General features: G+C 35.6%; 3 protein-coding genes and 1 long non-coding RNA gene across 4 annotated transcripts; 3 read left to right on the top strand and 1 right to left on the bottom strand.

Moving 5' to 3' along the window:
• Window positions 1–40,168: 40,168 nt before the first annotated feature.
• Window positions 40,169–42,401, top strand: LOC120625350. The gene is made up of 3 exons (XM_039892388.1): window positions 40,169–40,285; window positions 41,736–41,861; window positions 42,312–42,401. The coding sequence occupies exons 1-3, from the start codon at window positions 40,184–40,186 to the stop codon at window positions 42,399–42,401; spliced, it is 318 nt and encodes a 105-aa protein (XP_039748322.1). The 5' UTR covers window positions 40,169–40,183.
• Window positions 42,402–49,230: 6,829 nt separating this feature from the next.
• On the top strand, window positions 49,231–49,983 carry LOC120625171. Its single transcript, XM_039892148.1, has one exon. The coding sequence runs from the start codon at window positions 49,319–49,321 to the stop codon at window positions 49,964–49,966; it is 648 nt and encodes a 215-aa protein (XP_039748082.1). The 5' UTR covers window positions 49,231–49,318; the 3' UTR covers window positions 49,967–49,983.
• A 14,812-nt stretch (window positions 49,984–64,795) lies between these two features.
• On the bottom strand, window positions 64,796–119,345 carry LOC120625381 (leucine-rich repeat-containing protein 24-like). Its single transcript, XM_039892423.1, has 2 exons — window positions 119,225–119,345; window positions 64,796–67,131 (listed from the first exon to the last, which is right to left on the bottom strand). Exon 2 carries the CDS (start codon window positions 67,094–67,096, stop codon window positions 65,336–65,338), a length of 1,761 nt encoding a protein of 586 aa, XP_039748357.1. The 5' UTR covers window positions 67,097–67,131; window positions 119,225–119,345; the 3' UTR covers window positions 64,796–65,335.
• On the top strand, window positions 107,496–109,397 carry LOC120625382. Its single transcript, XR_005658798.1, has 3 exons — window positions 107,496–107,600; window positions 107,686–107,829; window positions 109,296–109,397. It is a non-coding gene; the product is annotated as an uncharacterized LOC120625382 (long non-coding RNA).
• Window positions 119,346–144,179: the final 24,834 nt, after the last annotated feature.

Below are 144,179 nucleotides of genomic sequence, written 5' to 3'. Positions count from 1 at the left end.
AGATCTCCAACGGATGAACCGATTTTGTTTAAAATTGGAGTAGTTCGGGAGAGTTCCTAGTTATGTTTAATAAAAATCAGACCACGACGTCCGCCATCACAAAATGGGAAGTAATTTTTTTTGTAACAACTCCAGATGTCGGTTTTAAAGTTCCAATTTTTGTTTTCATTTCGTTTTATTTCATAGATATATAACAAGGAAATGATCGACATAATTATCTCGTAATGAGTATCTTGACCCTAGAGCAGTTTACGGGACATTCTGCCAAAATTTAAATAAAATCAAAACTTTCAATAATCAAATAGGGGCGTAATAGAAGGCACTTTCGACGCGTACTTAAAACACCTATCTTTTATGTCAGGGGTTAAATATACAACCACGTGTATAACCCCGGTCAACGAATACTGAGGTTATTAATTTTTAACGGCCCCTGGTGACGATATTTCGGAAATTTCCACACACCACAATGGCAGAGTTGCTTCGTTATTATAATATTGCACAGGGTGTATAGCGGACCATTAATTTTTAGGGTTTCATAAATAAAACAAGAAAACCATTATAGTATGTAAGTAAGTAATCACATATCCAATAATAATCGATTTTCAATGCAAGAGCATTGAGAAGATTAAAAAAAAAAGTGTGCGTGTACTAGTGTACCTGTAAGAAGTGAAACTTCTTTATGACCTTACGTTTCGAAAAATATGCAACTTTACAGAAATTGGTATAAAGAAAAGTTAGATAAAGTTTAACGAAGGCTTCTGTTATCATATACATGAATACAAATACCATAATCATTACCATAAACCTTTTTTTTCAATATATCTACAAGTGGATGTCCACGTGTTGATATATTGCAAAAAATGGCGCGTAACGGAAAAATGTGGCACGTAACCGAAAAATGTGACGGTTATTTTTTTTTAACGCCGATTAATAAGTTTCACTTCAAATATTATGACAAAATACTGTCTTTGATGTACAATTATTTGTTGTACTTAAAGTAGGTTTTAATAAATATTTTTAAGTTCGTGCCAAGTAAAATGTAGAAAATTATTATAGTAGCAATTGATATTGATATGAGATTTGCAATTATTTAAGTTTAATTAACGAAATGTCAACTGCTCATAAAGTTGTACAAATTATTTTTTCCCCCAACCTGGGGCGTTAATAGTTGAGAAGTTCTCTCGGCACTTCACCATCAGCAGCTTTATTATGACAAGAATAAATAGCTGACTATAATCAAAACCATAAACCATAATAAAATCGTAACCCGTGCAAAATTATTGTGTACTTTCAGTGGCCATCCGTAATCATCAGTTTCACTTGACCAAATGGTGCTTATCAAAAAAATGCTCAAGTTACTTTAAAAAATACTTAAATCACTATCAGTGATTATGTTTATACGATTGAGAAATGTTTTCACGGTGCCCGTCACCAAAAATCAAGATAAAGCTCAATAAACATCATCGTAACGCGCAACCTTTTAACGTCCCACTGCAGGCACAGGCGATATATATATTTCTGATATGCGATACGGTTCCAGAGCAAAGACCCACAACGCTTCAATACGGGTCGGTGGGCTATAACTTCTATTATCACAAGTTAATGTAGGTATATTTTGATTTACGAAAGGACATTTCCTTATTTTCATGATTGCGGAACCCCACCTTTTGCGTATCGTAGCATGCACTTCGCCTGTGATTATTTAAAGATAGCTGAAATTAATCGATTGTTAATCTCCATATACAGTTAACAATGCTTGGTTAACGTAAATAAGTGACACGAATTTTAAGCTTTGGCAAAAACTATTAAAAAAAAATGTATTAAATTTTACTTATCATCCATTTGCTTGTCTCCAATTAACTTTTCTATACTTTTAACTGCTGGAAATTCCCAAATGATTACAATAGAACTCTTCGAGTATGTTGAGAGGAAGACTTTCTAAGGAGTATTTGTCTTTTTTTAGAGCAATGGAAGGTTGGCAACCGTTAAGAATAATATTTTGTCGCCGTATTATATCATATATCACAACCGCCTAATATAAAAAACCACCTTTAGAAAACCTTGTATTTAACCAATTTTAGCAAATAATAATCATTTCAATTTATAAGACAAAATACACCTTAATCAACCACCGTTTTAAAACGTATAAAAATAGGTACAACATCAGGTGAAGTTTTTAAAACCGGGAAATCCAGCATAACTCAGGCATTAGTTTCCCCTCTATCTTGCCAAACCTTCTATGGTTAAGGACTGGTCTTTCTCTTTCAGACGCTACTGAGTTTCTCCTACCTCGGTAAGTCCCCTTGCCATGTAGAGCACGTTAAGTTCTTTCGCATTTGATCACTTGTTTCACTTGGCAGTGAAAGTTAAACAAAGCGCTTTACTTTCGGAGCTGACTGACTCAGCTGAGACATATTTCAGCTCATAAACCCCTTATTAAAGTTCTACCTTCTTACACGGAAATCATACACAAAGAATGGAAGGAATGTTCCAGAATTATTTAAATTTATGAATATTTGCGGAATCTTCTCAGCAGAACTTCTTTGTTCGTAGGCATTGAATTTGTAGGTATGTCATCCGTCTGTTGACATACCTACTCACAAGCTATTGTAAACTTTAAATCGCTACTAATAAGAGTCTTTGTAACAGGATAACGTTACCTTCCAACATTTGGCCAGCGTTGAGGCACTGACCTGTACTCCTGTAGTAGGGCGATATGCGGTAATTATATGATATGATGATGATAATGGCGTTCCTTCTATCTTACTTAATACGCGTTTTTTTTTTACTTCCAGCTAAGCCTTCACTGCAATCTCAGCTGGTGTGTCGGTGAGTGATGATGCCGTCTAAGATGGTAATGGGCTAGCCTGTTAGGGGTATGGCAGTAATATTAAATCCATACCCCCAATCGGTTTATTTGCGACATCGTATGGGAATGCTAAGTCGCTTAGCGGCACGTCTTTAACTAGCCAAGGCCAAAGCCTCCCACCAAACCACACCAGAAAAAATGATAAATTCCCAAATTACCGCGACGAGGATTGAATCCGGGACCATCCACTTAATACCACAGCGCTCACTGCTGCGCCAGGAAGGTCGTCAAACAGGAAGGAAGAAGGTACCACCACAGGAATCTTCTAGCTACAGTTTTTAGTACAAGTGTAAAAAACCCTCTCAGAGGATTGTGCCAGGCTAATTTAAACCGCGGAAAAGGAAATTCTGCTCGGAAGAGCTCCTGGATACAAGTAGCAAAATAAGGTTGTTGTTCCTTCCCCGAATATATTTTTATTATTCCCGTACACTCGAATAGCCTGTTTGCGCCCATCCATCTGTTCATCTGTTCCGTCCGATCTACAAAAACAATGATCGGAACATTGCCTACGACCGGTAAACATATTTCCCTTCCGATCTCTGGAGTCCTGCCAGGATCTATTGATTTTACTATGAACGTCGGCCAAGTTGGAGAAATTACGAATGGTAGGTACTGAAGAGGTATTGAGAATATTTTCTTTGGATGGAATCAAATATTACGAAGGTACATAATGCTGTCAATTTTGTTGTATTTAAATCTCTTTTAACCGCTGGAAATTCCCAAATGATTACAATAGAACTCTTCGAGTATGTTGAGAGGAAGACTTTCTAAGGAGTATTTGTCTTCTTTTAGAGCAATGGAAGGTTACCAACCGCTAAGTATAATTAATAAATAATATTTGGTCGCCGGTTTGATATAATAATCAAATATCACAACCGACTAATACAAAAAACCACCTTTAGTAAACCAATGAATGATATTATTACACTAAAATATGGGCATGTCTAAAAATAGTGTTGGCTGTTCCTAACGAGGTGTGAAAAGGACCACCAATTTAAATTATTTAAAAAAAAGGTAATATTAAGTGTTATTTTATTCAACTTAAAAAAAAGGGCCGAGGTTATTTTAAGTCTGTAAACGAATTTCTTTTTCGCTTCTTGTTTATTTTGTTTCAATTTAATTTGATAGATAAGAAATGGTTTCGAAATTATTATTTACTCCGGTTAAGCAGTTTTTTTGATAACCTTCATCATTTTTAACTATTAATATGTCTCGTCTGTAATGCAGCCACGAATCTCAAGATTCTGTATCAGATACCCGGGTCGTGTAAGAATCAATAGCACAGAAAAGCAAACAAACGAAAGTGATGCTGTAGTTTTCCAATAACAACTTCAATAAGTTTTTTTTTTCATTTCAATATCGATTGCTTGACGTCGAAGGAAAACACTGTGAGGGAACCTGCATAATTGAGAGCTCTCTATAATAAACTCAAGGGCGTGTGAAGTCTACCAATCCGCATTTGGCCGGCGTGGTGGAGTACGGTTGAAACCCTTCTCAGATGAGACCCGTGTCCTGTAGTGAGCCGGTGATGGGTGGGTGATGATGTAAAATATGCAGTAATAAAACTCTCCGTAATAAAGAAGGGTGTGCTCATAAGTGGGACATAAATAAGGCATGAAGAAGAAGAAGAAGAAGAAAAAGACTTTATTGCACATACAATTAAAAAGCCAGGTTAACAAAAAAAAATAAACGACAATATACATATGCACAAAGGCGGCCTTATCGCTTGAAGCGATCTCCTCCAGACTACCTTTGGTTGAAGAACTATATTACAGAAAACGGGATGGTGCAATACCCAAATTGTGCTAATTATATACATTACATATACATCCTAATACTACATATATATAGTTAAAACATATATATTAATATATATATATATATAAATCCATATATATATATATCAATATATAAACTTAAATACTATTTAAACATACACATAAAATACATATATATTTTACAACATACTAGACAGGAAATAGGCTAGAATGATAATGAAGGCGACTAGTTTTGGAAAGCAAGTTAGTTAATACTAATATGAAAGTTGTAGTTAAGTCAGACAAAACATTTTATTGTATAAATGTAAATCAATTTCATTACACGCCCAACGGCGAATAGCTCATGAATATTCCGCGCTAGAGCCCGCCAGCCCGGACGCTACTAGCTGAGACTATTTGGTTAATTAAGTGAACTAGGTTCACTTTTGTTTTGTATTACGATTATATTTGAAATTAAAAATGTTATGACCTTCTTTAATCAGAAAAATGATTGTGTGTAGTTTCTTTCATTTCGTTCAACTGCCAGGAAACCCGTGCCTTGCAGTGATCTGTAATAAATAAATAAATAAATATACAGCGACAATACACACATCGCCATCTAGCCCCAAAGTAAGCTTAGCTTGTGTTATGGGTACTAAGATGTATATATCTAAGAATACTTAGAATATACATATAAACACTCAGACACTGAAAAACATTCATGCTCATCACACAAACATTTTCCAGTAGTGGGATTCGAACCTTGGGCTGAGAAAGCAGGGTCGCTGCAAACTGCGCCAATCGGCCGTCAATGGGTTAATGATGATGCTCGACTCGACTTCGCATTTTTAACCGAAATACAGAATTTTTCATATTCCGGTTTCTCACGTCCATTTCCAGGATGGCTAGGTATATACCAAAACATTGTTTATCCAGGACTTCAGAATTTTATGGATCTCTGCGAAATTTACATACCAAGAGGTTGTTTGCATCCTGAATACGGACTTTTTAAGGCAGAAAAATTAAGGGTTCAGAAATAAACACGTGGTCAAAAAAGTCACGCTAGTATGTAATAATAATAATAATAATAATGATAAGGTCTGAACATACTTCATTATTGTGTTACACGACGCAAGTAACATGTGCAGGCGGGGAAGCATTTCAACGCTACCCACTCAAAGTTACAAATACAAACCAACTGGAAACTTAACTGTGGAGATCTGGGATTGAGTTAAACTAGAGTTAGATTAGGGCGTCTGAGGACGGACACAAGCAACTACGAATAATCATACTAATATTTAAATTGTGTGAGTGTGTCTGTTTGCTTTATTATGTAGGGATGATATGATATTTGATAAATAATAACTTCTTTCTTACACTTTTGTTACCCTGACCTCCGGCCGGCTAGTCTCCGTTTCCCCCTGGGTACAATTCTCAACCCGGTACGTATATGTAATGTCTATTTTTATCCCTCTATATATTATCCTTCTTTCGCTAAAAGAAAAAAGTATACTTTATTGGACACCAAGAAACACATGCAATAACTACATAAAATTATACATTGATCTTAAGTTGAACTTATCGTTAAAAATCGATCTCTACTATGCAAACAAACTGCACAGCACTTAATGAGTGATACCTGGTTTATGGGTCTAACAATAATATCTTTAATATAATAAATAATTATACATATGCAAATATGTACAAAAGGCATACACACATAAATTCTTACATATATTTAAAGAAGAATACAAAAGGCATAATTTAAAGAAAAAGGACAGTTAGAAGTTAACTGACGAAAAGAAAGTTGATAAAAAAATGTTAAGAAGCGAAAAAGTAGAACTTACTCACTTTATATATATTTATCTTAAACGAGGGTGTAAGAGAATATTTAAATGAGAATATTAATAATAAAATATACTTTTTTCAGCTTTAACACATTATTTACGTACACTAAATCCAATCACTCTAAAACGAATTACGCACTACATTACAAATTTAATGCATTAGCTGAAAGGTGCTTCAGCTGAAAACGCTAGCTGAGCATGATGCTGCATACTGCAGTGATGATTTTCAGGTAAAGCTTTGATTGGCGTCACGGCCTGACTGTGAAACAGTTTAACAGGGAGAATACGCTATTACAATCTAAACTTGTCTATAATTGTCACAGATAGAGCTTAAATCCTAGAGATGGATAAATAATAATTTTTATCCCATAAAAGCATACTGAAAACATCTCCGCGGGATTTGCTCATCAAACTTTATAATATAGGCATGACTTAGCAGGTAAACTGATCTTGGTGAAATATTGCAGTCTGGAGATTCTTATTAACCTGCAAAAAGAAGCGCTTTTTGCAGGTTAATAAAAGATAGCAACTATTGACTTAACTTTACAATTTGTTGAGTTATATCTATAAGTCTGTTTACTTTAAGCTGAGCTTCAAGCTGATGGCATCACTACAAAATACCACCAAATAATAGCTCTATGTGACTTTTTTATCAGACGTATTATAGTAAGTGGCCATGTTACGGAGTCATCACTGGAAACGCGTTTTAGGTTTAATTTATTAAATTATTTTTTCAGGATCTCGTAATTTTTGAATCAAAATTATCATTACTTCATGATAATTTTGCATAAAAATTTAAGGGCCTATTGGATATAAGCTATTAAATAGCACCAAAAATATCTTTCTTCTTTATAATATTATAGTACATTAGTTAATCGTAAAGTAAATATTCCATAAAATTAACAAGAGCAATCTAACTCGAAATAAATTAAAATTAAAACTCTTTACTTTGAGAAAGAGTTAAGAGTTTGCAGTGCCTTTCCATTTTTTATAACCCAGATCACACTCACAATTACAGGCAGGCAAACGGCAGTAGATTGGCAAAATAAATTATCTCCTGCCAAACGCTTCCGTAACAGCATATTTGGCAACCAGGGGTTCATCAAGTGATTCATGCAAATGTAGTTAGAGGCCGTTGCTTCCATGAATTTCAATTAGCCGGGATTATTTGTATCTCCTGTGGTTTTAATTACGTCGTCTACGGGAGACGAAATCAAGCGAAAATTGAAACATTGGATACTAATTGGTGTCTCGAATTTGGCTGGAAATCGAAGCAAAAATGGAATCGAGATAAATGGGGACGATTTGTATTTAGGTCGGAATCGAATGTCTTGTTGACTTTGTATAATATCTTCATTCTCGGTTTATATTTCGTATCGGCGTTCCTCGTAATGAATGAAAGGTCTGACTTACCATGCTACTCTAGTGCGTGCTGATGGACTTTAGCGATTATTATTATTAAACTGTGTTTTTTTCATATTTTAACTGAGAGCACCTTTTAAATTACAGAGTGGGATAAAACACTGAGTAAACATTCCGACGTTATACCACGTTTATTTGTAAGTTTCTAGTTATTACTAGCTGTTGCTCACGAATTTGACCGAGTTTGATTCGGTTTTTTTAAGATAAAAGATGGATAAAAAAGTATCTATGTCGTAAGCTATCTCTGTAAGAAAAATACTAGGTTTGTTAGGAAGGTGGTAATTAATATACCCTCTTTGTAAGTAGCCTATATTATATTATATTGTATCTCACTTTGATATTTTTTGAGTACCTACGTCACATATCCCTACGTAATTAATTGTTTATTTAGAGCTTAAATGGAGAAAAAAAAGTCTTTTAGTCCAAATGTTTTGAAGTATTGCTGACTTGACAAGAACTAACGATCGCTCGACTTTACAAGAAAATGAATTTATTTGTTTTATTTGATACTTAATGAATTTTGTAGTCATGCTTTTTTATATTTTAAGATCTAAATTATGCCACAATTTGACGTAAGAATCACGCAAATTTGCTGTGTGAAAAAAAAGCGAGATCCTTTGTAGTTTTGTCGTCTTAAAATGTCTTAGACCTTTGCTTAAAAATAGTTTTTTTCTAATTCATTTTACCGTGTGCAGAGAATCCTTACAACTTCAAAGCTATTACAAAGTTCGCATACATAGCGGGGCGGCGTTAAGTAAACAAGGAATGATAACGAAAGGTCTTAATACAAGGGTTCCATGTCCTTCTACAAGTTAAATTTTGATATTATTAGTATTATAATTGGATCTTTTCAATGTTTTAGAAGATGAATTCCTTTAAACCCTAGACTATATATATATTTATATTTTTACCTGTTTTCCCATATTTTTTTATACTTGTACTTTTCATGCAATTTTAGGTATAATAAAACAACCTAATGCATTGACGAGTGACACTGACTACATTTTATTATTAAAACAAAAAAAACATGTCATTCACTAGTAACATATTGTGTAGATATAAGACCTTTAACACCCCTACTATATCTAACAATATGGAGGTATAAAGAAAATATAATCTTTGAATACCTAATACATCCAAAAACTTATAATGTTTCACAGTACATAAAGCCTTCGTGAATACATCAGCTGGCATATCAGCTGTAGGCAAATACTTCACATTTACAATTTTATTTACTATACATTCTCTACAAAAGTGAAACTTAATGTCTATGTGTTTTGTACGCTTGTGAAACATTGGATTCATAGTTAGCTTATGAGCACTCTGATTATCGTTAAACAAATCTATGGTATAACAATTTTGTGTAATTTCATATAGTAAGTTTCTCAAATAAACAGCTTCGTTACATGCTTCTGTAATAGCCATATATTCGGCCTCACTACTAGACAAGGCTACAGTGGTTTCTTTTTTTAGTTTCCCAAGAAATTACACAACCAGATAAAGTGAAACAATAACCTGTATATGACTTCCTATCTATAACATTTGCACCCCAATCTGCATCTACATATCCTTCTAATATTGAATTTCCATCAGAAGTGTACTTCAAACCGTAATTTTTTGTATCTCAATAGACGCTTTACATATGCACAATGTTCAGTAGAATAGCAATTGTTAAATTGACTCAAAAATCCAACTGCATAAGTAATATCAGGCCTGGTTAGAACTGCTAAGTACATTAGACAACCAATAACTTGCTGATATGGTAGTATGCCTCACAACAGGAGAAAATGCTTCTGTATAGTCGTGCTACGTTACGCGCTAACTAAACGTGCACGAAACCGAACATTATTGTCACAATCATATTTTTTACGAAGCACCCACTTACACTGTACAACCCTACCCTCTTGCGGACTATAACATAATTCCCACGCATCATTTTCTTTGAAACACTGTAGTTCTTCTTGCATGGCCAACATCCACTGATTCTTTTCTGGTCCTTTTAAAGCTTCCTTCAGTGTCAAACCTGCCCCATCATCATAGTTTTCAGCGCTTGCACAAAGATTTGACATACCATATCTCTCTGTTGGTTTCCGTGTTCGTCTGGGTCTGTCCATGAAATCTTCATTTTTACACTGAAGTATACTCTCTGAGTCTTCATAATCACTTGGAACATATGTTTTATCATTGACATCATCATAGGAATAATAATTTTCGCTGTTAGAGCTATCTTCAAGACTAGATGTTGATTCAAAACTTGTTACCTTCTGGCCTTGTTGTTCTGGTTTAACCTTATCCCCCACTGAAGCAACATTCTGGTTTTGAACTTGAATCATACATTCAGAATTGACTTCTGGCTCAATAATGACCACATCTCTACTTGTAAACACAGTTCTTGTTTCTGGATTGTATACTCTGTATCCCTTTATGTTATCTGGGTATCCTGTAAGAATACATTTCACTGATTTCTTATCCCATTTCTTACGCTTTTGTTTAGCAACATGTACCATGACACAGTGCTACCAAATATCCTAATGTGACTGATATCTGGTTTTGTGCCAGTCCATAGTTCATATGGCGTTCTATTATCCAACGCAGCAGCCACAGTTCGATTCTGCAGGTACACTGCCGTATTGGTGGCCTCACCCCAAAACTCTTTTTCCATGTTCGCATCAAACAGTAGACATCTCGCTGTTTCTACAATTGTGCGACTGAATCTTTCACATAAACCATTTTGTTCTGGGATATACGGGTTGCTTTTAGGTGTACGCTTGCCCCAGAATCGATATACCAATCATTTTTGTTTATTTTATTTTCTTAATTATTTTCTTTATTCATGCACTGATTTTTGTAATGGCCGACTTGTTTACACCGGTAGCATTTCACCGCCTTGGTATTTGACTTTGATGGAATACTTCCAACGTCATAATTGTTCTTGGCCGTTAACAAATTATTCTTATTTTGCTTTGCATGATTTGAATGACTGGCGAAAGCACCGTTCATTTCACTCTCGTTGTAATCTACCGACTCCATGTCTAATAATTTTGTCTTGATATTATCTGCTGTAATGGAAATTCCCGAATGTTCGATTGCCATGATCATTGGAGCAAAACGATCAGGCAATCCAGCCAACAACAATGACCCTGTCCATTGATCATTTATTTCAAATCCTGTTCCACTTAATTTCTGCGCTGTATCGATAATCTGCGTCACATATGACGTCATCGAACTGCAATTTTCTCGCCGGATTGAAATCAAATTTCTCAAAAGACTTATTCTCCGTGAAAAGCCACTATCATCAAATAATTGCTGTAGTTTATTCCACAAATCTTTCGACGATTTCACGGTTTTGACGTGGACATACAACGACGGGTCGATGGTCATAATCAATTTGGCTTTAGTTTTTTCGTCATCCGCTCTTGCTATTTCTTTTCCCGGTTCTGGCTTGATACAATGCTTCATGCCTTCGAGAACTAAGAAATTTTCTGCAGCGAAACCCCACTCCGAATAATTATCGCGCCCCTTTAGTTTCGGTACATTAATAAGATAATTGGTAGCCATTTTGATGAACAGTTTCTACACTGCGATAATTAATACGATAAGTTATATCACAGCTAAATCGCACTGAATATAATGTTTTAACACTTGCTTTACTGCAAAATCCTTGTTAAAACTACTCAATACCGCGATTTTTATGAGCGTACGGCCCATAACCTATAATAAAACAACCTAATGCATTGACGAGTGACACTGACTACATTTTATTTTTAAAACAAAAAAAACATGTCATTCACTAGTAACATATTGTGTAGATATAAGACCTTTAACATTAGGTATCTGGAAAGATCGCTAGATAGCGAAAAGGCCACCAAATTGTACAAACTGTGTTTAGTTCAGTGTGCAATAAAAGTCTATTAATTTTTTCATTTATTCATTTAAATACGGTGTTTCTTATTTAACCGCACATGTAACCGTACCGTTTTCTTTGGTATGTTTATTTAAGAATATGGCCATACTACGAAAGCTATTAGCTGTTATCCAACGTTCAACGCTCGTGGCAACTAAGCCCTTATTTCGCAAAATAACGTATTTAAATAACTTAACGTAACTGATATAGGTCAGCGAGTGGCAAGTGGCAAAGTGGAGCATATAGCTCGAAGACAGATGGGCATTGGGGTGCTAAGGCGCTGGAATGGAGACCATGCTCTGGAAAGCGAAGTATTGGTAAACCCACACATGGAAAACATAAAACGAGTCAACAAAAGCGCAGCTTGTGGAATCTTCTACAATATACCTAGATCCAGAACTGCACTACTTGTGGTTCAGTTATAAAAAAACTGAAAACAGATGCCCACCAATTTAAATGAGGGGATTTGACCATCTTTGACCAATGGGGGTTCTTATTTGACCCACCTGACGTGACGTTACGTAATGAAGCAGTCTTTAAGTGGCAGCTAGCAACATAAATACTCTGGAACTCTGGATTATACAATTAGGCCTACTACAGGTGGGAGTTACTAAACTTTCATGTTATCTATTAAACCCCTTGAAGATATGTTAAGTTGTGAATTTTACTTAAGGCTTACAAACGCACTCTGATCTAATAGAAACCCACAATACATATAGCCTAGTATGATTATTATGATTTTTTCTTTAAATTCCCGTACAACTTAGCTCTTCACTGCCATTTTACCTGGTAGTAAGTAATGATGTAGTCTAAAATGGTAGATGGTAGCGGGAGTATGACAGTTATATTAAACCCATATCCCTAATCGGTATCTACGCGAAATCGTACCGGAACGCTAAATTGCTTAGCGGTCTTCGTCGGTAGCCACGGCCGAAGCCTCCATACCGGACTGGAGAAAATACCAGAATTTCTATTCTTGAAACTAGAACCTCCAACTTAAAACCATAGTCCTCACCGCGGCGCCAGGGAGGTCGTCACTGTTATTACAATATTTAGATCTCACAGAGTAAATTGATAATTCAAAAAATTCTAAATTCTAAATTCATTTATGTTTATTATTCTATGAAGTTAAAGAAATTTATGCTTAACCACTTTTATCGTTTATTAAATGCAGGTTAGTTTATTTTGCTGTATAAAGCGTTCCTACGGCTTAGCCATCAGATGACGAGAAAAGCCAACGTGGAGTTCAATCTATTAGAGATATTCATGAAAATCTCCCTACAGTAAAAAGAGGCTCCGGAATAATGCACTGTGGTTCACTTTGTATGGAAAAATGCGCAATCAACTTTACTGATGTACATGTAGATATTATAAGCACGGAGAGAACTATTTACTTGTGGCATTGATAATGCATTTTAATAATAATAAAAATCTATCTTTTATTTGGGAACAAAACAACACGTAAAAAACAATATATAATGTAGTACACGCAACACAAAAATATATCAAGGAATACAAAGCAAAAGATCTTAAAATTAGGTAACTAATTTAAATTAAATAAACTTAAAAGAAAACACAGGTAACCTAAAATAAAGAAAAAATATTAAAATGCTATTATGTTGGCATCGACATAATACTATGACATATCTGTGGTGTTGTTTATCCCATACAGAGTATCGCCCCAGCGTTATACTGTAGCAATAGTTTAGTGATCACTGCTACAGCGCTGATTTTCTGGCAATCTTTCTCGATATCCCGGACCGGCTACTACTGCTTTAGTTACACCCAAGGGTACGCAATTTGTGTCTTATATACTCGTATGTCAATAATATAGTTTATCTCCTTCCTGTCACAATGTAAAGCGTTACTAAGGCCTGCTCCAAGATTTTGTGACGCAATTTTGACAGTTTTCCATAAGATCTGATTCGCGATTAGGCAAAATTTACTAAAACGCAGAAGTAGTACAACGTCACACAACGTTAGTGGTTACGACGGAAACGTAATAGGCCTTAAACGTAATTCCCTCAACCTATGGTTATTAAACAATAATACCACGTGTAAATAAAAACCTTCACAGGCTTTAGATGGACATTATGTACTACTTTTATCTAGTTGTATTAAAAGCTTCAATCAAACTCTTAGAGTGGATATTTGTAGCTATTTAGGGTAAGGGGGGATACAAGGACGGGGCGAGCACAAAAGATCCTGGAGGGTCGAAGTGCATCCGCTGAAGCGGGCCTCATTACAAGATAGATAGATAGATAGTTGTGTTTAAAATTTGGGAACGTTTGATTTAACTAATGATTGGGCATAGTTTTTAAATAAATTAAAAGAAATAAGTTTAACATTTATTATACTAGTAGGTATATTTATTATGCATAAAGAGCTCTAATGAGCTAACTTGCTAAATTACGATTATATTAAACGAATTATATGATACTGGAACGCTAAATCACTAAGTGGCACAAGATGCGGCTACCAGACAAGGTCACAGAAAATCATAAATTCTCTAATTTTCTAAACTGATCGAACCCGTTTACCACTTCGTCGACAGGAAGTCATATAGGAAAAAACCTTGAAAATTTGTGCAAATACTCATTGCTTAGCTTTTTGCGTCTACAGGCTGAAATTACAGGTGTCCATCGCGAAATTGCCCGATTTGTCGTGAGGGGTTGTGTAGTTGTGCCTGGGTGTAATCTTTGGGTAAACAAATACAGAAGGTAAATGGTCCATAGATGTTTTCGACCGCGGTAATGTCGTCATCACGGCACGCCAGTAATAGAGGGTGTGGACATTTCGTCGGCCCGTAAGCTGGCTACATATTACACCGTTTACTTATACTGTTCTTTTTATATCTAATTTTAGGTTTTTTATTCATAGTAACAGCGGCGAAATGAGTTCAGCGGGTGACGTGATGTTAATTACTCGTAGTGATTATCGGCTCCCATATACACCTGAGGCCACCAACGCGTTGCTGGCTTTAAAATAATTTGTTCACCTTTACTTTATTTATTTATATAGGCCCTTTAATAACACTACAGATTTGTTTTTAAATTTCATCGTTTTATGGTTAATTAATATTACTAATAAATGTATATATTTTTTCATAACTTTAATTTAAAGCTTCGAGAGCTAAGGGTTTAATAGTGGATTGATCAAGTAAAAACCTCAATGAATATTTTCATGCCTGTTTTAGAAAAGGAAAAAATCCCTTCGGTGTAACACACGGTGCAAGTAAATGTTACGAGTAAAAAAAACAGGAGCGGGAAGATGTCAGTAAAGCAAAAGTGATTAGATTATAGAAAAGTATATTTTTAAGATAAAGTTGACATCACATTAGCGAGTGTAACTAAAAAACTCAAACTCTTTTTTTATACAAATGTCGCCTAGGTTATGATATCACGCAACTCAAAATAACTAACATAATTTATAGGAGGTATAAAATGTGAACACTTATTTGTCGAGTAGTAGTTGAGCTTTTTGCGACAGAGCTCGTTCTCGGAAATACTACTGCCTTTTCTGTCACCATGCAGCTTGCTGTATCCGATTTGGAGACCTTGGATGGGTGTGTAATTAGGTACATGAAACTTAACACCTACATCTTAGGTTAATAGAAACAGGGTGGCACTCTGTAGGACGTGTTTCTTGCATGCCCTGCAAAGCATAGCTCTGTTTAAATTACTATAAAAACCGCCTTATAAATCGTGTGATCAATATGTTGAAAATAATGGTTTTATTAGCAATTTTGTTGGATTCATTATCTATTAGTTTTATGCATAATTTGGTAAGGGAGTGATTTTTGTGGGAAATATTTGGTAATTTCACTTGCAAGTTATTGTTAAGCGACGATATGGAGAAGTTGCAGTATTAAAATATTTTTTTTTCATTTATATGAAGTAAGGTATGAATTTTTCTGCGGACTTATTTTTTCATCCCTTTTTTAATATTACCTAGTATAGGAAGGATAGGAGAAACCCCTTCGGTGTGACAAACAGTTCAAATAAATGTTACGAGTACACAAAACACTGGACGTGGTCCGAACCTTTTGTAATGGATCTTATCTAAATTTTGCGGTGTTACCGTTACGGCCTGCTGTAACAGGTAAGCGTAGGCCGTGATTTGTGATTTCATTTAATTCACCGTTTTGTTGTGTACAATTAATTTGCCTCAGCATTTTATGGTCAATAAAGTTTGGAAGATTTAAAGGGTTTTTATGACAATGTTAAACTTAAAATTTGGTTGTGAATTTAAACTGTACTTAGTATAGTTGATATTACTAAGATAATTTCCGAGAAGTGTTAGGTCAAGTTATACTACATGTAGTTTAATTCTTTTTTAGCATCAATCGGTCTGTTATATCCAATGTTACGAATTGTGGACATCGCTATGTTATTTATGTAACTACGTAAACTCCCATCAACTGAGATCAAAGGGAAATTTTAAAAAAATACTGCTTCTTAACTTGTGGAGAGTCTTTGTAAAAACCATTTTGGTTTTAGAAAGAAAATTGGAAGGTTTTGGAAAGCTTGAGACATTTTCTCAAGATTACTTATAAATAAATATAATAGGTAATTAATATAAAATATAATAGGTAATTATTTTTCAAAACATAGGTACGTTATTTAAAACATGTTAGAAATTAGTGCAGAAAGCTAAACATTTAAATATCTATCTTCAATAATAATACAGCTGAAGAGTAGTAGAGTTTTTGTTTATTTTTTCGGTTTAGTTGTTTAAACAAGCTAATTTCTAAAACTTTTTGTTGCATTTTTAAATATCTTGTTTGCATTTAATTCCCCATGGACGATTACATCTTGATTATCGCATGTTATACACAGACAAAATATAAGGCAACCGTTAGTACCTGTATTCTTTCTTATTTCTTCATCGAACTACCTATCAAGTTTGGCTTCAGATGAGCAAAATCTTTCAATCTTCTAGTAATTTGACGTCATTCCTACTGACCGTGCTATCCACTATACAGAGTATATCCGACCGAATAAATATTATTTATCCAAGAATCCCGATATCACGTAGCGGATAGAATCTAAATCAAATTGACTTATATTACCATATTACCTGCGCTACGTGGGCCGCGCTTGTTAGCTCAATTTATTGCATTCTCGACTTTCCTACAAAGAAAGTAAACGTTTATTTTATGCCCGAGGGAAATTTTATCTTACCTACCCTTGGATATTTTTATAAGTGTAAATGCCACGTCGGTCTAGTGATTTGCTTGTTCGACTAAACGTCGCGAAGTCCTGTATGGAGGGACACCTCTGTAGAATTTACTGGAGTGCAGCGTCTGGTATTACCAGTGAAGTATTGCAGGCTGCGCTCTTCTCAGTGTAACCTCTGTCATCTAAACGCGAACACTTTTTTTAGGGATGACGATTAAATAGATTTAAGAGCGTTTACGTAGGACATAGATATAACATGAGTTCTTTTGTAAATTTATAGGTAGGTACTTGCGTGGAAGCACGTAAAGATAATTAATTCAAATTGGGTAATAATTACCGTAATAATTTCCTAAGAAGCTAAGCACTTTTAACAAGTATACACTTTAGCTCGGGCTTGCTTGCCAAATAAATGGTTGTTTGCTTAATAAGGTTAAGGGTTTGACACATCTCTTTCGTATTCTGTCTCTTATATACAATATCATACACAAATACAGCGGTGTCTAAAGGGTTGAAGAAATCTTGAGTCGTTGTGCTATCGGTAAGTAATTTTACTTGTAACAGGTGTACTGCTTTAGTTGGCATACTCATGTGAGAGTTTAAAAAATATGAATCGCTGATCCGGGAATCAAATAAAAATGAACCATTCATATGCAATGCGAGGTCCCTGACAAATTGGACATGTTATAGTATGTATAATAGCTGCATCTGTCAAAGTCTAGCCTCAATATTACAAAACGGTTACTGTTACTGTAAAAAACCACGACATTAACAAATTAAATCAAAACCTAGAATTTGTACCATACCTAGAATTTGTACATGTACATTTGAAACCATAGTTCGGAAAACCGATTGAGGAAGAGATCTGAAGGTACTAGAATATCAACCCTGCACCAGTTACTAACATCATACGAGTCACTGGACGCAAGCGGTGCAAGACGGCGTATAGTGGAATTCGAAACTGATGAAATGATGATGATGAATGACAATCATTACTTAAAGTTTCTGTGCCTACGCCCCATATGCTATTTGGATGTACGATGGTTTGTGTGCTGCATTCCCTACCAATGTTATCGATGCCACTATTAGTGCGTTAAGGAAGAAAAAGTATTCTATTTTATTCGAGTACAAGTTAGACCTTGACTGCAATATCACCTAGGCTAATCTGCTAGGGGTATGGCAGTTATATCAAACCCCTTATCGGTTTCTGCGCGACATAGTTCTGGAACGCTAAATCGATTTGCGGCACGTCCTTAAAAAGACAAAACAATGGGAAACGATTAATTAATTCTGGATAAAAAGCATCAAATTATTATATATTAAACCATTCGTTGATTCGAAGCCACTTTCGATCGGCAAATATTTTCCGCTCCATTGGCACCTTCTACCACTGCTCTATCAATAAAGGCAAAATAAATAATCCGCGTCGAAATAAGTTTGCCAATAAAGCACCTTTGTATTTATTGTCCCTAAATGATATATCGGTATTTAAAGAAAACAATGCCGGGGCGTTCTTAATATAATATTTTCCCACCACGCCTTGTGCTAAATCATTATTTACTGCAGAAAATATAAAATAATGAATGAAAGCTGTGCGAAAGCTATCTGCGGCGGATAGCTTATGCATGTCTGAGGCAATATGCGTAGGTACATGATAACAGTTGCATTGTCTTACCATGTGAAATATTGGTCATTAATATTCAAAATAATTACTATTAATGTGCTAAGTAACACATACAAGTTTTGCTCTTCTCAAGATGATATAATGTTAATAAGAACTTCATGGTGATGGAGGAAGTTCCGCACATTATCTACATATGAATTATTACAATGGTCTTATCCGAAAACATGGATTAAACTGTGTATTGGATAGAAGCAGGTGATACTTTGCGGAATTCCATGACACCGGAGCACTTTACAAAGGATTAATGGACTTTACAATGAATAATTGTTAAACAATTATTCATCGTAAAGTTAATGTCTCCTGAGAATGCTCCGGTTTTGGAGCAAAACGTGCGTAGAGGGTACATTGTCGAAGATCTGTTTGGTGTGGAGTATAAGGATTAAAGAAATTATACATTAAACCCTGCAGATTCTCCTGCTTTTCGCGGAGTATAGCAAATTACTCTTATTTTTCATAGTAGATGAAACTGAGGTCCACTTGATTGTCCACAAATTTGATTTGATTTGTTTTAATTCGTTTAAAATAAATTTTATACAATTTTACATTAAACTACTAAATAAAACACATGACATTCGACGCTCTAAATCCCTTGCGATTTTTATAAGTTGTGTAAGGAGGCACTATTTGTCACTATAAACATGTTAATATTATAAGTATATGTATGTGTATTTATGCATATTTATTAATATATATTATATTTATATAAATTTTTATATATATTATATTATTATTTTATTAAATTTTTTATAAATATATATAATTCCCGTCTCTCATTGCCTTATTCCAATAGTTAAGGTAGCCTGGAAGAGATCACTGTTAGTGATATAATTTATGTTAATGTAAGTTTTCCTGTGTATGTTTCCATTATTATGCAATAAAGTTGTTTTAATAAATAAATAAAATCTAGGAGAAGTCAAGCGTAAACTAAAGTAAATATATTAGTACCAATACAATCGTCGTTGGGTACCAATTGTTTCTGTAATAAGTTTGCTCTTTGTACAGTTTCAAATGACATGTGAGATGATGATAGCAAAAAGAACAGTCGGCATACTTTGTTATGGACCTTTTCGTCGACCAGAACGCGTTTGGAATCCTCGTAGCTTTAGTTTTTAGTTTACGTCACGATATAAACGGTTCTTAGTAATAGGGGTTTTTTTAAATATTTAAAGCGATTTTCGAAACATTAATAAGATTATTTGCAAGATAGTGAACTCTTTGTTTCAAAATAAGATTCGCACTTGGCTGTTTTTTTATTTTATTTGCATAATACTGACGAATCTGTTCTCGATATCAAAGAGAAAATATGTTTTCATTGTCGCATAAATAATATCTGCTGATTTTTCCAAACATTGAATATCTTTATTGGTATTTTCATTTATCTCAATTTTTCACTGCGCATTGATAAATCAAACAATTGTTTTATTCTTGCTTCCATGATTAAGTTTCTTGCTCAATTTATACGACAAGAATTATTCATGTTGAAAGAAATTTATTGAAATTTTATTTTTCATACTTTGTCATTGCTTGAATATGATTTATGTTTATTATAAAATAGATTGTTTCTTTGTGTAACAAAAAAATTCAAATATTTTTTTTTAATTTTCGTTTTTTGGTGCCACCCATAGCGTTGTAAAAATGCTATAAAAATATATATTATCACACTTATAACTAACAGAACCTTCCAAATGTGAAATAGCACTGCATAACTATTCCAACGTTATGACATATTTATTAATAAGGCACTTTAGGGTATTTTAGCGGCCATAGCCTAGTAGGGCTTCAGCTTCCCTTAAGGGTTAATATTAGTAAGTTACAAGTTCGACCCTCAGACGAACGTGTAACTGAGCTATGTGCGTTTTTAATTGATACAATTAAATATAACTTGCTTTTACGGTGTAAGAAAACATCGTCAGAAACTTGCACGCCTTAGAGTTCTCCATAATGTTCTCAAAGTATGAGAAGAGTTTGTGGGCACAAAAAACTTAGCCGGTAGTTTTTTTTTTCTCACATTGTCATTTAAAACCATTAAAGAAGCACCCTGGTTAGAGTTATAATGTACACCCAAGCATCTTTATTGTTTACGTAGTCCTTAATACTATAATATGACTTTTCTATTATATAAAAGATAGAGATATAAAGTGGTAGTTAATTGTAAAATTATATTTAATTTCCTTTAATTGCATAATTTATTCGATGTAGTCTAGTATATTGCACTGCAAGTTTGTTTTGGCTTCTAATTTTCAAATTATTGCAGTCACATTTTAATATATTTTTGTGAACATACATAAAATTTTCAAATATGTATTGGCTGAGAACTGTCATTAAGGAAATATTAACGTGTGGCTATAAAACAATTGTGAAATAATATACCAGCTTTCACATCCCTACTAATATTACATATTGTTTTTGTTACCTAAAAAAAAACACTTCGCTAGTCCATTGCTGAAGTGGCTTTTTTCTACCAGATAGTTTTTAGGCCAGACAGTGACAATGACATGAAATTGCTGTTGCACTAAAGGCCTGCAAACGGGAGGGTGTGCCATTCACACAAACATCACACTCGCTGGGCGGACACGTTGGTTTTCGCAGTGGATTATAATAGTAGCACTGAGGCCCTACTGCTGCCCGTTCTCCGTTATTTTCCCTTGGTCGCAAAGTAGTGCGAGAAGTGGCGGGGTACAACTGTATTCCGATCTTCTGGGTCCAGACGGCCATGATTTTTAATATTAAGGTATTTTAGATCTTGGTGTGATACCATATTATGTACATTCAGTAATTATTATCAGTCAAATCAGCCTTGCGGACGAATGGGAGTGTGGGCTCTCGCTTTTTCCAGGTAAGTAGGTCCAGCTGGCTCGGCTCTGCTTGTGCGGCGTTACTCTCTATTGGTATACAAAGAAGTTGTCTTCTTCTATCTACTTTTTATCCGATTTTTTTTATTTGAGTTGATAGATTTTGAACGAAAATTTCACTTATCTTATCGCAAATATCCCACCTGACATGCAAAATATTTAGATTCAATAAGCCCAGAATTGCATTTTAATTAAATAAATTAATTTTACCTTCCGTAGATTAAAATTTGTTTCTGTTACGTAAGCTTTAAAGTTTTTATTAATATCAACATATACCTAATAATGACGTGTGATTAACTGTGAAGAGCCTAATTAATTAAATCAATGTTATATTTAAAAGTTAAAACTCGGGGCTTATTAAAACCAATATAATAAAGTTAACCCGATATCCACGTTTGACCACGTCAATTTCGCTTATTGAGTTAAACTGATTTTATCATATTATTTACTAGCTACCTCGTCGTTCGCATAACATTCTTTTATCGCATAGCGTTTTTTCTCGCACTAAATATCCTATATGAATCGTCAGCGTGCCTGAGTCTCAGTCCTAGTCTTTCTATCTAACTGGAAAAATTAGATTGAATTTTTCCGGTTAGTTCATTCAATTTTTCGGACTTTGTAACTAACTGCTTATGGTATTGCGTACCAAATTAAGTGGCGAGCGTTAGAAGTCCTCGGAGGCTATGAGACCTAGGGCTCTTGAGGAAACAATCATCAGCCTTAGGGCACCTCTAGTGAAGCCCCGGCTTAGTGGACGGTGATTAATCCGTATGCCTCGGAGGCCGTGAAGTTAGCCCAAGTGCGGAAGACGTAAGAAAATGCCAGACGTTAGACTGAAATTCAAAAGTTTCGGATAAGCAACTATTATGATATAGCTATTCATTGATGATCAAATTTCGATGTTCACATTATAACCATGTCGGGTTAAACCGAGAACATTTATATTGTAACCAATACAAACTTTGAATTTAACAAATCGCTTTAGTAACTGGACGCTACACCCAAAATCAATTTAATGGTTGGTTTTGCATGTTAATTTATTTGTTGGTATAATTAATTGTCATTTTATATCTCTTTGAAATTTTATCAGGGTAATATTTAAAGGTAATTTTGCAGCCATCATTTCATAATGTACTAGTACCTATATACCGACATAGAGATAAGCTTCACTATACATGCCTCAGTGTTTGTAATCACAGTTTGGTATATAAGTATTAACAAAACCTAGGGCACACGGTTCAGTAAAGAGGTAAAGTATCAAATTTAACTCAGCAGATCTGAGCAGCGTTTGGGAAGCTTTGCAACATCTTGTTTGGTGGTTTGGTTTGTGTGTTTTGTGTGATTGGAGGCTTGTGCCGTGGTAAGCTACCACCATACTGATAAAGACGTACCGCTAAGCGAATTAGCGGTCCGGTACGATAACGCGTAGAAACTAGGATTTAATATAACGGCCATACTCCTAATAGGTTAGCCCGTTACCATCTTATACTGCATCATCACGTACCAGCAGGTGAGGTTGCAGGAAAGTGTTAACTTGTCGTCTGAAATTTCTTCTAAAGTACTTCGAACAGTCAAGTTGCCAACTATAGCATAAGAACCAAAAACATGTTTGCTGACAGCTATGAATCTGATTAAAAGGATCAGGGATAACAAAGCCGGCTATGGAAAGAGTATGGACGGGATATATGTACGTGATCAAATTAGGAACAAGAAGTACAAGGTTACCGACATAGCTAAGCTAGTTGCGAATCTAGAATGAGGTGACCGGGCTACATAGCTGGGCGGACCGATGGATATTGGGATGCGAATGAATTGTAGTGGCTAACGCACACAAGATTACATTTGGGATACGGCAAAATAATTACAAAATATATCACGACAATACATACATCGCCATGTGGCCCCAAAGTAAACGTAAGTTTACAGAGTACTAAGATAACTGATGAATATTTAGGACTAATATACATACATATGTATAATATAAAGATAAACATCCAGGCACTGAAAATATTCATGTTAACCAAACAAACATTACCAAAGACTGAGAAAGTAGCGTCACTGTCTACTGCGCCAATCGGACTTCAATTATTTTGATTATGAAAAAATATGCCAGCTATGACATGGGCATCAGTTAGTAGATTATAATAAAATGACGTTGTTCGATCAATTCGCTGCTAAGCTTAATAATTTATGACTCTATAAACAAAATTACGCTGTTATGACTTAAATATGTATGAAGCAAAATTAGTAATTTATTTTACCTGTTGAAACTCCGGGTATTACATCATTTATTATTCATCAACAGCCTGTAGGTATGCGACCAACGCTGAATACATGGCTTTCCGTGAGCCTCCAGATATATTGGCGCACTCTGTGTTTAAACTACCTAAAACTCTGTGTTTTGTGCTGCCACTACACCACCTGTCCATCCAACCAAATCGCATTCCAACATCCATCTGTCCTCCCAGCTATGTGGATACATTAGCTATGCGTAGCTATGCGGTCACTCCAACTCTAGATTCGCAATTACCTTAGCTATGTCGGTAATCTTGTTCTACTCATTCCTGATTTGATCACGTATTTTCCGACCATACTCTTTCCATTGCTAGATTTGCGACCCCTTATCTTTTTAATCAGGTTCATAGCTTTCAGCGAATTGTTTTGGTTCCTTATGTAATAACTGGCAATTCTAAGTGTTGGCCTAAATGAAATAAATGAAATAAAATATTTATTTTGCTAAATATGGGTTAGTTATTGGTGTTCAGGATATAAAGTTCCAACATATTCTGTTAATAAAAACATGCAAAATTTAAACATTAAATTATATTAATAACAATATTATTAGTTATCAATTTTATAAAATAATGTTCTGAGATTTATAGAGTCATATTAAATCGCTGTATTAGTTATTTAATCACAATTTATATTTGGAGGGATCGGGTGCAATTCCCGGTCCGCATCTCTTTACTTTTCGGAGTAATGTGCGTTTTACATAATTAAAAATACTACTCGCTTCAACGGTACGAAAAAAAATCCGGATCAGAGATTGAATTCGGAACCTCATTGAGGCAGTTCGGAACCACATGTTAAACATTGAGGCAGTTATTAAACCTATTATAAGAAGTTTAATCAAAGAATACAGCGACGAACATAGTACCTTCTCGTATGGAACCCTCATGATGAAACTTTTTACGGCCCCAACTTTAGCCATTGTATCCAAAATGGTCTTCCCTAAGTGCATAGCGCAATGAATTTTGCCCGTTATACGTCAAATGTGAAACGTTTATGCCATTTCACACTAAATCAAATTCATTGTGCTATTTAAATGCAATATTTCAACCATTTAAATTCAATCATTTATTTTCAATTTAATATGGAAGTTACTAGTCATTCTACGAGACTTCGTCCGCGTACAATTTATAATACCTAACTACTTAAAATTTTCTTACGCAAACTTTTATCCCCAATTATTACTATTGACGGGTGTTTTCAAAACAAAGCTTTTGGGTTTTATTAAAAACTATGCATAGTATCCAAAAAATTAGAATTTGACGAAATCTTCAAACCCTAATTTGAAATTATAACTCGTTTAAGGCCCATAGGTGGCACTTTTTATGCGTACATAAGAATTACACGGTAGTGAGATGATGGCGATAACCACATTCGTAAACTTAAAACTAAAACTACGCGGGTCCCAAACGCGTCCTGCTGTAAGAAGAAGCCCACAAAAAACTTGACCGCGTCTTTTTTTTTTGTTATGACCATCTCACAATGTCATTTAAAATTATTAGAAGAGCAACCTGGTTAGCGTTTGTATACTACTATTACGTAGTCCTTTATACTATAATAGGACTTTTCTATAAGCTTACGTTTAATACAAACTTTGAACTTTTAAAGAGTCATCTCCAAGATGTCAATGGGTAGTTTATTGTAGAATTGTATGCAATTTCCATCTTTATATAATTGATTGTAGCAGAAGCTGAATGCTTCTGTAAATTACACTTTCATAAAGATAACTTACTTTAAAGCCATTACTGTTTACACAACCATAATGGGTGGTCTGGATATTGTTTTATCAGTATTTCCCTGAAAAGTGACGTAAATATAAAAAAAAAAACATAAATTATTGTTAAAGTATTGTTTTATCGTCGTTATTAGGTCAGAAAATTAAATCAAAATTCATTTATTTCTTAACTTCAACTTAACTTTATGAAGGGTATGTGGGACTCGCTGTCACGGGGCCCGAATACCCACTAAAACCCAGCGGAACCGTCTACGCCATACCAGGACACCACAGAATCGCTTTCGCATGGTACTTTTCGTATATTAATTGTGAAAAATAATTTATTGCAAGGTTAACTGTAAAAGCGCCTCTGGAACGACATTTCCACTTATTTTCCCGTCACACTCCATCAACGAGAGTTGCACATCTCCATCCACATACAAAGCGTTTCAGTGACTGATAAACTTGTCATTTGCAGTCCAGTGAACCACTAAGCGTAGCGCAACAATTTGCTTTGTTACGTCATTTCTAGTAAATAGTTCATTATTAGCTGCGTAATTTACCTCCAAAATTAAATTTAATCTACGTTTATCAAAATTGTTCAATAAACTACTTTATAACTGATATTGTAACGAACGGTGATGGTGGATTTTATCTGTGTTTTTGATGTTATTAGACCGAAATTTATTCGATAGCAAAATGTACCTTGTTCCTAGGTGATACAGAAGCAAATGGCATGCGACCGTACTGTAAACTATGGTAAATACTGCGTATTTTATATAACAATAGCAATAAGTATTAGTGTGATCAAACCGCGAAATATATCGTGCCGAGGCAAAGTGGATCGAATGAGTTAATTTAAAATTGCCTATGATCGTTATAAGAAATTGAAATTAAAAATAAACACAAGAGATTGTATTGGAAACAATACTTAACGTTCCGGTATGATCCTACATAGTACCAGATAAGGGATATCGGGGTAATATATAACTTTTGTAGCCCTAACTGGTTAGCCCGCTACCGTCTTAGACTGCATCATCTCATACTCAGTCAGTGGCGAGCACAGATGAAGCAGGGTAAGCAAAAATAAGTACAATAGCATAAAATGGCGAAATCCTCCTCCGTTGCCAGTTATAGGAAAATGTTAGGGAAGGCAGTGCTTTTGCGCATGTATGAAGTGCACGCCACTGCTTACAGTAGATACAAAAACGGTAGTTATAGAATTATCCCCGAATTCTCAGCGCTTTATTCGCCTATCCGTAGTCCACAAAATCAACGAGTAACGAAAAACTTAGAAAGGTAACAAACTTGTAAATTCGAATTAATTGAAACTTATTTGATATTATGCATATACATATACTAGTATATGTATATGCATAATATCCTATCATATGTTGTCCGCGACTTCGATCGCGTTTGGTTTCGTTTTTAAAGCATATTATTGCAACTTAACTATGATAGTTAGATATCGCGGCCTTTGCTGTAGGTAACAATGAATACTTTACAATGATCAACAATTTTCTCAGCAAACGCAAAATAATAATAATAAATAATTACAAAATAACAATTTTATAAAATAATTATAGGATCAACTTTAATAAGGATCAATGTCTTTGAATAGCCTATGTTACTCCGTAATGCGAGGTTTTGACGACCTTCGTGGTGCAACGGTGAGCGGTGTGAATTTAAGTAGGAGGTACCGGGTTTGATTCTGGCAGGGGAAATTTGGGAATTTATAATTTCTGAATTTACTCTGGTCTGGTGTGAGGCTTTGGCCGTGGTTAGGTACCACCCTACCGACAAAGACGTGCCGGTAAGCGATTCAGTGTTGTGGTGTTATTTCGCGTAGAAACCGACTAGGGGTATGACTATGATAATCACTAACAGGTGAGCCCGCTACAATCTCAGACTGCATCATCACTTACCACGTGAAATTGCCGTCAAGGGCTAACTTGTATTTGAATTTAATAAAAAAATAACAATAGGTTTCTTTTGGCGAAGCAATATATTAAATCCAGTATTGGGTACAAACAAACAAAAAATGTTTCCCCTTTATAACATTAAGTAAGATTACAAGCGCACTTTCAATTTAAACTGTAAGCGTAAGATTTGTTTGACATTACTACTTCACTTTGTCATTCGCCTGTGCTCAACATAGCCTCGGCGTGATACTAGTATAAATTCCAAATCAAAGTTTATGCCAAGCAATAGCTTAGTCAAGTTTTGCGTGAGCAAAGTCTGAACAAAGTATAAGTTCGCTTTGTAGATCTCAACCTCAGGTACTTTGGTTAGAGCAAGCTTTCTTGTCTTTTACGTAATTTTCTCAGTCTTTGAACTAGCTAAGCGAAATCTCCAGGGAGTCTGTTTTTTTTTATAATGTATTTTCGATAGTTTAGCTAATTGTTTAATAAGTTTATGGTTGCGGCTTATATAAACATTATAGCAGTTGTGGTTATTGGCTATAATCTGTTTTTAAGAATATTTTTTACAAAATACAGTATTTATCTTCGAGAAATTGCATACTCTGGGCAAACATTTTTAATGATGTTTAAAACACTATTAAGTTTAGGCTAATACACATTAAATTATTATCATAAATTTTGTTTGTAATTATTCAGCATAAAATTAAAAACAATAAATCTTCATAAAATTGTTTAATTGTTTAAAATTAGAAACTCAAACGCACCGAGCGGGCGATTTGCCAACTGAAAATAATACATTTTCCGCAACAATTTCAACATTTTAGCTTTGAGATTTATATGGCAATATAGCTTGTTGTACACAATTTGAAATGAAAGAAAAAATACTCTTTCTACTTTCAAACTATAAAGTTTTATATATAAAGTAGCTTTTATCCTCCCTTTCAAAACCTTAGCAGGCATAAAAGTTTTAATTTTTTTTTAAAATAAAAATATATAATATAATGTATATTATCATGAAATCTGAACTAACAACTTTTATTCTAAAACTTATATTAAGCAAATACGTGATGACAACCATAACATCAGCTGTGTTTACATTAAAAGCAAAATGTATTTAATTAAGAACATACGGAATCCTCATTCAGTCATTATTGTATGCAGTGCATTGTGACCAAAAACAGTAAAAACGCGCCTCTCACGTCTCACTTTTCACCCGCGGAATGTTGCTAGGTGATAATTTTTTCGCTTAGAACATTAGAGGTAAAATAATTATTGTCAACAGCTCAATGGTATGAAGCGAGTAACCATTTGTTCCAGAAACGAATCTAAAGTGCGTTTGATGCTTCAAAAACAACTCACTTTAGATTCTTGTCTCAATTAAGATCTTCGTCTTGTCGATTACAAGTTTCTGATTAATCTTAATTCTGTGGCAAAATCTCACGCACAGGGATTGCTATGATTTCTAAATGAAAGTTACGGTCCTTGATAATATAAAAACAAAATTTATACACACGTTCATAAATACACTCGTACTACTCATGTAAATATTGTGATACAATTTATTACATTTAGTTAGGGTTGTCAATTTAAATTTTTAGGTTTCTTTTTTTGAAAACTGATGTTGCTTGAAAATGTAACCATTTTTCGACATCGATTATTAGCCGTGCTTTTTATGGAGCCTCGTATATGTAAGATTTGAATCCATTGAATTTTATTTTAAAAGTCCTTTAGCATCAGTTGTAGGCAATGGCCAAAGGACCAAACATGGGTCCGAGGACATAGGAACCCTCAACCTCAACTCAAATTAAAATATTGTTGTGCAGTATGTGTTTTATTTGAATATTGTTCGTCATATTTACCATATCAAGTTTTTCGTACAGGCTTGAAGCTAGATTTCACCTCAAAATTAAGTTTTTCACAAATCACGTATGAAGCATGTGTTCTTTCAGTCAAATTATCATTAATAATGTCCATCTGACCGTTACGAACAACGTCAAGTCATCTCTAAACTAGTGCCCAACTCTCGCTAGGAAATAATATCGAAGAAGTTCGACAATGTGGTAATAGATGAGCTGTACAGCTGAGTTAATATCGAAATGGCAAATATATTTGATGGCAGTGTCCTAAAAACATACACACACATGTTATTGTGTGTTACATACAAATCTTTGCAAGTAAAACTGTACCATATTTTCCTAGTGGTTCTCACAAGACGTCCCAAATGTGTCCGGGAGTGCAGTATTTAAGATTAAAATACGCCATTTTTCATAGCGGACGACACAGACCAAGGAAAAAAGACAGATTTGAAAATCCGATGGCACTTCTTCGAACTTAAGTTAACAACTTAAACCTGCATTGTATCATTAGTTTCTTTAACCTTAATATTCGTAGATAGGAAGATTTAACTCATCTACGTACGTATTAATTTTCCGAATTCCATGGTACTCGTAAATTCAAAATTCAAAATTAATTTATTTCAAGTAGGCCTAATATAAGCACTTTTGATTCAAGGCAGATCGAGATGAAGCCGGCTAGAAACTCAGCAGTTGCTCTTTTCTAACATCAACAACTATTTACATTTAACAGTTCAACATTTATTTTTCTATCTTGTGAGAGATGAATGTGGAGCCGGATGCCTCAAGCAACCTTGTAATTAAGAAATTCATCAATTGTATAGTAACCTCGCTGTAATATATGTGTTTTAACATATTCTTTAAAATTATGCATTGGTAGCAAAATGAATCATATTATAAAAGCGTATACTCAATCTCACAAATGTCCTTTCGCAGACGATATGCAGATGACACTAATTGTAAGTCGACTGTTTATATCCACTTTTTGTTTAATAGTATATTGTTTTACAAATACTATATTATTATAATTATATTGTGAAGCTACAGTAAGTATACCTATTTCTTTAAATTCGCGTGATTTAAGTTTATATATTGATCGTACGGCTCTTTTCTGCAATTTAAATATAGCTTCGATATCAGCAGCTCTGCCCCATAACAAGATCCCGTAGGACATCACACTATACATACAATAATCATTATACACAAAACAACTTTGATGGCCGATTGGCGCAGTGGGCAGCGACCCTGCTTACCGAAGTCCAAGGCCGTGGGTTCGATTCTCACAACTGTAAAATGTTTCTGTGATGAACATGAATGTTTTTCAGTGTCTGGGTGTTTATATGTATATTATAAGTATTTATTTATATTATTCATAAAAAAATATATTCATCAGTTATCTTAGTACCCATAACACAAGCTACGCTTACTTTGGGACTAGATGGCGGTGTGTGTATTGTCGTAGTACATTTATTTATTTATTTTATACTAGCTGTTGCCCGCGACTTCGCCTGCGTTTGATTTTGTTTCTTGATGTGGCATTAAATTTAGTGTGTAAGTATTCAGTATCGCTAAGCCTTAAATTATGGGTTTTCTGCTGTCTACTGAGGAGTTCTGTCCTCTATCTCCAACCACAGTTTTGGCAAAATTAAACCCGTAATGTAACCTCTATAGTACAAAAATAATTATGAAATCGGTTATAATTTGTACGAGTTATGTTGTAAAATCGTCGAACACTCATCCCCTCTCCCAAAGGACGGCTTAATGTCGGGATAAAAAGTATCCTTTATTACTTCTAATACTTCCAAGAAAATGTGTACAAAGTTTCATGAGGATCGGTTTAGTGGTTTTTTGCGTGAAAGCGTAACAAACAAACTTACATTGACATTTATAATATTAGTAGGGATAGGGATTAAACTTGACAATACACATATATATACATAAAACACGAAAACTCGCAAATTTGCACGGCGAAATTTATAATTTTGTCAATCGTTGTACACCACACAGAATATAAGTAAGAGATGTTGACTCTATAATACATAATGTTAAGTTTAGTGTTAAAAATCAATGAACTTTAATTTATAACGTTAAGGCATGGGTCTCCTCTTAGAATGAAAATATTTGAGGTCGTGGTCAACAACACTGGCTAAGTGCGAATAAGTAGACTCCACACGGCTTTGAGAACATTATTGATGACCATCAAGCATGCAGGTTTCCTCACCGTTAAAGCAAGTTATAGTTCAATTACCAAATTAAAACTCCGAAAAGTTAGAGGACCGTCTCAAGGATCGATCTCGGTCCCTAAGAACAGGAAGGCTAAAGCTCTTACCAAAAAATAATATGATTACACTGAATCGAAAATCTGTATTTAATTTCAACTATAAAACAACTAGTTTTACTTGATAAACCCTGTTGTAAGGAGTCCGTCTATTTTTATTCTTCTGTCTGTGCAGGGAACATTTTAAGATTTTCAAAATGATATTGCGCATTTTCATGCCAAGAAGTGCAGTGAACGAAAGATTTGCTTATCCTAGAGCCTTGCTATCACAGTGAAAAGGAATGCTTTGAAGGTATTTTATGTGATGTGTAGTATGAAATAAGATGGAAAAGTTTACGATCGCGGTAAATCTAATTTTCTGCTTTCTCAGCGTTACACTGTTGGGGTATGAGAGAAGTGGCATAATTACCTCAAGGAACGCAAGCATGTCAACTTTACAGATGGCGTTTGGAACCCTGATAACTTTTGTTTTAAGTTTACTCATATAGTTATGTCATCTCATCTTCTTCTTCTTGTGTCTCTCTCACTACCGGAGGTTGGCCGTCAGCTCAGCGAACTTCTTGCGGTCTTGCGCCAAGAAAAATATTTGTTCCACTCTAGAGATGTTGGTTCATTCACCATGTTGCGCAACCTGGATTTATTATCATTAGGGTTTATGTTCTTTCTTAAACAACCTCAGTGTTTCCTTTGATTAAGGAGGTACTAAAATTATAGAGGTATTAAACAGTGGTAACTCTACCACTACAAACAGACAGACTTAAAGTTTCAAAAGTGCTTATAGAGTAAGCCTTTTTGAAATAAATGAATTATAAATTTTGAATTTTCTGAACTTTGATATGCAGCAATCGTTAAGATCTCGAATGAAGGTGCAGCTGTACTAGGGTCATTAATATAATAAATACAGCTCTTATATTATAGCTTGTTGTACATATTAAAGCACTAATAGAGTAACTTTTACCGTTAACTCTTCTAGCAACTAGGATCAGAGGTGCACCAAATGCATCTTAGAGAGGAGTTCTGTAAATTAATATAAAGCATTTTACACACAACAGCAGTTTCAAATTATGCACTTTACTGCCAAGAAAACATGTTCTGAGAAACTTTGAGTACCTTAAGTAGGTACTTTATATTAGGTTATTCTTAAAGACTTTTAATATAAGTACCTCCTAAGAAGAAGTTTTAAAATATATTAACGTAGGTAAGTTAAAAGTAGGTACACAAGAATGTTTTGAATAGATTTTCTTATTATTAAACCTTTCTTAGTGACTTTTGTTATTCTAACTTACTGTAAACTTACTTTGTTACTGTGTTTTTCGAGCTATTTATTTTCTTTTTTCTATTTACTAACTGTATATATTATTTTGATAATTATTGTTAAAGACTGCCACGCACATCAATCGTCGTGGGCTCGAATTTTCTTTCTTAATGAGAGATAGTGGAACATTTTCTTTTTATGAGAGATAGTGATGAGAATAGTGATGTTGATGAAGCGCTTTCGATTTGGGTATACTTAGTCGTACGTGTTTTTTCCATTGATTGATAATAAGCTTTAATAATTACTATTAGAGCAAATAGGAATAAGCTAACGTAAGTAATACCTACACCGCAAAGAGATGTCGCGCCAATGTTTCCAAACTTACTCTGGTCTTGGTATGTTATGTTATTACAATAAGTTTGCCCTCTTGTCCCAAATATGTCATGTGGTATGTAGTTCAGTGCTCGAAATTATAATAAAGCATGCTCTGCAGAGGAGAATATGTTAAGATTCTCAGATATTGTGCAGCGTCGTGCCAAGAAATGCAGTGAATAGAGGCTCAACCTAACTTTGTGCTTTTCCCTATCGACTTGTTGTAAAATAAGTATGCAATTTCGACGGCGTATCGGAATATCTTCAGGAAACAAGAGTGGCTGCTCCGCGTCTTACGTTATATATTTTATAGATAGTCGATACTTGAAGCTGTTGGAATTCTGATCATAAGGAAACTGTGAAGTTCGTGGTATTTGGTAAACAGTTCTTAATTGCTTTTACCGTTTATTTGTTTACCCGAGCTAGAAATTATTCGTTGCCCTTCTAGAGGATGTAAGTAAGCGATCTCTATGCCGAATTTTGCCAAGACGAGTTTAGCTGTGCATCCGTGCAAAGGTAGCAAAGGTGTTCCCTTGGAATAAACTTTTCTGGTGTTTCTGGTTTCAATACTCATATTGCACGGTAGTTACAAAATTTTCTTGTGCGATTACAACTCGCATCAACAGATAATGAATTTATTACAGGCCGAGTACATGGCACGGGCTTGCTTTTAGAATGAGACCGAAGACCTCCCTAGCTCAGCGGTGAGCGCTGCGGTTTTAAATTGGAGGTGTCGGGTATGATTTCTGGCAGGGGCAATTACGGTATTTATTATTCCTGAATTCTGTGCTCTGGTCTGGTCTGGTGGGAGGTCTTAGCCGTGGCTAGTTATCACCGACAAAGAGTTACTGCTAAGCGATTTTGCGTTCCACAACGATTTCACGCAGACACTGATTAGGGGTATGGATTTAATATAACTACCATACTGCCTTACAAGTAAGACTGCTGCCATCTTCGATTGCATCATCATTTACCACCAGGTGAGATTGTAGTCAAGGGTCAATTTGAAGTTGAATAAAAAAAAATATAAAATGAGAAGGGCTTTTTCTTTCTGCGATGGGGAATGTATTCATGCGTATCTTCCGACGAAGGGTAAGTAGGACCGAATGACGAGCCGCAATACCCACTTATACCCAGAGAGTGTAATGTGGTTTTAAATATACACGTCGTTTCTACTGAAGTACTACGAAACGTAGTTCACCACGCTGGCCACTTGCTGATTGGAAGACTTCACCAGGTTTTAGGTAAGTTATAGAGAACACATAGGTAAGTTTTCTTTATATGTTCTACTTCACCGTTAAAGCAAGTCATATTAAATCGAAATTTGTGTAGTTGCTTATAATTAAGAAGTAAAAGTAGTAGTAGTAAAAGTTAGTCCACGGTAACGTTTTCAGGTTTTATTCCGGTAGAAGACGTCAATATCTATCTCCAGAGTGCAATCCATAGTATTCTTAAAATTCAAAGTAGTGTTTTAAACGAGTAAACAGTCAGAGTCCAGGACCGATGGCTAAGAATAATAAAGTTATTGCCAAATCCTGACGTCCAAGATCCAAGGTTCTAGTTACTTTGGTCGATCTAGTAACCATTTGCGTTGCTTAAACAGTGCATTTATTATGTTACAGTTAAGCCGGACAATACTTAGAAGCTCGTTCAAAGGCCAAATTAAGCCACGGTCTAATATTATCGTCATTTTCTTCAGCTGAATAATATACACAAAACTAGTCGAGAATAGGGTCTAGTTACCGCCCAAATTGGGCATATTTGGGTCATGGCCATAACGACGCAAAAACGTGCAGTCAAGTGATTAAGCGTAAAGGTACAATGTAGCGTAGAAACCGTGGGGGTATTAGTTGATTTTAACTGCGAATCACCCAAACCATGTTAGAGTTATAGCGGATAACAAAAAAATCAATCGTAAAAATTTAATACTTTTAATGAAATAGATGTGCGTTTGAAAAAAGGTTACGCGGTGCCAACCATAATGTTACAGGCATTCTCTCTGAAATGCTATTAAGGACTTTACTCTGCACGCTGTTCCAATGCAAGTAACAATATTGCTTTCGGTAAAATTTGTCTAAAGGTATATATTAAAACAAAAGAAAGTCTAACAAAGATTTACTTTGTTTATACACAAGAAGATCTTCAAGAGACTCTTTAAGTAAAAAGTAGATTTTTTCTTATCTGGGAAATAAATGGGGCAATCTGTGAAAAAGAAAAAATTTTTTCAATATTCAATTAAATTGACGACAACGCCTTGATATTTGAATATAATCCCCTCTAGGCGCATTAATTGTCTTGATTAAAATCCTCTTTTCATTCAGCATTTAATTAACACCATTTTTTTATCAAGTTCTATCTTGAAATTTTCTTTTTTGTTGTAGTTGACATTTTTTTTATATTGTAGACTTTAATTCGCTGCACAGTGTATTATGGAGACCATTTTTCGGAAATCATCGTTTTATTACATCATCATCATCATCATCACATCAACCGACAGACGTCCACTGCTGGACATAGGTCTTTTGTAGGGAGTTCCAAGTTCCACGATTCTGAGCCGCTTGGATCCAACGGCTACCTGCGACGCGCTTAATGTCGTCTGTCCACCTCGTTGGGGGTCGACCAACGCTGCGCTTACCAGTACGGGGCTGCCATTCCAGCACCTTGGGACCCCAACGTCCATCCTTTCTCCGAACTATGTGCCCGGCCCATTGCCACTTAAGCTTCGCGACTCGTTGAGCTATGTCGGTAACTTTGGTTCTTCTACGAATCTCCACATTTCTGATTCGATCGCGTAGAGATACTCCGAGCATAGCTCTCTCCATCGCCCGCTGAGTGACTCTAAGCCTTCTTATGAGGCCCATAGGTAACGACCATGTTTCAGAGCCATAGATCATCAGGTTTTATTACATATACAGATAGAATTAGTAATTTTTTTATATCTCATGAATTTATCATGATAAAGTTCAAAAAAATTTCATGAACACAATAGTTTTAATATTTTACACCTAGGTATTCATCTCAACGGATCCTTAATGATCAAATGACCCACATTTTCAAAATCTATTACAAAAAATTATTCAAAGAATTAAAAAAAAAAAACACTTTGCTACATACACACTTTAAAGTCGGATGAAAATATTATTGTAATACTCAATCATACTTCAAATATATTTTGGTAACATTTATTTAACTCGTCCACTCGTGAAATTATGCAAAACAATATTATCTCTATCAAAAATGATTTTTGATTTCCATACACTGATTTTTATCTATGCTTATTGCTATGCCTCAAAACAGTTCTGCTATTATTTGAACAAATAATATAATAAAGAGCACGTTCAAAATGTACTGGCCAGTTGAATTTATTCTTTATTTGTTTTGCATTATTCAACCGATTGCGTCTGAACTGGATAACGGTGAGTACAAGAAAGTGTTTATAAAATTTTGCATTTTGAATTACTACTGTCGAACTTTTCGTCCTTACAGTTTTATCCGCTCATGCCAGATATCGGTATATTAATACGTGAAGTAAAAACTATGTATGAGGAATATGAAATTTTCCACACTTATAGTTAAATAGAGACGGAGTACATAATGCTCATTTTTATTAATTATACATAAAACCTTCCATGATTTTGACTCATTATAATCTTTTTTTTTTTTTAAAACAGGCAAATTAACAGTGTTGGCTTGGCAAAATATGTGATTAAAGCAGTGTATATAGTCTTTGAACATAGAACCTTAATAATTTTTAACTTAAACTTAAAAGTAGTTGCCATTAGCTTTATATTAAATTAGCAATCCCTCGCGATTTCGTCCACGTATGCTGTCACGGACTTTTTTTTTTAAGAATTTTAAAGGTGAACGACTTCGTCATAATTTCATCGAAACTAACCGTTTACGAAGCGCATGCAGCGGAAGCTGTCAAAAGGGATAAAAACGCCGATGTTGAAACCATTCTTCATTGGTGCTATGCTACTATTGGTTTTAGCGTGATGAGATAGAGACGTGTAACCGAATTACGAAATGTAAGTAATACGAAAATAAGGAATCATCCGGTATAAATATTAAATCAAAAGAAGCATATATATTTGTCCATACAGACGAATTCAAAATATTCTGAGTGTGACAACCTTATTAAAGATAAAAGACCGACACGCGCATAGTACCTACGCTACGCGACGCGTACCTAATAAAGTGACAGGAGTCACATGATTTTAAGTTTGCGTGTGATATTTTTTAGGTACAGCCCTAAGACTGTATCTGATTTCTTTCAGTAAAAACTAAAGCAATGGTTTACTTAAAACTATTAGGTTTTCGGTTTCACAGGTAAGTCTCGGAGATAGTACATAATGTATCTCTGAAGCCTGTGAATTATTATTTTGATTTTCATTTACACATTGTATAGCCTGTAAATGGGCTATCTAACACTGAACGAATTTTTCAGTAGTTCCGGAGATTATTGCGTTCAAGTAAACAAACAAACATACTCTTCAGCTTTATGCATTATTATTCTTATACGGTTCTTAGGTGAAGGCAGTAGTAAGGACCATGGTTTTATTTTGATTAGGACAAAGATTGATCCTCGGTGCGAACCTCTAACTTTACGAAGTTATTTTACTTTTAAGTAATAACATATAATTAATTTTAACGGTGAAGGCAAACATCGTGAGGAAACCTGCACCTCGTATGAAGTCCACCAATCGGCACTAGGTCAGCGTGGTGGATTATGTTCTAAATCCTTCTTATTTTGATAGAAGACCCGTGCCTGTGGAGTGAACCGTAATGGGTTGGTAATGATGATGACTGTGAGAGGATGGTGATTACAACATGGTAATGACTACACTGTTTATTACCATGAGTATTTGATCGTTAATAACATACGAAATACCTACTTTTTCAAGGACGTAGTGTCCTGTTTACTATCAGGTCAGATCGTACTCAATCACAAACTCACCATTTCCTCACCACTGCTTAACATAAATACATAAATCACAAGCTCATAACATAATTCAAACGAGGAAAATAGAGAAAAGAATATTACATCGGAACTATAGTGTTATTCTCTAAAGAGTTTTATTCGCTTTTGAGCTCGCTGGTAAAACATAAAACATTTTGACATAGTATCAGCGTAGTGTATTTAATTGCAAAGAAGCCAATTATCTATACTAATCCTTCTTGGATGTGCAATAAAGAATAATAAAGGCGACAGTGATTAACTCTTACTCATATTTAAGTATATTTATTATTATTAGTATTTTATGCGTGTAATCTTGATAAGTATTAGTGTGTAATTGTTCGTAAGTATGTACCTATATAATAATAATACACTCCACCAATCGGTTTCCCTTGATTTTCCTAATCTTAAGGTTGCCTGGAAGAGATCGCTACTAAGCTATAAGGCCGCCTTTTGTATCCCACTTTTTAAGTTTATATTTGTTGTGTCCATTGTTTTTTTTCCTGTTTGTGGTGTACAAATAAAGTGTGTACATAAATAAATAAATAAAATAAAGTTTTCTAAATTAAAAAATATATATCAAGTTAAACCACTGTACCAATTTTAATGACACTTGAACTTGACCCTAGAAAGGGTGAAGAGTGAAACAAATAAAACATTTTTTATTTCAGAAAAGTAATAATAACTTAATACATTAATTACTTATGCACGTCTTTACAGAGACATTTTGCATTTTAGAGGCGGACATAGAATAATTTCTATACCGGAGAAATTAACGTTTCCCGGGGATTAAACAAAATATATAAATACAAATCATTTACGGTATTAATTAACATTCGCGGTACTAATGCCAATAACCTAGTCTGCTGTCGCTGATGATATTTGCAGATTTAAAAGTAGGCAACTCATTTACAATTTGTCTTAAATTGTGTCTAGTGATATATAGCAATAACTACCCGAAAGTAACTATTTGCATAATGTTTACGTTCATCGATGCAGCAGCGTTCGAAACGATGTTGTATTTTTACAAAATAGCTCCGCAGGCTCTCAAAACACGATCCGAATTCAGACGTCCGAAATATACCGTCGATTTAAATTTATTCTTTACTTGTCTGAATTATTCAGCCGATTGCATCGCAACAAGCGAGCGGTGTTCTAACACAGACAAGTTTAAACAAGTTAGCATTTTCGAATTTCGTAGATGTTTTGTTTCGTCCATATTTCAGTCGGATAACATTCACATTTATTATAATACTGAAAAGTGAGAATTTCAGTTTGAATATGCTGAAATTTGAAATCGTAGTTTCATTGGAAGGACAATGGTATTATATGTTCATTAATTAAAAATAGTTTATTTACTAATTTAAAACCTTTCTGGAATCCCATGTTAATTACTGATATAAAAAAAATACACCTTCCGTATCTTAGAAACAAACAATCAGATATTAAGCCTGAATAAAATTTGGTACTTTTAAATTTTTTTTTTTTTGTATAAAAATACATGCTAAGCTACAATTATTTTTGTTTTCAATTTCTATATTATTTTCTATCACTTGTGACTTTTACACCTTTGGCTGTTTTGGAACAGATGCAACATTTAATTTCGTAGGGCTTCGTTGATGTTCTTATCGTTATACATAGTGAATATCATCTTTACTAGTTGTGGCCCGCGTCTGCGTTTATTACAGTTTTTTTTTTCATTTTTTAGAAACTTGTTGTTTTCCTGGGATAAAAATTAGCGTAATACGTTGCTGTCCTTTTAACGATCTCTATGCCAAAAATCTAATTGATTGGTTGCTCTAATTAAGGCGTGAAGGAAGAATATAAGGAGGAATATACAAACACGCTTCTACATTTATAATATTAGTAAGAATTCTGTCCACATAGTGACAAGACTGTCATTTTTGCGCTGTGCATTTTTTTGCGTTGCATTTACAATAATTTTCAGGTTTCATTATTATCTTTTCTTCCTCAGATAATCCAATCGTAGCTGTTGTGCATAAGACCCTCAAGGCCACTGCCCGCTCATGCATGACCCAGGTCAACGCAACGGAGGCCGATCTGGAGTTTCTTCGCAAAGAACCGCCTTTTCCTGAGAAATCTGCCTGCATTGTCACCTGTCTATTAGAAAAAGTACTATACCATATTTATTTACCTACCTTTTTATAAGTTTAGTAAGAAAAATAACGGGTAATGATTTTGTCAAAGTTGCCTATTTTGAATAAACCGTCATAACAAAAATGTAGGCAATATGTTAAACTTCAACCTACCCCTTAAAGAAGCCGATCCGCAAGGCGGCCCGAAGACGGCCTTTTTTCGGAACACTTTGTTGAATCCCCAAGGCAAATCAACGATAATCAGTGCGCTACTAGGCAGCTGTCATTAAATAATTGAATTATATTTTTAATACGATCGAACTTTCGGGCGAAATGATAAAAGCGCGCGGACGGCAGGTTTTTTAAAACGAATGCCCACAAAATTGACATGAAACCTACCCAGTTTGCATACACTTTGTAAATAATGCAAGGTCTTATCAGCTATTAAAATATGGCCCAAGCAGATGGCTCACCTTATGGTAAGAAGATTACCGTATGGTGGACCGACGCAGCAACCCAAATCAACACTTCCTAGAACTGGTCGCCCAGTGCTCATCCACCCGAGGCCTCATGAGACTGTAATTACACCGGCAACTACGCCCTTCAGACCGGAAAACAGCATTGCTACTTGAACTTCTTTTAATAACCATGGAGGTAGTATTTCCTCTGACGAGATCTGTCACAAAAAGCTCTTCTACAACAATCGAACTAAAAAAGAATAGTGACTGGAAATTAAGATAAGGAATGTTTTATAAATAGAATCTGTAACGTAGCGCAACCCATTTTTTTCACAGCTATGTTACCTCTTATTTTCGTCAATTTTCGAAGCGGTGATAGCCCAGTAGGTAGGACTTTGACTTCACTTTCAGGGGTCCGAGTTTTTTTATACCACAATTTTTTCTATGTTACGTGCATTTTAATAAATTTAAATATCAATCGCTTTAACTGTGAAGCAAAACATCGTGAAGAAAATGCATGCCCGAGTGTGCTCCATAAATTCGTCAAAGGTGTGTGGAGTCTACCGTTCAGCATTAGACCAGCGTGGTGGACTACGGCCTTAACCTCTTCTTATTGTGGAAAGAGAGATTGTGATATGATGATTACAGTGGCGTGCACAGGGTTTCTTACCAGGGTAATGCATATGCAGGGCATGGCATAAAATGGAAAAATTTCCCCCCAATACGGGTTATATAAAATAATTTGGGTATGCATTGCTTTTGTGCATGTATGTAGTGCACGCCACTGGATGATTATGATGATGATTTTCAACAAAAATACTATATATATATTTATATATATATATTAGTACTTCGTATTAAAATGAATTCCATAGTGTGGTTTGGATCATATGTTAGATTTTAATAATGTGATGACGGTGTAGGAATAATGAGACTTTTCAACTATCAACATCAAATACTTACCTACAATCAGTGCAAAGCTTAAATAAATAGTAATTTTATATTCTGAGCCTTATATATATTCCATAGATTGGCATCGTGGACCACAACAACTACTCCAAGGTAGGCTTCATGACGGTAGTCAGCCCACTCGTGTTCCGCAACAGGAAGCGACTCGACCACATGAAAACGGTTTCCGAAAGTTGCGATAAGGAGGTGATTATTTTTTCATTTACTATAATTTTGGTTCTGACTTCGATCGCATCTTGTATCAAGTGATAATACAGTTTACTATGTTATGGCACACAAACTCACCATGCGACAAGAACGTACCAGAACGATTAATCGCGTTGCAGCACGATCTTGTCAATAGGGTAAGCAACTAGCCGCGGCCGAAACCTCCCACCAGAATATTCAAATTTAAATTTATAAATTATGAAAATGCCCCTGCCGAAGGACTTGAGATCGCCATAGAAATTATTAAAATCCTAACATAAACGCGGAAGAAGTCAAGTTTACCGTAAATCTTGAAACACGAATAAACTGATTAATAGTAAGTATTAAAATAAAATGCAGCAAAAAAAATATACAAGTGTTCCGGTACTTTTCAATTTGCTTGCAAATATTTCACATTTTTTTTTATTTTCAATTTAAATATCTTTTCAGATAAACCGAGGAGGGTCCCTATGTCAACTCGGGAATGAAATAACGATTTGCATCTTTAAATACGCCCCCGAACTGCATTTCAAGAGTTGAAATATAAAGCGGCAATAAAAATTTTCCCTCTCAAATATTTGGTTTTATTTCAGTGAGATATTTTCAAACATAAACTCCATTTAAGGTCCACCTGGGGATCTTAGAGAGTCTAGATAAAGTCAAATATTATTCCGAGCTTGGTATGAAATGAATAATTTTTCATTTTAATGTACCCAGTAAGTTTTTTATTTGTCACGGTACGCCCATCTTTCAGAACCGCTCTAGTAGGTAGGAAGAAATGTATGAACATCTGAAGAAATTCATTTGTATAAGAGAATTAATAACTTTTTTTTTAAATTAAATATTAATAACGTGTAATTTTTTTAATATAACTTCTTCTTAACATCAACAATTTATTATTGCAATTTAAAATGCAAATATATATTTTGGGGTTGGTTTAAATCCTATTATAGTTATGACTAGCTGTTCCTTGCAATTTCGTCTGTTGTCACGTTACTATACGTAAAGGATAACGTAAATAAATTGTTTCTCTGTAGCTAGGGAGATATTGAAACCAAAAATAATAATCGGCTAAGTTTGTCACACTCAGTTTACTTTTCACAAAATAATGAATTAAAATACAATAATGTTGTACGAATCAAAAGTGCCTGTTACTAATCTCTCTCTCTCTCTCTCTCTCTCTCTCTCTCTCTCTCTCTCTCTCTCTCTTATTCAGTTCTGTATTTAAATGAAGAATATTTAGAACTATGCGGTAGTACGAGCTCGACTTCATTTTCGGGGAGCCCAGTTCGAATCACAGCACGCACATCTAACTTTACAAAGTTACGTGCGTTTTTGTATTTATAATATCACTTGCTGAAACGCGGAAAACTGAAGGCGAAGGAAAATATCGTGAGGATACCTGCATGCCTGAAAGTTCTCCATAATGCTCTCAAAGGTGTGTGGAGTCAACCAATCCGCACCGGGCCAGCGTGGTGGACTACGGCGTTAACCCCCTCTCATTGTGGGAGACCTGTAGTCCTGTAGTGGGCCGGTAATGGGTTGATATGATGATGATGATGATGAGTAGGTATAATCTAAGGATAAGCCGGAAGTATTTTGTAAAATTACATAGCCGCCACTCAAATTAAGACCGGGAAATATTGGCACCAATTCAGTTTGATATATGACTTGATTGATGACGTCTCATCCAAAACTTTGGACCATTAATAAAAAACTCGATGAGAATTTTTTATAACGGCGAGCAACGAAATAAACTTTTTCATTCAAAGTTGTTATGAAAACGCGCGAAAAGTATTTATTTCCCGTTGCTGTAAGTGGGTGGAAAGAAATAATTTGAATAATCATCATCATCATCATTATCCACCCACTATTGGCCCACTTGCGGTCACACGTGCCAGCAAGTTCATTACCTGAAAGAAAGGTTTAGGCCGTGGTTCATCACGCTGGCCTAGTGCCGATCGTAAGACCTCGCACGCCTCCGAGAACATTAACGAGAACTCTCAGGCATGCAGGTTGCCTCACGATGTTTTCCTTCCCTGTAAAGAAAGTCATCACCATCATGATATCAGTCCATTACCGCCTCACTACAGGGCACGGGTCTACTCCCACAATGAGAAGGGGTCATATCTGTAGTCCACCACACTGGCCCAGTGATGATTGGTGGACTGCACACACCTTTGAGTACATAATGGAGAACTCTCTGGCATGCAGTTTACCTTACGTTGTTTTCTTTCGACGTTGAAGCAAGTGATATTTTAATTGCTTTAAACGCAGATAACTATGAAAGTTCGAATCGAACTATGGGATGGGATTCGAACCCGACCTTCCGAAAGTAAAGTCGAAGTCCTACCCGCTGCGCTATCACCTCTCAGTGAATAGTAATTATAGATCAAAATAAATGTTACGTAAAGAATTTCGCATACCATATCGACTCGAAGCCGACTCAATAACACCTCCAGTCAAATGAAACCTCCAGTCAGTGAGGATGCTCCGGTGTGGGTTCGAAACGTGTGGAGAGAGTACATTGCCGAAAATCTGATTGGTGTGGTATATGAAGATTGAAGAAATTATAAATAACAACTTACAGATTCCCCTGATTTCGCGAAAAATATCATATTTAGCTTAATTTTTATAGTATATAATGGAATTCCACAAAGTAACGCATGCTTCTATCCAATGGTTGTTAAAATCGATGGAAATAGTCGATAACGAGTGTAGCACGAGTTGCTTACGAAACCTCCTACAGCCCGCTTACCACTAGTCGATGACGCGTTGCTAACTTGCGCAAGATGCGTTGCCGACTCGTGGGCACCTTGTTGACGTCAGGTCTAGTGGACGACTCGTTGACGGTAAATAGGCATGATTACAGTAACGCTGAAATGTTATATTTATCTAATAATACATGATTCATGTATTATGAAAAACATATTTCTGTGTTAATATTCGAAGTGAGATTGGTATTTATTTCCCTAAATAAAACTGCATTTCGCCATGTCAGGTGAATCAGGACAGCGTATATGAAGTATTTTGTGTTTTCTAACTATAAGATGCTAAGTGTTTTGTTATTTACTTTATTATGGTAAATATTTTTTCAAATATAATTAGCAATTTATAAACAAACTTTTTAATTTTCGGACAGAGAGTTTCGAAGGAGAGTTTTTCAAAATTAGTCAACATGAAATTTATGACGTCTTTACAAATCAAACATGGCAGATATTCCAAAATTTTAAAGGATACCTTTATCTGATCAAGAAACTAAATAGAGTTTAAACTATAGCACAGCAAATACTTACAGCTTTAAAGTCTGGATTTTGTCGGCTTATATTCAATATGGTTTATTATTGAGGAAAAAAAAATACAAAAATATGACATTTCACATTTGTTTTATTGTTACTCGTATTATTTATATCGAATTAACAACTACCGCTTTTTGAAAAAAGTTCATCGGGTATAAATACGATACCTTTGCGCTACTAAAGTGAAACTAACTTTACTTTTAGAACCCCTGTCGTAGCTCAAAAATTGTCGCTGCCTTACAAGATTACATGCAAATTTTATTCACAAAGAATGTTATATTAATGCAAATTGGACACGTGACAGTTATAAGTCAGGTGTGACAGGGGTCACGGCTTGTTTCCATTGCTATATGAAAGAAGGTACGTTAATCTTTTTTGGTAACTTGAATGTAACTGATTTTTAATATTTTTCGCGCGCTTGTATTCGAATTATAATCCATAATTTAGGGACATCATGCGAATAGGCTAATAAAAATGCATTTGTAACATAATACTGCTTTAAGAAATGGTAGTGTTTTTCTGATTTTCTAACTTTGAATCCTATTGAACTTACTACTGCATTTTTTGTCGTGAAACTTTAACGTGTAATTTTATCAAGAGCTGTCAAATTTGACGCCACTTAATAACGACAGTTCATACATTCCTGGGTACTATTACCATAGAGTAATAATAATGGTCCCCTTATCGAAGCAGCGTTCTTTACATTAATTGGCTGAGGATGGTGATGATGACGTCATCTGGTACAGTAAGTTTACGAGTGCAAACAATAACGTTAATCTAGCACCGAAAAATATAACGGACTATCACAATGGGAACGTGCTCTAAGACTGGAGGTTTATTAAGGTATCACACGTGTTTTAATATACTAAAAACAAAGAGTAGCCTCAAAGCTTGTATAGTAATGTATCATGTATACACGATATGACGTAAATTATTAATCCAGATAATGTAAAGAGCTTTGTTTACATCCTTAGGCTTATTTATTTTCATCATATTTAGCGCGATAAAAAAGTTATTACAATATATAAATTGTGTAATGACGTTAAAAGTTCATAGTAAGAGTTTAGTTTATTCTTATTAGCGTATTTTACTAAAACCTTTTAGTTTTTTACTCTTCATTTATTTTTAAAAGTACACCCTGGGAGCTTACATTAGCAAAGGGAGGGAGACATTTTTTATGGAACTGATATTTGCGAAAACATTGCGTACACAGATGATAGATACTTTTTTCAAGGTTTATAAAATATCCACCCCCAAAAGAGGGTACAGTATAAAATGAAAGTATATACGTGGGAACATTCTAATTTCTGGAAGAACATCTCATCAGATAAATCTTTAAGCATTCATAGCTCTGTCTTTAAGGGAAGTTGTACGCTTATTATAAGGTATTTTATGTCACGCCCAGACTCTTACAAGCCGAGTAATACTAGTAGCGTGAGCGGGAGACTATACTTATTTTGTGGGTCGGATAATGTTGTGTAAACTCCTCGGGGTAGCCTTACTCCCTAGAGGACGCGTCCCCAGGTGGCGGATAGGGGGGTGCTCGATGGAGAGTCAAACCTCCATAGGGTAGGAGGAAAATTAAATACCTCCCGCGGACCACAAGGCCAGAGAAGGTCACTCTGTAAAAAACCCCTACCCCCGGGCTTCTCCGACGTATTCGGAGGCGAGGCCGTGGGCAGTGCTGCGGGTCTAGACTGGGGCACGCAGAAGAGATGGCGGCGGATGAGCCCCACGTGGGTCAACGGCGGCGCTCACACCTCGAGGATGGTGACAGTCTTGGCGTCAGGTGGCAACCGGCCGTAAAATGCATAGCCAAATTCATCTCCTGATACTAAAATGAAAGCACAACAAAAGAGAAATGAGACCAATACTAGGGCGTCCCCCGGAAGCGACGGTCAGAACTCACCGGCGAACCATGCGATATATATTAGGGCGTTCCCCACAAGCGACGACTGTAGACGCAACGCTACTAACATGCGTTTAGCGACATGGAACATTGGTTCACTGACCGGACGTAGCCAAGAACTGGCAGAGACCTTACACAGACGCAATATAAATATTTGCTGTATTCAAGAACTGAAATGGAAAGGTTCGAAGTCCAGGAATATCGGTTATAATTACCAACTGTACTACCACGGCTCGTCAACCAAAAACGGTGTTGGCATCGTACTCGACGGAAATCTGAAGCAGAGAGTTATTAAAGTTGACCGAATAAATGACCGAATCATGTGCGTTAAAATGGCTCTAGAAAACCAGCCCTGCTTTAATATTATTTCTGCATATGCGCCGCAGACAGGCTGCAGAAAAGAAGACAAACAAACGTTTTGGGAAGAGCTGCAAGACGTTCTTCAAAGTATACCGAAAACAGAAAGAAAAGTCATTGCAGGCGATCTAAATGGGCATGTGGGTCAGAAAGCCCCAAAAGATTGCAATGTCCATGGAAATTTCGGGTACGGCATTCTAAACGAACAGGGGAGGGACGTCTTGGAACTTGCATCAACGTTTGACATGCCTATAGTCAATACCTTTTTCCAGAAAACCCCTGAACACCTTATCACCTACAAAAGTGGGAGAGATTCCACACAGATTGACTTCTTCCTGTGTGATGCTGTTATGCGTAAACATTTCAGAGATTGCAAGGTTATCCCCGGGGAACCTTTGACCACTCAACACCGAATTCTCGTAGCCTGTCTCAATCTACCTAATTGGAATAAGAATCCCAAAATTAAATCTCTCCCTAGAATCAAATGGTACAACTTAAATAAAACAGAAGGTTTAGCAGCTATTAAACAAGTAAAAGAATATCTCGCAGACCCTATAGACAATTTTGAAACAATTGACGCCAACACATTATGGAACGACTTCCACACACACGCTATAGCGATAGGCAAAAAAGTCCTTGGCGTAACTAAAGGCAGCAAACTGAATACCGGCAAAGATGCAAGTTGGTGGTCTAGGGATGTTAAAGAAAAGCTCATCCAAAAGAAAACCAGTTTTAAGAAATGGCAAAATACAAATTCAGAACTCGATAAAACCGAGTACATGTTTGCAAAACGATTAGCGAAACAAACGGTTGCCATTGCTAAGGCGACAGCAGATGAGGAGCTGATATCTAGACTGCAGAGTGCTGAAACTGAAAAGGAAATTTTTAAAATAGCGAAACACCGTAATAAGCAAACTCAAGATTTTAAGCACAATAAATACATTAATGATATTTCAGGAAAATTATTAACTGCAGACAAAGAAATCATTAATAGATGGCAGGAATACTTTCAGAAACTTTTGAATGAAGAGTTTCCACATCAACAAACGATACCCCTCTCACCTGTATCTGGCCCTTTAGAGGTCATTTCACCTTCTGAAGTCAAATCCGCTATTAAGGCGATGAAAAATGGCAAAGCTACGGGCCCTGACGAGATACCGGCAGAGCTTTGGAAAAAAACAGGAGAGAGCGGTGTGAAATGGCTAACAGACTTGTTTAACCTTATCATAGCTAAAGGAAATATGCCAGATATGTGGAGACTGAGCAACATGATACCATTCTATAAGAATAAAGGAAGTATAGCTGAGTGTGGAAACTATAGAGCTATCAAATTAACGTCACATACCCTTAAAATCTGGGAAAAAGTCATTATCAATAGACTTATTTTGCTCACGAAAATCTCACCTAACCAGTGTGGCTTTTCTGCAGGGGTTGGTACTACGGATGCAATACACTCTGTGGACAAGTATAAAACCCTTAAAAAGGATTTACATATGGTCTTTATTGATCTCGAAAAGGCCTTCGACCGAATACCGCGTCAACTCATATGGCAAGGTCTCAGGGGCCAGCTAGTAACGGAACAGTACATCAGTATCGTACAGGATATGTACAGCAATGTTACCACCCGGGTTGTCTCACCAGCCGGAATAAGTAATAGCTTCGAAGTCAAAGTCGGCGTTCATCAGGGATCTACTCTGAGCCCCTTGTTGTTTAACATCGTCATGGATTACATCACCAAAGATCTTCAAAAACCGGTACCATGGACAATTTTATATGCAGATGATGTAGTTTTGGTGGAAGAATCATTGCCAGAACTTCAAAAAAACCTAGAAGCATGGCGAGAGGGATTGGAAAGCAGAGGTCTAAGAGTAAGCCGACAAAAAACCGAATACATGCTTTGCAATTTCTCTAATATCAATGCAAATATCCAGTCACCACCTACAATAGACGGCAGACCTTTGAACCAAGTTGACAGTTTCAAATATCTAGGCTCCGTTATTAACACGAAAGCAAATACCGAAGATGAAATTCATAGCAGAATCAACACAGGATGGCTCAAATGGAGGTCCCTTACTGGTGTTCTTTGTGATGCGAAACTGCCAATTAAAGTGAAAGGCACCGTGTACAAAAGAGCTGTACGATCAGCACTGCTATATGGGTCTGAATGCTGGGGAATGAGGAAGAGTGACGAACAGAAAATACATGTTACTGAAATGAAGATGTTGCGCTGGGCTGGGGGCATTACAAGATTGGACAAAATTCGGAATGAGTTCATCCGAGGCTCTTTTAAAGTTGCGGAAGTACAGCATAAGATGCAGGAGAGCCGATTACGCTGGTACGGGCATGTAATGCGTAGAGACAAAAGCCACATGACACAGCGAGTAATGGCTATAGATGAAGGCAAAAGAGGTAGAGGTCGCCCACTTACCACCTGGACTAGAACCGTTTTCAATGACATGAAAACTCTGGGCCTAACACCAGAAATGACACAAGACCGTATTAAATGGCGGACAAGTATCAGGAGGGCCGACCCCAAATAGGGAATGCGCCAGGAGAATGATGATGATGGATAATGTTGTGTAAAGTAACGGATGATTTGAATAGAAAAAAATTCATTAGTTGTAATGGATGAAGTCGCATGGAACGGTTTGTACTAAATATAAACGCTATACTACCGTTGCAAAAAGCATAACCAGAATAGGCTTATTATCAGACATTATTCGTAGCATATCAACGCATTTAATCGAACTAATCGAATACGTGTTAATGGCTGTTACGATTATAGTTACATGTAAGTGAAAATAGCCGGGATCTTGACGTGCCCTCCGAGGCAGGGGCAGAAAATACCTAGAGAATATTGTCGGTGTCTGGAGGATGTCTGAAGGATATCCTCTAGGCTGATATTTTCTTACGAAGTCGCAAAGAGCCTCTAGAACAAGTGGCACAAGAACGTGGAGTTGGAAATTCCCCAAAAAAGAACTACTTCCAGCAGCGGATGTCCATTGGTTGATATGATGATGTTGTTGACATACTAATTTTACCCTGATCCGGGGATGGAACCCAACATAGTTTATTATTATTAAATTTATGAATAATATGTATTATAAATAATATGTGTAGTATTAAAATTTATAACATGTAGTTTAGTTTGCAATATTTTTATGTAGGTATACATTTTTATTGCCGCACCAAGGAAGGGTCCTTGTAAGAAATAATTTTGCCAAAAGTCGTGTGGAAGAGATAGCTTTAGCGATAAGACCACCTTTGCGCACCTAAACTAGTTTTTTTATAATTTTTTAATGTGTTTCTCTTTTTATTTTGTTTTTGTGTGTGCAGTAGATAATTTAATAATAATAATATAATAATAATAATAAGATGATCTTGAGCTCAAGATAACTAACTAGCTAACCTAACCTAATCACTAGAATATCAAAGCAGCTGATATGCAGTTGTGTGCTGCGTGCTAAATTGCTTGATTGTCAACTATGTTTTAAACTAAAAGTCCTGAAAAACAGGGTCATCCTTGTTTCAGAACATTTTATAAAAAAAATACTTTTTCAATATCGAAAATGTTCGACAATTCCCTCCTTATCATTCTCAATCGATGCTAATTAAAATGGAACAATAATTAATAATTAACAATTTCAATTGATTTATAAAACAATGGATAAACCACTTCATACACTAATTAATTCGATTCGGTCGAATAATAAAATTGTATAACTTTCATTATCATTATTTCCTGTATGAATGAATACTTAACACAGAATTTCAGTTACGAATGATGACTTCTGAAAATCGCTGTGGTGACATTTCAAGCCACTGATATCACTATGTAGGTCGAAAGGATTCAAAGTACTATCCTTATTTATAATGTGATGTATTACTATTTTGCATATTTTTAATATATTTTTGCCCGTAAGAATTTTTCATCGCAATATCATTGCATTTTATTTATTGTAAGTGTAGCTGAGTTTCTTGCCGGTTTCTTGTCTTTAGAATCTACCTTCCGGACCGGTGGTAGTTAATGCAAACAGGCAGACTTGACGTTTCAATAATGCTTGATATTACGAGAAGGTCTACTTGCAAACATACAACTAGGGTAAATCGCTTACGTAACGCGTTAAGGCGTACGTCTCTCACGCATACGATTGTTAAATAATGTTACTAATAATATGGTACATGAACAAAGTTCTAATGTACATATTCAAGAATTTGTAACTAGGAATAAAATATATTTTTCAATAAAAGACTTTCATATAATGAAGTCCGTTTCAATAAAATGAAGTAATAACCTTCAAAAATTTCAATATTAAATAGTTCAACTTGGATTACTCTATGTTACCACATGGTCAGGAGTCCCGAGATGCACGCGTTTCATTTTTTAGACGTAATTTGTGTTTTTTAGTTATTTAGGTTCTCTTTTGCCTATTATTTTTTATTGTTTAGGTACACAATTTTCACACAAGAAAGTTCATTAATTATTTCTTTTGTTTCTGTTACCTATACAACGTGTAACAAAATTACGAAATTATATTGATGGATGCACAAGTATATTTTATAAGGAATCAATTTTTTTTTTAATTGATAAAAGACCAACACGCGCATAGTACCTACGCTACGCGACGCGTACCTAATAAAGTGACAGGAGTCACATGATTTAAATTTTTGCATGCGATGATTCATGCTAGGGTTTTATCTGATTTCTTTCAGTAAAAACTATGGCAGTTATTTACTCAAAAACTACGGTATACTATACTACTAAAGCCAGTGAAGTATAATTTTGGTTTTATTAACACGTTGTATAATCATACCTAATTTTTATTCAGTTACGTGTAATCTCACTTTTAAATTTATTTTTAATCAATGATTAATTTATGGTGTCCAGTATTGCTGAAAAATAATTTTAATCACACAAAAACCACAACAGTAAAATGAATGAATGAATAAATGAATATACTTTTATTGCACGCCACAAAAAGAACATAGAACAAATAGATCTATATAATAACGTGACATCGCTATAAAATGCAACTTTTAATTCATTTCAATATAACTTAACTTTGTAAGACATCACTTTGTTTCAATAAGCTCACAATAAATGTTTAAACGGTTTTTATAATCAAAGAATAAATAAAAAAGATGCCCATTTTTTGTTGTACAAAAAGAATTTTTATTTACACAAAAACCGCAGCAGCAATAAAGGAGTGCTTTATAATGCTATTTTTCATTTATTATTACTCGTGAACACGCAATGCAGGATTTCGCGGCCGACACAGCCACCACGCTCACAGAATCAAATTGATATACGTCTTTAGGTTTTTTGTATATTAGGGCACGATACGAGGACTTTTAGTGGTATACATAGAACAAGTTAATATTAAACGTTCATCAGTGCCGACAGAGGGTGTGTGACCATAATTATCATGAAGCCAGGATTAGTAGACTTTACTCGCCTTCAAAAACATTATGGAGAACTCTGAGTTATGCAGGTTTCCTCAGAATGTTTTCTGTTACCGTTAAAGCAAGTGATATTTCGCCTAAAATTCTTATATCTGATTAAAATCAGTGTGCTGATTGAACTCGAAATTAAAAGTTTATTACCACTACTTATCGCTGCCTGAACAGGTACGTCATTTTATCTGACAGTCCTCTGAGTATCTTGCATCGAGACAACAGAAACACCGATACACGGTTAAAAATACCAGGGAAGCAGAAAAAATAACAGAAAACCTTCTGGCGACCTGGGTAGCCTTCTTACTCCTAAAGGGACCTCGGGTGGCTGGAGTGATAATACTACGGATGGTTCAGGTAAACTAAGTACTGAGGCAGGCCTAGGTACAGAAACGGAAGAAGATGGCAGTAGGTGACACAATGAAAGATTCATCTTTTGTATTGACGAGTAAAAAAAAGTTTAAAGGTGTTTTAAGCGAGTACACGCCGCTAGTGTTTATAATGGGCCAGCGGTAACTTGCGACTTAGTTATAAGTTTCTCAAAGTAACTTTCATCAGTCACTTCACCCGCCCGCGCTTTTACTTCATTCGTTCAGTTCCTGAGTGTTGTAGCGTGATATTAAACCCTTCTCGAGCATTATGCTATCAAATACTAAAAAGATTTATTAAGTCCGACTGGTAGTTTCGAAAAGCGTTTTCCATCAGACAGAAAACACAATAAAAAAAACAAACTGTTTGACTGACTGGCCCGTTGGTCTAGACTCCGAGATTAGGGTACAAAATTGTAGGTAATTATAATTGTGTCCAGCCAGTTATAAAATTGACCAACTACTTTAGAAATTGACCAACGTGTTTTTTTTTGGGTCTGGCCCTGGTCAGAGTGGGACTGTGTCCAGCAGTGGGACGTAAATTGCTGAGGTCCTGTAGTGTCATACCACGAACGTCTTCGTCTTCTATTATGGAAAATTCCTTTTCAATAAAAATAACGAAACAGCTTGTTAAGGTGCTTTCATGCATTTTTGAAGTGAACGCTATTCTTTTTATATTTATTTCGATTTTCTTTAACGTCCCATGAGAAGCGATGATGAATAAATAAACTATAACGCTGCTCCAATGTAGATTAGTGGGCGTTAAAGACTTTTATCATAGGTTGGTGACAATTTACGTTTACAGAACTATGGATAATTCTGTGGTTTAAATGTTTTTTATTGGCGTTTCCTTGAAAATAAATCAATAAATATACTACGCTAATACAGACATCGCTCTCTAGCCCCAAAGTAAGTGAAGCTTGTGTTATGCGTACTAAGATGAATGATTAATACTTTTATGAATAATGTACATAAGTACTTATAATGTACATATAAACACCCAGACACTCAAAAACATTCATGTTCATCACACAAACCCCCAGTTGTGGGAATCGAACCTACGGCCTTGGACTCAGAAAGCAGGGTCGCTCCCCACTGCGCCAATCGGCCGTCAAATACTGGGAAAGACAGCTTAACGTGCTCACAGAGGCGTTTTCAAATCTACTGTCAACGAGTGTATGCAAATCTTTTCTGATTCTAAGGAAAACGATTCAAACTCATTCTAAAAAATAAAAAAAAAACTAATTAAAAAAAAAACTCATATTTTAGATCAAATTTTCATTTATTCCTTATTATATAAAGTAGCGTTGACACCGCTAATTTCCTAACGCCAAACTGGTACTGAGAATTCATTAACAGAAAACCCTAATTCGTTATAAGTTTGTAACAGTGATTAATTATATCTATACTTAAATTATAAAGAAGTAAAATTTGTGACTTTCGATGTTAGGGGTACTAAAACTTTTTCACTGTTAGAAATGTCATCATCATCATCATCATCTCAACCAATTGACGTCCATTGCTGGACATAGGTCTTTTGTAGGGAGTTCCACAATGCACGGTCCTGGGCCGCTTGCCTCCAACGGCTCCCAGCTACTCGCCTGATGTCATCTGTCCACCTCGTTTGGGGCCGACCTACGCTGCGTTTACTGGTGCGGGGTCGCCATTCCAGCACCTTAGAAATGTATATTATTGTATATATATTAATCCTTAGTGTGCTATACTCTTCTGGTTAATATATATATTTGAATAATTATAAGATTAAATGTAGTTGAAGTTAGCAAAGATTCTTTCATATGGCGTGGGCTGTAAAAAGTAAAAAAAAAATCACAAGATTATGTTATTTTCGAGAAACTAAACAAATTTCTATGCTGGCCATGCGAGAGTAGGCGGGGCGTGAAGGTGAAATCCAGTGTTTTTGAAATTTTTCGCGTTTGGAACTAAAATTGAAAGTGAAAGCCCATCTGGCGCAGACAAAGTTGCGCGGGTCAGCTAGTAAGGTATATTTTGCGGACGAGAGCAGTTTCGCCTGGGCTAGCGATTCGACGCCGATCTGTTGTATCGTGTGATGTAAATTTCCCTCGCCACCAATTACTAGTTTGGCGAAATTCTTTTGTGATTCACGTTTTGTGTTTCATTTAATTTAAAATGATTGAAACGAATTATATGCATGCGGGCAATTTATTTCATTTAATTCTTTATTACACAAACGCTTTAATTTGTATATTTTATATCTCTTGTATGCTTAATGCAGTGGATTTTTTGCAGTTTTCAGACTTTTATTGTACTTATTAAAAGAAGTTTCACAACCTTAACAAAGCGATATTCCTTAGAAATATCAACTTCCTATTAACTCTATTATTTTACTTCACGAGTTTTAAAGTATATTTTGACTTAGGAATTGATGAGTTTTCTGTTAACAAGGACCGAGTGACTTAACATCGTGCTTGATATCAATATTGTAGTTTCTCCAAGGTAAGAAATCTGTTATCACCATTATCAACCAAAGTACAGGTCTCCTTTCACCCATAAGTGGGTTTTAGGTCTCAGTGGACTGGTAGAAATCACAAGCCTTAGAAAATATTATGGAGCACTCTCAGGCAAAAATTCACTATGAAGGAAACCACGCGACGATGTTTTCTTTACTGTGAGTTTCCATTAACTGTTCAAGCAAGTAACTGAGAGAAGCTAGATCGAACTCGGTCACTCCAGAACAGAGACCGAAGTCCTTAACTAGGCTAGGCCTAGGCTTTCACTGCTGCTTAGCAGGTTTATATATGTTAAGCCGTCCAAACGGATTGCGGTAAAATCCTAGTATGGATGCAGCTCTATATCCTCTGTTTATTAGTAATCCCATATTCTTACAATGAAAAAAACCTACATTGTGTTTTGTTTTTATAATTCTTCCATACGTAGAGACCTTCCTTGACGCAACGGTCTAGATATTAGACCTACATATTATTACTAAAAAATCTTATTGCATGGCTATAACTTTATATAATAAGGAATAAATGAAAATATGATCTAAAATTTGACTTTTTTTTTTAAATTCGTTGTCTTTTTTTTTCTTTTTTAGAATGAGTTTGAATCGTATTCCTCTGTACAAAATATTGTCAAGATCGATTTAGCTGCATTGGTCACAAAATTTTTCAACCCTGCAGAAACTGTTCTAGGGATTTTTCAGATTAAAAATATTCTATGTCGATCTACAAACTTTTCACGTCTTAAACTTTATTACGATGCAATACATATCACAAACGCAGAATCAGTATTAAAAAAAAAAAAAAAATAAGTATACGGACACACTTTCGTATGTGTTATATACGATGTATTATACACCTACTCTCGTTCGTTATTCGGTATTGAAATAATCAGCAGATGGAGAGAGTAGTGTAAAAGGTATCATTTGGTGTTTTCCCGACAGTAATATAACCATTTCATACATTCAGTTTCAACCATTGTTTTCCAAACTTGCAAGTGTTGACAGAGTTCTGGTTAAATTAAAACTTAACTCAACGCTGTAAATATTGTAGTAACTGTTTGTTTTCGGTACCTCACCGATCGCCAGTGGTCCAGAGTTAGCATAATATTTCTAAACGAAATTTTTCGCACAAAATAAGCGTAGCTTGTGTTATGGGTACTAAGATGACTGATAAATATTTTTATAAACAATATACATAAATACATATGAACACTCAGACACTGGAAAACATTTAGGTTCATCACAAAACATTTTCCAGTAGTGGGAATCGAACCCACAGCCTTGGACTGAGAAAGCAGGTTCGCTGCCCACTACGCCAGTCGGCCGTCGAAAGAAACTAAACAAAACACACTTGCAAATTATTACAAGGTTTCAAGCTTCTTATTAAATGATTAATTGAAAAATGGCTGCAAGCGCTGGCTGCAACATTGTTTTAACCCCCGATGCAAATCTGTGCATTAATAAGGTAAATTTCAATTTATGAAGTAAGACGGCCGAAGATTTCCATCAGACTACTTAGAAACTGATGAGCTTATTGCAGGCTTCCTTTTTTCTGGCTTCTATTTTGACGGCCAACTGGCGCAGTGGGCAGTGATCTGGCTTTCTGAGTTCAAGGCCGTGGGTTTCATTCCCGTTTTATGAATGATTTTCATTGTCTGGGTATATATCTGGATTTATGTATATTATTCATAAAGATATTCATCAGTTGTTCATCAGTTTTCAGCAGTTCGCTTACTTTGGGGAGATGGCGATGTGTGTATTGTCGTAGTATATTTATTTATTTATTGTTATTTATTTAACTGTCAATGTGATAACTCCGAGCTAATTGTAATAATACAAAGTTGACTAATTATCAATATTTTTTTCATCTATGGTCACTCTTGTTCGTTATAATGTATTCAGTATTTTATTATTTCATATAAAAAAAATATTTTGTTATATCTAAAATATGTATTACTAACTTATTCATACGCAATCCATAACAACAGTGGCATTATACGCTATCTAAATTCGGTTATGCTTTCGCGAGAAGCGGAAATAAATCTTACCCTGGAAGTTATAAAGTTGAAAATACTTTGGTATATCTAGGTCCGAGAAAAATTATGTTACGGTTCTACCCTTGCGAGATGTACAGTCAGCTTCAGAAATAAGTTATTACTTAATACGTAACTATTATAATTGGGATAGTGTGTAAATTAGATTTTTGAAAGAAAAGGGGGAACATTTTTTTTGTAGAAAATACTGATACCCCGATAAACTCAATATCCTTAAGCGTATACAGGTGTGATTGCTTAAACAAAGCATATTTATGTGATTGCAAATCGCGGATGTTTTTCTGTAATTTTTTGAAGAGTTCCGTGTCGGCCTCCTACTCTCATCAACAGATAGATATTTTCAAATAAACCCATTTTGATCGAAAATTGAATTTTGCAAGTCCGTTTATATCCTCCTCCTTTTTGAAATCGTCTTATTTAAAACACGTCATCTTTCTCACCCTGACTGTACCTTCCTAAAGTGGGCGAAGTGATGTTGCCAGAACGAAACTTGTCAGTAGCTACACTAAGTACTTTAGATAATGAGGCACCTTTGCAACTAACTCGTTATAGTTTCCTAACTATTATTAAATTTTTTGAAGTGGTAATAGCCCATTGGTTAGTACTTCAGCTTCACTTTCTGGGAGCCGATTTCAAATCCCAGCACGCACTTTTAACTAACTGTCTATGTTTTAAGTAATTAAAATATCACTTCCTTCAACGATGAAGGAAAATATCGTGAGCAATGCCTGCATGTCTGAGAGTTGTCCATAATGTTCTCAAAGGCGTGTGAAGTCCACCAATCCGCCGGGGGTTCCGCGTGGTAGATTACACGGCCTAAAACCCTTCTGATTGTGGTATGAGACCCGTGTCCTGTAGTGAGCTGGTTATGACCCTGGAGTGTTTAAGTCTACTGGTCTTAAAAGTGGAAGGTCCCGAGTTCGATTACCCGCTAGTGCAATTTGAGGAATTTCCCCATCTCTGGTCAGGTGAAACGCCTGGTCTGGTCAACCTACTTACCTTACCATAATTGAAACTTACCATCCGGATTAATTGCAGTCAAGTGCTTACTTATATTACTACCTTACTAATGTGTGAAAGTTGTGTGAAAGTGTATTCTTCTTTGTATGTGTTGTGAAAGTTATCTGGCTATTTTTACGCCTTAACTTAACAAACAAATAACAATCCATTGATTTTTGACATAAGGTTAGTTGAAAAGACGAAGAGTAACGTACGCCTCTTTTTGACTAATGAAAACAAACGGTTCTCACAAGATTTATAAACAACCGTAATAAAAGCGGAAACCGATAGAAAAATTAAACTAAAATTAAGATAAAACGTTTCCTGGCACACTGCCCTGCACCTTGGTCATAGAAAACGTAATTACATAGTAAGTACATTTCAATAATGAACGACCGTATTGATCATTCTCGATTAAATAAATAAACGGCACCGAATGCTCTTTTAAAACAAATATGGCATACTGCAAATATCATATTTTCACATCACAAATTGTTTAATCAGTATTAGCTGGTGCCCGCGTTCTTATTCCGCGTAATTACGTTTTACAAAAATTCCTTGGGAACCATTTGTTTTTCTGGGGTAAAAAAGCCTATTTTACTCCCCGTCCTTTCAACTAACTCAATGTCAAAAATCAAGTTGTTTGGGTGTTTAGTTAGTGCGTTAAGGTAAAAATAACATATGCTTCTTCTAGGCAGTAAGCCTTTCTAACATATATATATATCGCGGGGATTTACTAATTCAGCTGATATATATATATATATATATATAAACTTGATTTTTGGCATTGAGTTAGTTGAAAGGACGGGGAGTGACAGCTGTGCTATATGTTATATATGAAATTCTCTAATATATATATATTTATACCTACTGCTGGATCAACTAAGTGGTATTTATATATATATATATCACAGCTGTATAAGCGAATCTTCGCTTTCAGACATACTCGTATTCTACGACTCATAATGTCAAATCAACCGTTCATTGCTTGACTCCTAAAGGCCTAGAGCTCTGTCATAAAAAACTCTACTACTACTAAAAAGCTCTTTAACATAACATAGGAAAAAGGTCGTCGAATTGGTAACTTCGTAACTAAAAAATCCGTTAAGTAGGATATTACAATACTGGTAGGCACTCGGCTCGGTTGTCAAAGTAGTAGAGAATTATTTCATAAATTATCATCTGAAAACGACAAAAGAAAATGAAATATTGCCGAAAGAGGTTCCGATGTTCAACCATTGGATTTCGGCTAAACCTAGGGTTGTCACCAGTGCAAAATAAAGTAGGTATAGTTTATAATTAATTAGTGTAAACTATTTATGCCTGTGGCATGGCCCGTAAGCCGTAGAAGAGCCGTAGTAGAGACTGTATTTCTATATCATAGGATTCCTTTATCCCCATGCTTTGTCTGTGTTTAGTACACAAGCTATATCTGTGCCAAATTTCGTCAAAAATGTTTAAGCGGTTTAGACAAGCTGTAGTTTAAATAAACATACACTTTTTTTATAATAATAAGTAAAAATATAGATATGAATATCTATCTACCACACTTCAAACATACAATTTTAACATTGCTTGAATTATTTTGAAATGAGTTTACTTGGCACAACTTAAAATTCCCAAAATATGGATTATATTTCTGAAACAATATTAATGGATTATCAAGCGGGAGGCTTTGGTCGTGTTTAGCTATCCCCCTACCGACAAAGACGCACTGCCAAGCTATTTAGCCTCCCGAAACTATATATCCCACGTATAATATTTTAGAAGAACATATTTAAAAAAATGTGCCTACTTGAAATAAATTAATTTTGATTTGGGATGGTATTGAATATGAATGTGGCAGCCCTTATTTAGCCATAATTAATAGAGGAAATTCGTAAATCGCGTTGAATCGGACCAAGAGATAAAGTTAAAGAGTAGATAGGCTATTGAAAACATTTTCAGAACTTGGCTCATAGAATCTCGTATAAAAGAGTTATTTATTTCATATAGTTTGCTATTTTATGTAGGTTCATGAGACCTTGTCAGGGCGTTGCATTTACTTTTCTTTATTCATTGTTACACTAAATGACTGCAATATCATAATATTAAATTATTACATGTAATACAAAATATAATTATTAAATTAAATTAAAATTAAAATGTCAGTCAGCTAATAAATGAAAATGGAGAAATTCTATCGGTTGATTTCAGACATATTGTTACGCCCCTTCTAATATATCATCTACAGAACACTGTAAGTTATTAGTTACAAAGAGCTCATTGGCATGTTTTTCCTCAAGTGACCATACGTAGTGGGGAAATTGTTAGTGATACCAAGTAAAAAAATGCTTAAACATCATCAATGGAAGGATATTATTTATTTAGTTACAAACACAAATACGTAATAAAAGATATAATCTATTAATAAACTTTATTTCACAAAACAAACATATATACACGTACGTTATATATATATACATAAACTTTCTAATTTATAACATTTATTAATAAGTACTGCCTCGTCGTTATATAGCTGTCTCGCTGCTACGGAGCAGCCTCGTTGGTCTAGTATCTGCTTTGGTATATTGGTTAAAAAAATGGCTCAGAGAGCGCGTTGCTCCCGTTTATTGTCAAATATTTAGGGGCAGAGTCGTAGTTCTATTCTCTGGAACACATGATAAAATGTCTCAAAATGTTTACTTTATTTTATTAATTAATTAATTGCTCTGTTATTAATGAACAGTTTAAATATCTTTGAAATTGGGTCAAAGATTATGTAAAACGCTCAAACGAATTGTTTTGGCAGCTGCATCCTCGCAACAAATGCACTTACATTAATGTGAAATAGTGCCGCGCTTTTGCGTGGTGGAGTGGTCGTTAACCGTTAATTTGGTTACATAACATTACTTTTACCACAACATTTGCAGACCCACCTTTACCCAACAGATTTGACATTCTTAATAATAGAAAAATATGAGAGTATTGATTGGCCTATCCGAGATCGCTTTTTAGCGATAGGGTCTAGCTATGTATATTATTTTTATAATTATTCCGGTGAACAAAGAACGATAGCCTAAACAACGCCATCTATTTAAAAGTAATAAAGCTTTAGTTCCTATTCAGTTTGGGTTCTTTTAAGGTACAAGTAAAGTCTAACCATTCTTTTTCTCAATTAAAATGAAAATGACTTTTTTTCTTTTGGTTCATGCCTGATATACAAAAATATTAGTAAAAGAAATTGTTATGACTTAGGTCAATAGTCAGTGGGTATGCGAACAAGTTATTCAATTTAATGTTTATTATATAATATGCAGTGGGCACCGCTTGTTTTTTGAAAGAAGAGAAATCAAATATTTTACTAATAAATTTTATTTTCTTTTTATTTCATTTCAATGAGGAAAACGTTAATTTCATGTGGAGTCGGAATTGAAAAATAATATGGCAATATCTTCAATAGCATGCAGGTACACTCAATAATATTATATATTAATAGGTGGAGCGGATAATTAGTCGAGTCAGTCAACAGTTAGTAAAACTCAATATTTATCGCATTTTTATTGAAATTACATGTAAATTCTTTAAATCTTTTTCTGATTCTATTGCATAGTCACTTTTTTAAACTCCATCGTTATATGAAGTATTCCTGGCTCTTTGGTTTAGTCGTTACGGATAATGAGGTACTGAGTTCGATTCGACGTCCCAAAAATTTTCGGTCAAGAATTAATTACCAGCTTGGAGTACAGATTATTTTTTTCTGCGCTATTATATTTATAATTAAAAAAATATATATGTTCAAATGTTCACTTACGGGCGTGATACGATCCCAAGTACCAACTTGGGATCGTACCTACGTGCGTACCTACGCACTTCTAATATTTCAGAGTTATGTGCTTTTCAAGAAATTAAATATTACTTGCTTTAACGGCGAAGCGAAACATAATAAGGAAACCTGTATGCTTGAGAATGCTCTATACTAATTCTCTCAAAGTCGTTTGAAGTCTATACACCCTTCTTATTCTGAGAGTTTTCCCTGTAGTGGACTACCAATACATGACCCATTAGGGTTCGTATTTTCATAATTATTATTATAGTGTTTTTACTTTAAATTTCGAAACCGAAGGAATTTGAACCTGCGACTATCTGGCAATCGAGGCCTGAGTGGTTTAAGACTATGCTACGGTTCTCATTCCATCAATGCCGAGATTAATATATGCCCACTTTATCAGTCTTATTGCGACTGTAGCGCCATCTAGTAAGAAACTTTGTAGTTTCGGTCTGCTTTCGAAGTCTATATTACAAAATTGACTATAGTTAAATTTACAAAAATGTATAAATGGTTTGATAGTGAAGATGATGATTGTTGCTGAGATGAATAATGTTGATCACGGACTACGCAGCTAAAGTAGCAATGGGCGAGCACATAACTCGAAGAACTGATGAAAGTTGGGGTCCTGGAATGGCGACCCCACACCGGTAAACGCAGCGTAGGTCAGCTTCCGACGAGGTTGACAGACAACATCAAGCGAGTTGCTGATCGCTGGAGGCAGCCTGCTGGAACTCCCTAAAAAAGCCCTATGGCCAATAGTGGGCGTCAATTAATTAAATTTATGATGATCATGAGGAGCTCCTTCTAAGGCTGCATCATACTTACAATTCAGGAGTGATTGCAGTCAAGCGCTAGTCTAGGGAAAAAATTAAGTACGTCTGCTTATGCTATTTTAAACGGATTCGGAGAGTGATAAGTCAAACGCCGCTAACGTAACGATTGGGATTCAAATGCGAGTTTCCGGGTTAAATCCCTGGCAGGGGTAGGGAAATTTTTGATTTATGAATTCTCTCTAGTCTGGTCCGTTAGGAGGCTTTGGCAGTGGCTAATTACCACCTTACCGACAAAAAAATGTCGCTTAGCGAGTTACCGTTCCGGTACGGTGAGGTTGTAGTCAAGGGCCAACTTGTAGTGGAATAAAATCAAAAAACGCATGTTGCATCTCACACCTGCACGGCGCGCATGGGCAGTACAATTATATCCCCGGAGAAACTTTAAAAAATTATCTTCTCCCACAGCTTTATCAACTCTCAGAGCACTGAGCAACAAGTGGGAATAATATCCAAATAATTTATGTGTAATAATAATTAAAGGGGGAAAACTTCTCCGTTACATGTTCCCGTGCTTTAGCAGGTTGACACGTTTATTACATTCCTTGTCAGGGGATATAATCGGGGAATGTAATTTTGGTCTCTAGCCTGTGCTAGCCCTGTAGGGCACGACCCCTGTAGACCATCGTCTGCTGTACTAATAACATACCACCCACTCTCTTGCCGTCATTTTTAAAAAGGGAAAATCATTCCTATTTTTGTATTTTATAAAATTCAACGTACTATTGACGTTTATCAATTAACATATTATATGTGTACAAAAACTTGTGTATATCTATGCATACAAAATTTTAACACCATACTTAATTAACAGGCGTCCAAATCTAATTTGTAGACGGAGTTAAACTGTTTTTTCTAGGGAGCAACAAATATATGCTTTTATTTAATATATTGAAGCATTATAAATGCGAAACAAAATTTTAATTTTCATATTTTACGATAGCTAATTGACATGATTTGCACAGTTATTTTCGAATAAAATGAGTATAATTTCCTCCTATCTTTCATTAATGTTTTTAAGAAATACTAAAATAAATGTACGACGATTTTTAATGATATGACTTCACGAATATAATATCATAGATTTCACAAAGAACTGTTTGAATTGGTGTTTGAAACCGTCATCCATTCATATACTATTGTATTTTTTTTGATTTTTATCATTTCAGTCATATCTCTTCCATCATATACTGCAATTCTACCGTAAAACAGAGACATAGAGTTTAGGAGAACTCAGACTCGGGGTAGATAGCGATTATTATCAGGTTTTTCAGGTTCAGTGCCGGCTTAATATCATTCCATATGACGTTAACACATCATATCACTGTGTATTAAAGGTTTTAATAAAACAACAGACATCTTGATAATGTGATCGGTTTATTTTTACATTATTCTGCTTTCAAATGAAACTTTTAGAAGCCATAGTTTTGCCTATGTGAAGTAGTTAGGTATATAGCTTTATACATTCGTACTCACGAGTCGTAAAGAGGGGCGAAAATAAGACAAAGAGGTCAGTCTTATATTTGGGAAGTTTGTAAACACGACTAAACAATATTTACAAAAGTTGGGAAGACACAAACGCGAAGTCATAAAAGGAACGTCTAGTAAACAAATAGGTAGACACTAGATGCTTTCACAAGTATTAAACATTCCATACGAATAAACAATGCACATAAAATGTTTTTATCATACAATTATTCTTCAATATTGATAACAATCTTACGTATTTAAATCTCACAGGATGTCTCACACCATTCGCACACACTATTTACAAAATTCTCAATTAAATCAATCACTTTAAAATTATCGTATTATAAATACAATAAAAATTGGGAAATAGTCTAATTGACTTTAAAAGTTTTGGGTACCAGGTCACCTTAAATTAGAGGCATCTAGTACCAAGGGCCTCGGCTAAAGTGATACGAATTCTGGTGGAGGCGGTGGTAACGATAAAACTGGAGTCTCTGAAGCTTCTACGTTTTCCGTACTCGCTCCTGGCAATGACCACGTGGAGCTTCCTGTTGCTGTAACTCTAGGACCCATATTGTCATATGCAGGAGCATTACAGCAGGTTCTGCTCCGGCGAGGCAAAGTTGCACCTCCGCTTAGCAGATCAGGGTACTTCCCAGGTTCAACTCTCCCAGCTACTTGTACAGATATAAAAATATTACCATAAGGAACTGGTACAGCGAATTCTGCCGGTGGCGGTGGAAACGCTCCAGGAGTGCCTTCTATCGTTATGTGAACAGGTTCAAAACCGCATCCTCTTGGCTGATCATCTACTGATATAGATCGTTCGGTCAACTCAAAGTTACATGGCGATGCCATGTCCGCTATGGAACGATCGCAACTTACAACTACAGAAGCATCTATCAAACGTTTTTCTTGGTCAGTAAAACTTCTACTGGGAGGTACGGTTCGTCTTCTTAAATTCCAACAAGCTACGGCAGCTAAAAAGCCAAGAGTTGCTAATGCTCCTAAAGCTCCAAACACAACTCCTAACAACTGTGGTATTCCTGGGGCGGTACGTGCAGTAGCTGTCTGAGATCTTGGTAAAACCAGACTGATGACAGCTCTCGCTTCCCCTGCCAGACTTCTAGCTACACAAGTCCATTCACCAGCAGCACTTGAAGTTACATTTAATAGGGTAATATTCACCCATCTAACACTGCCAGGTACTCTGTCATCTGAATTATCTTCTTCGACGGTAGTATCCGTTTCTTCCATATCACAATCGATAGTACTGTTTCGCATTTCAACTCCATCTAGTAACCATTTTACAGTAGGTTTTGGTACTCCATGAACCCAGCAACCAAACGAGGCAGCCAAACCAACTTCTGCTCTTACCACCAATGTACTTGATTTTACTTCAGGTGGGCATGCCATAGTCTCACTGGGTACACTACGCCATATGTTTCCTGATAGAGAAGAAGGTTCTGCACAGTTTAATTCTTCAGTTCCCAATTTACTTTCTAAAAACCAATCTTTAAACTCACGCAAACGACAATCGCATCTCCATGGATTACCAGACAACGATAACGTTTTCAAAGCAGGCAAAGAAAATGTAACCAACCGTAGGAATGTAAGTTGATTTCTTCGTAAGTCTATAGTCTCTAGAGATTTTAAATTTCGCAGGGCGTTCGTATGTATTGTCCTTAACCTGCAGCCGTCTAGTAGTAGTATCCTTAGATGAGGAAGCGTTGGAAATTGGTCTGCTATCAACGTCGTCAAGGGGTTGTTACTTAACATAACGAGTCTTAACCTCTCGTTGCCCCGGAATATGTCCCTCGGAAGTAGAGCCAGATCGTTATCAGCTAAATCAACTTCAATTAAAATTCTTAATTCTAGAAAAGCGTCTGCGTGAATTGATCTAAGTTTGGTGGCACGTAAATTGAGCCGTTGTAAATTTAGTAGGCCGATGTTCGAGAAGACTTCTTGCGGGAGGTTTCTTAAGGGATTATCGTGGAGGTCTAGGACTTGTATGTCTGGTGAGAGAGCTGGTGGGCGGCGAAGGTCACTGGAGGCGCACGTGGCGGTCTTCTTTCCGGAGGACCACTTGCAGCGACAGGTCGAGATGTGGGCGCAGTCGAGCCAATCGCTGGCCGTCCTCGCAGTGCACGTCGTGAAGATAACTATCCAATACCACCTGGCCCACGACACGCGCATACTCATCTCATTTCGGCTTTGTGTTTACATCGGCGGTATGCCTGTAACAACAGAAATAAAATATTAATATTATGCGACCTAATTACACTATCCTCATCATTAGCCTATTAATATCCCTGCTTTCCCATTGGAGAATGGGATATGGGAATTCCAATTCAGCTTTATGGAGGGTCGGAGGGCTTTACTATCACAATGTTAGTGTAATAACCAGGCTTAATGTGCATTCAATTCACGTGGATGTAAAAACGCCAAATTTTGTACTCCGGGTTAATATTTAGAAAAACACAAAACTTGCGAGACAGATCATTTATTCCTTAATAATCTATTGTTTAAATTAAAAGTTAAGCTATTTTTGTCTGATATATAATATAACAAACATGACATACAAACTGCGAGAGAATTGTATTTAGTAATCCGTAGATCAAATCCGATTCCCTATTTTGATAAACGCACTCTCTCGACCCCTATGGCCGGAGGTTTTCTGTCAAGATTAGAAGGATTAATGGTCCAGAGAAGGTATTTGTCTTGTCCAGTTGTTCCGGGCTGGGATCGGGTAAGTATTGGTAAATTCGTGAGATATTACCACATTTCAACAGATGGTGTTTTATTAGTTCAAGTTATACCTACATCAAATGTTTTACATTCGTTTTAGTTTAAGGTATACATTATTGCTTCTATTAACCGACCCTCAAAAGGGTCAGTTTTGGACTTGGCCTAATTTATTTTTAAGATGTTACTTTGTAACTAACGTTCTGAAAAAATCGTAGAAACAACCAAACACCACAGTAAAATGAAGCGATGGAGTAGTTTGAAGCCTATGATAAATGCTGGCAGCGTCTGGACAGTGTCGGGTCAGTATATATTATATAGCCTATACAGATCCCTTACTACTGAGCGCAGTAAGAGTCCCTCCTCATCCCGCATTTATCGCATTATTGCTCTGTCTAGACGCATCGTTAGACCTCTGTATTCAGACTATCTTTATTTTGTGGTAGCAGGTCGGGTAAACATTTACTATTAATAAACGTTGTGTAGCGTTGGATTTTGACCTTAAGACATTATTTTTATAGTTAATCGTCTGTAACGAAACGTGTACCATTAGTATGAAGTTAGTACGCTTGCACGTGTCGTCGTTTTCGAGAATCGAAACGTTGGAACGTCAAATTTTTCAGCTAGTGTTTTTGTTAGCAAATCATCATCATAGCCTTTAACAATGGCCTCTCGCAACGAAAAGGCTTGCCCAAAATAATTTTGCTAGCATGTGTGCAAAACAAACACTGTAGTACAGAATTTTAAACTCTAAGGGCCTGTTTAACCAACTTTTATTCACATATTTAATCTTTTTCACTTGACATAAAAAAGAAAATAACATAACTTACATTTAGGCCAAGCGATACTTTTCAGAAGGTTGTGATACAGGCAATAAGTAACAATAGCTTTGACGTTACAGAGTTTCTATACTCGAAAAGAACTCCACGAGACAAACGATTGCGAGAATGCTAATCTTATATTCATCGACTGAACTTAGCCTAAATGTGACGTAATGACGCGTGAAATTTGACGTGACGGTAAAAGTCGCGAACAACAGCCATAGAATAAAACAAAACGGTTGTCCACACTTTAAAAATGTATTACGTAGGAATTCTCGAAAGCTTTTCCACTATTTCACGCTCGGTTCGACTGTAAAGTAGGATTTTCGCTTAAGTGTTAATACAATTTCCTGAAAAACTTTCCTATCAACGGGATAAAGGAAATATATGAGCATTTTAAAATACTTTCTTAACTAAAGGAAGTTCCACACTGGCAGCAAAAGTATACGCGATTTGAAAGATAATAAGTTTTGTAATACCTTATACAAATACTTTGATTAAGGTATATTTAACCATAGGCGTAATTTTTTTCCAATATTTATCTTCGGAAAGCCCTTTACTTACCTTGAGTTATGTGTAATTTTTTCATTTATGCATTACATGGCCCAGATATTATCTTAGCTTGAATACTTTTAAGTATTTCTGCCGGCTTTGCTATTATCCGAAGAAAACTATCGGTAAACATATTATCCCAAAAATATATATTTGTTAAACTTTTCATCCATGTCTAGAACGCTTTCAGCATAAATTTCTATGCTTTGACTGTGGCAGAAAACATCCCACTGGCGTACCACCAACTTAAGCGCGCCCTTAGTCTTCTTTATGCAGTGACGTAAAGTTAGAGCAGTTCTCACCGGCAGCGCAACACAGTGAACTTTGCTGCCAGCCTCCTGACTCAGTCAAGTGCTGACTCGGATGTTGACTTTAGTTTTCCATTTGTTTGAGTTGTTTGTTTCTGTTCGGATTGTGTTATACACGAATTGGGTTTAACTTAAAATCAATTTAGATTTCGAAATTCTATGCAGACAATTTTTGCGCGCGAGGCTTTAGGTAACATCTTATTTTTTTAATATTGCCATCATAACCAAGATTTAAATCACTTCTTACTTCATTTAACTCACGTATACGTTTGGTTGTATTTGTTTTGAGAACGTTGTCATTTATTTTAAGTAACGTATAGTTTTCTATTTTTAACAGTACTCCCAAAGCAATATGTCCTATAAGCCTTTATATCTTCATATTTTTCATTCGAGACGAATTTTTTTAATCCTTTGGGAAGTAACCTTATTACGAAATATAGCGTAGCTTTCAATTACTTATATTATCATTGAAAATAAGAAATATTTATCTGAGTAATTTATGATTGATAATGTTTCATGAAAAAAAGATTTAGTTCAGCTTCTAGGTAAAATATCGTTTTTAACCTCATAATAAGAAACCAATCAAATAAGGAATAAAAGCGGTAATTTTTTTTCAGGGCAATCGAGTTGGATCCCTGGTTGGACCTTTAACTTTACCAGCGGAGCTATGTTAGTTTTAAGCATATAAATATAACTGAACCCATCGTGTTCTACACGGCATCGTATCAGAACGGCTTAAATGCTTGGCAGCAAGTCTTTGTCAATGGGGTCAAAGCCTGTAACGAGACTTGAAGAAGAGAAAATTAAGAAATTATCTAAAAAATACGAACCTCCTAATCATTATATTATAAAATACATAATACTTACAGATTTTGCTTAAGACACGCTGAGCATCGTACCGTTAATCTTAGCTCATATTTTGTGTAATATATTTAAGCTGGCGCTTCACCGGTGCATTATACCGCAACTTTAATATCTCTCGAGTAGAAAATTCGCTTCAATAAATCTCCTTGAGGTTTTTTTTAGTGCCCACTGGATAAACTTGCTTACCTACGAGAACTACGATATTTTCCTTTTAAAGACTTTCTCAAACTATATCGACTCCACGCTGACTACACAACAACTTCCGGGAAAGAAGACAATTTTGACGATTTCCCTGGCAAAGCGGTGAGCGCTGTGGTTTTAAGTTCGAGGTCCCGGGTTTGATTCCTGGCATGGGGGTTTGGGAATTTATAATTTTCTCTGGTCCAGTCTAGTGGGAGGCTTCAACCGTGGGTAGTCACTATCCTACTAACAAACAATTGCCGTTAAGCGATTTAGCTTTCCGGTACGATGTTGTGTAGAAACAGATTAAGAGTATGGGTTAAATATTACTGTCACATATTTCCTAACAGATTAGACCGCTACCATCTTAGACTGCATCATCACTTACGGCCAGCTGAGATTGTAGTCTAGGACTAACTTGTACCATTATGTCGGACTTCTACCGGTTTGTTTTATTTCTTCGTAAAACACTATAGAATAAGGTACAAAGGCGCATTTAATGCCATGAAGCATATTGTTGTGTGGGCGTATGGTGGATGTATGTTCTGAAACGAGAGAAGATGTCTGTTGAGAGTAATGAGAGAAGATATCGTTTTCCAGCAGCTTTACTATAATAGGATGAGGATGGTGATAATAATGAAAGTCTCATATGGACACCTAGTGGGAGGTCTACTAACGCTGTTTTAGTGTTCGGATTGGCCATTAAGTATGCGAAAAGAAAAAATCAACACTTTAAATCTTTTTAAGTCTAAAAAGAGTCTATCAAAGTGCAATTTAAAGCTATAAAAAGTTAAGAAGCTTAAAGCTAACGCTCTTTAGAAATTTAACGCTTCAGTCTGCCACTTTGGTTTTTCTTTGAAAAAAAAATCTTGAGAAGTGTTAATAGCACTTTTTGTTTTATTTTGTTTGAGTGTTTAAGCTGTTTTTTTTTCTTTACTAGTTTTTATAATCACCTTTTTTTCTGCATCAACCTAAATATTTATTTTATAAGAATCTAACTGTTGTTATTGTTATGTTTTTTTAGGATAAAAGAATCCAATGTCCGGCTCCAGAATGCAAGTTTTTTCTACAGAAAATTTCGTCAATATCACTTTAGCTGTGAAGCCGTGCACAGGTCACCAGTAGGAATATTTTACAATGAGATGAGAGTCGGCAAATCGCTTTATAAAACAATTTGTTATAGGTATAAATTAACATATATCTATAGTACATACTATTAACAGTTAATTAAGGTAATAAATGTTTAAAAAAAACACATATAAACATAAAGTATTATCATATTCAAAGTGATAAATGGAGATTCATGACACGGGTTTTAAAAATCACCAGTGAGTATGAGCGACGAATATCATCAGGAAGTGCATTTTAAAGCATTGCATCATTTTTAGTAAAGGACTCCAACTAACTTTGAGAGTCATATTTTGCCATTTTAAGTCTATACTCCCTAGTGGATCGCTAAGAACCTTGGAATGTACACAGGCCAAGGAATGTGAAGCGTTCTTTATAGTAGGGTGGTGTCCAACATTAAAAAGGAGTGTGCAGTACAGAAACTACGTGCCGATTACGCCGATGCCTTAAAGGAAACCTCTTGAATTATTTTTTACACGAAATTTGGTTAACCATGAGAATTCCAAGCTTTTTCAGAGTTTTGATGCAGTATAGACCCATTGAAAGTAATTGACGGAATATCAGCAAAATTAATCATCGGAATTGGCCTGGAATTACCCAAAATAATATCCTGATATTTTAAGCCTGCGTTTTAAGCAATTCAAATATATCTTAATTCAGCGGTGAAGGAAAACATCGCGAGGAAACCTGAATACCTGAAAGTTCTCCATAATGGTCCAAAGGAGGGTGGAGTCCACCAAACCGCACTGGGCCAGCGTGGTGGACTACGGCCTTAACCCTTTCTAAATGTGGTAAGAGATCCGTTCCCCATAGTGGGCCAGTAATGGTTTGATATAATGATGATTTCCAATAGCTATTGGTTTTTAATTGACTTCTCAAAAAAAAACGTAATGAACCCAAAATAATTATAGGTAGTAGGAAGCAATATACGCAGTTAAAGTGCTGAAAATTAAATTACTCGTATTTAAATCACTATAAGCTAAGTCAAACCTCTATAATCTGGATTTTACTTTAATATTGTCTGAAACCACCTAAATTGAGCATTACAATATTTGCATTTATAAGAAGATCATATCGGGAGTGAACTTTGTATAAGTTTGTAAGTAGGTTATTTATAAATTCATTCTACCTCGCCTCGGTATCCATACCTTGAAATTTAAATACTTTCACTTAAATTTTTTTTACAATTTACTTAACTCTTAAAAGATATTTAACATTTTTGTTAGTAAAACGAAGGTGATAAATAGGTATTAAAATACTCTTTCGAACTCGGCTTTTCTGTTTTGCGTTGAAAGCAAATAAGCGGCCTTAAGACCAGGGCTCATAAAAACCCCCGTAGGTTATTTCAGTTTTAAGTTAGATAATGTAGTGTGCCAAAAATAACATGCGTATGAAAAGTTTATTATGCAGACTCATATAAATATAAATAAATAAATATACTACGACAATACACACATCGCCATCTAGCCTCAAAGTAAGCGTAGCTTGTGTTATGGGTACTAAGATAGCTGATGAATATTTTTATGAATATGATACACATGCATACTTATAATATACAGATATACACCCAGACACTGAAAAACAATCATGTTCATCACACAAACATTTTCCAGTTGCAGTGCTTATATTAGGCCTATTTGAAATAAATAAATTTTGAATTTAAAATTTGGTTTCGGACTTTCAGGGAAAGTATTGATGATGCTTCAGTAAACAGAGCTCAGTCCAAATTGCGGCAATCACCACCTAACCTAGATAAAATCAAATCAGCTGAGCCAATGTGTGAAACAAAGCAATCCAATCTTTAAAGTAGAAAAGAGAAAATCTTAAGGTTCTTCTTCGAACTATTTTCTCAAGCTCTAAACTCTAAAACTTACAAGTTACTGCATATTTGCACCGTTTTCACCTCACTGCAGTGTTCGTTTGGAATTTATTTGTCGTTTCAGCAAAATTTAAAAAAAAAATGCTATGTTTAAAATAGTTGCAAGTTTTTAGAAGGAGCTGTTCCATTTGTCTTTACCAAGACATCCCCATGGTGGGGTAGAGGAGAATGAAGAGTGGAAAATTAAGACCTTAAAGTGTCTCGCACATTATATGTTTTTCACTTCTCAGCCCAAAGCACTGGTCTTCTCCCACAATGAGAAGAGTTTAAGCCGTAGTCCGCCACGCTGGCCCAGTGCGGATTGGTGTACTGCACACTGCTTTGATAATATTATTGAGAACTCTCAGGCAAGCTAATTTCCTCACGATATTTTCCTTCACCGTCCAAGCAAGTGATATTTTGATTGCTTAAAACGCACATTACTTAGTAAAGTTAGGGGTGCGTGCTGGGGCTCGAACCTACTGGGCTATCACCGCTTAAATCTTTACCTAACCTATTTTACTAAATTTTGGCCATGTCTGAAAATAGTGCTATCTGTTCCAACCGAAGTGTGAAAAGAACCACCAATTTAAATTATTTAAAAACAAAGGTAATATTAAGTGTTTTTTTAATCAACTTTAAAAAGAGGCTGAGTTTTTTTAACTTTATTGACGAATTTTTTTATCGCTCCACGATGAACTCGGTCGCCGGAAGTGAAACTGAAGCCCTTATCACCAGGCGATTACCGCTTCTACTATAATTGTTAACCCCTATGACCCTATAACGACATCTCCCAGATCTCTAATTCGATTAAAACAGTACATCGACTACCAGTTTGGATAACAATAGTCTCAAGGTTGTAATTTAATTGATTGAAACTAATTTCGAGTACAGTAGCCCTGGATAAAAGTTCCTTGGAGTAATATAAAGCTTAAAAGGGAGAGCTAGTTCATTAGCATGTTAACGTCCCACAGTTGGGCATAAGCCTCGGGAAAAGGGTTTATTTTTTATTTTTATTTTATTTATTAAGGCCCAAACAGTATACTTAATACTTAAAATTAGTACAAAGAAAATAACACATACACCAATTAAGTAGCCGCTAATAAATCTAACGAAATACATTAAAATTGACAGCAAACTTATAACATAATTATGAAACTTTAGAATATGTATAAAACACATATTATTGACAGATAATGTATATAAGGGAATACCCTTATTAACAATATCCATCCAATCCAAGTGGATATGTGAAGACATAAGTAGAACTTTTACGTAGAACAATTAGAAGTTAGAATTTAGAATAAAGATGTTTTTTTTAACTGAGCAAGAGTAAGATTAAATAAATCTAAATCCGAGAAATTATTATTATAGCTTTGAGTAGCTCTATAAATATAACTATTAAGAGCATATTTTGATCTGACTAAGGGCAAATAAAATGGAGGGGATTTTCGCCTAGATATAATATTCTTTGGACAAACAAAACCAATTCTACTAAGTTTCAGAACATACAGCGACCACGCTGTTACTAAGCGAGTTGACACATGATTATGTTAGAGAAAATAACCGAGACCGATGACTTCTTTACGTTATTTCTGAAAAAAATAGCATGACTGCAGCGCCCATGTTTAGCCATCAAACGTAACCATGAAATATGAAAAATGCATGAAATGCAAAATCAAAGCAGTCTATCCGCTTGAGTGGTATAATTTCACAGACAGACAGACTTATGATCTTTCTGATGCAAGGGTGAGTGCTGTTAGTTAATAAGTGGGAGGTCCTAGGTTCGAGTCCTTATGATTTTCCGACGAAGCTATTTAGGTATTACCACCTTACCGACGTTGACGTGCTGCCGAGCGTTTTGATGTGGTACGATGCCGCTTGAAACTAATTAGGGGTAAAGTATAACACTACTGCCATATCCCTAACAGATTAGTACGCTACCATTTGAGACTGCATCATCACTTACGATGAGGGTACGGGTTTCCAACCTAGAATCTAAGGAACGCCCTCTAGTTACAAGACTTGGGAACAATTTTGTCACCAGATGGCGCTTTTTCGATTTCATATATATCGTAGTTAACTTTCACGCGATTGAATAAGTAAATGTAGGTAGAAAACCTCATACTAGGCACGCTAGGCTTACTTGGTACCGGAAACCGTGGTAAACCTCGCAATAATCGTATTTATATAACTAATAAGGAAAAAGACGCCTAGCAACACAGCATCTTTATCAGATCGATAAATATTGAATCTACTTTCAATTTCCCATAATCAAACGATAATATTTACTCGGATTCGAATTTATTTATCGCCATTTTGTTGCTCTGGCGTCGAATTCAAATATTATGGATATTTTAGTTTTGTCAATGGATTCGTATTTTCATTACGTTTTTGGGTCTGTTTACATTCATTCGCATTTAGCATCTTAGTCTACCTATTCTTGCAGTTTTCTTGTGATATTTTCCCACTTGCCCTCAAAGTTACTGACCCTTTGTACTTTTACTCCTGTTCCCAATACTATATATTACTCGAAATTTTTGTTACGTTACTAAATCTTATGTGGTTTATTGTTGTATTTTATCTCTCAGGTACATAATGTGTTTTACGTGGGTACGTATTTATGTCTCATACTATTTGATCAGCGAGATCTAATAGTTCATAGAAATAAACATCATCTTACCCACCATTTTTTTTTACTCTACAAAGGCTACATAAGTTATAAATTATAAAGTTTAAAGATTTCTCAAATTTATTTATGTTAAGTAACTTTTTTGTCCTATCAAGTGACATAAGCATACATTTCTAAACAGGTTCAATAACCCAACCACATTAAATTAAAATAATAGAATTTATTGTTGTTATTTAATATATTGGTTATTTTTAATACTGACAACAATATTTATAATACTGCTTTAAGCGACGATAATACCACTCGTGATTTTCAGCGGTCCAATCAACAAAGATCGCACTTTACTCCGTGCGTATAGGTCTAATCGCATTTGTCGTTTATGTAGCAGATAAATAGCGTAGCGAAATGTAACAGATAAATGTGATAAGACCCTATCCAAACTTGAATTTGTTTGCTCAATATCTCTTTCTCGAAGCATTTTCTTTGGGGTACACATCAAAATAATATAATAAAAATATTCCTATTTTATTACAGAAACCCTTTCTAGCTAATACACTTGCAGATCAATGTATAATTTATTGTACGAATAGGTATTTTTATTTATATCCCTAAGTGAAGAGGCTGATTCGTTCGACTCAAGCATGTTATTAAAACTAGGTTTCGATCTCGGCTTCTCGCGTGAAATTCTCTTTGAAACTGTTTACTTTAGATCTGCGATCAAATACAGCCCGTAATTGATCGCAATTTAAACGATTATCTTTTGACCAGTTAAGTTCAATTTGCTATATTACGAGACAACCAGATAATTGTTTTGTTTATATGTAACCCATATCCTCATACCTCCGAATTTTGGTTTATTTGTTACGGTTTCAAAACGGTTGAGTATTAACTACTCAATCGTTTTGAAACCGATCCTCATGTAATCATCCAGAAAAAACGAACAGTTCTCGAGGGATTTCGCAGACCTCCCTGGTTTAGTTAAATCCCAATAAAGGCTCAGCTTAGGTTACCTTGCTTCTATATTAGACAGCATCATCATGAACTACCAGGTTAGATTGCAATTAATGGATAACTTGTTATGGAATAATAAAACACCGACTTCGATAATAAAACTAAAAGTCAAGAAATAAGAAAATATTTTCTACAACATTTTTAAGTCGGTGCACCGTAAAATCTAAAAAGACAAGTTACACATACACATATAGGTTCATATAAGTAGAAGTAAAGCTATAGTAATTTTTATTTTTACTTAAAGAAAAGTAGGTTATATTTTTATATTGTAAGAAAGGCTACACTTTGTCCAGTGGCCCATAGCATATCTTTATATTTTTATTCGATGACAATTAGTGAGTATACTGCTATCTTAATAATTAGGCGGTTTACAATGTGAGGTAAGTCGAATAATCTTATGTAAAACTGACTAATGTTTATAATTATTGCACAGGCTATGTACTTACGTGTTGTGTGCTACGTAGCATTCGACTCATTAAACAAAAGAAGAAAAGACAAATAAATCTTTAAAAAAAAACAATGCGTGCACAATCGCAACAATTAAAAAAAATGAAGTGTCAAATTATACTCGAGGCAAAATTTCGCGCGTTATACGCATTGTTCCCAAGGAAGATGCAGAAAGGGGTCAACGACCGGAATAGCGATGGCGCAATGCCAACAGAACTGAAAATAAATATACTAATTCTATGCTCGTCAGTTATGCTATGCTAGTAGGCAGCGGTATGCGGAAATCATTGTATTGATGCATGCAGATGGTATAAAATGTCATGTCAATAGTCAGACGGAATACGGTGTGAAATAGGCATGATGGCAGTAACAAAGAATCGCTATAATATTGTATTTATCTGTAATTGATTCATGAATTTAGAAATACGTATTTTTACTGAGATTCTAATCAAATTGAGTTTTTTTTCAAAATTGCTATATGACGTCCCTTATATAAACATAATTTTGTATTGCTTGAACTTCTAATCTCAGCTCTACTTAATTGCGTATATGAACTATTTTGTAATTTAGAAGTATCAGTTCTCAGGTTTATATTTTCAATACCAAAATAAATAATCTTTAGCTAGGGAAAAAGGAGTTTTAAGGCAGATTGCTCTTATTTGCCTATTACGTCACGAGTGCTGCCATGTAACCCGGCAAGCGTTTTCGCTTCAAACAAATGATTTTAAATATAATTTGCATTAAAACAATAAAGTCTTTAATTTTGGCCAAAATAAGATATTTTTCGGATATAATTGAGACTTCCGAACATCCTAGGCCAGTTTTTCAAAATTGGGCCGTGATTTCACATGGCGTCGGAATACTTTTTTCACCAGGCTTAAAATTATTATACAAATTCTATCTCCAGGTTGCAAGTTACTGCTATGTAATTTTTCACGATCAATTTATTGTTGAGTACAAATTTTTTTTTAACTATGCGGAAACTATGTCCATGTGCTTTGCTGATATAAAAAGTATCCTACCTCCGTGCCAGCAAGAAATATTAAATTGCTCCTATTTCTCCAATGTTAGAGGTGCTTGTTGGGGTTCGAACCTTTTCCCCCTTTAAGGGAAGTCAAATCTCCAATCTCTATATATACTATTTATAGGCAGTATATATAGGCACTATAAATAGGCTTTCATCACCCTTGGGTAACAAAATCGTAAATATAATATTATAAAAGAAGAATTTTACGTCGCCCGTCTCTCTAATACCAACCGGGTCTATATAATGTTTTTGTTTGTTTCAGCGTATGTTTTGTAACAAACAAGATGCCCTGTCAGCACTAACTCATACCCCTCCAGAGGACGGTTGTATTTATCGCAATTTTATACGCTGTTATAACTAGAATACACTTGTCTGAAGGAGTCTCCACAGAATACCGTGTTAAGTGCTTTTGTAATTTATTGTACTAAGAAATAAATTCCACTTCTGTATTCGTATTTCTTTTTTTTATACATTTAAATTCCTTGAAGTATCATCATCGTGTCTCACGTGTCGAGCAAAGAGCATGTAAGATATAATTTTTAATCTTAATTTTGCTACGACCCTTGACTGCAATCTCACCTTTTTTTTTTTTGTTGACTGGGGGAAAATCTTCTAAAAAGATACCCAATTCTCTGTGGGAGAATTTGGGTTATGTGGGATTTCTACCCACTAAAACCCCCTCGGTTGCCAGCCTCAGTACATAATGGGAGGCTCCGGGATCTCCTAGGAACGCACCGATGCCTCCCTTGCACAACGCTTATAGCTCGTCCCGGGAAGATTTATGATTCCCGATTTCCTGTAGGTTCGTCACTTTGAGGTAAGGCAACACCTTGTCTCTTAAGTGTCGTAAGTAGAGTTGATGACGTGACTACTAGTCCCCGTCAGACCGTTCTCGACCCTGATGTCCTCCCGTCTGGGGGGTGAGTATTGAGCAGGTGAACGAGCGTGGTTAGCACCAGCTCTCGGGCGCTGTCTCCTCCGAGCAGGATTGGCTCGCTCTCGATCTCGCTCAGTAGCCTCCTTCTTGACTAGTACAGTTAAATAATAATAATAATAATTTATTTATTTCATATATAAAAGTGTATACAGCAGAAATCTCCTAATGGACACAGTGATACTCTATTTTATTTATTTGTGCACAAAGGAGTGCTTAAACACTCGCACTAAGGTAACTTGTGTTACGAGTGTCGCCACCTTCCTTCGGACCCATTACAACAACGTGAAATTAGGCAGATGCAAACATCGCAATACATAATAAGTTAATTACAATGATGTGATTGTTTTTTTTTTGTGGAATTGTGGTGTGTGTGTGTGTGTGTGTGTGTGTGTGTGTGTATGTGAGTGTGTGTGTGTGTGCATGTGTGCGTTTAAAAAGTGCGTAAAATACGAATCATTCTATGATTTTAAGTAGCTCCTCTGTTTCCTTGTATGTCAAAGTTTTTAACCACGACGTAAGTATTTGCTTGCATTGATTCCGTGGCTTGGAACTAATATTATTATGTATTTTGTTAATTTTATTATATATTCGAGCACCAAGAACACAACTGTGCCGACAGGCAAAAGCAGTTCGATATTGTTTAACGGCACAAGTGTTCCGTATACTGCGTTTTCTTGGTTTTAAGTGAGATTCTGGTGGAATTTCGGCATGCTTCCTTAATGCTATATTAAGGATATATAGCTGCCTGACAGTGAGCAACGCACCTTCTTTATATAGAAGATGCGTTGGATGTCGCACTGGTTTCTTATAAATGACTTTTATTATTGCTCTTTGTGCTCTTTCAAGACGGAGTATAGTCGTTGCATAGGAACCCCCCCCAAACCGTTAATCCATATGCAATCTGAGACTGAACCAGAGCAAAATAAGCGGCTTTTAAAACGTCTTCGTCTGCTGTTTTTGTAATTTTTCTGAATATATACATAAGCTTCCTAATTCTTCGAGTGACGAGGTCAACATGCCTGTTCCAACGTAAAAGGTTGTCTACAATGATACCTAAATATTTTATTTCAGGAACTCGTGCTATATTAGAACATTTACAATCATTGCTTTCTTGTGTACAGTCGTGTATCTTTAATTGAAATGGTTCTGCAGGTTGTGATATTTCCCTAGCCGAAAAGGTTATAAGTTTGGTCTTTTCTGGGTTTAATGTGAGTAAATGATTTGTTAGCCACCTTTTCACTACACTTATAGACTTTTCAGCGTACAAGCGAACCTGGTCCCAATTTTTTCCATGCACAAGCAGAACTGTGTCATCTGCATAAGATAGAACCTGTGTGTTAGGAATGGTCAATTTACATAAATTGTTTATATAAACTAAGAACAAGGTTGGGCCCAGTACGCTTCCCTGCGGAACTCCGTAATTGATAGTCTCCTCCCGGCTAATAAGGGAACCAATCTTAACAACTTGTGTCCGGTGTGTAAGATAACTTCTGAAGATTTCTAATGTATTACCCCTTATACCAATTTTTTCCAGCATGTCTACAAGAATAGAGACAGAGACCGTATCAAAAGCCTTGGTGAGATCAATAAACAATCCTATAACTTTATTTTTACCATCTATGTTGTGGACGATTTTGTCAACTAGTACATTAATAGCATCTTCCGTAGATTTGCCCTTTCTAAATCCAAATTGGTTATCAGCCAGAATATTTTGACTATTTAAAAAGCTAGTTAAACGATTGTTTAAGATTTTCTCCAAGACCTTGGAAAGTGTTGTGAGCACTGATATTGGCCTATAGTTAGTCACCTTGTCTCTATCGCCACTCTTGTATACAGGATGTACGACAGCTTTTTTGAATACTGTTGGAAATATTCCTTGGGAAAAGCAGAGATTTATCACGTGTTTAAGAGCAGGGATAACTGTCTGACGCGCAAGCTTTAGTACATTGACTGGTATGGCATCCCAACCAGCTGCACAATCACTTCTGAGACCCATAATTACAGAATTTATTTCAAGTTCATCTGTATCGAGAAGCCCCATTGAGTTACCTTGAATATTGTCGTCAGTCTTGGGGTGAAAGCAAGAGTCAATTTGTTTGTATTGGCGCAAGAGGAGTTTCACAGAAGGAGACTACCGCCTTCCACACTCTATCCTCCGCGAGCATTGCTGCTATCACTGCTGCAGGAGAAAGATCTCTTCCAACGTGGCTGATCAGTAGATGGCGCTCCTGGTCTCAGGCAGGGCACTCTTCGAGTGTATGCTGCGCAGTGTTCCGGTCTCCTCCGCAATGGTGACATTTTGGTGTCGCCTCACGACCAATCCGACACAGGTACTCCCCGAAACAACCATGCCCGGTGAGCACCTAAGTCAGTCTAAAGGTTACATTTCCACTTTTCCTTGAAAACTAGGCCTCGAAGTTTGGTAGTATGGCACCAACAGTGCGTTGGCGTGCGTTTTTCTCCTCTTCAAGACGCATACGCCAAAGAATAAGGGCATGTTGGTGCGCTAGTTGCCTCAGCGCTTCGGGTTCAAAGTCCATTTCTCTTCTTCTTTCATATATTTTGGCGTCTACCTCCGCCAATATGTCGAAAGGCAGACGGCGGGCCAAAATAGTAGCCGCCTCAAAGGATATTGTGCGATATCCTCTCGCAACCCTAATGGCGATCTTGCGTTGCATGCTATTGAGCTTCGCTCTGAGTCGCTTTACAGCTGATAGCCTTTGCGACCAAACAGGTGCCCCATAAAGGGCTATAGATCGCACAACACCTGCGTAAAGGCGGCGGACTTCTTCCTGAGGTCCCCCGAGATTGGGCAGCAAACCGTGCATTGCACCTGCTACTTTTTGAATTCGGGGGACCATGCACTCAAAGCACTCAAGCTGACTGCAATCTCACCTGGTGTTAAGTCTTGTTGCAGTCTCAGATCCTAGCGGGATAACCTATTAAAAGTATGGCTGTTATATTAAACCATATAACATTGTTATGTTATGTTATATTATATGTTATTAAGCGGAATCGTATCGAAACTTTTACTCGCTTGGTGGCCCATATTTATCGAAAGGGTGATAACTATGCACCTACGAAGCCTCCCACTATACGAGACCAGATTATATAATTTTCTAACTGCCCCGTCCGAGACTTTCCTCTTCACTGCACATTGGAGGTCGTCACAAAACATATTGGATTATATTTGCTAAAAAATCTCAGTGCCAATTAAGTAAATTTTCGTGCGCTGCCACCCAGTGACTGGGAGAGCACGCGTACCATCTTCAATATCTAGTTATATAAATTACGATACGGCTTACATACTTAATGTTTAACTATATACAGATACCGCCTCAAGCCTAAAGCGTTGCAGAAAGCGCTTTGTGCTTTATGGAACACTATGAGCTTATGACTACTTAATGCTAAAACTTTTGTATAGTCATGGTAGAGACGCTTTTGTTTGTGCGGACACCGAACTGTTCTGAAATTAATTTCTCAAGCGACCTATTTAGCAAACCTTTGGTGCAAAAGAGAGGTGTTTTAAGTTCGACTTGACAATACCTTATAAGACATGATATCTAAAGGACATCATTATAGTCATTAATTTAAACAGGGTGATAATTTTGCATTGAAATGATAATAGATCTTAGTACATGACGTATAGACCTATAAAGCAGCTATAGAGCTAATTACTCTATGTGATTAGAATTAAGAAAGTACCCGCAGCTGAAGCACATTGCGTTTATATTATTATTGCTATCTCGTTTCGACGGATGATGGTGCCTCGCTTCAATCAATGCAACTGTTTCTATCGCCAGTAAAGTGTGAACAAGCCAATATTATTGAAAATTCCCTCAAATGCTTATCTGTGAAACGTTATATTGTGGTGTTATTGTAATTAATCGCGAGGTCTGAAAAACACAGTAGGTACTCAAGGTAGGGGTAATGTCTTAATCTAGGGCGCCCCCAAACCTAGGTGCACTCAGAATTCTAGATGCCACATCCTAGCTGAACTCGAGTCACTTCATAATCCTTTGCTACGCTTGCATTTATCGCGGCACCAGTAACGTAAGTCATTGATTTACCTTACCTGTTGAAAGATCTATGACTGCTTTGTGTATACCTGTCTGCCTGTAATACATATCTGCCTGTGGATGTTTCTGTGTCGTCAATATATTAGTACCTACAGCTGCTGTAAACTATGAAATTCATAAGAGCTACGGCCATTGAGGTATTGTGTAACATAATATTGTAGTCATACATGGGTGAGCCTAACAAAATAATGAAGACGCTATAGAAACAAGGAGAGAGAGGTGACCAGAGATAAGCGTAGTCTCGATTGAGAGACCAAGAAGTGAGTTATTTAATAACACATTATAAGGACACACAAAATTATAAAAAGCATATTAACAATCTTAATATTCAGATATCTTCTCTCTCTGGCTTTAATCAAAAATACTAGATACACAGTCCCAGTCAGTGCAAACGAACGGAAAGATGGACAGAGCATACTTTCATTCCAGAAAAGCAAATTAATAAAGAGAGTGAAGTCGCGCGGATCGGTTATAACATTCTGAAGAGGTTAAAACATATTTAATACTTAGTACAATTATTATCTCAATTTTCCAACTAAAAGTACTTTCTAATTTAAAAAAGGGTATGAATAGAGTTACGTAAATGACTAAATGGTTACTCAAGCAATTCTCTTGAACGTTAATTTAATTGTGTATCTGGGAAGTTGTGATGTTTATAATAATACTAGCTGTTGCCCGCATTCTATGTCCGCGTTTATTACGATTTTTTTTATCTAGCGGGAACCGTTTTTTTTTCTAGGATAAAAAGTAGCATATATTTCTCTCCGTCCTTTGAAGTGACTCAAAAACAAAATCTAGTTTTTGTTGCTTAGTTAGAATGTAAAGTAAGAACAAGCAAGGAATTACACTTTGGCATTTATATATCTTTGAAAAACCAAACATTAGTCTTCATAAAAGAAAAATGAATTTAAACAATCGACTCATTAGTCATAAATTGGTGAACTGCTTATCGTCAGAAGAACAGTATACCTTCGTGGGGCTGAGTTTATACTATTAAAGCTTGAAACCGATGGATATCAGATTTAACTTGGCAAGTGTTGAAACAATGAATCAAAACATATTTAATACATTGAGGAACATATTTAATACGTTGTATACAATTGAGGAACCTCTAATGACAAAGACTGCTCCACTCATCTCGCACTACAACTGCTGAGTTTCTTACCGGCTTCTTTTCGATAAAATCCATTTTTGCATACAGGTAAAAATTATGTAGGTATCTGCTAAGAAGAAGATTTGTGAAATTCATCTCATAAGGAGACAAGTAAGAGTTTGAAATTTTTGTGAAACTCCAATTTACCAATAGAAAACTAAATTTAACGTGAGTGAAGCCGCAGGTAATAGCTAATTAGGAAATTCCTTAATTGGAGAGGAAAAAAGGTTAAGTTATGAAATGAGCATGAGACACCCCGTTGGCTGCATTCCTTTAAACAATCAACAGTCCCTAAAACTAGAGCAAGTATTCGACTTGCAGCTCCATCAGAGACATTTAAAACCTTGATTTAAAAGACAGAAAATAATGAGGAGCGGCCATCATTAAAAATGTTCTCTACAATTTTTTGTAAGAAAAACCTAAACATTTCTCGTTACGAAAACTAAAGAGAAGATAAGAAAAGCGTAAATATTTTCGCCTTTACATACCTATAGCGAGAGAGTGTGAAACGTTCTCGCTAATGCTTTCAAGAGCCCCAACTATCTTTACAAGCGTTTTTATTGGTAACACCTTATCTAGAATTCTTGACCCCACAATGTCGATACTATCATTTGGGTTCGTCCCAAGCGAGCCTTTTATAGGTCGTTTTTCGATAAATACCGATGACCTGAGCCCAGAGTCAAATAACTTACACTTACGAAGTGTAAAAAGGGTTTATTTTAATTAAATATATTATGTAAGATATATACTTTAAAGAATCTTTATTAATTTACTGCCTCATTGGTCTAGAGGTTCGAACATTAGAACTTTGTCCGGTGGTAGGCTTCGGCCGTGGCGCGTTACCCTACCGATAAAGACGATTCAGCGTTCGTTTAAAACTTATTTATAGAAGTGTAACTGCCATACTTCCTAACAGATGAGCCCCCAAATAGTGCAGTGGGCAGCGATTCTGCTTTCGGAGTCCGAGGCCGTGGGTTCGATTCCCACAACTGGATTTTTTTTGTGTGATGAATATGCATGTTTTTCAGTGTCTGCGTGTTTATCTGTGTATGATAAGTATTTATGTATATTATATTCATAACAATATTCATCAGCTTTCTTAGTAACCATATCAAAAGCTGTTCTTACTTAGGGGCTAGATGGCGATGTGTGTATTGTCGTAGTATTTATTATTATTTATTTATCTTATACTGCAATATTTCTTACAATCTCTTGGGATTACAATCAAAAGCTATCTTGTAATGGAAAATAAAAACAGTGTGATGAAACTGGGATTGATTTCTTGTTCAAGACATACGTAATAGGTACATAATATTTTTTTTCGTAGCACATCCTACCGACCACGACTTGCCGCCAAGCGATCGCAAAGAAACCCAAGGCCACGGGTTTAATATAACTGCCATTAGCCTTACTCGTCCTCCTCCTCAGTCTCCTTATTTCACTTAACAACGGTGAAATATTAAAATTTACACGAATTATATGTAATTTTGTGGCGGCGGCCATCTTGGACCGATCTTCATCAAACATAGCTAAGAACACTTCCGACTAATCTCCTTTGAAACAAAACAAAAAACACACACACACACACACACACCCACACACACACACACCCACACACACACACACACACCCACACACACACACACACCCACACACACACACACACACCCACACACACCCACACACACACACACGCAACAGACCTCAAGACAAACTTATAACACCCCGTCGTTATAAGTTTGTGCGCCGGGGGCTAAGAATGTCAGGACGTACACAATTAAAAAGGAACAATAAAGTGGTTTTTACATAGGTGAATGTAGTAAAAGAGACAACGGTAAAAGTTAGTAAGATATAAATTTCCTTTATAATCGAGTCCAGGTTAACTGCAATGCCTCATTTATTCCATTCCAAGTATTAAATGTGTATTCATTCGCTAACCCCAACAACCTTTTTAAGCTCATCCGAATGAATACATTTGGTAACTACTTATTTAAATGGCCCCTTTGTCCGCAATTTGTGCTCGAAATTTCCATTGCGAAGTGAAAAAAGCCACCAAGGTTCCCGTATAAAAAGTGCCGACGACCAATTTTCCTTTTTATAACTTTTTATGCGACTTATACAGGAGTTGTGAACGATCTTTTAAAGTCTTAACGAAAACGTAGAGCCATTATTAATTTGATGGGATCCCAATGGAGTTGAATTTGGGCCCCTCTCTTGTAATATTATTGTACATAATTATCTATTCTAATGATGAAGCTAAAGAGTTACTTTCTTATTTCTTTGTTAAAACATGCTAAACTCTAGAACTAACGATGGGATTTGAAAATTCTTGAATGCATTTGTAGCCCATTTCTCAAGAAAGGTTACCAAGCATTTTAATATCACGCTACAATGCTTATGAGCCGAGCAAAATTAAAAAGAAAATTAAAAGACGCAAAGCGATGAACCCAACCCACTGGATTTAACTCAGTGCCAATGACATGACGCCTACAATGACGCCGGGTCATTATGACCCTGATTTTATTGAGAAATGTTTACTTAATTAAAAGATGTGTCTTCATTTTATTAGTAGATAATAAAACAATAGTTGGTTGGAGTCCACCAATCCGCATAGGGCCAGCGTGGTGGCTTACAGCGTACGGCTTTAAACCGTTCTCATTGTGAAAGGAGACCCGTGGTCTGTAGTGGGCTGGTAATGGGTTGATGTGATGATGATTTTGAGAACCATAGTTTCACAATATGTAGTAAAAAGATTGGTCATAGCTCGTAATTGCTTATTGCAATTAACTATTAATAATATTAAGTTTCATTTATTTCCATATAACTTTCCTTCTCGCCATCTCAATTATGTTACCTTAAATTTACAGCGAATTAGTTCTTCAACATACGCTTAATAAACACAAGAAAGTAACTTAAATATTACGCTATAAGTAACCAAGAGTTATATAAATCTGTCTTGACTTGACGCATCTGTAGACGCCGCCAGACGGACTCTGTCGCAAAAAGCACTCTTAAACTTGCAATCCTTATATTTGTCTAATTTCCATAGATAATACTTTTCAAGAAGTTTTCTCGCTCGAATAAAAGTTATCGGTACTCGTCTTAACCAATATGGCTATAAGTAAATAATGTTTCCTAAGATACGGATTTACAAGAACTCATTCTTATTGTAAGCACTTTTATGGGCGACTTATCTTGACAATTCCTGACCCTGCACGGTTCGATAGCATCAGTTGGTACCGAGCCAGACTTTCATCGGTAGTTTTTCGATAGAAATGTTCGGCGAAACGTGTCCTAAAAGAATGACCTACATAGGTACTTTGTTAAATTTATTATTTTGCAGTAGGACGGAAATTAAAAAAGTAACACGGATAGAACAAAAGAAAATGTCGAACGGAGATAATCAATATTGCTAGGGAAAATGGAGAGGAAATTTAAAAGATTCACACACATTTCACAGACTCACCGAAGATTCTTAATTCAAATGATGATTGTTATATTTTTTAATGTTTACTAGCTGTCCCGGCGAACTTCGTACCGCGCATCATATTTTTTTTGATGAATGTTATTATTTTAATACTTATTATCCTATTCCGGTCTAAGAGGAATCCAAAAAATCAAATATCTTAAAAATTCGTCCAGCCGTTCTTGAGTTATAAATGGTGTAACTCACTTTTTATGTCAACTCAGACGGGAATGCTGTCGAACGGGATAAACAGTATCCTATGTCCGCCCCCTGGCTCTAAGCTACCCACCTACCAATTTTCAGCCATATCGGTACAGCCGTTCTTGAGTTATAAGTAGTGTAACTAACACGACTTTCTTTTATATATATAGATTTAAAATGATTCAGTAAGTAAATATTAAGTTATTGTGAATTTGTTTTTTTTTATGATAATTATCTTAATATGCAAAAAATAAAATTAAAATAAAAAAACCACGATCAAAACCCACTTTCGTACCACTCCCAGGTGAAGCAGTTTTTAGGCATTTTGTTTATAATTTACAAAATGCCTAAAGACCGAAACTCAGTGTTTTTTGGCTTAGTCATGGCTCTGAAACATGGTCACGTACAAAGAGCTTATTATGGAACCACCCAGTCACTCAGCAGGCAATGGAGACAACTCTAAGTATTTTTACGTGATGAAATTGCCGTAGAAGCCAGAACTACTACTAGCAGTCGTCGTAGATATTGTAGTAGTGGCAGTGGATTTGGTATATAACTCGCCAAACCAATGTACGCTAGGCATCAAGTCTGTGAAAAGGCAACCGCACACCGGAAAATACAGCGTTGGTAGAACTCCAACTTGGTAGACAGACTACATCAAACCATTGAACAGAAACAGGCGTTACTTTGCGGAATTCCATATAATGGAAATTAAGCTTTATTTGCTATACTCCGAAGTATAGCAAAATAAGCTAAATTCTCATACATCAAACATCATAATTTTACTACAAGTTAGCTATTGACTGCAATCTTACTCTCTCAGTGTTAAGGGTACGGCAACCCAACATTGCAGGTGTAACAAAACTCTAGAGTTAAAAAATCTTAAATAAAACAAAATCTAGGAGTACAAGTATATGGGTTGTTAAAAAGATTCTTTTTACAAATTGTATGCATATATATTGTTTCTAATATAAATCCCGGATTTCTGATGTAGAGCATGATACGCTTATATCATTCTTTGTGAGTAATTGTGTTTTTTGTGAATTTTGAAATAAGTTCAGCGGCGGGAAGTTACCGCTATTGTTATGTTCTTTGGTGCTTCTGTCTGTTAATATAATCAATACGACATCTTCAGATGGCAGTTTGACTTTAATTTTTCCTGTTGTTAAGGATAGCACTAAATTTAAACAACCATCATTCTGAAGATTTTGAATTCCATTGAACATTATTTACTTTGGTCCTTAAAAAAAAAAAAAATTATTTTAATTCGTTATTCAATTTTGTATCAAATTTAAGCAACCTTATTGCTTTAAAATTCATCAATCGCAAGCCCCGATGCGATAAAATATGTTTTGATACATAACTTAAAAAACTTTTTAATTCGAGCCTCGAATCTCTTAGCTAAAAGAATCCTTACAAACATTTACACAAAAATTGATTGTGTACAAAAATGTCCGTCGAAATGCTAATTTTCCAAGTGAATAAACAAATTAAGTACATAAAACAATGGATTCCTAACAAATGGTTGGTAATTTAGTAGATTACACGCGTGTTATGTTGAGCGGGGCCAATTGATTTTTAAATTGCCATTAAAATCATTCCTGCGTATCCTTGTGACATACTTTATCATGAATTCAGGACTGATAAAGTGAACTCAAGTTATAAGCTTTTAATTATTATGAAATTAAATTGAATGTCAATAATTCAACAGATGAAATTAATTCTTAATTTATACATCGCTTCATGCATTACAGTACATTAGGGGCAAAATTACCCCGCTTCTACCGGTAAAAAAATTATGCTCAAAATATTACAATAATACAAATGTAATAAAATAACAGCTAGGTATTTCGAATATGTAATTCATGTCTCATGATCACGCCGACACTAGAGCTGATATATGTACCTCTTCAAACATACTGAAACAAGGGCGTTATGCGGTTGATCTATAGGTACTAATGTTTATTTGTTGGTTAAAAATCGATAAAACTTTGAAACTACTGTATCGATTTAAAAGTTATTAAACATAGTTTAACAACTATTAAACATAATTAATATTAACATAGACTCCACGGGGAACAGCTAGTGTATATCCATATAATAATAATATAAATATATAATTGATGAAATTAAAAAAAATTATAATGTGATACTTAAAAATAAATGACGATGACATGAGTTCCATGAATTGTGGACATGAAGTTATCACTTCAAAAACCAAAGGTTAAAGTTATAGTATAATGTTATTTATGTGGAAGCGGCCTAAGTGTTTTCTTTAGCAATAGGGTTTTAATCCTATTATTCTCGCGGCCAATTTAATGTTCAATATCGTCGATTTCCCAAAGGGAGGAAAGAATATGACACTAAATAGCGTTCCAACAAAATATTCTGTCATCCTCATATAACTTATACCATCCCCTGCGGTTGGCTTGTTAGGTTCGACTCGCCCACGTTTCACTCAATTAGGGTGGCATCTGATATTGGAAGCTGGGTGGGTTGTATTTTTATTTGAATTTTTATCATAAGACCAATTTGGTTTGGGAACGTCTCATCCCATGTTGTGTATATTGGTTATAAAGGGAATTTCTTTATTTTGAAAACAAATTTAAGGCACCGATAAAAAGAGGTTTTTTTTCCGCTATATGATAAACTTGGCTGCAATTTTACCTGTTGGTAAATGATGATGCAATATACGATGGAAGGGCTAACCTTTTAGAGGTTTAGCCAGTGGCCTGTATAGAGGGTATGCACAAGCTACGCAGATGATATAAAATGAAGAAATCTCCAGCAGGAGTTATAAATACTTAAGGGTAGGCTTTTTTTAACATATTCTTTAGCACGCCACTGGATATAGCAGTTATATGAAAACCATATTATAGCAAATCGGTTTTACACGCCATCGTACCATTACCCTACGGCGTAAAAGTAGTATAATCTACACTATTGGCAATATTCTGCTTATGTATTGCTTGCACCCTGCTCACCGAAATAGAATAGGATTTAGCCCGGCAAAAAAAAAATCTACCCACGGGACTTTTGTAATCTTGAAAAAATGCGGACGAAATCATTTATATAAGCTAGTCGTTCTTACAAATTTGATTCTTATCTAGAGTGAATTCTTTATTTGGTAACTATGACCCAATAAGAATTCTACACTATTTATTGTATAACAGAATAATTAAAACACAGTAATAATCAAAAAACTAAATGAAAAAACATTAAATTAGTTATTAATATTAAATATATAAAAAGTAACGAATTAGAATTTTTGCCTCCAGGCAGCCCTACATGTAGTTTGATAGAGCTTGTAAATTGTAGTCGTATCTATTTCTTAATGCCTTCTGAATGCTTACCCACGTTCTTTTCATCCAGGATGCTATTCGTTATGCACTAGTAATATCTATATCTTGTCAACGATAAAAATGCTCGGGTAAAAATTATTGCTCTAACCAGGTTGCTTCTTTAATAATTTTAAATGACAATGTGAGATGGTGATAACAAAAATAAACCGGCTAAGTTTGTGGTGGACTTCTTCTTAGACCTCGTAGCTTTAGTTTAAGTTGATGAATTTAGTTATCGCCATCAACTCACTTCTATGTCATATTTTACATGTAATATACCAATCTATGTCATTTTTACATGTAAAATATCAAAAGTGCCATATATGTGCCTATTTGAATAAAGAAATATTTGACTTTGACTTTGACTGACCAGAAGATTATAAAGTATAATTTTGGAAAAAGGTTTCTTGTATCGTAATAAAATTGACAGAGTAAGCAACACTTCGCAGGGCATCCAAGGAACACGTCGTACGAATTGCCATCACGTGTCCATTAACCTTAGGTGTAGATATTAAGCCTTATCTGCCTCTTATTAAATAAGCAGCCTCGCCTTTCAAACCTGAACACAGCAAAGCTGGCAGCACAAACAAGGACGGCCGTAGTACTAAACTGAAAAATATAAAAAAAAAGCACGGTGTCATCTCTTGTTTCGAACGTGTCTCATTGTAATATGGACCTTTGAAAAAGTAGATTGAGAGATAAAACAGCAACGTTTCCTACTAGATGACGGTCGCTATAAGACCGATGTGAAAGGCATATACTAATTTTCGGCACCGATGGTAGGTGGTGGTACGCCGTAGCTTAATTGGTGAAAGCGCTCAGGCCGCGATTGCCAGGGAGTCGCAGGTTCAAATCCTGTCGGTTCCGAAAATTTTTATATGCATTTTAAATTTATAAAAATTAAACTGACGAAGCTGCGTAACAAAAGCTCTACTACAACTATGAGTAAAACATGATACATATAAATAGGTTTAATTAGTATTATTTCAGTACAAAGTACCTGTCTGGAGCGATTCTCAGAAGCTGTGTTCTTCTACGTCATTACCAGCCGTGACCCAGTTGCCAGGTTATTTTAGACGCATTAAGTATTGTCCGGATTAAATCAGCGGTTGAATCTGACTTCCTCACGTTGAATGCGGTTACTCAAGGTTTTCAGTACAAGGGGTATTATGGAGGAGATTCTATATCATGTTTATGTGCGCTATCTATACTTATATTATAATTGAGAAAGGGTGATTGTTTGTTTGTCCTTACTTTACCCCCTAACTAAGCAATCAAACGACATGATTTTTGGCATAGAGTTAGTTGGAAGGGCGGAGAGTAGCCTAGGTTACATAACAAATAGTGGTTACTACACGATTGATGAATTCCTTAACGAGAAGGCTGCTTGGAAGCAGGACACTCCACTCTCATCTCTCACAAAACAGAAAAATTCTAAAGATTGTTAAATTTTAAAATGATGTTGGAAAAGAGCAATCTGCTGAGTTTCTTGCCGACTCTTCTCAGTGGAATCTGCCTTCCGAACCGGTGGTAGAGTCACTACAAACAGACTGACTTTATTATCTACACTAATAAAAAAGGTGATGAGTTTGTTCTTTTCTTTGTTTGAACGAGCTTACCCCTGGAACAACAACTTGGATTTGAAAAAATATTTTTTGCATTCGATAACCCAAGTTATATGCTATTGAACAACATGCTAATACACTTAGAAGCCGAGCAAATACAGTAATATCTCAGGTGGTTTTTAAAAATAGTAGAGCATTTTATGACAGAGCTCGTCCGGGGAATTACTATCGCCATGCGTATTTCTTGTTGCAATGCTGTGTTCCGGTCTGAATTTATTGGCCGGTGTAATTACAGGCAAATGAGACTTAACACTTACGCCTTAAATTGATGGACATAAGGCGGCATGTTGCAGGACGTGCTCCTTGCATGCCCTGTTAAGTGTTGCCCTATCTATAGGCAACATTCATCTCAACATCTGCTTGGTCCTTCCAGCAGCAGAAATCCATTAAAATTTCACAACCCGTATGGCAGAATTAGAAATGGAAGACAAGAGCAGAAATCTTTTATCATATTTCTTTATGGATTTAAAAATATATCACACGCTACTATCCGATCAACATTTCGCAACGCAAACCACTAGATAAAATTTATGAAATGCATCCAGCTAAAGCATTATGCAAAAGACCAGCCAACAAAAGCGGTAAAGGCAAACCGAAATCCACTACCGCAGGCGCAACCACCAATGATGCGACCCAATTCAATAAACCCGACCCTTTTATACCATTTTTCCTATATTTACGAAGCTAAGGAAAGGCTCTAGATCCCATAAAAAGCATCGCTGAAACTCGATTAAGAGGAGTTACTGTAATTTCATATATGTACTTAATTCAGTTTTGATTTAAAAGTATCTTTTACAAATTATTGGCAATCCTATCTAATTATAATGTCTTGGAATCCTAATTTAACGTGCTTGTGTGTGTGTGTTTATATATCAACGTAAATTGTGTAACTGCGTTGAGCTAGTGGTTAGCGTATTTGACTGCAGTTCACGAGATCTCGGGATTGATTCCCGTGTCGTGTCGTGTCAATTATTACAAAAACCCTACACTATTGGTTTTTCTAAAAAGAAATTCTTATTGCCAGTTCGGAAATTAAAGACTTGTGAAACATGTCGGTGATACACCAACTTGCCTTGGGGAGCACGTTAAGCTATCAGTCCAGCGCTTGATCTCTATCCGGGCGTGTTCAAGAAGAGAGTACATATGCTTGCTAAAACACTTGTGCTCTATAATCTCTCCCACGTTGTTGCAAAATCTCTCTAGAGATTGCCCACCGTGGCCAAAATCGGTTTGTACCGAATACTAACTAATTTGGCCCTGAAACTACTGGACCAATTTTAACAATTTCTTTACCAATAGAAAATATAATTATCAGGGAGGATAGGATACGATTTATATTTAAAAAAAACCTTACGAAAATAGCTATAATGTAACACAAAGTGGCAAATAACAAAATTAATTATTTAATAAAATTAATTTATGATTAAAATACAATTATGTTCTAAGATAAATCAGATCGCCGGTAAATACAAAAGATGGCTACATTGCCATTCTTAGTTACGAATGCAATGGGCGGGACATCTGTGACGCGTGGAAGGCACGAGAACCCCAAAGAGGTTGACGGAGGGCAAATTGGAGGGGCTTAGATGCCGAAGACGAGCTAAGGGTTGGGGGAGTGATGCAGTTAAGAGGGATATGAGGGTTTTGGGAGTTCGAAGTTAGATAGAGCGCTTCAAATGGAGAAATTTACTTGACCAAGCCAAGGCCCACCCAGGGCTTTAAAGATTTGGTTATTATGAACCATTCTTACTCTAATAAATAGTAATATCGACAAAGGTACCAACAAAATACTCTTATTAGTCTTACTACTCTTATAAACGCAATAGATTGGATGGATGTTTGTTACTCAAACACGCCAGAAAGACTGGACTGATCCGAATGAAAATTAGCACAGACATAGACTTGCTTGGAATAGCACATAGGCTACATAGAAAAATCCGTAATTTACAAAGTTGGAGTCGCGGGCAATAGCTAGTTATTATAATATCTTAATCTTATTTCTATTGTCATTGTAATTTTTTTCCCCAGATAGTATGGTTGTTATTGTGTAATTTTTATTATTTCGTAATTCAATAATATCGAAATTCGGCCCAGAGCTACGAATCTTTCAAATAGTCATACCATACGACATTGGATGTGAGGTTTTTTAAGATTACACGCATCTATTACCACGAGACCAATGCGGTGATTAACCCAGATATACAAATAGCAACAACAATCACATTCACGTGTGTATTCAACGTTTGTGATGTGTTTGTACGTACGTCTGTAGCTCCGACCGGCGAACAATAAATCTCCCTTTATAGTGCCGATAAATCATATCGTGTTGCCGAATGTATTGCTTTTGCTTACAACTTTATTACCGCCATATTTTCGTGCCACAAACGATAATATTTAAAGCTGAATCAGTAACGTTATTTAGGGTTCCCTACATAAAAAATAACCTTAAATTCCAATATAAACCATAGATGATCAAAACATAGGGCGTTCATTACCAAAAATCCTTTCTTAGCGTATCCCTACATTATAATATATATATGCATATCAAATCCCAGCTCAGCCTGAGCTGCGCGTTGCTAGATCAATCGGTCGATCGGTCAGTAGGTCGTTAAGTCGGTCGGTCGGACGGTCGGTCGTTCCCAACCCAAGACAGAGAGTCCTGGCGCAGAAAGACGAGGAGAGCCGACCCCAAATGATGGGATAAGGCTAGGGCAAAGAAGAAGAGAGATTGTTACCACATAATTCGTAGTCTAAATTAGTAGCAAACAAAAAAACAGTAGTTGTAAAGCTGACAGAGCTTGTTCGGTGTCCCTCTTTTATCCATACTAATATTATGGCTATATAAATACACGTATTTATCCCGCGGGAATGGTCCCTGGGTAGTTCTCCGGATATATAGTATCCTATATCCACCTTTAGTGTGCAAGCTATCTCAGTGCTGTCAATATCAAGATCAGTGATTTTTTAGAAGCACATTTTTACGATAAAACTGTTCATGAAACTGAATAGAAAGGCATAAAGAAAGTCTATCTCCTTATTGCATTTCTGTATTAAAATGAGAATATATTCATGAAGTACTAAAATTCACCATAATGTTAGCGGCTAACAATTAGAAAGTATGTAAAGTATTTTTTTGCGAGAAAAGGGCAATAAACTTTTCCCATATATAAAAGGAATTCAACCTATAAGGGATACTTTTTTCATTTTTTCTCTTTCCTCGAAGGCATTATTAAATTCCTACATGACGATACGGACGAAGTTTTTAAACATTAGAGGAATTTTGAATGTTGCCTACAAAAGATTTCTGAACGAGAAATAATTGGTACCTACATTTTAACAAGAGATTACTTAACAAGAGTTTGTTAGTTCTTAGACGTAGGAAACGATTTCGAAAGCAGATATAACGACGAATCGATCAAAGGATCCATTATTAATAAATCGAATGTACAGACGATATTAATAGCGCTTGATCCTTTGTATTGACGTCTGAATAAGTCCTAGTTATTAGGATTATATTAAAAGACAAGAAATAACAATTTGTGGCTAAGAATTTTTTAGATTTCACAACACAAAGAGCATATAAAAAGGAAGAATTACTTTATTTGTTTGTCTGCAATCGATAAAAAATTGGTTATTTTTATTTCAGTAATAAAATTTCAGCCTGAAAAATTTCAAATTGTAAACCAAATTAGGTTCAACATTGTAACGTATGCACGTAGGTACGTTATATAGTTAAATTATTTACTGCAAATATATTGATCTTGAACGATCTCAAAAAAGCCCACGTTTTAAAATACATAACGTATTTTAAAATAATAATTCGAAATTGAAAAGGTTATTTTCAATCGGCATTAATAGGCATTAAATTTTAATACTTGCAAAATAGGTAATTTTAATGTAAATATACTTTATATATATAACCCTTCCCATTAGCACCATGTTATTTGGGCAAATAATAAAAGAGATAATGAAAAAATATCAGTAAATTCGGTGCTGTCAATATCAATATCAACAAGGCGGCCTTCCTAGATCAGTGGTGAGCGCTGTAGTCTCAAATGTGGGAGGTCTCGGATACGATCCCCGGCGGGGGACATTTAGGAACTTATTATTTCTGAATATTCTCTGGTCTGGTCTGGTGGGAAGTTTTTAAGCTGTGGCTACATACAATCCTACCGACAAAGACGTGTCGCAAAGATATAACGCGTTCCGGTTCAATGTCGCGTAGAAAGTGATTAGGGGTAGGTAATAATAGCTCTGCAGATAATATAAAATCAAGAAAATCTCCAGCACGAGTTATAAAAACTTAAGGGTAGGCATTACAATGCCGATCCTAAGTTTTTTATAACTCTACTAAAGAAAATTCTTACATTTTATATAATCTGTTTGCTTAGTGCATACCCTCAATGAATAATAAATAAATATGAATAGTAAATATACTACGACAATGCACACACATCGCCATCTAGTCCCAAAGTAAGCGTAGCTTGTCTTATGGGTACTAAGGTGACTGTTGAATATTTTAATGAATAGTATACATAAATACTTATAATATACAGATAAACATCCAGAAACTGAAAAACATTCATGTTCATCACACAAACATTTTCCAGTTGTGGGAATCGAACCCACGGCTTTGGACTCAGAAAGCAGGGTCGCTGCCCACTGCGCCAATCGGCCATCAGCACGCCACTGGGGGGTATGGCCTATAACTAGCATATCCCTAACAGAGTTAGCCCGCTCACATCTTAGACTACATTAAAATTTAAAATCTGGTGAAATTGTAGTCAAATGATAACTTGCAGTAGAATACAAAATATACATTTCTTAACAACCCATTGCAAACGCAGGTGAATCTTTGGGGAGCAGTTACTGGTATAATAAAGGCAAAGAATTCTGCAAACATGAAATCATCCCAAATTAACCGACCTTTCCCAGCATTACCGTCCTGTTGGCGTGAAAATTTCAGTTTCAAAATTTCAAAGCGAATGTAGCACGGAGAGTAAAAGACTATATTTCAGAAGTGCACATTAACGTTACAGCTTAATTTTCATTTAAATGCAAAAACTTCGTGTGTTTATAACGACCCGTTGCCGTTGGTTACATGTATATGCGAAATAAAAATTTCAAATTCATATTTTATTTGTAAACTACCTGCATATTGTGATTAGGGGTTGATATCGTCATTAGGGGTTGGTTCCTAGGACAGGAAGTATCTATTATATTTGTAATTTAAGTTGTTTCTGCCGTTTATATCGTATTATACGAATTAATACAAATATTACAAAACTCATTCAAAAATCTATTTTTTTTTTTGTTATTTTATTATGTAGTTAATTGGTTAGTTAGTTCATGATAATAATTTAAATGCGAAAATGTGTTTGTTTGTCTCCTTTATTTGTCATTCTCGGCACAAATGTTTGAAATACTGCCAAGACAATTTAACTGGCCGAAGTAGAAATATATAGCAGATTCTTGGTTCCTGAACCGACGTACCCATTATCGTCGGCCTATTAACGTGCCACTAATGGGCTAATGCCTAATTTCTTTTATGAGCCAGGGTTTTAGAGCGTAGAACTACTAAAGTGCTATTGACAATATAAAATGTAACCATGGTTCAACGTGCTTTCCGTGGCACGCGGGTGGACATCTCTTGGCAAGACCCGGTAATTGAACTTAGGATATCATGATCCGAAGGTGAACGTCGCAACCAACCAACCAGGTAAAACTGGCATAACATCGTAATAGTTACTCTGAGTTCCATGGTGTTTCTGCGGTCTACAGAGGGAAATTCAAAGTCTATGTCAAATATTTCTTTATTCAGATAGATAAACATGGTACATTTGATGCGTACATTATATAAACATATGTACATAGCAATGAGATGATGGCGATAAGTGCATTCGTAAACTTAAAACTAAATCTAAGCGGGTTCCAAAAAGCACCCTGGTCTAAGAAGCTGCCCAAACTTAGCCGGATGTTCTTTTTGTTATCACCATCTCGTATGGTGTGCGCTTTGACATTTTAAAAGTATTTTCAATTGAAGAATGACAAAAAACTGCATAACTATCCTGTTATACAACGTTTATCAGTATGTTATATCACACACGTATAATTAATTACCTTATATTCGTACAGTATTAAAACCATCGATCAGGTATGTCATATTGCCCATCAAACGTATCCAGTCAAAAGCCACTTCAAGCCCAATCAAAGCTTATCAAAGGAGATCGGGCCTGATTCGATTGGACTCACATAATAAGACGCCGACAAATAATTTATCACGAGCGATGCCTCACGCGGCCCCGGGGAAATCAGCCTTCACTGAATCAGACTTATTATTGAACATTATGTTTGTGCCGCCGTTTTGTGTAGCAAATATTCACATGCTATACATAAATGAATATCAATCTTGTATCAATATTCGGTATGCTGTGATTTTTCCAGAGATGGCACCACTAATTTTATTTATTTTTATTTTGATTCCGACATTTTGACATATACCGATACGTGTGTGCTCCCGAACGGATGAGCCCGCGCTTATAACGGTTTTATATGAATCTCGTGGGAACTATTAGATTGCCTGGTATGAAAAATTGGTATTTTATTTATTTATTTATTTATAATGCACAAGCAACATTATAACATACATTAGGACTTACGCATTCTTTTTGTAATGTGTCACATTGTAAATGTTCAACAATTTACAGTGACTTAAGTTTTTCCAGAGTCCGTTGCACCTCTACCATGCGAGCGCCTTCTGCACCTAGACGTTTATTGTATGCGGATGTCACAAATAATAATAATAATAATAATAATAAACTTTATTCAGCTTCCACACATAAGTAAACTAATGAAAACTAATTACTTATTACATTAAAACTAATTAAAACTAATTATGCACTATTTTACAAACTAAATGCCTTATCGAAAGGTGCTTCAGCTGAAAAGGCTGCTACCTCAGCATGTTGCTGCAGTATTTGACAACTGCAGCGCTGATTTTCAGGTATAGCCTTGATTGGCGTCACAGATTTGCCGGGAAAAGTTTAAAAAGAAGCGAAGTGAACTTGACAAGAAGAGGGAGTATACGGAAAAATAAAGTAAAATAATAAATATATAAAATTATCAAACGATACAATAGAACCACCACCACATAAAAGGAAAAAAAAAAAAAAAATATATATATATATATATATATACATATAAACAGATGTTACGCGTAAGCCCGACATCAAGCAATTAGTCTGAAAGATCCGGAATGTCTTTTTATTGATGAGTTTTTTGATTATCCAAAATACCTTTTTAATGGCATTCTTGAACGAAATCATTGACTTCCTCATACGGGCTGGAGGTGGAAGGTCATTCCAGACCTTACAGGCAGAGTACTTAAAAGTACCACGAAAAGCAGCAGTTCTATGCCATGGCATTGAGATCCGAGGCGCAGACCTTGTGCTACGTTTTCCATTTTCGTGAGCCCATTTTATTTTTGAACGCAAATATGCTGGTTTGCCTGTGGACATTATGCCAAACAGCATAGTAGCTAAATGGAGTCTACGTCGAGACTCCATGTTTAGCATATTTGCGCTATTAATATAAGGGCTGACATGAGAACGAGGAGCTATAGAAAAACAAAATCTGGCGCAGGCGTTTTGGACTCTTTGCACTAACATTGCTGATCTGGCCAACATACATGGCCCGTAAACAGTATCAGCATAGTTAAGTTTTGAGAGGACTAGAGCTTCACATAACTGTATTCTAACGTCGGTGTTGAGGTATTGGCGCATTTTATATAGAACTTTTAACCTATATAAGCTGTTTTTGACTATATTTCTAATATGAGTTTCAAAGTGTAAGTTAGCGTCAAATATTACCCCTAAGTTTCTGGCCTCATAAACTCTTTCCACTACGTCGTCTTTAATTTTTATGGACGGCATATACGCTTCAATCTTACCGACTGTACATTTAGATCCTAAAATCATCAGTTTTGTTTTTTGAGGATTGAGATTGAGAGAGTTTATTTGAGACCAGTTTGATATATTTTCAAGGTCCTGCGATATTTTTATTACAGCTTCATTTGTGTCTAGTGGATGAAATGAGTGATACAGCTGAACGTCATCTGCGTATAGGTGAAATTTGCAATGTTTGATGGAGCGGACCATGTCTGCAGTGTACAGTGCGAAGAGTATAGGACTCAAGACTGATCCTTGAGGAACTCCTCTGAGTACTGGAGACGAGACAGAGGCCAACTTATTGCCATTAACTTGATTTATTTCGACAAATTGTTTCCGATTCTTAAAGTAGCTGTCAAACCATTTTACTGTGTTGTTAGTAAATCCGTAATAGGCCAACTTAGATAGAAGTAATGAAGTATTTATTGAGTCGAAAGCCCTAGAAAAGTCTAGTAGGACTAGTATAGTTCCCATGCCTTGATCTTGTGCAGTGAGGATATTATCAATTACGTCCATGACGGCAGTAGTTGTACTATGGCTTTTGCGAAAGCCCGATTGGAATTCTGGTAAAATATTTTTCTTTTCAATATACTCGGAGACTTGCTTACATACTACCTTTTCCAAAATTTTTGATAAACATGGCAGTATACTTATGATTCTGAGATCTTTGAAGTTGGAAGGGCTGTCAATTTTTGGAAGTGGCTTTACTATAGCTATTTTCCATGCGTCTGGGAATGTTGATGTAAGTATGGACCTATTTACCATGCTTGTTAAAGTGCTTAGGCTTTGCGGGAGTGTCAGTAGCAACATATCTAAGGAGATAAGATCCGAACCTATTGCATTAGACTTTAGTCCTTCAATAATTTTTAAGACTTCATCCTCGTTTGTTGTTCTAAGACTAAAAGAGTCATTGTTGTTAAACCTTTGGAATTCGAAATATGTGTATGTAGATAGCTTTGTGGTGGTGTTATACGGGACATCTAAGAAATGGTTATTAAGTAGGTCGGGATTGCTCAGGGATGTAGGTAAATGGTGATCCTTCTTCTTATTAATTACTAGAATATTTTTAAAATGTTTCCACATGATTACTGGGTTTCTACTATGCAAATTTATGTAATATTTATAATATGCGCATTTTTCCGCCTCCATAGCTTTATTAACGGTTTTTTTTAGGTCTTTGTAGTATTTTTTGTGTGATTCTTTTTTTGTTGATTTATATCTAGTGTGACTCTCATTTCGTAACCTCATCATCGATTTTAAAGTGAATGTTATCCATGGGCAATTCTGCTCTTTTATAACTACTCTCCTATACGAAGCGTGGACGTCAAATATGTTTAATAAATAATTATATGAATGATATCATCTGGGTGCTTGGTACTGAGTATTTAAATACTGACAATTGTTTGCCCGGCCCAATAATCGAACTTAGGATATCGTTATCCATAGTTGACTTTAACCTGCAAGATTTTATTACAGACAGACAAAAACTAAGTAAAAGCATTTTATGTATTATAATGTATCCAATATTAATTATTATTGGTAATGTTTTGATTGCATTAATAATGCCATAATCGGTTATGGGCGAAGTGGACTACGGCCTAAACTCTTCTCATTGAGGGAGGAGGCCGTTGACCTGTCATGGGCTGGTCAATAGGTCGTTAAGATGAATAATGTATATCTTGCCGTGACTGCAGTCTCACAGTAAATACTCATGCAATCTGAGATGGTAGTTGGTTTAACTGTTTCGGTTACAGCAGTTTTATTAAACCCTTATAAAAGAAATATGCAGCATAGCAGCTAAAAATAAAACTTGTTAGCTAAAAATAAACGTTATTAATAACGTACAATGGAATTACGGATGGGCATCATCGTTCAAGGCACTTAACGGTATAAAGACGATGTTAGGACGAGATTGTAAAAATCTGTTTCTATTTTTCTTACACCCGGTCTAAAAATAAAACTGGGCATCTAAAAATAATGTTACTGTCAACATTAAGGCGATATTAAATATGAAATGTGATTTATGCTCTTTGATCAATAATGTGCCAGCTATGCTATTTTTTTTTTATAAAGGTTTTACTATCTGTGGAGTGTTTAAAAACGTCCTAACTCAAAATAAGTTATTAACATAAATTTTTTGGTTGCCTCAACTCACATTCTAATTAATTAATAGGTTGTGATTAAATGTGTAAACTACTGATAATAAGAAAGCCGATTACGATTTTTTTCGTTTATTTGTTTAAATAGCCCAATTTCTTTTATTAGGCTATAATAAAATTACACCCGTTTTTTAAATAAGGGATGACAGTCAGACATTTCAATGTTCATCATACAAAAAGTCTTGCATCATGCTACGTCTCTTAGGAGTCTGACATGAGAAATACGCGGACGAAATCACAAGGACCGGTAAGTATACCAAATAGTTACTGTAACAATCAGGTCCAATCAAATTATTATCACCCTTAAGTTTACTTTAGTACCTACTCGTATAAGTCAAAATAGCGTTCGCTATGTACTATCGCATAAGATACGAACATGTCACCTTTCGAATTGAATTCCGCCCTGTTGCCTATCATCCACTGGGGCCTCATTAAAAGCACCGAAGAGTTTCAAAAGAAAAATATTTAAGGGTCAATCGTAAACTTTTTGTAAGTATCTTTTCATCCGATCTTTTTCCTTCGTTGAGAGATCTTACCTGTGTTATTGAGGAACACTTAGGCGATTACGTCCGAGTAAAGGAACCTTCGACCTTTTGTAAGAGATTCCAAAAATATACGGATTTTCACACGGAGTTCATCCCAACAAAAATCCGTAGGTATCTATGTTTTTGGAACTTTGTCGAACTCAAAAATTTCTTCACTGGATCTACCCGGATTTCCAGTCGCGCTATTCACGTGGACGCTATCCCTACTTATGTTTTTCCAGATACAAAAGTTGTTGCTTGACCTCGAGGATTAACCAACGAATTAACTTTCACACCTATACTGTACATTACCAATATTATAATATAAATACGTAAGTCTGTCTATTTGTTTGTTATTTGTATTTGGCACAAACTTGACGAAATTTGCTAAAGAGGTTTTATTGTAGAGACAGACATGGAATTTTACAACTTCTATTATATCCATTACTTATATCCCGATGAGACACTGATAGTTGTTTTAGACCTTTACACTCGGCATCATAACGGAACGCTAAATCGCATAGCAGCAGGTCTCTGTCGGTATCTAGCCATTGCCAAAGCCTCCCACACCACAACAGAGCAGAGAAAATTCTGAAAATATGAATTCCCAATTTATCTCTACCGAGGATCGAACCGTGGACCGAGGACCTCTGACATATCACTGTGCTGACCACTGCGCCAGAGAGGTCGACAATACGTCGGAATATATTGTCGACTTTAATTGTACTTTCATACATTGTCTAGCCTTTGAGATAAAAACGTTTTTGAGTTAGGTCGCGCAAATATTATATTTGCTATTTTGATAGCCTTTCAAATGAATGAGTGGTTTTTGATGACCTCTTTGGAGCAGCCCTGAGAGCTGTGTGTGTGTTTGATTTGAAGCTGTAGGTCCCGGGTTCGATTCCTGGCAATTTGGGAAATAATAATTTCGTAATTTTCTCTCGTCTGGTCTGGTGGGAGACTTTGGCTGTATGTAATTACCACCCTTCCGCAAAGATGATTTAGAGTTCCGGTATGACGTCGCGTGGAAACCGTTTTAATATTATAGTTTTAATATAACTGACATGTCCTTAATAGGTTAACTTGCTACTATCTTAAATGTATCTTTAAGCTTCTTCTTCATCTTAAAGTGCCATCTTTGGAAAGTCGGCGATCATTAAGGCATATTGTAATTTTGGTGCCGCGGGTCTGAGTAAGGAATGAGAGCTTTTTCCATTGATTTTGCAGCGAAGATGTACTTCATCGCCCCACACTTCGTTTCACTTGGATCTTGCCCTGTATTATGAGTTGTAGTATGTCGTATGTTTGGTTTGCCATTATCATCATCATCATCATTATATCAACCCATTACCGGCCCACTATAGAGCACGGGTCTCCTTCCATAATGAGAAGGGGTTAAGGCCGTAGTCCCCTACGCTGACCCTTTGCAGATTGATCGACTCCACACACCTTCTGAGATATAGGTTTCCTCACGATGTTTAGCTTCACCGTTGAAGCAAGTAATATTTTAAGATCTTAAAACGCACCTAACTTAGAATAGTTAGAGTTGCGTGCTGAAAGTGAAGTCGAAGTCCTACCCACTGGGCTAACATCGCATTATTTCTTGTTATTATATGGCCAAGATATTCAAGCTTTCCTTTCTGTACTAAATATAAAATAACTTCTGGATTTTTCTTTGTGCGACTTAGCACGGTTACCAACTAGGGCTAACTTGTAGTGAAACAAAAAAAAAAGAACTCTGTTACAGACGAAGCAACCTTGTTCTAGAACACTTACGTGAACACGTAGTTCTTTGTTTTTCGTATTCGGAAAAAAGTGTAATCAATGTTGCCTACAATGTAATCATTGTGATTCGTAGAGTAAGGATTCCGAAGCCCTGGAACGAACCGATTGCCAGCGAGAAAATCCAATAATGCCTATATACCTATCGTGCGGTTCTGATAGCACGACTTGAATTGCAATCGAATCACCATTTTTTTAATTACTACGTGTTTGTGCTGTTTTGTTTCCTAGGCGTGTCTTTTGTATTCACTTTCATATCAGATACGCCATTGTTATCCAAACTGATCTTGAATATCATAGGTGATTCTCTTAATAATGCGCGAGTAAATTTTTTTGCAAAGCCTTCTGACGTTGTCATTATCAACCCATTGCGAAGTCAGTACAGAGCACGGGTCTCAGAATGAGAATGGTTTAGCCCGCAGTCTACGCTAGCCATGTGACGATTGGGAGAGTTACAGATTATTATGTTATTAACTCGCCGGCATGCAGGCCTAAGGATATTCTCCTTTACCGTTTAAACAAGTGATATTTAATTGATTGATTCAAAACGCGTTTAAGCCGAAATATATAATAAAACTTTTCAAAAACGCAAATTCCACATAAAACTATACCAAAATAGATAAACAGTGATTTTTAAGACAAAATATTATATATAAAAAAAATTTAAACAATCTACCTTATAGAAATGTAACATAAAGTGTAGTACATCTGTGTATGCTTTGCGAAAAATACAGAAATCGTTTGTGAGTTGATTGCCATTATTCTATAGTTAGTATTTTGGATTAACCTATTTTAAACAATGTATCAAAACAAACGATATTTTATAATAGACCTTTATATATTTTAAGTTAATTTTAATGTAATATTAATGATCTTTTTAGTGACAAATTGGAATCGGCTCCGCTTTGACCTCACATGAGATGAGCTTAATGATTGCTAAATTGCAAAAATGTTGATGTTAAAAAGTGCAATTTTTCGCCGGCTTTTTGTCGGTATAATTTGTGTTCCACAATATAAATAGACAAAGAGATAGTACGTCCACAGCAGACATACATACTTGACGTTCTGAAAGTGCTTTTAAAGTAGGCTTACTTGAAGTTTATAAATTTTGAATAGGATTCAAATATTGTATTTGATAAAACGCAAATCGAAGAGCACAGAAGTGTTGTTCGTTTATATTTGGCGCCATGCCATTTATAGCCTCTTAACGTGAACTTTATTAAAGTTAAAAGGGCAGATTTAAAATGTTTATGTTTAAGCTATTTTTTTTTTTATTTTGAAGGAATTCCTTATTTTTCGGGACTTTAGTTAGTCATACCCATCTCCAGTGTGACCATAGAGCTGACGAACAAAGGTCACAACAAACTTTGGTGGACAACAAAACAAAAGTTTTTGTAGAGTACGAACTGTATATTTTCCCCAAACAAAAAGTTAGTTAAGTAGTTAGTTTATAATTTGTTACCTACGTTTGGCTCAACCACTTATAACAAATGTCGAAATCCGGCACAGAACAGTTTTCTCTCCGGAAACGGACATAAACGTACTTTTTATCTCGTAACAGTACGGCTTAACAGCAAAAACATATTTTTTTTTAATTTGCATAAAAATAGATTGCATTTTTTTTCACTCGGGAAAATGAATTGCCCGTTTTCAAATTAATTAAAATCAAACGTGGATAACAGCTTGTCATACATCATAAATTCCCAATTAATATAGTCAAAACATTATTTAATTAAAAAAATCTTTACAAAAAATACTCGACAAAATAAAATATCGATTTAGTTAAAAATCAATTTTTAGCTAGTGCGAGCGACCGAAACTGCCTCCACTATTTAAATCGATATCAAACTACCCGCAATATGTTTAAGCCATTAGTGTGGATGTGACGTGAGGTTGAAACTTCCCCGCTAATGGAGCAAGGTAGGCAAAAAGGCAGTGCCCCGCTTTCACGAAAAATATTAACCTGCATTCAGGGTAAGCGTTTATCAATAACCTCGTTTTTTAGGTGCCAAGTTTTATTTCCAGCACCGATCTTAACTTCAGGTGGATAACACCGTCTCGTGAACCACGTATGGCTCACAAAACGTGATCTTGGGACGTCTCAATATTCTGGTTCACGAGAAGCCGCAGAACTAATACAACTTTTATAGTAAGTTTGTCACAGATCGTGCAGTTTATGTTACGTGGTTTTAGTGTGGAATTTTTCCAAGGAAGTTTCTTCTATGTGAGAACCTTCAAGATTTGATGAAGAATTATGGTGTAAAAGTTGGAATCTCTATAGTATAAGTTGGAAGCTCTAATCTCTATCTATAATATCATCCTAGCAACCAAAGGCGTAAATGACTCATCTATAGATGCATATGTGATATTATTAGTTTTTTATTTATGTTCAATGTACATTTAAAGTACATTTAACAAATAAAATATAATTTTGTACTTTATTATGTTCTCATAAAATTGAAAACACTTTTTGTAAAAATAATTGTAAAAGAGAGCACGTTAATATGAGAATTATGTTTGTTTATAAATAGTTGTTTTAACTCTTATCTATAATGGTAAAAATAATTGTAAAAGAGAGCACGTTAATATGAGAATTATGTTTGTTTACAAATAGTTGTTTTAACTCTTATCTATTGGTTTATTATACACTTTAATTGCTTATAAAAAATACATTTGTATCCTGTTTTTTTCATAATTTACTCCTCCGTCTTGTTACGCCCTGTAATTTTTTTAACGCTTTTTATACATAATGCACGCTCTGTCATCATCTTTTTGCTAAAACATTCTTTGAATATCCTACGATCACGCAAAAAATTAGTATTGCTATATCTGTCTATTAAACGTTTACAGTAAGTTAGGAAATTGAAAGTGTCCACCCGTTCGAGGCAAGACCGACGAATTACCGTGCTCGAATAGCACGGTAATTCGTCGGTCGCGATTATTTTTACTAAGGTAATGTGAAAATACTCGTTAGAGCCCGCCTAGGTGGTAACCTTGGAGCAATTATTGTGTGGAGAAGTCTATGCTCAAAAACCGTCTCTCCTAAGAGGCCTTTTCCCAACAGTTGATCATTAATAAGATAATAACATAACCCTTGTGTTATAATAATTTGTGGAACGCAAGCCTGAAACAATAAACTTTTCTTTCCTAAAAAAGAAAAAATCCTCCCTATCACATGAAAAGTACTAAAATTTAGGCATTCAAAAGCATATTGAATGATTTTACAGATACAAGTACACTCGTATGTTTAATTAATTAGTGGTGAAAGGTTGGGTGAGATGGAAAAATCCAATTTTTCATGTTCTACAGCACATCGGTTGAATTTTAAAAATTATTTAAAGTAAGCGGATTCGTTATGCATACGCTCTGACGCTTCTATTTTTATTTTTAAAAGAAAAATACCGCTCGTAATTGCAGTTCGCCGTTTTGGTTGATTCGTTGCCCCCAAATGAAAGAAAGAAAATCCTATCTCCAATTTTTATTAAAGCGTAAGAGAAAAGTTATTTAAAAATTTAAAAAGATCATCGGCATTTAGCCTTATGATTTCCTAGCTTCTCAGTTTCTTAACTCTTGGAGCCTGCTACTTTCCTTGTAGCTAGTATTAATTCTCTTCAGAACCTTGCCATAAAGTTGTCAAGACACCAGGAAACATAAAAATTTCAAGAGTTTGCTCTAGCTTCAATTGCCGAAGAAGGAGTTACTATGCCGACATGGACAGTGGATGTCGGATATTAAAGTAAAAGAGACGAGACTAACTTTTACATTAAGAAACAGATAATAGCCGTCGTTTATGCATCGACTAATAAAAAACCTTTTTTCGTTTGTTAACCAGCGTAAGTACAAATCTTTTGCACAACCCGTTTATTTAGAGAGAATGGTTAAATAAACGGCTTGTGCAAAAGATTTGTCCACCTTTTAACGAATCAAAAGGCCGTGGAGAGGCGGAAATTCAGAGTTGAAAAATCATATTCCGACCTCTATTTTCAGAAAAATGTCGGTTTGATTCTAAGCGAATGGATTCGATATGTGTTTGCACTAACGCTTTTCCAATTGGTTCTTCGCTGGAAAATGTTTTTCAGCTAGGTAGCCTCTCTTTGAACAGTTTTAGTCTGATTAAGCTTCGGTCACTTCTCTTTGGTATCCGTTATTTTAAGGCACTTTTTTGATTTATGACACCTGTTTATTCAGTATTTGGCATCCGTGGTGGTATAAACATACCACCACGCTTGCTTTTAGTCTCAATAATAGTTTGATATAACTAGCGTTTTATTTTAATTATTCATACTCTGCACTTATATTCAATTCGTAAGTTAATCTGTTTGTTTGTTACCTTTTCAGGTCTATATGTTGAACAGATTAATATAAAGGTTAGCTAGTAGATAGGTTGTGCCGTATGGTGAGGGCAGATAAGAAAACAGCGTGCAATCTATTGCACTGCAAGTAAGTCGTTGACTGCAATCTCACCTAGTGGTAAGTGATGATGCAGCCTAGTAGCGGGCAAACCTGTGGTAAATAATTTGCTTAGAACCACGTCTTTGTCGGTAGGGTAACTAGCCACGGCACCAACCGGTTACCACACATTAGCTAGACCAGACCAGAGAAAATTCAGAAATGATAAGCCAAATTGCCTCTGCCGAAAAACAAACCTCCTACTTAAATTCACAGCGCTCACCGCTGCGCCAGGGAGGTCGTCAAAATTGTGTCGTAAACAAATAAACCACAGACATTAGGTACTATACATATCCCACGTTGTGTAGGATCAGCACAAAATTTCTCCTTGAGTCTTGAAGACAGACTTGTTGATGACATTTTTTTTACGACGATCACACACCCTCAGCCTATTCACGTCCCACTGCTAAGCATAGGTTTCCATTATCATAGGATAGAGGGTTTAAGAGTATAGACCCATTACTCTGCTCTCATCGTGGTAGGTTTTAACGACAATAATCACAAGTAAAGTGAATATAATCGGCTTAACGTGGTAACTGAGGCACGGAAGTTGACACCGCCAATTTCATAACTCCGGCTGCTAGGTCCAATAAAAAGTTTCTGTATTATCAGCCTGTGTGGTAAAAAATCTCAGTAACAAATTCTGATGCAATTTTTTTAGGACGAAGACTATTTTAGTCTACTAACTTGCCTTGACTGCAATCTCACTTGGTGGTAAGCGATGATGCAGTCTAATAGGGTAGCGGGCGGATAATCTGTTAGGGGTACGGTAATTATATTCAACCGATATCTGACCCTAATTGGCTTATTCATTAAATCTAACGCAAATGCAAAAATTGCTTTGCGACCTTTTTCGGTCGAAGACTCCCATCAGAATAGACAAAAGAAAATTCTGAAAATATAAATTTCCAAATTTCCCCTGCTATGGATCGCGGAACCTCATTAAAAAAAATGGTGTACCTTCATATTAATAACACAAACGTTTTTAAGTTCTCGCCCTGTTCTTAAAGTTGGTAAAAAATTTAACATCGTCATCTTCGGTCGTGTTTTTAAAGAGTACAAGTCAGGTTTTAGCATTCGAACTTTTTAAAAGTTTTATTATAAATTTGTAAGAATTTGTTATTACCGACTTACTAAGCAAGTCTTTTATGTGTGGGTAAATCTGCGAACGCGACCCCGGAAACTGGCAAACTGGGACAAATTCTGTAACTATTGAATGTAGAAATATTACTATTTCCAGCAACTTTAACATCTTTGCTTCATAAAATTCATCTCTTATTTTTCTTTGACCTCATTATTTTTTACATTCAACTAACGATTTAGATTTGTTGCACACTGCTGCGACACCAACTAGTAGCACCTTAGTCCGATGAGGTGGATGGATGTCATCAAGCAATTCATAGGGAGCTGGACCCAAGCGACACAAGACCGTGGTATTCGGAACTCCCATCAAAAGACCTATATCCAGCAGTGGGCGTAACCAACTAATATTACTAACCTAACTGTAAGTATAAGTTACGATACTTACAGTAATAAAAAAATATAATATTTCTTTTATGTTTAATTTTATCCTTACCCTTTACTAAATAACTATGATATCCTGTACTGTTGTCAGAAGCCAACTTAACTTTATTTCTGTCGAGAATATGTTACTTTTTCATGTAAAGCGGATAACCTTTAAGTCAGAAATACGGTCAATTTATTTTCTACTTTTTTAAGGTTATTTGGACCTCCATTTTTTTAATACACATCTTAAAGCATACCAACTAAGCTACGATAATGGTGACACAAAAGTTAATTAACCAATCTTGCTAATTTAACGTCAGTTTACGTTTCTCGATATCATACTTTTTTTATCAAACGCCACAAGCGTATTTCTTTATAGCAGAGGAATTTTACAATCATTACTTTCAGGCGACAAGTTTTGGTTCGTAAAAATCTTTCTGTCAACCCAAGCCTTATAAAATACCGTAAACAAACTTGTATCGAAAAAGTTTTTATATAACTCTTTCGAAGAGTTTGATTTACTTTTGAAAGTAGTAATTATTTGGGATTTCCTAATTTTGTAACAGCAACCAAACAGCAAACCAAACATAGTCGCTTGTGTATTTTAATCTTATTTGCGATAGTTGAATAGTAAAAGATAACTTGTTCAATATAATAGTTACGAGTATAAATATATATTTAATATTAGCTCGATTTGCTATTCTCCGCGAAAAGCACGAAAATCGGTGCGATCTTATTTATAATTCCTTCAATCTTTAGACTCACACCAGACAGAGCTTCTGCAATATCCTATGTACCTACGTTTCACTCCAATACCGAGCATCCTCAGGAGATGTTGAATTTACAATGAATTTCTTAGTATTTGTTCACGTTTTTTTACAATTTGGGAACCTTTCGTGCGACTCCTATCCTACAAATATTCAATCATAATGTTACGACTGTAAGGACGTCTTCCCATTGTCGCCCGGTGAATTGATGACGGCGGGTTAATAAGCTACGCCGCATCTCGTTACAACTTACTAAAACACAGAGTCAGATAGTCGCCGAAACCAAGCCACTTTCCAAGGGACTTTTTTTCTTTGTAATAATTGACGGACCAAGCAGACTTCTGACGGCCGATTGGCGCAGTGGGCAGCGACCCTGCTTTCTGAGTCGTGGCTGTGGGTTCGATTCCCACAACTGGAAAATGTTTGTGTGATGAACATGAATGTTTTTCAGTGTCTGGGTGTTTATTTGTATATTATAAGTATTTATGTGTATTACATTAATTAGTTATCTTAGTACCCATAACACAAGCTACGCTTACTTTGGGGCTAGATGGCGATGTGTGTATTGGCGTAGTATATTTATATTTATTTCTACAAATACCGAGCTCTGACATATAGAAACACGAACAGATATACAGCTTTAGTAATAGAAGTAAATAGGTAGAATGTCCCGTGGACATTCTATGTCTAGTGGGTAAATAATTAAACTTATGTTCATGACATTGAGTTGGTGGGTATTTTGATATAAATACGGGTGCATTTTCTATACAATTCAGTCCTACATGGACTCGAATGATGCATAGATACCTCCCGGTGTCTTAGTCGTTTATCACTACCTCTTCGGTCTAGTAGTTAGTATGATTGCCTAGGAATCACAAGGTCAATTTCCGGATCGGCTTAAAAAAATTACATTTTGGATTTTGAGTGAAGATAATTTTTATTGCAAGTCCAAACTAAGGAAATTATTATTGTCTATGCCCGTGCCGTTGCCAACACTAACCAGCAATGAAGTAAAATGGTGGAGTTAAGCAATAAATCTCACACTAAAAGGGTGAATCATGAACCGAGAGAAGCAGTGTGAGAAGAAGTACTTATAAATATACAAATATTCATTTATACCTACCTCTTTTCTGTAGTTGTGTTTTCTGCGCTAATCGCTATGTAGCGATAAGGCAGTCAAATTATGTATGCTATGTTTGGTCTTTTTTTATTTTTCTGTAATTCTCTCGTTTAATGTAAAATAAAAGTCTATTCATTCATTCATTAATAGACTGAGGATACAAAAAAGATTGAATATTCAACTCGATTGTTCAGGAAATGAAAAGCGTTTGCTTTTGAGCATTTTTGCTTTGAGCAATCGAGTTTCTAAATAATAAAGAGTAAGGAAAATACTTGAAATGCTTTCGCCATACTTTGATCCCAGTAGGCTCGACAATACGTGATTCGGGGTAAAAGTTGCTCCCTAGTGAATAGAGATATCACGACGATCAAAGATTTCGCGGTTCAATCGAGGACTATGGTTTGTTTTTGACGAGACGAAATAAGGTATTATAACGTTCTTTTTTTTAACAAAAGGTTATTTTTTTAACGTTCTTCGTAGAGAGAAAAAATAATGTACAAGAACAACATGTATGTTGGTTGGATTGACGATCTATCTGTCGCAGCAGTAAGCGCTGTGTTTTTATGAGACTCCGGGTTTGATCGCCGGCAGATAAAGTTTGAGAAATCATATGTCCTGAATTTTCTCTGGTCTGGTCAGGTAGGAAGGCTTCAGCCGTGGCTAGAGACCAACCCACAGACAAAGACGTGCCACCTAGCGATTTAGCGGTACGATGTCGCGTAGAAACTGATCAAAGGAACCGATTTCGAAAATATAATTAAAAATTCTGCATTTATTTATTTATAGTAGTGAGCCTTCTTCAACAACGCTTTTGAAACGCCAAGTCTGTCTGTTTATTGTGCAGTGTTCTACCTTCAGTTTGGAAGGCAGTTTCAACAGAGAAGAATCCGTCAAGAAACTCAGCAGTTGCTCTTCTACAAAGTCAACGTTTGACAACTTCCTATCTTGCGGCCGATGAAAGCTGAACTGAGTGATTTCTAGCAACCTTGTAATTTACAATGTAGATCATAATTCATAGGTATCAGAAACTGTGTCATGTAAGACGAACTACTCGCCTAAGCTTGTTAGGTATGTTGATAGAAACTCATACAATCGATAGTTTTGTTATTTGATTTAGCACTAATCTTTTTACGATAAAGCCATAAAACAACACCACGCTTTGATATTATTACGCGATTCTTGATTTTTGTTACTTATAATATCGTTGTCTTTCTAAGAAGTTACGAATTCACGATGTATTACGAATTAGGACCATTTATAACAAATGTCAGATGAGAGGAAACGTTACTTGAACTGAGTACTATTATTCTGTTTTCTTATGTTTTCGTCTAGTTCTTTGGGATTTCTCTTTAGAAAGGTCTTTTCGGATATCCATAGGGTGAAAAAGAAATGATTAATGAATAAATACAATAACGTTATAAAGCAAGCGTTACGTGCTTGTGTCCGTGTTATTAATATTTTTTGGTTTTATTTTACTTCTAACGCTTAAAACCTTCTCTACCACACTGATTTTTAAAATAACCTTAAGATAAAGTAATAAAAGTCCCGGTAGATTATTTTTGTTTTTTTCAAAAAGAAAGTTGTTATTTAAAATTTGCAATGAATTCAAAAACAATTATGAATAATGTATTAGGACTTTAATTTATTATTTCTGGCAGATCTTTTTGAATGGACGATGCGACTTTTCAGTGTAGTAGAATTATAGATCAAACTATAATTATTATTTATTTTACCTATTAACGAATTATTATTAAAATAAATAAATATTATTTTGTCTAAATACTCTTTTTTTATAATACATACTGGCCGGGCTCTACGTTAAAAAACACTATTATTGTGTTTTTTTCTGGTGAAGTGCGGTAGGGCTTTTCTCCAGGACGGCCAGTTTTCAGGTAATTTCCACAATTTTACGTACATTTAGACTTTATACGTATAATTAAGACTGAAGGATCTTAACAGTAAAGAAAAGCCTATTTTTAGTATTAAATAATGAGTAATTATAAACAAGCAACTCATTTGCAGGTACTTTATAAAATATTATAATGCCTATAGCATTAGAACTATTTATTACAACTGTCAGAACAAACGTCACGTAAACGAAACAATATTAATGTATTTTCTCATACTTTCGCCTCATACGTTGGGCGTACCCTTTAGAACGGCCTATTTTATGATATCCCAAGAGTATCGCTGCAATATATAGTGATAAATATACTAACATATTTAATTTCTTGCATAATATAAATCTAAGAAACGTCTTTTATCGGTGGCCATAATAGTATGTAACATCAAATCCCCATAAACGTAAGCCTATCAGTTAATATGAAGGACTAAACGTCAAATTTGACAGATTTACGTTACTCCCTAGTAAGTTTGATAACTTCATAGTTTACTCTGAGGCTTTCGTTCTCAAACACTACTCAACGCTCAAATTAAGTCGAGGCATCCATATAAATCTAAGTCGTTGGGCCGTAGAGTGTCAGCTAAAATGTCAACATCAAAACTCATATTTACGTGATATTTACTTTATGGCCTAACGTTTGAATAGAGATATTAAATAAATATAATTTCAAATACAAATTTAATTATTCACATAACCGCATATAAATTGCTAATGTGAAAAAACATTTCAATATCAAAGATAAATATTATTTGCCAGCATATAATATTTATCTCGAAGCTCGAAAATACTCAAAGGAAAAATTGTATGAGTTATTTTTAATGCTTCTCCATTTAGCGTTTGATTCAAATTGAAAAATAATACTATACAATAATGTTATCTTTTCATTCCACTATCATTAAAGGATTTTAACCCAACTTTATAACACAAAGCGAAATGAAGGTTCATTAACTCTAATATTCATTCGATTAAAACCTACTTTTTAAAAAGCAGAGGTTTTTATTTCGATTATTCAAACTGCCGCGCCGTTTCTATGCTGATTTATGTCAACTTTACTAGAGAACGGAGCGTAAAGATGAAGAGTTCAGCTTATAGTACGTATATCAGTATATATACATGAGTTCAATGTGAAAATTAAACTTTATTTGCTAAGCTCCGCGAAGAATTACAGATCCGTGGGAACAGCAGCGAAAAGATTTACGCGGAGTATAGCAAATTAAGCGTAATTTTATAGTATTGCGTGGAATTCCGCAAAGTTACGCGTGCTTCTATCCAACAAATGAGTTTATTTATTTCACAATAACTTCAAAACGCTTAAACTCGTTGAGGTATATGAGAATCCTTATCCCTTCTCAGTGTGGGATGAGACCCGTGCCCTGTAGTGGCCCGGTAATGGGTTAATATGATGATGATCGTTAGAACCTCCTGATAATTTTGATTAATAATAGAGCTGGTTATGGTCTTTGTAATGACGATGACCTCCCTGGCACAGTGGTGAGCGCCGTGGTTTTATATATGAGGAGTCCAGAGTTCGATTCCTGGCAGGGGCAATTTAGAAATTAGTAATTTCTGAATTTTTGTTTCACGTAGTACAAAGACGTGACGCCAAGCGATTAAGCGCTCCGTAACGATGCTGCGTAGAAACCAATTAGGGGGACGGATTTATACAGAGAGAGTATGTCAGTTATATCTTATTATCTATAAAGATATAACTGTCATACCCTTCCAGATTAGCCCGCTACCATTTTAGAGTGCATCATCCCACCCCCACGTAACCCTCACGTAACATTGCAGTCAATGTCTAATCACCGACACAATAATAAGTCACCTTAGGTGATAGCTTTTAGTCAGAAATGATGTATTCCTAGGAATATCCTAAGGTTATTCATAAACGAATTGCCTTGTTCGTTGTTAGTGAAAACGAGCATGAGTTTCTTTGCTCCCACTTTTATCCCCGAATTATAATCCCGGAAATCACGTTAACGGGAATCAATACAGATTAAGCCATAGTGAAGCGCGATCGGATACAGCTCGTTTATCATTGAAACAAAAATGATATTTATTGAAATTGACTTCAAATTTCAATAGCCACCGAAAAATAAATTTAATCTTGATCTCTTTTTTTTATTGTGGGTACTTGTAAACCTACCTACTTATAACCTTGAAAAAATACCCTACTTATATACTTGAATAATTTTTTTTTAATTTCTATAAATTTAGACCATGACTTCCCAAGGTAATTTTGGACCTGCGAATGCATAAGTTTAAACTGTGTGCTAAAACACATTTATTAAAACGTGGTTACTATACGATTGATGAATTTCTTTACGACAAGGCTGCTTGGAAGTAGGCTCCGCTCTCATATCTCACAATATATAAAATTTATTTATTTGTAAACTGTAAAATTATGTTGAAACATAGCAATCTGATGAGTTTCTTCCCGGCTCTTCTCGGTGGAATCTGCCTTCCGAACCGGTGGGAGCGTCACTACAAATAGACTGACTTGACGTTTCAAAAGTAAACTGGGCCTACTTGAAATAAATGAATTTCGCTACATTTGCTTCGCTAATTATTTTTTTAATTACAAATCCGCGGCTGATTGTGTCATCCGGTGACAGAAGGGCTGGCTCATCTTTTGCGCAAAGGATAGCTTGGCTGTTCAACGCGAAGATGCAGCCAGCTTGCCTACCTGGCAGCGTACCACGTGGGGGTGACCGTTACATGATAGATATAAGTTTTAAACGTGTAACATTATCAATGAAAAAACTTAAAGATATTACAAATTAAAATTAAAATAATTGTATTTTAATTTTAATCTTGTAATTCATAGTATGCTTTGTCTACTATTCGTACCTACCTTTTTGTATTCCACTACAAGTTAGCCCTTGGTTGCAATCTCAAGCAAATAATGTTGCGTTCTAAGATGGTGGGCTAATCTGTTAAAAGTATGGACGTTATAAGCTAAAGCCCTTTATACGTTTTCTATGCATATGCGAAATTGTACCGGAACACTGAATCACTAGGCAGTACGTCTTTGTCCAGCCTACCGACTTTTCTGAGTTATCTTCCTTGAAATAATAGGTAGGTAGAATCTAAAAGCGAACTAACACGGAGCCATGGTCGACGAGAATATAAGCTAGACTAGAGGCCAATTCAATTACCGAATTGGAAATTGATAGCCTTTAAAAAGCGATATTGGATAAGGGTAGGTACCCTTAGAAGTTTAAATGAACTAGTTATTTCATATTTTACTACCTTCGGTCTCACCCAAGTTAAATTAAAACTTTAAAACAAAATTGAAAAAAGCCTATCTGAGCCTTTCTTATTTGAAAGGTTATCTAACGCAATAATATATTTTTACATTGGATTCAACTACACAGTATTCTGAGATTTAATATGTTGGAATATTTACGCTCGGTTATATTTTGTTTTAGAGTTCCGTAGTAAAACATGGAAGTCTTATGGTTTAATTAGGTTAAAAAAATATCTAAGTTGTTATAGAAACTTGTAACCTTATCTTAGGCGAGTAAGTAGGTAGATAATTTAATAATTGTATTGGCCGAATTTAAATTAATTTAAAAGTTTTTTTAGGTATCCCTCAATACAAATTTGTGAATGCATATTATCATAATATATGAATTAATTAATATTGAAGGAATCAAATAGGTAGCCGCTGCAATTATCATGAAATCGAACTTTTTCATGATTGATAACATCTCAGTAAGTATAACGAGAAAACTTTTCAAACTTATATTTTCCCGTTTTCTTGAAGTGAAAAAAAACATAAAAAAATTTAACTTACCATGTAAGGAACCAGCGATTCCTGAACAATCACAAACACATCACTTTATTTTTTTTTTACTTTTTTATTTTCGTACACAGCACATCACTAGCACGTCCCGGAGCGGGACACGGGACCGGGCGCCGCGACGGCCGCTGAGCTTATGGACGCCGGGAGGCACCCCCGCCTCCCCTCTCTACGTCCCGCTATGGCACCCATGCTAATATTTCCCGATTTTCTCGCAATGCGCAATGCATGCTGCATGCTTGAGAGTAATTTTTGAGGTGAGATATTAATTAATTTATACTAATTTTATATTATATTAATTATATATAATATGTAAATGATATTATCATTCACGAACGTGGTCGCTTAGACTAAACCTCATAAGAATGTTCACAGTCATCAGCAGACGATGGAGAGAGCTACACTGGAAGTATGCGATTAATTTAGAAATTAAATTTCCGTTAAACAATTAGTATTACAGGTTACTGACAAAGCTCATAAAGTCGCAAGGCTGAAGTGGCAATGGCCGCGGCACATAGCTCGGAGATCCGATGGACGTTGGGCTCCCAAGGTGCTGGAATGGCGACCCGGCACCGGTAAACGCAGTGTAGGTCGGCCCCCAAAGAGGTAGACTGACGACATTACACGAGTGGCTGGGAGTCACAGGAAACAAGCCGCCCGGGACTGGATTTTGGAACTCCCTACAAAGGAGTGACTGTAAATCGGTTGAAGTAATGATGACGATGATATAATACATGATAGTTTAACCCTAATAAGAAAGCTCAAAGTCACTCAGCAGGCGATGGAGAGAGCTATGCTGGGAGTATCCCTATGTGATAAAATCGGAAATGGGGAGATCCGTAGAACAAGTTACGAAACTGAAGTGACAAATTACAAAGCTCGGAGAACTGATGGACGTTGGGGTCCCAAGGTGCTAGAATGGCAACCACGCAACGGTAATCGCAACGTTGGACGGTCCACAACGTGGTGGAAAGACGACATCTAACGATTAGCTGGAAGCCAAGGTTTTCGAACTCCCTTCAAAATACCTATGTCCAGCAGTGGACGTCAATCGATTAAAGTAATAATATGTAATAGTTGATAATGATTAATATCATTATAATAATTACATTGAAGTAACATGGTGGGTTACGCTCCTAGACGCTGTCTCCGATGAAACAAGAGGTTACCTGGCTGTGGGACTTTAAAATAACTCTGAAGGATCCTCTCTGTGATTAAAGTGGTCCATTTATAAAAGCGTAAGGCAAGCTCTATAATATTATTAGTACGAATACGAATAAACGTTTTTTGGCTTGTAGTTGCGTCATATTTTCACGCAGCAACAGAATAACAACAGATAGTTGGCTGGAGAATGTCACAGGTATAAAGCATTATTTATCATGTTAGAAATTTATTATGAAAAAAATTCTTTTAGGGAAAGTAGGTACCTAAAGCAAACGCAAATAATACATCCGGGTGAAGCCGCGGGCAGGACAAGTTTGTATATAAAACTATAAGGAGCTCTCCAAACAACAAGTTAACAGTCAGCACTTAACGAAATATCGCTATGTAAACTTATTGTTTATTGTGTTTTCCGGGGCAATTAATTTGGTTTTCTCTTAGACAAAAATCAAAGTTCATAAATCTGAACTTTAGCGACAAGTCTAAAACAGGGCTATCCATTTCCACTGAAAAAATGAGAATATGATATTTATTTAAAGGCCCATCAATTTAGTTTATTTATTGATTTCTGTACAACAGAATTGGCACTTTTGTCTTTAAATACTGCCGTTATACATAATCGAACTTATAGCCTCGTGATTCGGTGTCAAACTTGCTAACCACTGTACGCACGGCGCCGATATTACACACTTTGGCATAATAAGTCTATTTTTAACGAACCAAATCGTGTCACACTATTTTCATACGCAGCATCCCGATTTTATTTTAGCCTTAGTAACCGATAAATAACAATTTCTAGTACGTTTACTTCTTGATTAAATATTAAATATGAACTGATTTTTTTTTACATTTAAAACGCTATGGAATGTATACAGTACGCATTCTAAGTAAATAAACCTACGACTTTTAAGAATCATAATCGGTTAAGTGGTGCAAAGTCCAAAGATTAGACCAGACAAATAGTCATATCATTATAGAGAATCAATACAATAAATTAAAAACTGTGCCAATGTTATATATCTATATAGGAACTTGCCTCTTAGTTCTTTGATTAAGTTTGGTATATATTTGATCTAAGACACAGAGTAAAACTATCATAAACACAAATAACTGTATTAATGTACAAAATTAAATTAGTCTTGGCACTTAAAACCTGATTGCACTAATCAAGATGACTATAAAATATGAAACAATTCCCTAAACGCCCCAATTTGGGGAGTATTTACGCGCGAATTAGTATGCCTCTCACGTTTGAATATTTTTCCCGTTCTCCACGCTTTCCTTTTTAATTAATACTCATTATTTTTTCTGAGAACGGACACCTAGGTTAATAGAGGCTCTTGTTGAATAAAATTATTCTCATAATGTTCTTGTGCTGACAGAAGACATCTGCTGAAAGCGGAAAAAAACAGCCAAGTGCAATTACGACTTGCATACTGACGGTTCCATACTCTGGAAGGAAATTTTCGAATTGCAATTGCAAATTCATGATTCTATTTTCGGGATAAAAATAAATAGTTGTCCGTCCCCAGATCTATCTCCATGCAAGATAATACTAAGATCGGTTCAGTGGTGAAACTTATCATAGGCACAGAATAGCTAATAGGCACAGATAATAAAGGCAACGTATACTGGCTGGTTTTCCGGTTACCTGCAGTGAATAAGTATGTCGCAAATAGGTACTCGCTGTAAACGTATTGCAATTAATTTTATCTATCTCTATCATAGATCAGTGAACTCTATGCCTAAAATCAAGTCGATTGTCAAGGGCGCGACAAAAGGGCCACCACCACTTTCGCACTTATAAAATTATCGTTTAAAAGTGGCAAGATATGCCTATTGTAATAGACATAATTTAATATATATTTTTTTTAATTTCAAAGGAGGTTTAAAAAAAGCTTATCGGTATTGTTTGCGTATCGGTATTTTATTTAAATTTGTTGGCGACATCAAAAGTTACCGGAAAACTGGATCGATCCAGTTACAGCCGTTAAAACTGGAACGTGTTCAATGTTTACTTTGATATTAATATGCGGTATGTTTGAGCATTCACGTGGAATTCGGTGGATTACCGTAAACTGCTAAGGCTAACAGCTATTCCGTGAAGATAATGCCATTAAAATAGCGTTATCGCTATAGTATAGACCACACCGCGTAACTAAAATAGTTAAAAATCGTGCAAGAAATAATAATTTTTATATTACCGATAATCACGATACCTAATTATTAATTCAAACGGATTAAAAATATTCAATTAATTATATTTTTTTTAAACGATTTATTTTTAATTTTTTGGGACTCCGGTCTTTTTAGCTTTACGAAAATTAACGAAGATGTAGATAGCGGTTTGGCACAATCGGGAATTAAAAACTTAGGCCCACAAATACGCATTGGAGCCATTAAATTGTTATTATCACTAATACATATGTTGTTATAATAACTGGGACTTATGGCAGAACGTGTTTTCCTAATTACTCTATTCAATGCCAATTTCCTTTCGTGAATTTGTTGGTACCCGATATCTTTTGTTCGGCCCAAGTCAGGAATCAAACCAATGGTCTATTGATCTAACACACTAAATAATAAAACCAATGAACAAAAATCAGTAGGAAAGGATTTGCTATTTTATAACGAAGGAAGATTTTACTTTGAAACAATAGTTTTCTATATTCAGATATGATTGCGGAAGTAAAAATCATATTACTTGAGCTACAGTACATAAACTAAATTATTTTTTTGACCTTTATTCGGACATTGACATTTTCCTTGGAATGTATCCTTCTTTTGAGCTCTTAGAAAATTGTTCAATTATCTACTTATATAAAAAGCCCGGAACTAATTCGTCTTTTTAACTCAAGTCATGCGTCAGCAGTGATAAAAACCGTCGGATCTTCCTTTATATTTTAATTCAGCGGTGACATCAAAGGTCTGAGAGAAAACTGGTTCGATCCAGTTATAGCCAGTAAAACTGGGACGTGTCCCATGTTTACTTCGATATTAATAAAATAGGTAGCTAGATAAATGCGTAGACTACCTACGTCCATGTTCTTATGATATAACTTGCTGGTCCCCGCGGTTTTGCCCACTAAAATTAATGAACCGCTTAGGTACTACCGTGGTATATAAACAGTTAAAATGTTGTAAAGAGCATTGTTTATTTATATAAGATTTTCTTTTTAGTCAAACTACTTTTTTGCTAATAAACAAACAACCGGGGTTATGTACGACAGTAGTATGTTTGTATAATATTTTCTTTTTATCTTAGTTTCATGGGCAGCCAGTAATACTCAGCGGACGAAGTCGTTGACACACATCATTACTGTTTAAATACAAGCCGGTGGCTTGCTTCCATCACTTAAAGTTATATTATTTCATCAATAATAGTCTCTAATGGCATATCTTGCCGTTTCTAATATAATGACTATAATTCTGATAAAAGACCGTCATTATTATTAAAATATAGGTACTGCTTTATGTTACAGCGACAACGTTCGGCCGTGGCTTTTTACTACACCACATACAAAGATAGATAATCATCATCATCATATCAATCCATTACCGGCCAACTACAGGGCACGGCTCTCCTCCCACAATGAGAACGGATTAAGGCCGTAGTCAACCACGCTGGCCCAGTGCGGATTGGTGGACTCCATACATTTGAGAACATTATGCAGAACTCTCAGCCATGCATGTTTCCTCGCGATGTTTTCTTAACCGTTGACACAAGTGATGTTTAATTACTTAAAACGCACATAACTTAGAAAAGTTAGAAGTGCGTGCTGGGAATCGATTTCGGAAAGTGAATTCGAACTCCTACCCACTGGGCTATCGCCGCTTGTTATTAGATAATACAATTTAATATCTTAAGATGAAATTATAAGAAATCCTTACTGATATTATAAATGCGAATGTGTGTTTGTTTGCTCTTCCTTCACACACTAACAAAGCAACCCATCAACTTTTTTTTTGCACTTTTTGGTTAGTTATATTAAAGAAATATAGGCTACCAAAAAGCAAAACTAACGCTTCCCACGGTAATTAAAACAAAACTGTTATTATTAACACGGACGAAGAACGCGGGCAATAGCTAGTCCATTATATTTAAAAAAATATATAAAAAGTATAGTGTCATCAAGTGTAAGCGTTCAATATAATAACCTAACCTTTCTTTTATTTGGCAGTTTTCTACTTTGTATGTAGCGCTCACAGTTGGACTATAAAAGAAATATCGTTTGGCTGGATCTAAATTTCTAGTCATATTTACGGCTGGAAAAACGCCAATTCCCGTTTGATTCCGATTTGCATTTGGAGTATTTCTATTGAATAAACCCCCTTATATATTTCGGCATAGGTCTTTTAGCATATACGGGGTGTATTTATGGGTATATAATATTTTCGACAACGGTGAGCGCTTTGATTTTAAGTTGGAGGTCCCCGGTTCAATTCCTGGCATGCCCAGATTGGAAATTTGTTGTTTCCGATTTTTTCGATTTTTTTCTGGTCTCGTCTGGTGAGAGGCACAAAGACCTGCAGCTTAGGCGGTACTTCACGCCAGGTCAACGCCTCGCACTGTACCAGGCTCAAGTACGAACAACATGGAGTACTGTAGTCACCTGTGGGGTGCCTCTGCCAAGTACCAGCTTGAAGCATTAGATTCGGTGGATCGTCGCGCCAGGAGAATTATAGGCGACAATTCGTTAACGCAGGCGAAACTACATAGTCTCCAGCACCGACGCAATGTTTATCGGTTTTTTACCGGATATACTTCGGTGAGTGTGCTCAGGAACTTCACAATCTTGTTCCTCCTTCCCCGTTCTACCACAGAACAGCGAGACACCGTGAGCGGTGGCATCCTTATGTGGTTGATATTCCATCAACACGCACGAAACGTTTTTTATCCACGTTTCTGATACCTGCCGCTAAGATGTGGAACGCCCGCTAAGATGTGGAATTTGAAAATATTGCTCAATATGTTTGTTATTTTTTAAATAGCGGAAACAACACAGACGTTTGACGTAAGCGTTACCTTCCGTCAGAAAAAAATCTGAGTTACTCCCTAGTCGCGCCTTAAGAAGTTTTACTTCAAAAATATAAATTATATATTACTGGAAGTGTGGAGTTTAAGGATTAAAGAAATTATAAATTACACCATACAGATAGGTACTCCTGCTTTTTGCGGAGTATAGCAAATTAAGCTTAATTTTCTTAAACTAATAACCACCCAGACACTGAATAACATTCATGTTCATCACAGAAACATTTTCAGGTGTGGGAATCGAACCCACGGCCTTGGACTCAGAAAGCAGGGTCGCTGCTCACTGCTCCAATTGACACTGTGTGAAAGGTAATAAAAGCCGACGATTTTTTTATCCGACGATAATTTGTGTGATGAACAAGTGTTTTTCAGTGTCTGGGTGTTTATCTGTATATTATAAGTATTTATGCATATTATTCATTAAAATATTCATCAGTCATCTTCGTACCCATAACACAAGCTACGCTTACTTTGGGGCTAGATGGCGATGTGTGTATTGTCGTAGTATATTTATATTTATTTATTGTTATATTTATATTTATATGAATGTAGAGGAGATGATTCACAAGAAAACTTTCTCTGCGTCTTTAAACATAACCGAAATTTGTGGAAAAATCTTTCACAGACTAAAGGAATAATAATCATAAAGGACTGTTTCCAATCAGTAAATAACCATTTCAGTGATAACCTAGTGGTTAGGACTTCGGTTTCACTTACGGAGTGCTAAGTTCGCATCCCAGCACGCACATATAACTTCTTTAAGTAATGTGCATTTTAACGTAATTATTTTTTATTGCAATCACATATACAGCGTATCATTTTCGAGAAAGTATGCTATGGCAAACTAATTCCGTTTTTCTCACCTCGCGTCGGAATCATGGGTTTTTCATGGTAAAAAAAGCCAATGTTTCGATCCAGGTTCGATCGAATTTCAGTAAAGTCGTTCAGTAGTTTTAACATAAGTAAGAACAAAAAACATCGATACATCCCTACACCCCCGCGACTCTCTCCGTGTACAACTTATGATAGTCAAATTTTATCGTTTAATTTTTTTCATAGCCTACACAATCTACCAACCGCGACGCGTCATCCGCCGACACTATTTCTCCGTTTTGTCGGCTGCAATTAATGGTCGTTGAATAACGTTAAACATCTTATAAGCTTGCTCATCACATAAGCCTACTGAATGTAAACAATTTATTTATATTTAAATCTATCCGGTGGTTCAAGAGTAACACGTACATAAAAGACATCTTGTTAGGATTGATTAATAATTTAGCTCAAAGTAAACTGATAATTAACTTTAAGCTAAGAAGAGCAAGCTTTATGACATCTTTGAGCTTAGCCTTAGTGTCTAGCTTTTTTCCTTTACTCTTTGCATTTCTCAATCTCCGTCCCTGGGGAAACTTCTCGGTACGCATACATTTCCACAAATATTACCTTAAAAAATCACTTTTCTGAAATATGAAAACAATTTTTTACGAGGCCTTCGCCCTGTAATAAGACCTAGAATATAAATAGTCAAAGAGCGAGTGAACCCATTTTAGTATGTTTATACAGTATTTTATTCTATTTCAGGTAAAAAAAATATATAATGAGTAATTAGTTACCTACTAGAAAAGTAATAATAAAGACGGATGTAATATTTTTATAACTTTCAAAACATTATTTATTTGCTTATTAATTTGCAGCACATTCAAAACAAGTGTCATCATTATTATAAATAAGAAGATGTGGATAAGAAAACACTTCTCTCTTTTTGTCTGGTGGAAGGCTTTGGCCGTGGCTAGTTACCACCCTACCGACAAAGACGTGCCGCTAAGCGATTCAGTGTTCCAGTGCGATATCGTGTAGAAACCGATTAGGGGTATGACTATTACTCCCTAACAGGTTAGCCCGCTACCATCTTAGACTGCATCATCACTTGAGTGAGACAAGGTGAGATTGCAGCCAAAGGGCTAACTTGTATAATCTCTACCAGTGTCTCTAGGACATTAATATTTGTATTATTTGTATGATATCCATTATTAGCAATAAAACGTGATGTTTTTTGAATTGTATTAAAATATTAACTTTAAAATGCCCCATTTAAAAAATATCAACATATATTCCAACGAAAGTTAATATATATTTATAGGGCACTGCTTATAATTAAAGTTAACATAGTCATCATGTACAAATGTAATTTGTAGTTATCGATAAAACTACATTGTGCTTATAAGTTATTGATTAATTAATTGCTTGCTAGGCGGTACAAATACAAATTCGGTAAAAATTCGGTCACTTTCTCTTAGACAAGGATATCATATAGTACGTCACTTAATACACCTAAAAATGGTTCAATCGAAATAAATATTAACCTGAAAAGTAATACCGTTCATATTGCCGTGGGATCAGTAGGATTCGATACAATTTACGTATTCAGTGAAAAGGCTGCCAAAAGATCGTTTACATGTCAATGAATATTGCGATAAATAAAAATACTTATCAAATGTGATTTCGATACAGATCATTGTCACTTAATAAGTTCTGAAGTTCATTAATAAAAAGCATATATGAATGATTATTTATTCGTATGTAGAAGAAAGTGTTTTTTTGCAGAAGTCCATGATGCCCAGACACAGTACCAGGCTACAAGGTGCAATGTATAATTACTTATACTTAAATCTTTAAAAATACACGACCTACACGTTTCGCTTCGACACCAAATCTTCCTCAGATTATGAATTGGCAATGCAAAATTGCTAAACACATTTATTTCCTAAGATGGACTTTAAAAAATTTATATTTCATAAAATACATTTAATTAAATTAATTCATAAAATCATTGTGGTTTACGGATAGTGGATTGGTCATCTTCCATAAGTCTTAGCCAGCGTATCAAATTGGCCTCTGTAGAAAAGAATTACGATAAAACACAACACACATACAATTGCACATTCAGAAGGACACACAAACTTTTACATAGCTATAAATAGGTACTGCGATCACAAAAAAACACATCTTCAAAAATGAGATGCTTATACTATTTGTATTAGGTAAAGTAAGATATGAGTGCATTATTTTTTAAAGAACATATCTTTAGAGCTCTCAAATGGTCGTTTACATAACCGTCAATATTTCTTATGCTTGTTTTACTTAACTTAGAATAATATTTTTACATAATCATTCATGCTTATTCACGACATTTATATTTCATTCTGAAGTCTGCCATATAAATACAAGTTTGCCAAAAATGTCAATAATAAAATTCCTTGTAAAGTTTCACTTCACTCTCACGCGTTTCATTTAATCAATAAACCATAACAGTCCACTGAAGGACTAAACGCCTCTCCCAATCGGATGATTTGTCCGAAATCACCGCGCTGGGCAGACGGATTGGTGATCGCAGTAGATGGTACTAGTAGCGCAGAGGAATCGCTGCCCAGTCGCCGTTATATTCCATAAGTCGCCTCGTACGCCACCCAAGAAACAAGAAGGGGTGGTGACCATTGTATTTTAATGTGCGCCACCACACAGCACGCTTGGCAGTAATATTTTCAAACGCTATAAAACAGGTATTTCATTTTTTTTTACCAAAAGCCCAAATACCAAGTCTTCTTGTATATAGTCGAGACAGTATTTTCGTGTGTTTAATTGTGATATTAATATGTAAATAGATTTATTTAATAGTTATAATTGCATTTAATATTTGTTATAGCACTTAGAGATTAGTATATTTAGAAGTAATTACCTAAATTGTAACATTTTTGTGATTTGTCGAAATAACGCCCTCTGATTGGCCGTAACTTGGAGAATGTTATATATTATTAATATATACATAATTTAATTCTAAATTCTCGCTCCAGGGAGATTTGTGTGCAGGGGTGTATAATTTGTAAAACCCCCTCCGGTATTCACTCTTAATACCTAATTAAAAGCTTCGAGATCTCCAAAGAACGCAAGATCTTAACTTATGTTGGCATAATACCCTCTGTATAATAAGCTATATCACACAATATTAAAATAAATCAGACAGGCAATTTAATAAGATAGATAATTTTATTCGATGTAAAATTTATTTTAGTTTTTCTAAAATAAGGATAAGATGCCAAGCCAAGTCATTTATGTAAATGATGAACAAAAGAAGTCCGAACACAGAACCCTAAGGGACACCTATAACGGTTCTAACTAAGCTGGAGTCACGTAACATAAGGTACGTAAGGCGTTTGTAAAAAAAAAACATCAGCTGATAGATCTGCCAGCTACAAACTTAAATTTAGTTAATTGTCATATTAATTTGGCTATTTCTAATTCGTCGACAACTGCGCACAATATCTTCGAAAGTTTCCAAACTAAGCATTAAACGGGACACGAAGTTTTAACAGGAATCAATTTGGCGCGGTCTTGGTGGTGGTCGGTCGTAAAACGGAATAGGCTGAATTAATTTCCACTTTTAACTTTGTATTTAACTAGCCCAGCCATATCTGTTTGTGTCTTCTTAGTGCCAAAACTAACCGACCTTGACCTGACCGATTTGAGTGTGGTTTTATTTGAAGGCATGTTTAAAATCTGTTTAAGCTATTTGAGAACTATCAGAAGTTGGTGTCGGGATTACACTCATAAAATAGATTTTATAATTTTTAATAATAAGTAATACTAAAAGCCAGAGGCGGCTTTGTCCGCGATTACTGTTTTCCGGGATCCGGTTGCTTATCCGGGATAAAAAGTATCTTACGTTCCTAGATCTAATGTGCTCTAGCTCAAGATCAAGGTATCCGTCCATCATCACTTACCAGTCAAAAGCCTGGGATTTGAAAATGAATAATATATTTATAAAATATAGTGTGGACTTCAACAATTATTATTCTCTAATGTTAGTTATAATAACCGTGCTACGACTACTCTCCGAGGCACGCGGGTGGTGTACATTGAATTATAAATATAGAAGCGTTATCCAAACGTCAAACAAAGGAGGCTCAGAATTAATTGCAGTTGTTCGCATTTCGCGTACCATTAGGAAATAAACACAACAAGGCACGTTTGAACGTTACAATTACATAACTACGAGTACAAGTTAATAATTCATAAATAATAAATATGTTACGCAATAGACTCATCGCCATTTAGCCCCAACGCAAGCATAGCTTGTAAAATGTGTACTAAGCTGTAAAGTACTGAAAAACAAACATGTTCTTCACACAAACATTTTCCAGTTGTGGGAATCGAACCCACGTCCTTTGGCTCAAATAGCTGCCCACTGCGCATTTCGGCTGTCCGTAGTTATCGCGATCTTTGCACGGGACAAAGTGGTGATAAATATTGTGTGTCCGCTATTAATGTAACTCTGTTGTGGATAACTGTAGTTCCACCCAATCCCCAAAATGCAAACTGCAAATTTCTTGACTGAAAAACCCATTACCTCACTGAAAACTGGTGCCTGATGATCAAAGCAGTCAAAATAATTCAAGCCCCATTTAAAAAAATGGTAAGACAAAGATAATGAAAAAAAGGAACATATCGTATGAAGTACGTACGTACGTTAAACGAGATTTATGTGGGATCTTCTAAGATGGTGGACCAATTAGAAGTTAGGATTAGCGATTGATTGTGTTTAGTCGGTTTACGAACGACCGTAACGATACCGCGCCAAATTGATTCTTGTTAAAACTTTGTGTCGCATTCACCTAGTTAGTTTGTTGGAACTTCTTATTGTATAGTTATTTTACGCATATAGGAAAGAATGAGCGCTTTCTGGGGCTGGGTTCGAATCCCAGCGAGCACCTATAACTTTTCTAAGTAATGTGCGTTTTAAGCAATCGAGAATATCACGGTGAAGGAAAGCAAACCTGCATGCCTGAGAGTTCTGATGGGTCTGATGGGAGATGTTCTCAAAGGTGTGCGAAGTCCATCAATCCGTACTGGGCCGGCGTGGTGGACTAAAGCCTTAACCCCTTTATGAGAGGATGTCCGTGCCCTGTAATGGGATGATATAAAATGAGTATCTACGAATGAAGAGAAAATGGGCATCTTCCTATGTTAGGTTTAAAGGTTAGTATTCTACTGTCACCTGATGGTAAGTTATGGTGTAGTCTGAGATGGTAGAGGGCTAACCTGTGAGTACCTCTCACAGTGTGGCAGTTATATTAATTAAACCCTACGTGTTCTATATGGTCTTGCACAAAAACGCTAAATCTTTTTTGGTAACTAGCCACGGGCGAAGCTTTCCACCGGACTTAACCAGAGAAGTTATACATTTCCATATTGCCCGTGCCAGAGATCGATTTTGAAATATATATATTGCCTTAAATATTATTTTTGTTTAGAGGCAACACTTTAGGTTAGATTTCTTGGTTGAAATATCAAGTTTTGTGCAGGAGTGTATAATTAGTTCAACCCCCTTCAATATTCACTCTCAGTACGTAACAGAAAGCTCAGAGATCTCTCATGGACGCAGGATCACTTCAGAGAAGCTTCTCGATCTTCGTATGGAACATTGTGCAAGTAACAAAGCAAACCTTTGTGTAAATAAGTAGGTATGTAGGTAACTAAACAAGATTTATGTGTGGTCCTCCAAGATGGTGGATCAATTAGAAGTTTGTATTACAGATTAATTGTGTTAAGCCGGACGACCGCAACGATATCGCACTAAATTGATTCTTGTTAAAACTTTGCGTCCCATTTATCTAGTAAGTTGGAATTTACGATTCTATAGGTGTTTGATCGACTTGGGATTTAGTATAATATGCTTTAATAATATGATTCCTAAGGTAATTTTGGATCTGCCAATGTATAAGACTAAACAATTAGCCAATCCCCCAATAAAGCCTATAAAGGAGGGTTTGCCCATATTCAGCACGCTAGGCAGACGGGTTGGCGATCGCTGTACATAGTAGTAGTAGCACAGAGCTGTTACCAGTTCGCCGTTATTTTCCCTTAGTCGCCTCGTACGACATACGAAATTTACGTACAGCGAGCGAAAAGAAGCGCGAGTATTAGTAGAGATTTTTGTAACAGAGCTGTTCAGGGGAAGTGCCTACTACCACTACGCTGATTTCGACTGCCAAGCAGCGTTGCTGTGTTCTGGTCTGAAGGTCGTGGTTGCTAGTGTAATCACGCTTCATGAGACTTAATACCTACGCCTTATTATGAAAATTTAGCTAATTTGCTATAGTCCGCGAAAAGTAGGAGAATCTTTATGGTGTAATTTATAATCTCTTCAATCCTTATACTACACACCAAACAGATATTCGGCGAAGTACCCTCTACACACGTTCCGCTCCGAAACCGGAGATGTTGACAATTATTTATTGTAAGTTAACATATCATCGATTCTCCGGCTTTTCGCGGACTATAGCAAATTAAGCTTAATTTTTTATAATATATCATGGATTTCCGCAAAGTTTTTATCATTGGTCATTCAATGAGAAGGGAAAAAGAAAATTGGGCTAAAGATAAGAGAAGAAGGGGAAGACCATTCCGAAAGTGGGAAGACGACTTAAGAACGACAGCAGGACCTCTTTGACAAGGAAAACACATGACCGCGAAGCATGGAAGAACCTGGGGCAGGCCTATACTAAAGCGAGACAATCAAGCGTAACCGGTGTCTCGATAAGTAAACAATCAGTAAGATAAAATTGTTGAAAAGGCTATAAATAAATAAATAAACACCTGCTTCTATCAAATACCTACGCCTCAGGTTGATGTTTAAGGGCGTGTTCCTTGCATGCTCTGCGAAGAGTTGCCCTGTTTAAAGGCGATGGTTTTCTACTTAATATCAGCTGGTGGCCATCCTTCTGCTTGGTCTGTCTTCTATCACTCCTAAAAAGTTAGAGCAAGAGTCGCTTTGTTCTTGCACGCATGCATGCAAACCAGAACTAAGCACGCAGGTTGTGTGGTGAGGTGTATCCTTCGCTTTAATGACAAGGTTTCTTAGAAGCAAGTCCCTCCGCTTTCGTTTCCCACCTGAGAGAACTTAACAAATTGTAAAATGAGGATGCTTGAAAAGAGCAACTGCTAAGGTTCTGGTCGGCTTTTCGGCAAAATCTAACTTTTGATTAGACAAAGTAACTACAGACAGACTTGATGTTTGTGTGTAATGCTTAAATTAGATAGAACTTATATTACCTACTATGTCAAGTCTTGACGGCACAAAACTTTTTGATTGTTTAAAATAAAGAAAAATTGTGTGTAAATGTTGTACTTATAGTAGTACAAGAAATACGAAACGCTTGCCCAACATGGTTAACTCACAGTCCTCTGCTGGAATTTTTGTTTGGAATAGCTTTTATATTTATAATTCAACAAGACTCACCTGAAAAATAGCTTTATGCTTCAAGAATTGCTGTTATGATTATAAAGCTACAACGCCTACCGTAAGAAAGCTGGTTGGAAGCCAATGAAAGTTAGAGTACGTAAACTTTGTTGAGGTAATAACGCATAGTAGCAAAGATCATGAATCTTATTTACGTACTATCTTTCGTAAATCTTATATAAAGTAATATTTTATAATTATGATACTTATTTAAAAAAAACTAAAATTATTATACTATATTGTTCAAGTCCATTCAAAAACATATCTATAATATATAAGTACAATCAAAAATAACCCCTACTTTTAATATTCTTCGCATCAATGTTAACTAATGGCCATGGTACCCAGAATTGTGGCGCTTTTTCCAGTTTGCTAGAAGTTGGGCGCCAACTCTTGACTAAAAAAAAACTGATACATTTTTGATCTACTAAATTACTCGTTATGCGGTGATAGAATAGTGGCTAGGATTTCAACTTCACTTTCGGAGGACCAAGAGTTTTAAGAAAGGCTATTTTATTCCACTCGCGTAGCTTATATCAATAAGCCAGGCCACATACTAACATAATATATTAGACCATAAAAAATAGTTAAAAACAATATGAATAGTTTTTATTAAATTAAAATTTTCATCAGTGCCTGAAGACTGATGAAAATATTAATTTCAACAAAAGTGCGTGTTGCCAGTGATAACTTAAGAATCTGAAATGTGGTCGTTAGCTATGGGCCTCATAAGACTGCTCAGAGACACTTGGCGATGGAGCTATGTTGGGTGTATCTCTTAAGTGATCAAATCAGAAATGAGGAGATCCGTAGAAGAATTAGAAGTCCAAAATAGCTTAGCGATTCACAAAACTGAAGTGGCAATGGGCGGGGCACATAGCTCGTAGAACCGGTCGACGCTGCACTCCCAAAGTGACCCACAATTGCAGCACAGGTAAACGCAGCGTTGATCGGCCCCGAACGAGATAGACAGACGACTGTTACTGGGAGCCGCTGAAAACAAGCTGTCTGGGACCGTGGATTTCAACACACATTTGATGAGCCCGGCAGCCTTTGTCCAGAAAGGGACATCAATCGGTTGAAGTGATGATGTTGATGATGTATTTTTTCATCATTGTCATCATCATTATTAAACCCATTAGCGGTCCGCTTCAGGACATGATTGCCCCAATGAGAAGGGTTTAGGTTGGTGTTCACCACGCTGGTCAAGTGTGGCGATGCTTTGAAATTTATGTCGCCTATTTTGCGCTAAAAAGCAGGCGCGTTCTTAAACTTTTTTAAACGTTTATATTGCATTATACAGAGAGCAATATACACTTTCATCTTTGCCTCGCACAGGAAAATGAGTGACGTAAACGACGGCTCCTAATGACGTCCCAAGTGGAACGCCAAGACGTCAACAACCTCCATGAATATTTCCAAATGTAGGTAGCTACTTTATTGGTGAGCACAATTTTGAAGATAGCGAATACGCTTTCAATTTTATCCTGAATTTCTTCAAAAGCTCTATTTATCTCACAAGTATTCTTATCTCCCTTTTTTTAAACGAACGGAAAGTATTTTTCTTCTTTGCTTAAAATACGTAAAAGGGTTTTGACTCTTAAGTTATGTGCCTTCTGTTTATGGAGGTTGACATTTATTTAAGTCTCCTTACACACGCATAGAGTTTTTTTTTTAATTTGTAATATAATGAATACAATTTGGGATGATCACCATATGCCTATTAACGTCCAACTGCTGGGCAACGACCTCCTCTCTCGTAGATAGAGTTATTTAAAGTTCACACCCACCTCGTGCCGTGTTTAAGTTCTTATAAACCTTTATCCTTCGAAGGAGGATGCGTATTAATAGAAGTGGGAGTTTAAAATGTACTGGATGATGAAGATGATTATTAAATGCATACATGAGTTTGTTATTAAATCGGTTTTTCTTTTTATACTACTTTTTACTACACTGTACTTTTTTTTACCCAAAAGAAGAAGAGGGTGCTCAATTCAGACGTTTCTTTTTTATTGTTTGTTATATCAGAACTCTGTCATTAGTAATACTTTGTATATCGTTTTCGCTATTTTTGGTAGCAATGAAGGAACATAGTAATTATCACATTTTACTCGGCATGGACCTAAATTAATGTTGTACAAAGTACTTATTCTTGTATTTTAGATGGTATTAAAAGTTGGGTTTAATTTTTCAAAAAACAACAGATCAACGTGACAAAGATATAATTCAACATCCAGTGATTAACATACAATTATTTCAGTCGAAGGAAAACCGTGGTGAAGTCGCAGGCAAGAGCTAGTAAACGAGTTCAGTCAGTACATGGACCGAGACTGTGAACTCCTAGTTACTAAGTATATGTTATAACCATAAGTTTTAGAACTTGAGAAGTTTACTCGTTGCTATAATCATGTATATTAACTTGTTTGAAATATGAACGCAAGGAATAGTTCGTTTAAACTAACACCGTTTTGTATTAACTTGCTATGATGAAGACAAAATTATATCTTGCATGCAACCGTTTGCCCGTGGGCATAATATCGCAAAAAGAGGTTACACGATGGCAAAAAATAAGTTTTATACTTTAGCGTTCAAGCATGTATAGCTGTCCTTTGTCGTCTTTGAATTGAAATGCATTTCTAAAGTTGTCAAAAATGCATTCGCAAGTTCATTGACCAATAGCAAAAATAATACAGAAACAAAAATCGTTGAGACAACTTTTGCAACGACAAAACACCTCGTATATTTAATTTTATATCTTTCAATTTGAAGCGTTACTGTTCGACGGGGTGAAGGTGCTTGTAAAATGAAATGAATGCTGAGTAAGAGAAATTTGCTACGTTGTTATGTGTGTACACTGTACAGTGGTTCTCTTAATTGAGATACTCGTCCCTACGAGTGGAGACTAATGTTTAGAAAATCTACAAACAAAAGTTAAATTCAAGTGTGACTGTACTTAGGCATCTAGCAATACAAATATTAATGCACTATCTATTTCATGACTAAAAAATACTCAACTTCTTACCAGTCCGTATTAAAGATATTCCTAGTAATAAATTTAAAAAAATATTATTAGGCATGTCTTCAATTATTTATTTAACAAACTATACATTGATAATATATATGAAAAATAATAATTTTAAAATAAAATTTAGCAAACTAGTAAACCTTTTTTAATTTGACTAATATAGGGAGTAGATATTACCTAATTTAACTATACATATAAAAATGAAAATAAATAAATTGAACAATTCATTAATTTGTGATATATCATAAACATGTTTAGACCAATTTTGAAGTGAAAACTTCTTTAGCGGCGTTGAGCACTTTTTCTGTAATGGGTATAAAATCTTAAACTCGCGTCAGGACACGTGACCTGATCGAAAAAGCGTAAGACGGTGACAACTATTAATTGAATTTTTAAATAATGAATTTGGTTTAACTATGTCGAATGATCGCAATCTTAGCACAACGAAATACAAAAATACTATTGATGCGGTCTTTATTAGACATTTAAATAGGTTCGAATCAAAACTGTTCGTTTCTTACTTCAGCTACCATAAACCTATCGTATAAGTTTTAGAGATTGGCGATGATAGTTCTGGTAATGATGATGGTGAAAAAGTCGTTGAAATTATGGATGAAAGTTGATTTTTCGGAGAGATAAACTTTTTAATGTAAAATAATTGTAATAGTTTTAAAGTGTTAAATTTTTAATGTAATATAAATTGTCATGTTTGTGTACGATAGCGCAATAAATGAATATTGTATTCTACCACATAAATGATAGTACTTTTATACTGATAAAGCAATTGGTGCAAAATTATTCCCTAACCATTCCAAAATATCAAACATGCTCAACGTTAATTAATAATCAAGTTTTCACTTCTGCCGGCACTCCCGGAGTGCAACCCGTAATTTTAATTTTTTCTCCGTTACAATCTGAGAATATTTCTCATAGATAACAACATGATGATGCCTGCCTCTAAACCTGAAAAGAATATTGATTGTACGAAAACCATAAAAAAATCTATTTCGCACCTCTGCAACTTTGTGCGAAAAGTTTGAATCCACTCGATTTTATTATACACCGGAGTGCACTGAGGAACATGGCTAAAAGAAGACATAGTGTGTTATTGAAGACCCATGGCCGAATGCCACGCATCGAAATCCATAACATTAATAATATACTGTTTAACATGGTGTAAGTTGGAAAATCTGCAATATTTATTAATTTAATGTGTTCAAAATAGTAATATGAGCTATGCTTTATCGTTACTTAATGTTAAAATACATGGCATTGGCCTTATTAATAATAATGGCTAAACCGAATTCCGTTTCAGCTAATATTCTATTTAGTTTTTATATTAACAGTGATAAGAATAGATAAGTCAGCATATAAGAATTAAACAGTGGTGATTTATAAATACACGTTATATATTGTAGAAATAACGTTTTCTTGTTTAGTATATTAGTTAGTAAGGTACGATAGGATTGCCATATGCATAATATTGTATTAAAGCCCTGTTAAAAAAACATCATTAAGAGAGCCTTCCAAATAACATTATCACTGTAATTACCTATCAACATAGAAATTTTAATTGATTAGGATTCATAATTACGTGTCGTGAGTCTCTGACGTACGATTCAGCTCGACTCAATATGCGTCTTTTTTTACTACATTGCTTTGATATTAGAAGTATGTTTTTCTTTCTGTAACCTTAAGTTACATTCACGGTTCTATGAGGCCTTTTCCAGGAAATCTCCATGGTCTAAGTTTTGAAATTCAACTGGAATCTGAAAGTTCGCAGCGTCCGCCCTTTTATAACGTAGAATAGTTAATATACTTACCTCTTGTAGGAGCCAACTAAATACGGTACTAAAATCTAAAACTAACTAAAACTTTTTTACTTATCGACCAATTGGTCACGTACTTTGACAAACTGGAACGTTGTATAAAGCATCTCCCTACTAGATGAGGGGTGGTGTTGGTTTATGTTATACAGTCAAAGATATCCGAGAGAACAAAGGGAGATTCTCTAAAAATATGACCTTGTGAATATTGAAAAACTTGGAATTCAATACAACATCTGAATATAAATTTGGCATTTCCTCCTACCTATTACACTTTCCACATTTGTATACAATTCCTTTTTTCCCTCCTAGAAAATACTCGTAGTTTCCTGTGAGTAGGCAAATATCGGAAAAAGAACTTTGCTGTTAGCATACTCACAGTTAGTTAAATTATTGAGTAGTTATGCAAAATATCAACTACTCAGTTGTTGCGTGAAAGAAGGTGAACCAGCCATTTATACAATTGCAAATTTTATTATTGTAATTAAGGCTTTTAACGAATGGCCTTTCGTTGAAGAGGACAAAAGAATATGGTTGGGCTGGGCGGCATTTTAGAAACTTAGTCAAATCTTCTCGCCATCGATACGTCAATACCTAAAAACGAAAGATTTAAATCACTATGTCTTTCCTTTTCGTTTCCAAGTTTTGGTATTTTTCTTTACTATGGCGTTGAAACGTGGACACTCACAAACACACTGATCTAAAAATTTTAAGTCGTACAACGAGCTATGAAGAGGTATTTCGAAGGATAAAAATCGAAGAAAAGCAATATTCAGGGAAATTTGAAATAACAATGGGTTGATCATGCTTTTAATCGATGCACTGGCGTTTGAACCAGGAAAATCCTGGAGAAGAGACCACGAACGCAACTAATCGTGGGAAGCACTATATAGTATAAAACTACTTGTTTTATACTATATAGTGATAGTGAAGTGGTACGTAACTTCTAACATATAAATAAATATACTACAAAAATACACACATCGCCATCTAGCCCCAAAGTAAACGTAGCTTCTGTTATGGGTACTTAGATGACTGATGAATATTTTAAGAATATACATATAAACACCCAGACACTGAAAAGAATTCATGTTCATCATACACACATTTTTGTTTATGTTGAACCCACGGCCTTGGACTCAGAAACCAGGGGACCAAAACCAGGGGACCGATTGGCGCAGTGGGCCAATCGGTCCCCTGTTTTTGGTCGTCAAATATCAATCATTAACGTATTTATAATTTATCTCTGTAACAAATAAAATAGTAAAAACTTATTAATAAGTCCAGTGTCGTGCATATTGTATTGCCGTATAAAAATTTAATATTACCTCAGAATAATTTTGGAGGAATATAAGAAAATCCAACACAAAAGAACCGTCACTTCCTACTGAATTTTATTAACTTTTCACGGGTACCTTAAAGAACCTTAAAGAAACGGTATAAGTCCCAAAGTCTTTATTCCTGAACAATAGGGTAAGGGTGTAAACCGGGATATGTAAGTAAATCCAAAGGACAGACTAAATCCTGTGTGATGCCTCCGTAATATAGTCACGAAAAATTGTTCGCGAGTTTTGTTCTTTGCCTTTAGTATGAGTTTTCCAATCTCGATATCGACAAGCGACTTGACGTTTCAAAAGTGCTTATATTAGGCCTACTTGAATTTTGACAAGTCATTTTTGAGTATTGAAGTACCGCAATGGGAGAGAAATGTAGACCTTAGTTTCATCGGTTCAAAGCCATAGATTCCTTACCACAGATTATTATTTTATTAACTATAAAATTATCCTTTTACTAATAAACTCTATACAGAGGTTGCATAGTAAGGCAATGCTTTGTCTTGTTTGGCTAATGACCAGCTGCACAACTTTTAATAGATATTTATTTGAATAGTAAGGTCATTAGTGTGAGCGAAATTAAACTTGAAAGCAAGAGCAATAAAGTTTATTTAAGACTGAGAAATATAGAGATTAGGTTCCTTAGTTCAAAATCATACAATCCTATCTAATGTTTTTTTCATTTTAAGAACATTCTGTTAGGATGAAATGAAATGAAAATACACTTTATTGTACAGTAACAAACACAAGTAAAAAAAGATAAGTACAATAAGAGGCCTTATTGCATATAAGCCAACTCTAACAGGCAACCAAAATATATGATGTTAAGTAGAAGAGTTAGAATCACTGATATAGGAATATAAACGAAACTTATTTTATAAAAAAAAATTAAAAAAAAAACCCTCAACTTTCAAAACTATGTACCAACACTATAATGTTTGTGTATAATCAAGCCCTTTTATTTAATACCCATACTGAGGGAGTTGTGATAAAATATGTAATCGGAAATTTTTAAGGTGGAGGCGCCAATTTTTAAATGGTCCTAGAACCATTTAAAAATTGGTCACGAGAGAACACCAACGAATCGAAAGAATCACCCACATACTACCGCACACACACACACATACACACACCCACACACACGAACGGGAACGAACGGAACTAAATAAATCGATTTTCAAAAACGACTCCATATTTGCGACTAACGACAAACGTGCAAATACATATCTATACTAAGGGCATTTGTTCAGTTCCGAGTAAATCTCATTACATCTTTTATTTGCATTGAACGGGCCGTGTTTACAAAGTTTTACGTTTTACTGTCAATGTGTACCTACTGCTTTATATAGAGTTCACAAGTCCACGAATAGAATTCCAATTTAGAGTGACTGTGAATCATGTCATTCCATAGTTAAATAGACCTTTTAATTTAATTACGTCTATCTGTCAATACGTTTCATATTTCAGGTAAAAGAAATCTTAAAAAATGTTCTTTGTGCAGTACAAGCTAGTAATTTTAATATAAAACGCAAAGATTTGCAAAAGAGACCTTATATATAAAATAGAATATAAGCAACAAGAAAAATGCTACCATATTTAAGATAAACATCTCTTCCTAAGACCACTGGCTCGTTTTTCTAGTTGGGTTTTCTAGTCGTTGGCATGTCTAACTGCGTATCGCTAGGTCCTCGGTTCGAATCGCAGGTCAGGCCAAGAGTTATAAGGTATTGAGTTTTCTGATAAAAATTCTCATTACTAGACCGGAGTTGGAAACTTTACGGCGTCCACCACGTCCCTCGGAAAACACTTTTTAGCTGTCTGCCCTGGTTATTGTCACTAAGATATTGTAATAATATTTGTTGAAACCCACCAACCCCCATCGAACATTCTGGCAGCCCTATGCACTACAATTTTCTCTTCTATGAGAATGGAGTCCTGAGCCCAGTAATGAGACGTTTATAAGCTTATGATGATGATAGAATCTGTTGTACTAAAATTATTTTAACCACTTACAATAAGAAGTTTAACATATAATAGTAAAAAGCTATGAATATGGGAATTGCACAAAACGTAGGCAAAAATTACCTCTTTGGTGTAATACGAAGTGCGGTGACCTCAAAGAGGTCGGGGGCCACGGCTGCGGGTCACAATCGTCTGCCCGAAGCCGACTGAATGCAAGGCATGACCAAAACATTTTTACATTATGGCATACATCTTTTTATTTATAGCATTGTAGAGTAAAATCTATACTTATAATAAAACTGTAACTGGAAGATTTCTGTACATTTAATATATTTAGAAAATTTTGACCGGGTGATGCTTTATAATCGATACTGAGTCCAAAACAGATTTTTATGTAATTTTTGTCTGTCTGTCTGCTGAATTTTATAAGACTGACAGACAGACATGTCTGCCCTACAATGTGCCACCATGTGCCCATTAATATGAGCCGTAAGTCATGATCCTTATGAGCCTGTAATTACTCCTGCAACCATGTTCTTCAGGCCAGAACACAGCAATGCTGATTTGTTGCATAAATAAGCAAGGTTGTAGTGTCGGACGCGCTCCGTCACAAAAAGCGCTACTCAAAAGATTAAGTGTCTGAAAACGTCTCTTCAACAAGGTATTCTAATGAACCTGAGGCTACCTTTGTGATGCTAAAGCGTTTTCGGTAGCGGTACAAAGCTTTATTAATAATCAGAAAGGTAATTATTACTAATGATTTTAATTTGGTATGTACAAAGTTTAGATAAGATACCTATATATGACATATAGGTATCTTAGCTAATCATCAACATTTTCATCTTAACAATCCATTATTGGCCCACTGAAAACGGCACGGGTTTCCTGCCACAATGAGACGGGTTTAGGCCGAAGTCCACCATGCTGGCCCAGTGCGGATTGGTGGGCTTACACGCCTTTGAGAAAATTATGGAGAACTCTGAGTCATGCAGGTTTTCTCACGATGTTTTCTATCAACGTTAAAGCAAGTTAAATTGCTTACAACGCGCATAACTTTAAAAATGCTGAAGCCCGAACCCCTCGGCTATCATGCTTCACCTTTACGTACTATAGTATTTTAAAAGCGATTCATAAACGCTTACAATAATAAATATCACACACAATTTAAAGAAATGCTATGAATAATAGAACATTACGAGATATAAGCAAAAAGGCCCTTTGGTGTAAATACGAAGTGTGGTGAACCTCAAAGGGGTCTGGGGACACGGCTTCGGGTCAAAAATATCGGCCTGACACCAGTTCACCCACGTGATACTTAAGAGTTAAGTAATATTATTGTAAAACGACCCAACGCATATATGTAAGATTTTTGATGTCCGCGTTTGTTTATTCGCTAACTCCTAATAAACAACGTAATGTTTTTGCGGTATTCACCATCGTGTACATTTTTTTTTATATTTCTACATACTATGAATTTCTACCTCATTCTATCAATACAAGTGTGGAATGGTAGACTTAACACGCCTTTGACGTCTCAGGCATGCCGATTTATACACTTTTACATCATGTTTCCAAAGAAACTCTAATCGGTAGCGAAGACCTAAACTCTAGCAATCAGTAAAGCATTTATCTGATGGGTGGCTTTGGCCATGGCTGGTTACCCCATAACGCCAAAATAATTTAGTATTCACCGATTATAGATATGAGTTTAATATAACTGCCATACCCCTAACAGCTTAGCCCGCTACCATCTCAGACTGCATCAGCACTTACATCAGTTGAGATTGCAGTGAAGGGCTAACTTGTAGTGGAATTAAAAAAAAAAGCAGCCCTAGGAAGTAGATGTCTGTAGTCGAACATGCTAACTACTAAACGAACGCAGCTGGTAGCATACGGACAAAAATCCTGTTGGTTGTCTCGAATATATCGACTCTGGTGTCACCTGATCCAATTAATAAATTTGAAACAGTCACAATATCGCGGGAGAGAATGAAAATGTGATGTAACTATGAAAAACTTTTTCCGTAATACGAAGCTCTCTGACCTCAAAGGAGCGATGAGAAGCGGTTAGGGGTCACAAATGTCAACTGACGCTGTGTCTACTTAAGGATTACGAGAAAAACACTTTTTATATTCTGCTTACAAAGGATTTTATGTCACTACCTCACTTAAACACCGCATGAAAAAAGATAATGTTTATACATACAGGGTGCTAACGATAAGCGTCCGCGAGCATTTTCTTACCAAGCCCGCGATTAAGTCTTCTTAGTTTTACCCCTATCCTAGGATAAAAGTAGTAGCCTGGTGTGGTCT

This window comes from Pararge aegeria, chromosome 7 (genome assembly GCF_905163445.1).
Source record: "Pararge aegeria chromosome 7, ilParAegt1.1, whole genome shotgun sequence".
NCBI classification, from domain to species: domain Eukaryota; kingdom Metazoa; phylum Arthropoda; class Insecta; order Lepidoptera; family Nymphalidae; genus Pararge; species Pararge aegeria.
Note: the sequence above shows the minus strand (reverse complement) of the source record. Positions and strands in the feature narration are given on the sequence as shown.

Bases quoted from the DNA above. Each gene is read 5' to 3' on its own strand.
- LOC120625350 (XM_039892388.1), top strand. From the start codon at position 40,184: ATGACCCAGGTCAACGCAACGGAGGCCGATCTGGAGTTTCTTCGCAAA. The intron at 40,286-41,735 runs GTACTATACCAT...TATATTCCATAG, and splicing joins TCACCTGTCTATTAGAAAAA to ATTGGCATCGTGGACCACAA. The intron at 41,862-42,311 runs GTGATTATTTTT...ATATCTTTTCAG, and splicing joins CCGAAAGTTGCGATAAGGAG to ATAAACCGAGGAGGGTCCCT.
- LOC120625171 (XM_039892148.1), top strand. From the start codon at position 49,319: ATGCTTTGCAATTTCTCTAATATCAATGCAAATATCCAGTCACCACCT.
- LOC120625381 (XM_039892423.1), bottom strand. From the start codon at position 67,096: ATGAGTATGCGCGTGTCGTGGGCCAGGTGGTATTGGATAGTTATCTTC.